Below are 106,356 nucleotides of genomic sequence, written 5' to 3'. Positions count from 1 at the left end.
CATATTTTTTTAATAAACTGGTAAATGTAAGGAAGTGCTTCCCTGAATTCTGTGAGCTGTTCTAACAAACTAAACAAACCGGAGGAGGAAGTTGTGGGAACTTCCAGTTTGGAGCCAAATTGGACAGAAGTTGTGGGTAACCTGGGGACCTACTACTTGTGACTGGCATTGAAAGTAGGGTGAGGGCAAATAAATAAGTAAACTTAAAAAAAAAACAACAACAACTATGTTCCTCCTTCTCACCATTCATAGCCCCAGTACTCTCAATCTTTCCTGGAATTAGAGGGCAAAAATGGAGCTTAACTGGGATAAACAGAGATTCTACTTTATCTATTTTCTCTCTTTTTTTTTAAGAAACTTTTTTTTAAGTTTATTTATTTTGACAGAGAGAGAGAGAGAGCACAAGTGGGGGAGGGTCAGAGAGAAGTAGAGACAGAATCCCAAGCAGACTGTGCAGTATCAGTGCAGAGCCCGATGTGGGGCTCGAACTCACAAATGGTGAGACCACGACCTCAGCTGAGATCAAGACTCGGATGCTTAACTGACTGTGCCAGCCAGGCGCCCCATTATTTTCTCTTTAATGTATGAAATCACCCACACTGAAGACATGCCTGGATCCAAAACACAGTCTGCCAAGTTAAAGTGTGTTATTAAGGAAAATACATTATTTGAGGAATATCCAATAGAACTGCATGAGACAGGTCAATAATTCTATACCATGAAGCTTTCTTTTTTTAATTTATTATTTTTTATTTTTTTTAACGTTTTATTTATTTGTTGAGACAGGGAGAGACAGAGCATGAACAAGGGAGGGTCAGAGAGAGGGAGACACAGAATCTGAAACAGGCTCCAGGCTCTGAGCTGTCAGCACACAGCCCGACGCGGGGCTCGAACTCACGGACTGCGAGATCGTGACCTGAGCCGAAGTCGGCCGCTCAACCGACTGAGCCACCCAGGCGCCCCTACCATGAAGCTTTCTTAGCAATGAAAATCCAGTATGGACTAGAGGCTATGGCCTTACCTAGATTGATAGTCATTTGTGCTATGTATCTTTTTTTTTTTTTTTTTTTTAAGTAGGCTCCATGCCCATTGTGGTGCTTGAACTCGCGACCCTGGGATAAGAGTCAGATGCTCCACCGACTGAACCAGCCAGGAGCCCCTGTCCTATGTATTTTTCCACACACTCGGTCATCATATTTTTACAAATTGACACTTTTAAGTGTCCATGGGAACATTCTCTTATGCCTCATGTAGTGGCCATGAGGACATGCCTTGTGAACCTTTGTTACAGGGAACAATTGGCTGAGGTCCTAACTGCCTCAACACATGCCTCCCAGGCGCTGCTCCCTGGCACTGAGTGTGTGTAGACCCTCTAGCAGACCATCCCTGGAAGGTATGGGACTCTTCTTCGGCTGACATTGGCTCGAGATTTCCCAAGGACTTTGCTGAATTTTCCTTAAACTGCAGGGCGGCATCATGCTTCCACTGACCATTCCCCTCTCCTTCCTGTGGGGTCGTCTTGCATCTTGGGCTCTCCCCAGCTTTAAAAACTCCCACCTTATTTCCTTTCTCACAGGCGTGTCTCCTGATAAAATCCTTGCATGTTTCATCGCATCTTGGCATCTGCTTCTTGGAGGACCTGGACTAACATCACAGAAAGAGCCATTTTCCAAAAGCCCACACTCGCAAAAGGAAAAGTCTAAGCTATTTCATGTACCGTTAGCCTGTTCTCTACTCTGTGGGGAGACTGAAAGCTGAATCATGTCTATTTCCACATAATAAGAGGAACTCTTGTTCCTGGATGAAGGAATTATTCCCCTAGTTTCACCCCCTTTCACCTCGGGCACCATCAAGCCAGTGCATAGCAGGGAAGACTATTTACTGACTCCTATCCTTCCAGGAGTAGTATATTGTTGAATCTGATGGACCAGAAGAGGGAACTGGCTTACTTGCTACCATCATGAGAATTCAGGTTAATTTTGCTATTACAATCCCATCATCACACTCTTGCAAACCAGGGGATAAGAGCAGCCAATGAGTATGCTGGAAAGAACAGATACTGTCTCCTAATATTGAGTAATCTCTTTGAAGCCTGATTGTTTACAGTTTGTCACTTGCCAGGGTTAGACGGCTCTGTCCTTTGCACATGCCCCATTTTTAGAGGGCCTACTTCCATTACCCCAAGAACTCAGGTCTTAAAGAATATGGGCAATGCTATAGACAGCAGTGTTAGGTACTATAAGTCTGCACCAACGCACTCATGAACTGTTTTGTAGATGCTCCGTTTGTGTGCCAAATTTGACCTCTCTGGTGTCCATGCTAATTAGTCTTGACCAGGCCACTTAGATCCAAAATCCTCTTTCCAAGATGTTTTATGTTGCAATTCTTCATCTCAGGGTCATGAGTTCAAGCTCCACATTGGGCGTAGAGATTACTTAAACAAATAAATAAACTTAAAAAAAAATGTTTTTATGAACATGTTCTGTTTGTACCTGAGAGGATGCATTTGATTAGGGATTCTGAAAAGCCTGGGATTATGATTTTGGATCTAAAGATGCCGATAATCTGGGACAAGTTAACTTCATTTTCCTGGACATTGCTTCTAATTCATATCTTCCCCCTTATATCACTCACTGGGAGTCTCTCATAGATGTGGGGAAACCTCATGCTGTTAAGAAACATCACAATGACCTTTGAGGTCGATACCCTGAGCAGTTCCTTGTTGTATTCTATGTTCTCCCAGGACTTGGAGGTGGGAATGATAATTAGGAATTTCTTATAGGCTCCCACTTTGTCCAGCTCAGTGATCAACAGAGAGCTCCCCTGGATTCCCAAATCGTCATCTTGAGTCACAATGCCCACTCAGATCCATTTAAAGTAGGGTCATTCCCTGGGCCCAGGATTGGTCACTAGTGTCCTCTGCAGAAAAGGAGTCTCATTACTGAGACAGACTCCAGTGGGTACATAACTGACCCAGAAAGTGAACACATCTTTTTCATAAATCAGAAGCGAATCCTGACAGAAGCGTATAGAAGGAATACTGAAACCTATCCTTACATTTAAAGTTTTGATATGTATGATGATGTTTCTATACCAAATCGTAACATACATGTAAATTGTTCTCTCCAGTTTATTTACTTTCTAAATAAAGGTGGGGCAATTCTCAGCCCTTGGAAATAATTTCTCCCTAAACTCCTGGGCAGAGGAGGCAATGTAATCTAGATTCAACTAGAGCAGACCTCTTAGAGTTTAATTTCCAACATTAAAGGCAAACGTATCCCTGATATTAAGGAACAGCTGGTTCTTTTGTTTGGCTACTTTCTGTATTTAATTTAAATACACATTTAAAGTAAATAAATCTAGGGGCGCCTGGGTAGCTCAGTCAGTTAAGTGTCCAACTCTTGATTTCAGCTCAGGTCATGGTCCCAGAGTCAAGGGATCGAACCCCACCTCAGGCCCTGTGCTGGGCATGGAGCCTGCTTGAGATTCTCTTTGTCTCTCTCTCTCTCTTTCTCTCTCCCATTATCTCTCTCTCCATCTCCTGCTGCCCCTCTCCCCTGCTAGCACTCTCTAAAATAAAGTAAAAACAAAATAGACAAATCTAAAAAGAAAATAATAAAGTAAATAAATCTTATTTTGTATTCTTGATAGTCCAGGGATGGACTAACCAATTTACAGAGAAATTACAGTTTAAGAAAGAACCAGAGCATTTATGAAATGACTAAAATAGCTTCAGAGCAGCTAACACAGCTTTGCATTAAAAGTCATCTCTTGATTCAAACTACATGATTGGAATCAATAGATTTCCCCATTGTTTCTATTGCACTATAGCAATGCCTTTCCCCCTTGACAATCAGACAGGTAGCTAATGTGGTTCCACATCCCTCAGATTGTATCCCTTCCTCCCATATCCTGCCTAAGAGGAAAGCGGTGGTCCTAATCAGGAGTGCAGAGGGAGGGCATTTCCAGGGCTGTTGTAGTTTCTCACAAGATAAAACAGTGAGGGTAGGTGCACATGATGTTGAAGCTGAAACAATTATTATGATTATGATTTTATAAATTTGGAACAGCTACATCCCCAGAAATTCTGGGCAACTGGTGTTCTACCGTATGATATTTCACCATTGTCATCCCCGTGCTTAGGAAAAAGAAAAAAACTCATTAGATAACCAAGGCCCCCAAATAAAGTCCCTATTTTTTTTAATGTTTATTTTTGAGAGAGACAGAGCATGAGCAGGGGAGGGGTAGAGAGAGAGGGAAACTCAGAATCTGAAGCAGGTTCCAGGCTCCCAGCTGTCAGCACAAAGCCCAATGCAGGACTCGAACTCATGAACTGTGAGATCATGACCTGAGCTGAAGTCGGACGCTGAACCGACTGAACCACCCCAGTGCCTCTAAAGTCCCTATTTCTTATCCTAATGTCCAGGATCCTCTCAGTATGAATCATGCCTTTTCTGTCAAAATCCAGTCAAACCAGTTATCTTATTATTTCCCAAATATTCTATTTACTGTGAAAATACACCTTAGGTGGAGGATAGGTTCTGAATTTAGATGGTGAGATGAATCAAATGACTTCACAATTATTCCTGTAAAATCCTTTACCTTATCCAAAATATGTGATTTTGTATGAACACTTGTACACAGCAAATATGTATATATGTAAAATATATGCAGTAATGTACAGTATATCATTCTCGAGAGGGACTATACTCAAATCATTTAAGTTATTTACTACTCAGCTCTTTTCAGCAAATACGTGAAGATTCTAGGCTCTTGCTAGCTTGAACATCTTCCTGTTCATCAATATCTTTTTCTTTTGTAGAACAGTTTAATTATTTCCTTGAACTTCGTTTTGGTGTTTTCCCATGGCTCTCAGTTAATTCCCATGAGTCTCAAAACTTTTTCATTTCTTCCTTGAAACTGTGAACAAAGTTATCACCAGCCACTTTTCTGGTTATCTGAATGATGCATTTTATTTCTTCAGCAATGGTTGAGAATCCCTTAAAATCATTCATGTATTTTTATTTTATTTTTTTTCTTGAGGGAGAGCACAAGTGGGGGAAGAGGAGCAGAGAGAGAGAGAGAATCTCAAGCAGGCTCCATACTCAGTGTGGAGCTCAACGCACGGCTCCATCCCACAACCCTGGGATCATGACCGAAGCCGAAATCAAGAGTTGGACACTTAACCGACTGAGCCACCTAGGTGCCCTGCCCCTCATGTATTTTTATTAAAAGTTTATATAATGACCAAAACTAATAGGTAATATCTTGCATTTATTGAGGATTTCCCTGTGTTCCAGGGACTATCTCATGCGCTTACATGAATTAATTTACAGCATCCACATAACAACTCTGTGAAGTAGGTGCTATTGTTTTCCTCATTGTACTGATGAGGAAACAGGGTCACGGGAAAATGTTTGCGGAATGAGGAGGAATGCCTGTGTGCTCCTTTACATTTTGAGGGGGACTGCACTGTGACTTTGGGTTGAAACTGCAAGGAGGTTGTTCAGATTGGTGGGTAAAGGGTGATAAAATGAAAATGAGCTTTTTAATCACTCACCTGAGTTAATCTGTATAGTTCCAGCAACCTTGCCATGGGTATGGACAGCGCTGACTGAGGTCCCCAGTTGGAGCAGGGATAGGAGCATGAGCTCAGCGACTGTAGTTGGATATTGGGTTTTTGGACCCTGTCAGGAGGCATGTGGTTCCCTGAAGGGCCCCTGAGATGAAGCTTCCAGACCTCCAGATGGAAAATCCTCGAGTGAGATTGGATAACCGATGGATGTCTCTGTTGATTTCCTCAGTCACAAAGAAGAAAACGCAAATTGCCCAGTAACACCAAGCTGTGATTCTTAGTAAACAACAACAACAACAACAAAAATACAAATCAAGTTTTAGAATTTCCTAAAACCTACCAATATCTTTACAGTCTTTTTTTAAAAAAAAATTTTTTTTCAACGTTTATTTATTTTTGGGACAGAGAGAGACAGAGCATGAACGGGGGAGGGGCAGAGAGAGAGGGAGACACAGAATTGGAAACAGGCTCCAGGCTCTGAGCTATCAGCCCAGAGCCTGACGCGGGGCTCGAACTCACGGAGCGCGAGATCGTGACCTGGCTGAAGTCGGACGCTTAACCGACTGCACCACCCAGGCGCCCCTACAGTCTTTTAATGAGGTTTTTTTTTTTTAATGTTTTTGTTTATTTTTGAGACAGAAAGCATGAGTTGGGGAGGGGCAGAGAGAGAGGGGGAGACAGGAATCAAAGAGGGCTCTGCGCTGACAGCAGAGAGCCCAACTCGCGGCTCGAACTCACCAGCTGTGAGATCATGACCTGAGACGAAGTCAGACACCCATTCTACTGAGCCACCCAAGTGCCCCATGAGTCTTTAAAGAAATATGTCCACAAAGAGTCTTTGCTTTCTCTGGGCGTGATGAAAATCACTGAATCCCCTCCATTCCAGCTCTTCAGCTCCAGATGATCCTGTCTAATGTGTTCAGGGCAGGGATCAGGGTGAGGCAAATGAAGCAATCACCTTGGATGCAAAATTTAAGAGGGCACCAAAAAACTCAGTAATCAAGAGGAATAATGTTTTAATTCAATATCTTCTAAATCAAAATTAATGCAAAAAAATCCATGAAAAACAAAATATCAGACTTTTAGATAAGACAAATTATTGTTTGCTTGTTTTATAATCCAGGATTATTGTGAATTTGGAACAGTTATTTCTAATCAGCTCATGGTTCCTGGACCATGAAGCCATCACATCCCACTCTGTACAGGTTGTCATTTTTTTTCATTTTTATCTATCTATCTATCTATCTATCTATCTATATTTTTATTTTTAAAGTAAACTTGATGCCCAGCAAGGGGCACAAACTCACAACCACAAGATCAAGAATCACATGCTCTACTGACTGAGCCAGCCAGGCGCCTCTATAGTCATTTTTTCTTAATTATGGAGCTTTTATTAACTTTTCCAATCTGATTCAAATCATGGGAAGATATTTTGATAAGTGTATATAGGGGCATATATGTTTCTTTTTGCTTCAGGATCCAATATGGCTTAGAATAGTACTAGATGGATACTAAAACTTTTTGAGTGACTCAAAAATCAAAACAAAATACAGTAGAGGGTGGCACACTCTACCCCTGCTCCGTTCACTTCACTCCCTCCAATGCCTACATATAATTTTCTTGTGTACTCTCCCAGTTTTCTGTTGTTTGTAAAAGTAGCCATACACAAAGTACCAACCTTTGCCTTTGTTGATTTTCTTTATTGTGTATCTGCTTTGTATTTTAAAAATTTCTTCTCTTTATCATATATTTTCTTTTACTTTGTGTTTAAATTTGCTTCCACTTTTAGTCTTTCAATGGAAACTGAGATGATGGACTTTCAACCTTTTTTTTTTTTTTTAAGTATATTATTTGAGAGAGGGAGAGCACAAGTGGGCAAGGGTTAGAGAGAAGGGGAGACAGAATCCCAAGCAGACTCTGCGCAATCAGTGCAGAATGCAATGCGGGGCTGGAACTCACAAACAGTGAGATTATGACCTGAGCTGAGATCAAGAGTCAGAGGCATAACTGACTGAGCCACCCAGATGCCCCTCAACCTTTTTTTTTTTTTTTTTGTAACATTTATTTATTTTTGAAAGACAGAGAGACAGAACACAGGTTGGGGAGGGGAAGAGAGAGAAGGAGACAGAATCCAAAGCAGGCTCCAGGCTCTCAGCTGTCAGCACAGAGCCCGATGCAGGGCTCTAACCCACAAACCGTGAGATCATGACCTGAGCCAAAGTTGGATGCTTAACCCACTGAGCCACGCAGGCACCCCTCCTATTTTTTTGTTGTTGTTGCTGATTTTTTTTTAATTTATTTTTGAGACAGAGAGAGACAGAGCATGAGCAGGGGAGGGGCAGAGAGGGAGACACAGAATCCGAAGCAGGCTCCAGGCTCCGAGCTGTCAGCACAGAACCCGACACGGGGCTCGAACTCACAGACCGTGAGATCATGACCTGAGGTGAAGTCGAATACTTATCTGACTGAGCCACCCAGGCGCCCCACCCCTCCTGTTATTTTTATTGATCTCTACTTTCATCAAATGTAGTAGAGAATATCCTAAGTCCTTTAAATTTACTGAGCCTTGCTCTAAGGCCCAGTGTACAATCTAACTTGAACATTTCATGTGCACTTGAAGGGAATGTGCACTCTGAAGTTGCTGCGTGTTCCTTGTGTGTTCTATAAAGTATATATGCCACTCAATTCAAGATGGTAGACAATATAGACATATTGTTCAGCTCTTCTAAATCTTTAATATTTGTTGTCTAGATATTCTATCAACTGCTGAGAATGGAGTGTTATAATTTCCAATTATAAAATTGTGGATTGTTCTTTTTTAAAATTTAGTTCTGTCAGTTTTTACCTTGTGATTTTGGAAGCCCTGATATTAGGCACATAATATATCAGTAAACTTAAAATGATCTTATTTATAATATTAACACGTCACATCTGTAATATAGTTACACATTATAAGATTTACCAACCTTGATGAATTGACCATTTTATCATTATAAAATGTCCTCTGTTTATGATGATACCTTCTTGAATTATATTATATCTGATATTAACATATCCAGCTTTCTTATGATTAGTGTTTTCATTGTGTATCTTTATCTCTTGAATGTTCACCTGTGTTTCTGTATTTAAAGTGTTCCTCTTTTAGATATAGTTGGGTCATTCTTTATTCAGTCTGACAACCTGTCAGTTTTATTTGGAGTGTTTCTTTTAGGTTTGATGCAATTGCTGATATGGTTGAACTTAGGTCTCCCAGTTTGCTGCCTGTTTACAATTTGTTCTGTGTCTCTCTTCCTCCTTTCCTGCCTTCTTCTGGGTTAAACATTTTAAGTTTTATTTATTTAGGTAATCTCTACACCCAATGTAGGACTCAAACTCACAACCCCAAGAGTCGCATGCTCCCTGACTAAGCCAGCAGGCACCCCTAGGGTTAAACATTTTTTAATATGTGATTTAATTCCTCTACTTGCATTATTATTTAATGGGTATTCTTTAGGGATTACAGTATCATCTGTAATTTCTCGTAATCTCTTTAGCATTACTACTGTTTGTCATACTAAATGTAGAAACACTTTTTATTTACCTTTCCTTCCACCTACATCCCTTGAAGTTCAGTATTAATTCGTGCACACAACTAAATTTTATTACAATTTCAGGAAATTCTAAGATACAAACTATACAGTTGGAGTCAAAAATTTAACCCTTTGAAGTTCCCTTCCAGTCACCCTGTCTCCACTCCTGATTTTGGTCTTTAGGTTCTCCTCTTATTTCTTATGGTTAATATTTGCCACCATCGGGCCATGGGTAGCAAGCACAATATATGATCCTTGTGGGCAGAAGAGGTTGAGAAAGCTGTAAGCAGGCTTAAAAGAGCACATTTAGCAAGGGTAAGGGGCCAGAGCAGAAGTTAGGGTCAGGCAGCTCAATTTACACAAAGTCAGAGAAAACAAAAAAGGACCAAACAAAAGGATCCAACGTCAGGTAAAAGAAAGGATGACATTATATAATTGGCAAGAGAAAAAAAAGGCAGAAACAAGGACACAGAGAGCTCCCGAGAATGAACGTGGGTTGTTATTATCCTTCCTTATTGACTTGATCCTTGTGCACTAAGAGCCTAAATCAGTGGTTCTTAATCTTGGTGGAACTACCTGAGGAGTTTTTAAATTCCTGATGCCCAGGCTACACCCCAGGCCAAATTTAATCAGAATCTCTAGGACTGGGACCCAGGTATTTTTCAGATGATTTCAGTGTACACCCAGGATTAATAAGCAATGGTTTAAATGTTTGCAAATGTTCAAGTGAACAAGTGGAGTGCAGGGACAGAGAAAAGGAAGATTTCCTAGGCTTAGATATTTTTCTTCCTCTTTATTTTCCTAGAGAAACATCCTGGTGATTTTCCTCTTTGGGATCCTGATCCTCCACACTTGGCTTCAGGTTGAAACTACTATTTAGAGAGCCATCAGCCTCAAGTACTGTTAAGTCTGCTGCTTGGATTAGTTTTTCTACTGACATTAGATGCTTAGCTCCTGACTCTCTTTTCTCTGACTTAACCAGACTTTCTCCTTCTGTGCTCCCCTAGGAATTCTCCACTCTTCAGCTTCTTGGGTTCTGTTACTATACCTCTTGTCCTCTTCCCATACCTAATACCATTTCAAGGAAGAGAGCTATTTTTTGCATGATGCAGCCTCATACATTTTTGTAGTACCCTGTAATATTTAGAACACAGGTCTACATGATCAGTAGAGCATACATAATTCTTTTTTCTTTTTTTAATGTTTACTTTAAGAGAGAAAGAGTGCCAGCGGGAAAGGGGCAGAGAGAGAGGGAGACACAGAATCTGAAGCAAGCTCTAGGCTCTGAGCTGATGTAGGGCTTAATCTCATGGAGTGCAAGATCATGACCTGAGCTGAAGTTGGATGCTTAACCGACTGAGCCACCCAGGTGCCCCTCTTTTTTCTTTTTTTAAGTAAACTCTGCCCAACATGGGACTCGAACTCATGACCCCAATATCAAGAATTGCATTGAGCCAGCCTTATTGAGCCAGCTGGGTGCCCCAAGAATACATAACTATTTCATGAATTTACTGCATTCTATTCATCATGAATTTCTTTATGTTGATAAAAGGCTGAACGCACACTGAAGGTTTTCTCACATTTCTTACATCTGTAGTGTTTTTCTCCTGTATGGGTTTTCTGATGTTGAATAAGAGATGAACTCTGACTGAAGGCTTTGTCACAACCACTGCATTTATATGGTTTCTCTCCAGTATGAGTTCTCAGATGCTTTGTAAGAGATGAGCTCTGGCTGAAGGCTTTCTCACATTCTTTACATTTGTAAGGTTTCTCCCCAGTATGAATTCTTTGGTGTCTTATGAGAGCTGAGCGATCACTGAAGGCTTTCCCACATTCGTTACATTTGTAAGGTTTCTCCCCAGTATGGGTTCCTTGATGTTGAATAAGAGCTGAACAGTAGCTGAAAGCTTTCCCACATTCACTGCATTCATATGGCTTTTCCCCTGTATGAGTTCTCTGATGTTGAGTGAGGCCCGACCTGTCACTAAAGGCTTTCCCACATTCTTTACATCCATAAGGTTTTTCTCCAGTATGAACTCTTTGATGTTTAATTAGGGATGAGGTATCATTGAAAGCTTTCCCACATTCCTTGCATTTATAGGGTTTCTCTCCAGTATGGATTCTGTGGTGCTGAATAAGGTATGTGCTTTGGTTGAAGGCTTTCCCACATTCATTGCACTCATAGGGCTTTTCTCCAGTGTGAATGATATGATGCTGAATGAGGGCTGACCGATGACTGAAGGCTTTCCCACATTTGTTACACTCGTAAGGTTTTTCTCCCGTGTGAATTCTCTGATGCTGAATAAGTGATGAGCTCCGACTGAAGGCCTTTCCACATTCAGTACATGCATAAGGCTTCTCTCCAGTATGAATTCTCTGATGTAGGATAAAGGCTGAGTAGTAACTGAAGAACTTCCCACATTCATTGCACTTCCAAGGCTTTTTCACTGAGTAAATATTTCGATGTTTGATTGGGTTTGAACTTTCCCCAATTTCATTACAATCCTCCACAGTGGTTTTGTTGTGTTTAATTATGGCTTCCCTTAAATCTTTCTTCTGGTTTCCTTGCTGCCTTTCTAATGTGCCTTCACATTGCCAGGCTTCTATCAATCTGGAGTCCCAGGCCTCAACCTTTTTAAGTCTTTCTATTATCAGCTCTCTTTCGGAGGACACTTCTTCATAAAGTTCTTGCTTTGAAAAAGATTCTTTAGTTTCAGGTATAGATTCGGAATCTGAAATAAATAAAAAGTACACGTATTTTTGTTTTCTCTGTGATGAGAGAAAGAAAACTGCTGAGTTAGCAAGAGGAAAATAAAACAAAAATGATGCTTTTTAAAAAGTGTTGATTTATTTTTAGAGAAAGAGAGATCCAGAGAGAGGGGCAGAGAGGGAGACAGCTCCTTGCTGTCAGCGCAGAGCCCAGCGTGAGGCTTGATCCCACAACCATGAGATCATGACCTGAGCTGAAACCAAGAATCAGATGCTCAACCAACTGAGCCACCTAGGCAACCCCAAAAATGATGCTTATTAAACATGTTTATTAGAATGTTTTCAGGAAGCACTTCCTGGCAGTGGCAGAGGAAGTGTCAGAAAATAACAGAGATGGGAGAATGAGTAATATAAGGCACAATAAAAGGACAATGAGGATGCTGTACTTAAGAGAGTGGAAAACTGAGCAGACTAACCAGAAAGGAGGATATAAGCAGGTGGGATGAGAATAAATGTTGATATAAAACATCTAGAGAAGGGTGGAAAGATGAAAACACAGGTTGAGATTAGACAGTTTTGAAAAAGTACAAGACAAAAAAAATCATTTATAATAATCACCCAGAAACAACACTTTTGACTTTTTAAATAGTTCCCTCCAGTTCCCCAGAAATAAGTCAGAGAAAGACAAATATATGATTTCACTCATATGTGGAATTTAAGAAACACAACAGATGAACATAGGGGAAAAGAAGCAAAAATAAGATAAAAACAGGGAAGCAAACCATAAGAGACGCTTAAATACAGAGAATAAACTGAGGGTTGCTGGAGGGGAGGTGAGTGAGGAGATGGGCTAAATGGGTGATAGGCATTAAGGAGGGCACTTTTTGGGATGAGCACTGGGTATTATATGTAAGTGATGAGTCACTAAATTCTATTCCTGAAATCATTATTACACTATATGTTAACTAACTCGGATTAAAAAAGAAAGAAAGAAATGCTCTTGTAGGCAGAAGGTGATTGATACAAGTCAAAAACTTGTATCAATGGGCCAAACTGACCCACCACAGACCAAATCTGGCCACTCTCACTTGTTTACATATTGTTTATGGCTGCCTTCATGCTACAATGGCAAAGTTAACTAATTGCCAAAGAGTATATGGCCCACAAAGCAGAAAATGTTTACCATCTGGTCCTTTATAGAGAAAGTTTGCCAACCCCTGATCAATATAAAAAATGAATAGTGCTGGCAATGGCATAAATGAAAATAGATATAAAATTAATTTTTTTCTTACTAAAAAAAAATTTTATGTTTATTTGAGAGAGACAGAGCATGAGCAGGGGAGGGGCAGAGAGAGAGAGAAACATAGAATCTGAAGCAGGCTCCAGGCTCTTACCTTTTAGTCCAGAGCCCGACACTGGGCTCAAACCCATGAACTTTGAGATCGTGACCTCAGCCAAAGTCAGAAGCTTAACCAACTGAGCCACCCAGGGTCCATCCCCCCTTTTTTTCTTATTTTTAATTACTCTAAGAGATAATTGACTGTCACTTGATCTTAGCCAAAAGGCCGAGAAGCGATGATAATTGACTGTCAAACAAAAATAGTAGCAATGTATTGTGATTTTATAGTGTATGTAAAGGTAAAATGCATGAGAACAATTATACAAAAGATGGGAGAGAGGAATTAGAAGTCTCCAGAAGTAAGGTTCTTATACCAGACATGATGTGGTATAATATTCTTTTTCTTTCTAATAAATGTTTACTTATTTTTGGCAGGGGAGGTGCAGAAAGAGAGGGAGACAGAGGGTCTGAAGCAGGCTCTGTGCTGACAGTAGAGAGTCCAATGTGGGGCTCAAACTCAGGAACTGTGAGATCATGACCTGAATTGAAGTGGGACACTTAACCGACTGAGCCCCCAGGTGCCCCTGGTATATTACTCTTTAAAAATATACTGTGATTGGGGTGCCTCGGTGGCTCAGTCAGTTGGGCTGCCGACTACAGCTGAGGTCATGATCTTGTGGTCTATGAGTTCGAGCCCCATATCGGGCTCTATGCTGACAGCTCAGAGCCTGGAGCCTGCTTCCGATTCTGTCTGCCCCTTCCCTGCTTGCTCTCTGTCTCTGTCTCTCTCTCAAAAATAATAAACATTTTAAAAATTAAAAAAATAAGAAAAATTAAAAAATAATAAAAATATACTGTGACTGGGCTACCTGCATGTCTCAGTTGGTTAAGCGTCCAACTCTTGGTTTTGGCTCAGGTCATGATCTCATGGTTTGTGAATTCGAGCCCTGCATTGGGCTCTGTGCTGACAGCACAGAGCCTGCCTGGGATTCTCTCTCTCTCTCTCTCTGCCCCTCCTCTGCTCTCTCTCTCTCTCAAAATAAATAAATTTTAAAAATAGATAACTGTGATTAATTAGAGAAGCATTTGGGAACTCTAGGACAACCATTAAAAGAACTTTAAATAAGGTTTAATGGTAAGCTAATTGTGGATATAAAATAGAGTAAAAAAAATATGCAACCAAAAAAGTGAAAAAGAAAGAAAAATGAATAAGGAATAGATGGAACAAATAGAAGACAAGTGGCTATATGTAAGATTTAAATCCAACTATATGGGGTGCCTGGGTGGTTCAGTTGGTTAAGCGTCTGACTTCGGCTCAGGTCATAATCTTGCAGTTCGTGGTGCAGCCACTCTGGAAAAGTTTGGAAGTTCCTCAAAAAATTAAAAATAGAACACCCTATAACCCAGCAATTACACTATTAGGTATTTATCCAAAGGATACAAAAATGCTGATTTGAAGGAGCACATGCACCCCAATGTTTATAGCGACACTATTGACAATAGCAAAATTACGGGAAGAGCCCAAATGTCCATCAAATGACGAATGGATAAAGAAGATGTGGTATATATACACAATGGAATATTACTTGGCAATCAAAAAGAATGAAATCTTGCCATTTGCAACAACACGGATGGAAATAGAGTATATTATGCTAGGTAGAATAAGTCAGAGAAAGACAAATATATGATTTCACTCATATGTGGAATTCAAGAAACAAAACAGATGAACACAGGGAAAAGGAAGTGAAAATTAAGATAAAAAACAGAAAGGGAGACAAAACATAAGAGACACTAAATTCTATTCCTTAAAAAAAAAAAAAAGATAAAATGAATGATTGCAAAAAAAAATTGACCACATATGTGCAGGTCTATTTCTGGACTATCTATTCTGTTCTATCGATTTACATCTATACCAGTACCACACTGTTTTGGTCACTATAATTTTATAAATCTTAAAACCAATGTAATAAAGCTATCCTTTTTCAATACCAGAAATAGTAAACTTTTACTTGCCAAAAGAGAAAAAAAGCCCAATTCTGAGCCCAGAGTGATCAGGGATCTCCTAGGAGATCAGGGCTTTCTGGATTTTAAGCAAAACTATGGCATTTTAGATGCCATGAGTTATAGAGGAAGTTTATGTCCCAGTAAGCAGTTTGCATTACAAAATAATTTCCTTACCCCAAAATACCAGGCTCCCACAATTCTCCACTTTCATATCAATGCCCATGTACCTTTGGGCAGAATTCAGCTCTTCTTCCTCCACATGACTGAAGTCCATTTCCTCATCCTTGACTGTCACCAATTCCTGGAAGAACAAGCATATTCTTTAATTTTTTTTATGTTTATTTATTTTTGATAGAGACAGAGCACAAGTGGGGGAGGGCAGAGAGAGAAGGAGACACAGAATCGGAAGCAGGCTCCAGGCTCTGAGCTGTCAGCACAGAGCCCGATGCAGGGCTTGAACCCATGGACCGTGAGATCATGACCTGAGCCGAAGTCAGACACTCAACTGACTGAGCCACCCAGGCGCCCCAAGAACAAGCATATTCTTATAGAACTTGGGGAGGAGAACAATCTATAAGAGACAGTATTTTTTAATATGACGGTTAAACCTTTATTTTAATGGAACAGTCTAAGATTTCTATGTATTAGTCTGTATTAGGGAAAATAGTAACAGCTAACACTTATATTTTCTATGTGCTGAGCCCTTTGAACTACCTCTTGTAATGATAACTTCATGAGATAAGTACTATTATTAACAGTATTTACAGATGTGAGGATCAGATATGACATCTGGACCCAGACAGTCTGGCTCCAAAGCTATACTCTTTTGGTTCTTTTTTTTTTTTTTTAATGGAACAACGTATTTTATTTCATTTTATTTTATTTCATTTTATTTTATTTCATTTTATTTTATTTTATTTTATTTTACTTTACTTTAGAGAGAAGAGCATGAGTAGGAGAGAGGGGCAGAGGGAAAGAATCTTAGGCAGGATCCATGCTCAGAGCAGAGCCTGATGTGGGGCTCAATCCCCCGACCCTGGGATCATGACCTGAGCTGAAATCAAGAGTCAGATGCTCAATCAACTGAGCCACCCAGGCACCCCATATACTCTTTCTTTAAATTCAAGTATAGTTGACATAAAGTATATTAGTTTCAGGTGTACAACATAGTGATTTGATAGCAAAGCTATCCTCTTTCCTATATTTTTCTGTCTCTCACATATTTTACTAAATAAATCTAATATAAATTAACCACTGGGGGGGCGTCTGGGTGGCTCAGTCAGTTGAGCGTCGGATTTTAGCTCAGATCATGATCTCGTGGTCCATGGGTTTGAGCCCCGCGTTGGGCTTTTTGCTGACAGCTCAGAGCCTGGAGCCTGCTTCGGATTCTGTGTCTCCCTCTCTCTCTGCCCCTCCCCTGCTCATGTTCTGTCTCTCTCTCTGTCAAAAAAAAAAAAAAACCAAAAAAAAACATAAAAAAAAATTTAACCACTGAATGACAACCAAATGTCAATGACTAATTGCACTTAGTTGTTGTAGATGGGGTAAGTCTCAGATATGTAATTTATACTGATTCCTGAAATATTCTGAGATTTTATAGAGCTTCTGCTTGATATCCTGAATGTATACAGATAGTCATGCTGTTCTTCCTTCTCTGTACTTAGGGTCATGACTTTTAGATTTATCTAGTTATCTTTTAGTAATTGCAGTTGTTCTGAATGAGTGGATTTACTGATTTTATGTTTTTTAAGTTTATTTACTGATTTTGAGACAAAGACCATATGCACATGAATGGGGAAGGGGCAGAGAGAGGGGGAGAGAGAGAATCCTAAGTAAGCTTCACGCTGTCAGCACAGAGCCCAGCAAAGGGCTCAGTCTCAGGAACTGTGAGGTCATGACCTGAGCCAAAATCAAGAGTCGGATACTTAACCAACTGGGCCACCCAGGCACCTGAAATTTACTTTTTATGTATGTATGTATGTATGTATGTATGTATGTATGTATGTATTTTGGATTTACTGATTTAAAAATAAATTTTTTATGTTTTTTATTTATTTTTGAGAGACAGACCATGAGTGGGGGAGGGGCAGAGAGACAGGGAGACACAAAATCCCAATCAGGCTCCAGGCTCTGAGCTGTCAGCACGGAGCCCAACATAGGGCTCGAATTCACAAACCATGAGATCATGATCTGAGCTGAAGTTGGACGCTTAACCTACCGAGCCACCCAGAGGCCCCTAAAAAACTTTTTTTTAACATTTATTTATTTTTGAGACAGAGTGTGAGCAGGGGAGGGGCAGAGAGAGGGAGACACAGAATCCAAAGGAAGCTCCAAGCTCTGAGCTGTCAGCACAGAACCTGACGTGGGGTTCGAACCCACAAAGCATGAGATCATGACCTGAGCCAAAATCGGCCACCCAACCAACTGAGCCACCCAGGCACCCCCACAAGATTTTATGTTTAAGTAATTTCTACACTCAACGTGGGTCTCAAACTTACATCCCTGAGATTAAGAATCGCATGCTCCACTGACTGAGCCAGCCAGGAGCCGCTGTGAGCCTCAGTTTTACTGTGAAATAAGCATTACTCCTAACTCACATGATTTCTTGTTTAAAACAAATGAAGCTATGTTTGAAAAGTGGCTCTAAATGTTAGAGTTCCCCAGAGCTCAGTTGTTAGACATCTTCTCTTCTCCATCCATTCTTACATGCCTATAAGCAACCTGTTATTTCTCCCATCTTAAAAAAATAAAAAATAAAAACCCTCTTTGGTCTTGCTACTGCTTCCCGCTATCACCCTATTTCTGTCCTCTGCTTTAGCGTAAAACTCTCCAAAATGGCTGTCGGTCATCCCTGCTTCCAACTTCTCTCCTATTCTCTCCTGAACCCTTTCCGATCAGGCTTTCATTCCTACAACTCCATGACATTGTTCTTGGCAGTGACCAGTGATCTTCATATTTTTAAATCCAATGGTCAATTTTCAGGCCTCATGTTACTTGACTTAGCAGCAGTATTTAACAGCTGATCACTCCCTGCTCCTTTTAAACACTTTCTCCAATTGTTTACCAGGATGCCAAACTTTTGACTTCCTACCTCACTGGCCACACTGGCCACATCTCAGTATCCTTTGCTGGTTCCTCTTCATCTCCCTGATCTCACAGTGTTGGAGAGCTCAGTCATAAAATCTCATCTCTTTTCTATTCCCTTAGTTTTGTGATTTAAAATACTGTTCACACAGACTACTACCAAAATCAGTGCTCAAGCCTGAGCTCTCCCCAGACCTTCCAGTCTTCAAGGAAAAATTACTTTGGTTCAGTTCTCTAGTTGGGATTGCTGTGGACCTCCAAAGCAAGATGAAAAAAGCAAATGACACACTGTGAACTCCAAGCTAAGATTTCATATGAGGAAATCAAAGACTTGCCTGGAACTCAACAGGAAGGAGCTCAACAGTAGGTTCCATTTCTTCCATGTTCTGTTTTTGGGGCAGAGAAGCATCCTCGGTAGTAATGGCTGGAAGGACTAGAGGGAGAAGAAAAAGCTATGAAGGAGGTAAGCTCTATTTCCCCACTTCCAAATTCATTAGGACAAAAGTTATCACAAGCCAGGTAAATTGTATACACAGGGCCCACTTGACTTCACTCCAAAAGGTGGGATGAGGGTACAATAAGACGATAAAGTGAAAGTCTGTTGCCCAAAAAGCTAAGCTTATAGACCCACAATACATCAACCTTTTATAATAGCCTAACAGGGGGTGGAAAATGGAATATTCTCTCTTCCATGGCTGCAGAGGGAATGTGAATGGGCACAGGAGTGCTGAAAGAGGAAAATGGGACTGGAGAATGTGTCACAAGGAGCCTGCTTAGTGATTTCCAAAATTGGTCGCTTACTGAGTTTCTCTACTTGGGGACATGTCTGCTTCCATTTCCTTTCATGCAGGGGCATCTAACCTTTTAATTCTCATCAAAGGTGTTTTTCCACTTGTCCCCACTTTCAGCTTCATGTTTATTTCTGTAATTCTTACCTTCTTCCTCAGCTTCAATGGTCAGATAATCCATGATTAGATTCTCTTTTTTTGTCCTGTTATTGCTATGATTTCTCCTTTATTTGCTGTTTCAGATGAGATAAACATGGACTTTCCAACAATACATAATCTGCTTCTTTGTGAAAATCATTCAACTCTACTCTGAAGTTCTGGAGAGAGATTTTGAAGTTAGGCTTGCCATCCTCTGGAGTTGGTTCCTGCTCCCTGGGGCATCTTCCTCTCTATCTCTATTCCTAGGAGGATTATTCCTATGTGTTTAAGTCTTAGGGCCTCAGAAGTAATTCTTCTTTGCTTGTAACCTTTATTATTTAGGCTAAATTAGTCTCCACAGCTAGAAGAGCATTCTCTAGAGTACTGATACCAGTCACTATATGCCAAACCAGGGCAAAACCAGGAGAGAATCAGTGAGTGCAGTGAACTGTGAGCCTCACACCTGGCTCCAGACTGTGCAGAAATACCCAGGAGACCCCAAAGCACACAACTGGCCATAAAACAGCCTGTGATTATAGCATCAGGTAACTATAAAAGCAGGACTCCCACAGTTCATTCATCCTTACTATTCATAGAGACAGGCAGTTGATAGATGGGGCCTGTATACAGCTGATTCCTAACCTTTTTTAAAGACCCTGAAAATGTACAGGCCAGGATTCCCTTGCATGGTCAGGGCGAGAACAAAAGACTTCAGTAATAACTGACAATAATAACTGACAGACAGTAACTGGCAGACAACATGGGTTCCCTCATGTCAAGGAAGAAAAAGTAAACTTTAAACCAGGCTGAATGACCAGGAAGAACAAAACGAGTCGGTACAGCCTAAGGGGACAAGCTGACGCAAAATTCAACAGAATTTGCAAAAAAGACACCTGCAGCACATCCTGTTGAATGGCTGCCACATCTTGATACTCCCACCAGAAATAATTTATTAACTGTATCCTGCTTGCACTTGAAATGCGTGGTTTGGGACTTGAGCCTGACCAATCTTTGTAAAGGGCACGGAGCTTGCGGTTTGTGCCTGTTTAACCGCAGGCTGAATCCTTCCCCTTGGAAGCGTACTCTTGGCTTGTAGCCAAAGGCTGCGTCCTTTGGGGAATGAGTAAGACACAGACCCCACTTTTTTTCTTTCTGTCCCAGGAGTTCAGGTTAAGGCTCTTAGTGCAGTGGCAAGATTTAAGGCCCAAAACGGCGGGAGCCGTCGCGCTCCCACAGTCCCCCGTTCGGCCACGCCCCCTCCACGCTCCCGGACTCCACTTCCCAGAGGGCTTAGGGGCAACCGCGCTTCCCGGACGCCTCCTGGCTCAGAACTGAAGCCTCAGACCCGGCTTGTCTCCCAGCCGGAGAGAAGCGGGAGGGTTACGCACAGCACCGGGGAGCAGGCATAGGACGAGGGCAGGGCCGGCCCTTTATGTGCCGGGCCGGAACCTGAGAGCCTGGCCCGGGCTGCTGCGGGAGGCACTGCAGCCGCGCTCACCGACCGGCGGGTCGCCGACGCCCGCGCCTCAGGGTCCAGCTTTCTCTTACCCCTGGACGCGCTGCCCACTCGGCTCCGGCCACAGGGCGGGTCCCCGCCGGGCTGCGCTCTGGGAAAGACGGAGGGGAGGACGGAGTCGCTTTCCGGACACACGGAGCTGTGGGGGAACAAAAGGCTCGAGCCTGAGGCTCCGTCTGGAGTCGCATCTGCGCACTTGGAGGCGACCGCGCCAGGTCGGGGGTCCCGGCGGAAGGACTCCACTTCCCAGAGGGCTCGGGGACATCGGTGCCTGCCCTGGGGGGGGGGGGGGGGGGGGGGGGGGGGGGGGGGGGGCTCTGGAGAGCGAGGGGAGAGAACTGCAGGCCTTCAGTGTCAACCTTAAAATGCAGTTATTTCCCCATCTGATAGGTCTCCTTTCTGAATACAGTGAGAATCTGTCGTTTAAAAGCTCCAAGTATTTTCAGTGTTGGATTATTAATTGGTGGTGGTGTGGGGATACACCTGTTACACAGTCTTTTTCCCTAGTATTTCTCGTTCTTACAATAAAGCCCCGAGTCTGCAAACTCACTGCTAGTGATTTCGTTGAAAGCATTCTGATAAGTAAAAACCACAGGCAGGGGTGAGAAGCCATTGTCCTGGTTGATATAAAATAAACATGAATAGGAAGGAATTCACAAGGAAAAGTTAGATGTTAGAAAAAGGCAAGTAGGGAGGTTGGGCTTTGAAGTGGGGATTGTGCCGACCTGGAGTTTATGAACATTGGTACTGGATGGAAGTCAAAGAGCAACCAGAGGAATGATACTTCTTTTTCTCTGTTTATAAAGGCTCGAGGCTGTAGTTCCAGTTCTTCACCAGGAGAAACCAGTTGTATCACAAGTGTCCTTGCGGTCCAAATTACCAGCCACCTGAATAGTTCCTCCACATCTAATTGTGCCTTTCTCAATCCATGCTATTCAAGACAGCCAAGATGAACGTTTAAAAATTAAATCTGGGGAGGGGCTCCTGGGTGGCTCAGTCGGTTAAGCGTCTGACTTCGGCTCAGGTCATGATCTGGCGGTTTGTGAGTTCAAGCCCGGTGTCAGGCTGTGTGCTGACAGCTCGGAGCCTGGAGCCTGCTTCGGATTCTGTGTCTCCCTCTCTCTTTCTGCCCCTCCCCTGCTCGTGCTCTGTCTCTCTCTGTCTCAAAAATAAATAAAACAAAAAAAAAAAATTAAATCTGGGGGGCGCCTGGGTGGCTCGGTTGGTTAAGGGTCTGACTCGGTTTCAGCTCTGGTCATGATCTTGCAGTTCATGGGTTCCAGTCCGCATCAGGCTCCGCGCTGATAGTGTAGGGCCTTTTTGGGATTCTCAGTCTCTCCTCTCTGCCTCTCCCCTGCTCTCTCTCTAAATTTAAGAAAAGAAGAGAAGAGAATTAAATCTGTTTATGTCGCTTTCCTCAGAACCCTTCAGTGACTTCCCTCTGCTCTGGAATAAGACAAACTCCTTAGCACAATTTATAAAACCCTACATAATCTGGCTGTGCCAATCCTGAATTACCTGCTACTATCTTCATTTCATTAGAGAAACTCCACTATTACATAGGCTTTTTAGTAACACACATCCCAAATTCTTTGCTGTCCTTTACACATTCCCTTTATTTAGAATCTCTCTCTACCATCCTTCAGATTTCAGTTCAAAAGTCACTTCAGGGAAGCTTTCCCTGAACTCCTTCCCCTTAATTCAAATTGATTTTCTCACAGAACCTTGTTCATTCTCTTTGTAGACTTGCCACAATTTGTAATTATACATTTTTTTTTCTGCTACATTTTTAATGTATACCTTCCTTACTTGACTGTAAGCTCCATGAAGACAGAGACTATGCATATTTTGTGCATCACTGTCCCAGTGTCAAGCACAGATCCTTGTCAACAAAGTTGAGTGCTGAGAAGATGTCATTCCACGATTATGAATCCCAGCTTCAGCTAGGTCCTAGCATAATTTAGCAGTCCTTTGTTTATCCATAGCTATCTCCTTTTATAAGTGGTTGTCTCCCCTTCTGACTCCATTCTGAGCAGCCATTCCAAATACTGCTTTACTAAACTCTACTTCATGACCAAGCCCTCTCTCTTAGTCAATGAGTTCACCACCATTTATTTCACAGAACAATGACAGATTTTCAGGTAGGAATAAATCCAACTTTGGGTTAATTTTATGCGTCTACTTTAAGACTAGGGGGTGACAAGATAGTTGGTAAAACTTTTCTTGGTGTGTCGGTGAGGATGTGTCTGGAAGAGATTATAGTGCATTTGAATTGGTAGGCAGAGTAAAGGAGATGTTCTCATAAATGCTAGTGGGCATCATCCAATCCATCAAGGGTCTGAATAGAATAAAAGGACAGAGGAAGGACATATTTGCTCTCTCTGCTGGAGCTGAGACATCCATCTTCTGCCCTTGGACATTAGCACCCCTGGTTGTTGGGTCTTCTGACTTGGACTGGAATTTACACCATTAACTCTCCTGGTTCTAGGCATGGACTAGAACCTATTACCAGCTTTCCTGGATCTCTAGCTTGCAGATGGGACTTCAGCCCCACAATTGGAGGAGCCAATCCCTAATCATAAATCACATTTTATCTATCTATATATTTCCTATGGGTCCTGTTTCACAGGAGAATTCTGACTAATAAAACTTCCCTGTACTCAATCCCAAAGTCATGGAGTATCTAAAATATTTGGGAATGGGGCGCCTGGGTGGCTCAGTCCATTGAGTGTACGACTTTGGCTCAGGTCATGATCTCTCGGTCAGTGAGTTGTAGCCCTACGTGGGGCTCTGTGCTGACAGCTCAGAGCCTGGATCCTGCTTTGGATTCTGTCTCCCTCTCTCTTTGTCCCTCCGCTGCTCACGCTCTGCTCTCTCTGTGTCTTAAAAATGAACAAACGTTTAAAATTTTAAAAAAATATACATTTGGGAAGTGGAAGGAGGCACCGATTACATCAAGGGTGTCTTTCCTTAGGTGTATCTTAACCACGCCTAGAGTTATTACATTATTGTTCAAAATCTTTGCTGCCCCTCCTTGCAAGAGGATCATACTTTCCTGCCCAGTTGAATTCAGGCTTGGATCTGTGACTTGCAATAACCTTCCCTTGAGAGAGAGAGCCATCCTTTTCTGTTTAAGAGTCAGATTCTAGTCTGCCATTTCTTTTCCCTCTGCCATGAGACTTAGAATATCTCATATAAGACTGTTCCATCAGTCTGGGTTCTGGAGTGCAGACATGGACACCTAGCATGAGTAGGAAAGACACCCTGCTTGTTGTTACTGAGAATTTTCAGGTTGTTTGATTCTATAGCATAACCTAGCTCATACCTTCAGAGATGCCTTCTGAGCACTTTTTGGGCAATACTTTTCAAATGAATGTATGCTTGTTTATCTTGTTTTGTTTTATTTTTTAAGTTTATTTATTTTGAGAGAGAGAGCAGGGTAGGGGCAGAGACAGAGGGAGAGAGAGAATCCCAAGAAGGCTCTATGCTGTCAGCATGGAGCCCAAACTGGGGTTCAATACCACAAACTGTAAGATCCTGACTTGAGACAAAGTCAAAAGACCAACCCATTCAACCGACTGAGCCACCCAGGCACACCTATCTTGTTTTGTTTTAAATAATGAAGGAAAATAATTTTCCCATCAACATGTTCCCCAACATAATCATAACAGGCAGCTTTAGGTCCTTTAAGCTTAAAATACAAAATACAAATAAAAGCTTAACTGCAAAATTTTAATAAAGATGATTAAATTAACAGGACATCTTTCTGCAGTGTGATGTGCAGATACTCATGATACTACCACTGTTCATAAAGCCTTACAAAGACAATGAATACACTCTGGCTGAAGGCACTTCTCAGCTTGAATCTAAAAACCACGACAAGGAACACACAATATACACAGAAATGATCCAGGAGTGGTTGTCACAGTTTTTTCATAAAAAGTAGATTTTACTGTTTCCCCTGATTCTAATACATGCAGGTTTCTTTCACATTTTCATATCTCTGCTATCCAGAAGTGCCTTACAATTGTTGGTCAGGTGTCACTGGTGAGTAGTCACCACATCATGGATATCAACAGCATGGAAGAAAATCCCAGAGACAACAGTGGAGCATACTTAAGAGTACTTAAGAGATGCCATATTACCAATACGCTTGGTAAGAGTAGCCAGAAAAATACCATGGGAAGACATGGGCACAGACAACATTGAGTGGGAAAATGATTCAGAAAAACAGAATTCTGAAGGTGAAGAGTCTAGCAATGCCTTCATCATTTTACTCTCCTTTTTTATGTGAGTATAAGAAAAGAATATATCATTAAAGGGGTGCCTGGGTGACTCAGTCGGTTAAGTGTCCCACTCTTGATTTTGGCTCACGATTGACGAGACGGAGCCCCTTGTTGGGCTCTGCACTGACAGCACAGAGCCTGCTTGTACCTACTGTACCCTGGGGACTGAGTTTGAGCTTAGTGTCTTCTCCCACATGACGTTTGAGTTGGTGATTTTTGTCAACAGTTCTCCCATTTACTCTTTTTGTTTGTTGTGTTCAAATTTTCCCCAGCTGACTGTTTTCTTACCCCAACTGGGTCCCAACCAAGGCCATGATTTCTGTGACATTATTTACCATATCTCTTCTGCCTTCTTAGTAGGGTGCTATTAGTCTTTCAGAGACAAGAGTGTGATAATAGTTAAGTACTCAGTTGCTGGGGCACCTGAGTGACTCAGTTAAGCATCCAACTCTTGATTTTGGCTCAGTTCATGATCTCACGGTTCATGGGTTCAAGCCCAAGTCAGGCTCTCTGCTTAGGGATTCTCCCTCTCTCTGCTCCCTCCCCCACTCATGCTCTCTCTCTCTCTCTCTCTCTCTCTCAAAATAAATTTAAAAAACAAGTAAACATATTTTACTCTTTAAAAGAAAAAGGTAGCAATTGCCTTCTTTTTAAAACAGAACAAACCAACCACATAGTCTTTGTCAAAGGTGCAGTTCAAGAACGCTCTGTGTTAACGGCTGGAAGAGAGTCCCCATCCCCACCACGTGGTCGTCTCGGTGTTTGCCTCCCTCTTGGGTCGTTTCTGTCACGTGTACAAATCTTATCAGACATACAAAGAGAATGGTACTTCCCTGAAAGTCCAGTCTGTTTTGTTCTCTGGCCTGTCCCCAGCTCCTACAACAGTGCTTGAATATCTTGGAACATTTTGTGTGTGAATTATGCTGTTATGATTATGCAAATGTTTGGGAAATGAATTAGGAAAACTGCTCTGAGTCACTGTAAAGAGGGGGAAACCTTCAGAAGCAAAGAAACTCACCCACAGCAGAGCCTAAGTTTCTCTTTACAGAAGGCAAGGGATGATGGGGGCAGGGTGAGGGGGAAGGTGTAGGTCAGGTCCAGGCATTTGAACTTAGGGAAAGGAGGGATGGTCAAGGTTGACTGTTTCTAGGCATATGACTTGGGGAGTCAGTTCTGCAGGTCCCTTCCAGGAATGTGAACGTAGGGAGGAACAGGGATGACAGGTCGGGTCCCCGAGCCACTTCTGTGTCCTCTGAGTAGGACTTGGCTCCGGCTAAGAACCCAGAATGCTCCCCATCTGAGATCCCAGGAAGATGATTGACCTTCATGTGAATTTCCTTCCATTTGCTCCCGCCCGCTTTCCCTGGGTGGGTAGAATTTCACCTAGCGCCTGCCGCTTCTGAGGATGCTCCTGTGTCAAAAGAACTCTCCCCAGTTCACCTCACATTCCTTCTGAATAAAATTTGTTCTAGGGGATGCTAGAACCTGAAGTTCTTCAGAAGAGGTGGGCCCAGCAGCACTGTGGGAGATGGATAGCGGTACCTTCAAACCTCCAGGGAGGGGAGGCTGTTTCTGAACGGTGAAGGCAAGAATTCTCTGAGGCACCCTCCCCTCCTGTTTACCTCTACTTTACGGACCTTTTCATCTTGCTTTGTATATCTCCATAATGAAAGGACCAGAAGCCCAGAGAAGCCCAGACCATCTGGTGCATGGATAGCAAATATTAACCCCTGCAACTGAGAACTGAGGAAATTACCAGATGTTAAATACACGAAGAGGATCTGGTGCCAGCACCACGGTAACGCATCTCATTGGCTCAGAAGGTTGCATGTTCACATCACTTTAGCTTCAAAGCAAGTGCTATGCTGTCGATTCCAAGATTTCATCAGGCATTCACAACTTTAGAAGCAGTACCTAGAGCGCTGCCTGGCTCATTCAGTAGAGTGAGACACTCTTGATCTCAGGGTCTTGAGTTCAAGACCCACGTTGGGTTTGGAGATTACCAAAGAAAGAGGGGAAAAAATCCCTAGAACATTTTTTTTTTTTAAGCTCAGCAAAGGACAGACTTTTAAACTGAAAGGGGAAGTGAGGCTGGTGTAATGAAAGCTTAATCATGATATGTCCACCTCGATCTCTCTTTCTGCTGGGTTTCTCCTTGCTCTCAGGTCATGGCAACTGGTTTGTATCTGAAACCTGATAGTTTCAAATCTCAACTGGAAGGACTATTTTTAATGAATCCTGAATTAAAAGGTGGTAAATGCCAGGGCAATTTCCACTCTCAGAAAGTTCAAGAACAGCATCCTCAACATAATACATTTTGAACCAACCTCACAGTACTTTCTCTTTAACCACAATGTTCAGAGACTTTCGACAGGAAGCTCAAACCATGAAAACTGTATGTGTGTGTGAGCTTGTGGGGGTTGGGGGAGGGTGGGAGAACTGGAAAACCGACATCTTCTTCAAAATGACACAAAAGCAACCAGAGAGATTGTGCCATGCCTGGCTAGCGACCCAGCAAAACTACTTTTACACCAGAGTGAATTCGTTAGGAAAGTCTGCCCTGTTTTAATGTCTTCTCTGAAGCATAGTCCCGATAAGGATAGGGACACAACGACCTATATGTCTGCTCCTGTGGGGGGTTTTCCCTTCCAGGTCATCCTCACCCTTCAGTTTAAGTGCCTGTCCATTGCTGAGTTGTTCCCAAAAAGTCCCTTTGGACTAAAGAAAAAGAGAAAGCCCAAGGTTGGGAGGTAGCAGACAGACGCTTTCGACATTGATTCGGGTGGCCAAACAGAAAAGCCACAGCTGTGACCCCGACGTGATTTGAACACGCAACCTTCTGATCTGGAGTCAGACGCGCTACCGTTGCGCCACGAGGTCGTGAAAGCTGCCCGGGTTTTTGTCCTTTAGGACAACATGCATTTCAGCAGTTGTCAGGTGCAGCGTCCGGTATTTTTTTTTTTTTTTTTTTACACTGCTTTTATTTTGACTTGGGACTGGCTATGAGCTCTCTGTCCCTTTTATAACGGGGCTATTCAAAGCAAAATGTAAATGTAAATGAAGCAAAGGAGGAGCTGAGGGCTGGGAGGATACTCGTAATTCGGGAAAGCCACCTCCCCAGGGCTTTTAGGGAGCGTTGCCTGTGGAAATGCCAAATGCAGCTCCCAGGGAAGGCAAGAGCGGAGCCAGGGGCGCGGGTCTCTTCTCTCCAAGTCCTTCAGCGGGCGGAGCAACAGGAGGATTTGCGCTCCGGTCACACCTAAGGAGCGAGGCTACTTCCGTTTCTCAAAGAGGGCACTTAGAAGTTTCTCTTTCTCTTTTGCTAAAAAAAAAAAAAAAAAAAAAAAAAGCCCACATATTCATTGTAGAAGTCTTATTAGATACGGGGGCGGGGGGAACACTACAATAAGTAGGTTGAGCACTGCTGACACAAAAGACCCAGGGGTCGAGGAGGGGAGAGTGATGCTTTGCAGTTGGGATGTGGGGCGTGACCACGGGTAATACGTTTCCGTAGCAGCGCAGCGTTCATTGATTGCGCTGAGTGAATGGAGAGGAGCCGGCATCAGGGAGATTGTGGACGCAGGAGGCAAGTGACAGCCGGGTGTCCCCGACTTGGGCATCATAAAGGCTCTCTGAGTGAAATACCAAGACTGATCTTGCCATATCCTTGCCGGTGTAACTGGAAACCTTCCACTTCTGCGTTTTAGAACGTCCAGATCAGAATGATGATTTTGAGCTGGGAACAAACAGTAGTTTAGGTACTTCCTCATTCGTGGGTCACAGACAGCCTATCAGACTAGCTCTGTTGGGGCCATTTTATTTTTTTAATTTATTTTTATTTTTTTACATCCCAGTTAGTTAGCATATAGTGCAACGATGATTTTAGGAGTAGATTCCTTAATGCCCCTTACCCATTTAGCCCATCCTCTCTCCCACAACCCCTCCAGTAACCCTCTGTTTGTTCTCCATATTTAAGAATCCTTTATGCTTTGTCCCCCTCCTGTTTTTATATTATTTTTTCTTCCTTTCCCTTAGGTACATCTGTTCTGTGTCTCAAAGTCCTCATATGAATGAAGTCATATGATTTTGTCTTTCTCTGGCTAATTTTGCTTAGCATAATACCCTCTAGTTCCATCCATGTAGTTGCAAATGGCAAGATTTCATTCTTTTTGATTGCCGAGTAATACTCCATTGTGTGTGTGTGTGTATATATCTATATATCTATATCTATATCTATATCTATATCTATATCTATATATCACATCTTCTTTATCCAGTCATCCATCAATGGACATTTGGGCTCTTTCCATACTTTGGCTATTGTTGATAGTGCTGCTATAAACACTGGGGTGCATGTGCCCCTTGGAAACAGCATACCTGTATCCCTTGGATAAATACCTAGTAGTGCAATTGCTGGGTCGTAGGGTAGTTCTAGATTTTTAATTTTTTGAGGAACCTCCATACTGTTCTCCAGAGTGACTGCACCAGTTTGCATTCCCACCAGCAGTGCAAAAGAGATCCTCTCTCCCCGCATACTCACCAACATCTGTTGTTGCCTGAGTTGTTCATGTTAGCCATTCTGACAGGTGTAAGGTGGTATCTCATTGTGGTCTTGATTTGTATTTTCCCTGACGATAAGTGACATGGAGCATTTTTTCATGTGTCGGTTGGCCATCTGGATGTCTTCTTTGGAGAAGTGTCTATTCATATCTTTTGCCCATTTCTTCACTGGATTATTTGGTTTTTTGGGTGTTAAGTTTGATAAGTTCTTTATAGATTTAGGATACTAACCCTTTATCTGATATGTCATTTGCAAATATCTTCTCCCATTCTGTCTGTTGCTTTTAGTTTTGCTGATGGTTTCCTTCACTGTGCAGAAGGTTTTTATTTTGATGAGGTCCCAGCAGTTCATCTTTGCTTTTGTTTCCCTTGCCTCTGGTGACTTATTGAGTAAGAATTTGCTGCGGCCAAGATCAAAGAAATTTTACCTGCTTTCTCCTCGAGGATTTTGATGGCTTCCTGTCTTACATTTAGGTCTTTCATCCATTTTGAGTTTATTTTTGTGTATGGTGTAAGAAAGTGGTCCAGGTTCATTCTTCTGCATGTCGCTGTCCAGTTTTCCCAGCACCACTTGCTGAAGAGACTGTCTTTATTCCACTGGATATTCTTTCCTGCTTTGTCAAAGATTAGTTCGCCATATGTTTGTGGGCCCATTTCTGGTTCTCTATTCTGTTCCATTGATCTGAGTGTCTGTTTTTGTGCCATGTTGGGGACATTTTAAACTGAAGACTTGAGGTCTCTGGTTCTAGGCTGCCTTTCTACATGGGCCTTACTTTTTACCACATACCCAGACCCCTGGAGTAAATTTAGAAGGTCCTATGCCATTTATAAGAGAGTACACACAGTAAAGCTTCCATTGTACGTGCTGCAGTGAATTTGCTGCAGCGACAGAAGAACCAGACTTCACTCTGCCAGCATTTCTCAGAGCTTAGACCGAGTCACTAAAATTTGCAACAAGAAGAAAAGTATCTTTTTGTTGTTTCAAAAATGGGTTTAATTTTTCAAATACAGCAAATGATTCTAGTTTTAAATTGAAGATAGGGACTTGTGAGATGTAAGGCATCTATAGATATATGTCCTTTCAATGAAAGTCCATTTTATTACCTTTTTAATGTTTATTTTTGAGAGAGAGAGTGTGAGTCGGGGAGGCACAGAAAGAGAGGGAGACACCGAATCTGAAGCAGGCTCCAGGCTCTGAGCTGCCAGCACAGAGCCCTACGTGGGGCTGGGGCAAACGAACCGTGAGATTGTGACCTGAGCAGAAGTCAAATGCTTAACTGAGCCACTCAGTTAAGGCGCCCCTAATGAGAGTCCACTTTAAAGTAAAAGAACAGTCGGGGTGCCTGGGTGGCTCTGTCAGTAGAGCATGTGACTCTACTGGGCTTGTAAGTTCAAGCCCCACCTGGGATGTAGAGATTACTTTAAAATAAAATCTTTAAAAATAATTTGAAGTAACAACAGTAAACTGAGTACGGCCAGGACAAGGACTTGATCATTTCTATGTCTGAAATGAGGAATCCTCCCACAGCTCCAAACTGGGTGTGTGGATTTCTATTCCCCCAAGGAGACCTCTAACACCAAATGCCCTCGCAGGATGTCAAATAGATCTCAGTGAAAAGATAAATGAAAGAATTAAGATAATTGTAACATATAACATTTAAGGGGAATGCTTGTTATAAGCCTCCCGCCCCTTCTAAGTATATTGTTAATCTTCTTACATACTCTCTGTGGTAGACATTGTTATTATGAGTCCCACTTCTCTGGAGAGGAAATGGAGAAACAGAAGATAAGCAAATTGCCCAAAGTGATTCATCTAAGGAAACGGCAAGAACAGTTCCAGCTTTTCCGTCATTGCCCAGTTAGAAGAGTCTAGGGTGAACAAGTTCCCCTCACAACTTGGATGGGTCATTTATCCTGGGTCACTCTTGGGAGTGAAAACTCCAAACCCCTCCATTACATCCATGGGGATTGTCTCTAAGAGGAGGCCTTGTTTTATTTTTATTATTTTTTTTTAAGTTTATTCATTTATTTTGAGAGAGTGTGTGTGAGTAGGAGAGGGGCAGAGAGGGAGAGAGAGAGAGAATCCCAAGAGGCTCCATGGGCTCTATCTCACCAATCTTGAGACCATGACCCCAGCTGAAAGCAAAAGTCAGAGGCTTTACCGACTGAGCTACCCAGGTGCCCCAAGGAGTCCTTGTTTTAGAATGGAGGTATTGGGGGTGCCTGGGTGGCTCAGTCAGTTGAGGAGCTGACTTCAGCTCTAGTCATGATCTCATGGGTTCGAGCCCGGAGTCCAGCCTGGTGTTGAGCCCTGGGTTGGGCTTTGTGCTGACAGCTCAGAGCCTATAGCCTGGTTCAGATTCTGTGTCTCCCTCTCTCTCTGCCCCTCCCCTACTCACACTCTGTCTCTCGCTCTCAAAAATAAACAAACATTAAAAAAATAGAGTGGAGGTATTTGTTCAAGTAGTATGGCAGAACAGGTGGTTCACTCTTTTTTTTTTTTTCCTGCATATGTATTGATTTTTTAAAGCTTTATTTTATTTTAAGTAGGCTCCACACCCAGCGTGGAGGCCAAGGCAGGGCTTGAACTCGGGAACCTGAGATCAAGATCTGAGCTGAGATCAAGAGTCGGAGGCTAGGGGCGCCTGGGTGGCTCAGTTGGTTAGGCATCTGACTTCAGCTCAGGTCCTGATCTCACAGTTCTCGTGGGTTTGAGCCCCATATTGGGCTCTGTGCTGACAGATCAGAGCTGGAGCCTGCTCCAGATTCTGTGTCTCCCTCTCTCTCTGCCCCTCCCCTGCTCGTGCTCTGTCTCTCTCTGTCTCTCAGAAATAAATGTGAAAAAATAAAAAAAAAGAGTCAGAGGCTAGACGCCCGCTGCACATGTACTATTTTTTTATTGACATATAACACTGTATTCGTTTCAGATAAACAATAGAATGATTTGATATATGTATATATTGTGAAATGGTCCACTCTTTTATAGATGTAAATTTTCATCAATTTCCCACATAGCGGCTCAGTGCCAATTCGGCCCAATGATCTGTAATGAGCTCTTAAGTGTAACTGTCAGGAACAATCCTGAGACTTCCCACAACGAAAAGCACAGAGCTTTGAGGTCAAGACGTGGTTCTCCCCTCATGGTTCGTCTTCCTTCATGGTCGCTCGGTTCTGAAAATGTATCAGTAGTGTCTGCACGGGAACGCACTTGCAGCTGATCCTGTCATGGGGAATACAAGTATCTCTGGAATAAACTGCACCCCACCCCCGCCCCGTTCATAACCTGAAAATCATTGCTTGTGCCCCTAGGCCCTCCACCCGAGGGGGTCATCACGGCGCTCCCCTCCGGCCTCTCTCTGTGGCCTTCCAGGCTCTGGATGTCTGCGGTGCCTGATCCCCCACGCGTGCCAGGTGGGGGGCATGGGGGGAGGGGAAAAGGAGGGGATGCAGGTGCCACCGATCGCTCCCTCCCTCGTGCGGGTGAGCCTCCCCCGACAGCGGTCTCCGCCGCTCGCCAGCCCCTGCTCTCCAATTCACGCGCGCCAGCCGCTCCAGAGCCTCTCCAGAAGCCAAGCGCTCTGCCCCGGGCTCTCCCCTCGCAGATGCGATCTCGGATCAGACCCTGGACCTTACGTGTCCCCCACTGAGCTCAAGGCAATCACCTCAGTGAAAGGGAAGGGGATTTCCTCCGGCGAATTTAGCGGCAGAGTATCAAGGACCACCCGCCCAGCATTGGGTCCCTGCGCCACTGGTGGGGGTTCAGCTCCCATCAAGGAAAGCCCACCCCGGGAAGGTGGGAGTTACAGAACCAGACGCAAGGTCAGGGTCATCCCCGACTCCGGTTGCTTGGGACCAGCAGTCCAACTTGGAGGTAAACACCGTTTAAGGCTCAGTTATACTCCCCAGACACCGTCCATGGTCTGCAAGCACCCTAAAGAAAACCTGAAATGAACCTTGGAGAGAAGGTTCAAGGACGCACGAAACCGTTTAGATGCAAAAAGAAGAAGAAGAAGAAGAAGAAGAAGAAGAAGAAGAAGAAGAAGAAGAAGGGGTCCACACGATCCGCCTGCAGGACTCTACCCAGCCTTCCTCCCCACGCCCCCACGCTTTCCGGCTGGAGGCGCCAAGAGTGGAGCGAGGCTGGGACGAGCAGGGGGTTGGGCCGGACGCCGCTGGGGGTGAGGCCAGAGCCTGGCCCCGGGCGCGCTTCCACCTGCGGAGCGCAGGCTTCTGCTCTGGGGAGGCGGGGAGGCCTGGGCGCAGGGAAGGGGAGGGTAAAAGAGAAGTTAGCTGCCCACCTCTGCCTGGGCGAGAGTGATACGGCCCTGAACACGGGTGTTCGCCACATCGAAGTGACTGTCTGGGAGCCCCCTTCCCACTTTGCGCATCGACTTCCCTTCTCAACCCAGACGCTGGCGCCCAGAAGTCTAGGAGGTAGAGGCCGCTCCCAAGGCGTAGCGGCCTACCGATCTCCCTTTCCCCAGAGGCGGGGCGGAGAAGGGAGCAGACGGTCTTCTGTGGGCCCCAATCGCCCATTGTTGAGGATGGAGGCCCCCACGTCGCCTCCGCACCTGGCTCGTCTTGAAAAAAATAATTTTTTTAAGCTTATTTGTTTGTAATATCTACACCCACTGTAGGGTTCTAACTCACGACCCGGGAGATCAAGAGTAGCACACTCCTCCGACTGAGCCAGCCAGGCTTCCTCGGGCTTGAAATCTTGAAGGGTCCACTAGAGACAGTGCACGAAAACCGCCAGGACCAAGGAAGGTGAAGGCCAGTGCACTGGCTGGCGGAGGCAGGATGGAGAGGCCCCTCCAGTCTCCCCAGCGCGCAAAGGTGCCCGCATTGCCTTCCGGGCGGAGAAGGTGGGGAGGAGGAGCGCCGGTATTAGGCCTGGAAAGATGGAGAATTCCGGTGGAGCGCGGGAGAGTCCGAAAGGGCAAATCGGCCCTCTAGTCTTGTTATTCTTCGGGCAGAGGATGACTTCTCTGCGGGAGTCAGGTGGGGATGGTGACTAGCACCAAGTCCCATTGTGACGTGCCCGGAGCCTCAGCTGAAGATTGGCGGGGTGTGTGGGGGCGGGGGGAGGGGGGGTGGTGGTGGAGGGGTGGGGATAAAAGCCCCGGTCGCCAGGACCTGTACTGGACACAGTCTTGGCGCCCAGTGGAGGCCCTCCAGCTTTTGTCCTTCTGCTGGTCCCTTCCTTCCTGGAGCCCTTTAAAGCTGACTCTACAGAGGTGACCGTTCTGACCCGCTGCTCCTCTCCTGAGTCTCAGGCATAGACTCAGGTTCCCACTTCTCACGGTATCTACTTCTTCTACCCTTGAGGAAGCAAAGAAAAAGTAGGGAGGGGCACCTTGGTGGCTCAGTCGGTTGAACTTACGTTGTCCGACTTTGGCTCAGGTCATGATCTCAGTGTTGGTGGGTTCCAAACCAGCCTCCGGCTCTGTGCTGACAGCTCAGAGCCTGGAGCCTGCTTTGGATTCTGTGTCTCCCTCTCTCTCTGTATCCCTCCCCATGCCCCCCCCCCCCCCCCCCCCGCCAACTCTGTCTCTCAAAAAGTAAAATAAAAAAAAAAAAAACCATTAAAAAGAAAGAAAATAAAAAGTAAGGAAACACCAGGCTGAGCCCCATTGGCTTCAGAAGGAAATACCCAACTTCCAATCCTGTTGGAGAGCACATCACCGGAACAAAGGACATTGTGAGACAATGACCCCAGTGTTATGGGAAATCTCAGACAGCTTGGAAAACTCTGGCCGACAAAGGAAATTGAAGTGACTGTACGGAAGTGTTGTCAGCAGTAAGATCTGTTTGCAGAACACACGAGTGAAAATGAGCATCAGAAGGAACAGATGCCAGGTATTCCTCACAGCAAGGCTTTTGCAGCTTTTGAAAAAAGATGCAGACCTCTTCCCAATCCAGAGAACAGAGGGGTCAGGTGGGCAGGGGCTGGGCAGACCTTGAGGAGACTGAATCCTGACAAGTCCTTACCGCATGTGGCACAAACCAGAGATGAAAATGTAGGTAGAACCTTTGAACAACAATAAAAATCAGAGCCCTAATGAGCACTGTGGTCAGAGGTTCTGGGTCTGCAAAAGGAGGAGAAAGAAAAAGAAAGGGAATGCTAAACACTTGAGCTCGTGCCCATCCTGGGAAGTGTCAGGGCCCTTGTGGGTGACGTGACAATCACATTTCAGGATAAAATGAGATTAGTTCACCAGGTCCCTGTAATCTTAAATACAGTCATCCCCCACCCACCGCCACCACACACACCCCTGCCCCAGACAGTCTGTCAATTCCAATCACCAGCATGCTGTGGTCAGCAAATTTAGCTTAGCTAAGTCCACTCTGCCCACATGCTGAAAGTGGCAGGGACAGATTCTTCAGGAAAATTACCATTTAATTCTGTTTACATCACTTCTTTAGATTCCTGTTATGGACTACATGTTTGTGTCTTCTAAAAATTCATTTGTTGAAACCCTAATCCCCAATGCGATGGTATTTAGGAGGAGGGGTCTTTGGGAGGTAATTAAGTCATGAGGGTGTAGCCCTCTGGACAGGATTAGCACCACAAGAAGGAGGCTCTCTGCTACATGAGGATATAATGAGAAGGCAGCCATCTGCAAACCAGGAAGAGAGCCCTTACCAAGAGGTGAATCTGCAGGCACCTGATCTTGAACTTCCAGTCTCCAGAACTATGAGAAACGAATTTCTGTTGTTTAAATTTCCCAGTCTGTGGTTATCTGTTAGAACCACTCAAACTAAGACAGTCCCTTCTGTTTTTTATTATATTGCAATCTTCCTAAGACTGTGTATTTCTCCATTTTAACACACATTTGCACCTTCCTCCCCATTTTCCTTTCATTGATCCCTTCATCATTTAATTTGGCATTTTGTACCATTTTTTTCTTGCTTTTCAGTTTTTTGTGTTTTCTACAGCAGTGAATTATGAATTCTCTTCATAATGTGCTATATTTTTGTTGATGCCCGTTTTTAATTTTTTCAACTGCCTTTTATTTTATTTTTAATTTTTTTAACATTTATTTTTGAGAGACAGAGACAGAGCATGAGCATGGGAGGGGCAGAGAGAGGAGGAAACACAGAATCGAAGCAGGCTCCAGGCTCTGAGCCGTCAGCACAGAGCCCGACATGGGGCTTGAACTCACAAACCGCGATATCATGACCTGAGCCGAAGTCGGACATTTAACCACTGAGCCACCCAGGTGCCCCTCAACCGCCTTTTATAGTTTCATTTATTTTTATTTTCCCTCATCTCTCATTTTGTCTTCATGATTTATGGTATAAACTTTATTTCTAATCTTTATGCCATTATTATTATTATTATTATTATTATTATTTAGAGAAAGGGTGCCAGTGAGCAAGGGGCAGAAAAAAATCCCACAAGGAGCAGAGAAGGAGAGAGAGGAGCGGGGCTTACCTGAAGCTGGGCTCGTGTTTTTCACCTGAAGCAGGGCTCGAACTCACCAAAAGGTGGGGCTCAAACTCACCCAAGGTGGGGCTCAAACTCACCAAGAGATCATGAGATCATGACCTGAGCCAAAGTTAGATGCTTAATGACAGCCACCCAGGCTCCCTAAGCTTTGTGCCTTTTGAAATTAACTTCTCATTTATTGTTTTCTGTGTTCTATTGTTTCTTTTAACCTGCTCTCTCCCCTGTTGCAATCCTCCTGTTCTATTTCTCTTTACTTGCATATATATCAGATCCTCCAGGATTTCTTTGTTCACTCTTCAACTCCTCTCACTTCACTACTGGTGGCTAACTTTGCACCAGGTGTATCCCCTCTGCGCTACCCCCTCGTGCCTCCTTGCCATTAGAACTTTGCTTGTCTCCCACTCTGTGATTTAAAAAAATTTTTTTTAATGTTTATTTATTTTTGACAGAGAGAGAGACAGAGCATGAGCGGGGGGGGGGGGGGGGGGGCAGAAAGAGAGAGACACAGAATCTGAAGCAGGCTCCAGGCTCTGAGCTGTCAGCACAGAGCCCAACGCGGGGCTCGAACTTACAGACCGCGAGATCATGACCTGAGCTGAGGTCCGACACTCACCGACTGAGCCACCCAGGAGCCCCTCCCACTCTGTGATTTTTAAAGCCCCTTTTCTTATACTAGAAATGCGCTTGGGGCCTTATTCACCTTTGGTGCACTGAGATGCCATGCCGACATGCTCCTTGTACTTCTAATGTATTGAGCATAGTGACTTCTTCAATTGCTGTCTCTGTGGTTTTTTCATTTATTGTTTTGCTCATGTTCCTCTCTGATCTCACAATAATTTAACACCTATTGAACATCTTGAATGAGACAGCCACGCTTTGAGTTCAGAAATAGAGCTTTAATTTAAGGAGCTCAATTTTTACAGTGGAAGAAGCAGGAAAATAAGCTGACAACTGATTGATGCTACCATGATGTACTTGCCAATAAGAAAAGAATCAGAAGGAATCTTGTTTGATAAGTGAAGGTAATGAACCCTATCCCCCAGCACCATGTTGAATGAGACAATTATCACAATAGCCTTTGTTAACTTGTAAGGAGCTCCCTGTTACAGGGTGGTTCTCCCTGGTATATCGGTGGTGAAAGGAAACGTCTCTCAAGGTCACCAAAACTGCAATGGCCACAACTTTTTGTCTAACAGTTGCCCTATCCCCTCTGGAAACCAAATCCCAATGTCACCCCCAGAAATGCAAATCCTTTTAGAACAAATCTTAATGGGTATGATGACTCCTACTCCCACACCCCCACACACTGCTGGTGACAACTTATTGAACTTGTCAGGACTTAAGGAGAAATTTTCTGGCAACACAAGAACATGCCATTCAAAGGCTCCTCAGAGAGCACTGGGTTTTTTGTTTGTTTTTTGTTTTTGTTCTCAGAGGAGGAAGGAAAGAAAAGGTATTCCAAATGAATTAAACCATAAGGAGACAAATGTCAAGAAAATGGATCTCTGCCCCAGGGAGGAGTCCATTTTCTTTTCCCCTTTTTTTTTTTTTTTTTTTTTTTTTTTTTTTTTTTTTTTGAGAGAGCACACGGGACAGCACAGAGCCCAATGCAGAACTCAAACTCACCAACCATGAGATCGTGACCTGAGCCGAAATCGAGAGTCAAATGCTTAACTAACTGAGCCCAGGTACCCTGAGGAGTCCATTTTCTTGATGGACCTAGGAAAATAGTAAATTACAGCCCTCTTGCCCAAGGTGCAGATCCTGGCATTGAGCCTCTAGTCCAGGAGGTTTACATGATGCTCCAGGGACAGCAGGATCCTGGGGTTCACCCCTTCCTTGTCCCCATTTTCTTCTGAAGATCAATGGCTAAGGGTTAGAAATCATGGGTCTTGGGGAAATCTGTGCGTGGTGACCCCAGGTTTTATTTCTCATTGTTTTCACATAACCACAAATCCTATGTATGTATGTATGTATGTATGTATGTATGTATGTATGTATTTCCACAAATCCTTCTGTTTTTCATACTTGGGCTCTTTCTTGAATAGGGAGGAAAATTGTGCAATCCCATGTGTACAAAGGCAGGAAGCTCCCCTGCCAGTGCTGCTCCAAGTACACCCCTACTTTAGAGAAGGAAGAGAGATTAAGGGAATTGAAGCATCTTGCCCAAGTCAGAATTTCTTAACCAGTAATGGTTATCGTGGCCTTTCCAGAACAAAACAAAACAAAACAAAAACAACCAAGATGGTGGTGAGACATCATTGTGCATGGAAAAGAAGTGACAGAAAGAAGGGCTGGAGTTGTGTAACCCTAGGTCTTGCTTTTTTCTGTCTTCAGAGCCCAGCCCAGAGCTGGGACACATAAAGCTATGCTTGCATCAAACCTACATGGAGTCCAAGCCTGGACACCAGCTTTTCTGGTAACTAGGAATTCTGTGAGAGTCCCAGCTTATCTCCCACCCAACACAGTTGGGAGGAAAGGTCTTCATATGCCCCTGTAAATTCCCACAACAATTTTAAGGCGACAAAGTAAGAAAGCCAGGACGCTCTTTTCTCCTTACTTCCCATTTCTGGCTCCCTTCCAGCCTCCTCCCTCCTATGATGGGAAGCCCAGGCTGAGCCCTACCACCACCACCACCCCGCCCCCCACACACCTACCTCCCTACCCCATTCCCCACTTTCTACGACGGAATACCCGGACTTTGCCCTCCAGGGACTTTGCCCTTCCCCCTATGGCACACTTGCAGCTCCAGCCCCGCACCAGCCGCGACCTGCTTCCCATGAACCTTTGCTCCACGCTCCCGCGAGGGCGCGTGCTTCCTACCCAGCAGTCCTCGCGCGGCCCGGTACAGCGGACACCCAGGACTCCAAGATGGCGTCGCCCGGTGAGTACCTGTACCCGGTTAAGGTTACAAGATTGAGGGCAGGATCCGGGGTCCGGGGCTCAGAGCCGCACTGGGAGGGGAGGGGGCTGCGGAGCCGCCTGCCCTTCATTCGGGGCCTTCTCTGCGGCCTCACCGGAGGCGCACCGGACCCTTTGCTCAGGGTCCTGCACCATTCGACCCTTCTCCCCTCGCTCAGCCGCGCCGCCCGCCTGCCCAAGGGCCCATGTCTCTCGGCTGCAGCGGGGAGGGTGAGGGCAGCCGGGCGACGCGTTTGCAAATTTGGGAATGCACCACCTCCGGCTCCCACCCCACCCCCTCGCAGAAGTATCGCTATAGTTGTCCCCGCCGTCACCCAGGCGCTTTGCATTTGAATCCTACGCGCAGCTTCTGCCCTTCTTCCCAAAGCTGAAGCTCAAATTAAGCTCCCGGAGGAGCTAACACCCAGGATGGTGCGTGACGCCACGTAAGGTTGGACGCAGGCATATATGTTGAATGTGCGTTGAGTAGGTTTAGAGAGGTGAAGTGGCTTGTTCAAGGTCACAACTAGTGAGAGGGCTGAGCTAGGATGCAAACCCAGGTGTCTGGGGCCTCGTGGTAAACTGAGCTTTAATTGCAAGTGTGGTCTTATGATCTGCAAGCTTTTCAGTGACGTGTGTATAAATCTACACTCATCGTACTGACTCACTTTTTTTTTTTTTTTTGGTATGGAAACCATTTTTTAACCGTAGATCCTCACAGTAGCCTTGTCAGTAAGTCTCTGGAAGGTTGATCCCATTGTATTAAAGATATGTTTATTTAGAGAGCGCACGTGAACGGGGGAGGAGAAGAAAGAGAGGGAGAGAGAGAATCCCAAGCAGGATCTGTGCTGACAGCACAGAGCCAGTCTTGGGGCTCCATCCACAAACAGCGATCATGACCTGAGCTGAAATCAAGAATTCCCCGCTCGCTTTTACGTCTGGATTTGGGAGGCGTTGTGTCGTTTTCGGAACAATGGCTGTCAGTGGCATAACGGAGCTGTTACCTGGAGATGTTCAGATACAAAGGAAAACTAGAAAATACGTGAGGGCATATTTGCTGGGAAATTACTTGGTTGGAACCTGACCATTTTACCCAGCATCCTGGGAGTTGACGAATACTAACAGACCTACAAATGTCACTGGCTAGCAACGTAATTTTTAAATGGGGGGTCGCTGTCTTTCCATTGAAAGAGGCCAGTTTGCTGTGACCTTCCTACGATGTAACCCATTTCTGGTTAATACCACCAGATTTACTTGTGAAAAATTGATAAGGAAAAGCTCTTCATTTAACTGACATGGGAAGAAAACCTACAAATCAAGACAATATTTTTTTATTTCTGTAAACAGGTTATGAAACCGCATCAAATTCAGATTAATGTATTTGTAAGATTTAAGCCATTACTTTTTATGTCATACTGCCCTAGAGAATCCTAACCTGTTAAGCAGATTACTTTGTAGATCTATTTCTATTTTAAATACAGGAATGCAAAGGAAGGTACATATTTTTAATGGAGAAGTCTTTGATTTCAGTTAACCAGACTTGTAATCAGCTTATTGTGAATGTTTCACCTTTGGCCACCTGTTTGAATTTAAAATCTACGATTGTAATTAAAGCTGAGTGAAAATTTACACTGAAAAAAAAAAAAAAGAAAAAGAATTCCCTGCTCAGCTGACCAAGCCACCCAGGTGCCCCAATTTTAAAGGTGAAAATAATGGTCAGAGATGTGGTGTGGCCTGCCTGAAACAGAGTTGATGAACCCATGTGTGTCTTACCCAGTTTCTATATTCTTAATATCAGCATGGAGAAATGAAGAGGGGATCAGATGAGAATGATGCTGTTTTTCCCATCTGTAGAAACAGGCATGAGAATATCAACAGTGGTTGTGTTGTTTAAAACAGGATGACATGTGAAAAGGAAGCATTGAGACTTGGCATCTTGTTTAAGTAGAGTGGAGTGATGAGCACTGTGGACTAAGGACTAAACAATTAGTACATGTAAGGTCCTTGAAACACTGCCTGGCCCAGTGCTAGTCATCTCAGCTTTCACTCTGTGACCACTGAACGGGGTCATGTCACTTCTGGTCCATCCAACAACACGACAGGTGAAGGAATTGAAGCCCAAGTCTCCTAAGTACTGATGATCATTTAGATGGTGTCTGTCAGGGGCGCCTGGGTGGCTCAGTCGGTTGGGCGGCCGACTTCGGCTCAGGTCATGATCTCGCGGTCCGTGACTTCGAGCCCCGCGTCGGGCTCTGTGCTGACAGTTCAGAGCCTGGAGCCTGTTTCAGATTCTGTGTCTCCCTCTCGCTAACCCTCCCCTGTTCATGCTCTGTCTCTCTCTGTCTCAAAAATAAAACGGGGCGCCTGGGTGGCTCAGTCGGTTAAGCATCTGACTTTGGCTCAGGTCATGATCTTGTGGTCCGTGAGTTCAAGCCCCGCATCGGTCTCTGTGCTGACAGCTCAGAGCCTGCAGCCTGTTTCAAATTCTGTGTCTCCCTCTCTCTCTGACCCTCTCCCATTCATGCTGTCTTTCCCTGTCTCAAAAATAAATAAATGTTAAAAAAAAAAATTAAAAAAAAATAAATAAAACGTTAAAAAAAAAAATTTAGATGGTGTGTGTCACCAGAGCATAAAGCCACTAGTTTATTAACAAAGTGATGAAAATATGAATTAACAGCATAGATGAAATTGGGTCAGCAAACTGTGGCCAATGGGCTAGATTTCCTGTGGTCTGTTTTTGTATGGCCTGTGGACTAAGAATGATGGTGTGTGTGTGTGTGTGTGTGTGTGTGTGTGTGTGTGTGTTTAGTTTATTTATTTGTTTTTTGAGAGTGAGGGAGAGAGAGAATCCCAAGCAGGCTCTGCACTGTCAGCACAGAGCCCAATGTGGGTTTCGAACTCAAGAACTGTGAGATCATGACCAGAGCCAAAATCAAGAGTTGGACACTTAACCAACTGAGTCACCCAGGCGCCCCAAGAATGGTTTATAAAAACAAAACAAAACAAAACAAAACAAAACAAAACAAAACAAAACAAAACATCCAGCAACTGTGTTACAGAGGCTCTATCTGGCTTTAAATTTTTACTCTCTGGCCAACCCCTGGAGCTGGATTTAGCATTCAGAAGATACTTAGCATTTTCATGCCTCTTCATGTAGGTGGACAGTATGCTTCTTTGAAGTCATAAAGTCAGGCCAGGTAGCCACCTACCCTCCAAAAACATGTACCCCTTTGTCAACCTTCACTGTAAGTCTGCCAGGACCATGAACTGTGTGTGGTGTTGTTTCCACCTTCACATAGCCCATAGGCAGAAAGATAATTTCCATTTACTTAGTACCTAGGGGCACCTGGGTGGCTCAGTCTGTTAAAGCATCCGGCCCTTGATTATGGCTCATGTCATGATCTCACAGTTGGAGCCTTGCGTTGGGCTCTGCACTGACAGGACAGAGCCTGCTTAGAATTCTTTCTCTCTACCCCTCTCATTCTCTCAAAAATAAATGAACATTAAAAAAAAATCTATTTACATAGTACCTAGAGCCAAGTACCAAGGTGAATGCTATTCTTTTTTTTTTCAATATATGAAGTTTATTGTCAAATTGGTTTCCATACAACACCCAGTGCTCATCCCAAAAGGTGCCCTCCTCAATACCCATCACCCACCCACCCCTCCCTCCCACCCCCCATCAACCCTCAGTTCTCAGTTTTTAAGAGTTTCTTATGGTAAATGCTATTCTTAACCTTATCTTACAAAGGACGAAACTGAGGCACAGAGGGCAGTAACTGGTCCAAGGGCACACAGAAGTGAAGAGCCACTAAACCCAGAATACTTGCCCCTGAGTCTACTCTGTTCGTCACTGCACCACTGGTAGAGTGCAGAGGGATGTGCGGCAGAAGTGTTGGGGGAGGGTTCCAGTATGACTGCCTAAAGACTGAGGTCTTTGTCTTCCATTAAGAGAAATTCTTGGAAAAAGTATAGATGCATCTCTGATGAATCTGTTCATCTCCTGGAGTTTTGTGATGGTGCTGTGTTTGGCTTTCCTTAAGCCTAATGTGATTCCCATCCCCCCCCGGCCCCCCTGCTTATAAATGTTTAGTTTTTGTTAAGGAAACACTCTATATGTCTAAATATATACAAAAATAAATTTTTAATTGTTGGCCTTTTCTCCTGTGATGTGTCAAGGCACCATGCCAGCCCCTGAATGTGGTCACGATGTAAGTATGTTTTCATAGTTAAAATACGGTGTTTCTTGGGGCGCCTGGGTGGCTCAGTCTGTTAAATATTGACCCTTGGTTTTGGCTTAGGTCATGATCTCATGGTTCCTGAGATTGAGCCCTTTATCGGGCTCTGTACTGACACTTGGAATTCTCTCTCCCTCTGTCTCTGCCCCTCTCCAGCATTTGCTCACTCTCTCTCAAAAAAACAAAAACAAAACCAAACAAAAAAACAAGCTTTTTTTTTGTTTTTTCAATTTTTTAGTGTTTATTTATTTTTAAGAGAGAGAACGTGAGTGGGGAAGGGGCAGAGAGAGAGGGAGACACAGAATCTGAAGCAGGCTCCAGGCTCTGAGCTGTCAGCAAGGAGCCTGATACGGGGCTCGAACTCAACTGAGAAATCATGACCTGAGCCAAAGTTGGCCATTTAACTGACTGAGGCACCCAGGTGCCCCAACAAAAAACTTTAATGGAAAAAGTGTTTCTTTTGCACATCTCCCCCAACGTGGTCCTGTTATTAAAATCATGTATATTTTTAATGTATTTTTTATAATTTTATTTTTAAATAAATTTTTTTTTTTTTTCTTGAGGGAGACCATGGGGAGGGGCAGAGGGGGAGGAAGGGAGAGAATCCCAAGCAGGCTCCATGTTCAGTGCAGCACTCCACACGGGGCTCAGTCCCATGACGGTGAGAACATGATCTAAGCCGAAACCAAGAGTTGGACACTTAACCAACCAGCTGAGCCATCCAGGCACCCCTTAAAAGCACTTTTAAACTTTATTATGGAAGATTTCAAATACAAAGGAAACAATAATGTAATGAATGCTTTATACTCATTACCTAGTGTCAACAGTTAGCAACATTCTGCCATTCTAGTTCCATCTATACCTTTCTCATGCACTCCCCACCATGTATTCATATTTAAAGCCAGTTGGTTTTAGAATGACATGTTTGTATTCCTCACTGCATGCAAGAAGGCTTTGAGACTGTTGCAAAGGTATGGAGTATGTTAAGAAGAAATGTGGTATAGTTATCCTTGAACTAAATAAAGCCTCCTGATCCAAGTGAAGACAGAAATGGCATGTAAGGTGTGTACTATTAAAGTTACCTAGGAATAGCTTGGACAGGGTGACAGAGAAAGGTAATCATTCTCGAATGACATTATTGTTTGCTGTTGGGTTAACATCATAGACACTAAACTCTCCAGCAGAGATTTGGTTCATTTGAGATGTTCTCATATTTCAAAAATACTGCCAAACTAATCAGTTCTCTGCACAGAACTAAAGGGTGTGATTAATCCCTGAAGTTCTTTATGCTTAAAATGTACTAAAGTTTGGGGTGCCTGAGTTGATCATTCGGTTCAGTCTGACTTCAGCTCAGGTCATGATCTCACGGTTTGTGGTTTGAGCCCCACATCAGGCTCTTTGCTGTCAGCGCGGGGCCTGCTTTGGATCCTCTGTCCCCCATCTCTCCTGCCCCTCCTCCCTATTTCTCAAAAATAAGCATTAAAAAAAAAACAAACCCAAAAATGTATTAAAGTTTGGTTTGCATGCCATTTCTTTCTCTACCTTTGTCTTTTGTTTGTTTCACCTTAGTGTAGGTCTTTTTTTTTTTAATTTTTTGGAATGTTTATTTTTGAAGGAAAGAGAGACAGAGTCCGCAGGGGAGGGGCAGAGAGGGAGACACAGAATCTGAAACGCTCCAGGTTCTGAGCTGTCAGTTCAGAGCCTGACATGGGGCTCAAACTCACTAACTGCGAGATCATGACCTGAGCCCAAGTTGGTCACTTAACCAACTGAGCCACCCAGGCGCCCCTAGTGTAGATCTTAATGACATTTCAACAATAATATTAACAGTTGACAGTTCTGAGTACTGTTCGAAATGCTTTTTTTTTTTTTTTTTTTTTTTTTTTTTTAAAGAGAGAGAGAGAGGGTGCAAGTAAGGGGCAGAGAGAGAGAAAGTAAGACTCACCTGAAGTGGGGCATGAGCTCACCCAATGTGGGACTCGAACTCATGAACTGTGAGATCATGACCTGAGCTGAAGTCAGATGCTTAATTGACTGAGCAACCCAGGCACCCCAAATGCTTTTACATAGATTCTCATTCAGTGCTTGGAATAGCCATTTAATAGACAAGGAAACTGGAGCTCGGAGGTTATATGGGACGGTAGTGCTAGTGCTTGAGATAAGGAGGGGGGAAGGAGGCCTTTTAGGACATAGCATTTAAGTTGAGATAGCCATGTGGTGGCTTGGGAGCACTGCACATACCAAAGCCCTCAGGTGAATAAGCAGAAAGGGATCTGACTGAAGTATGGTGAATGGATGAAATGGTTGTCTGGCGATAGAATGTTGGCTTCTGAGAGCAAGGCTCTTGTCTGCAGTCAGTGCTGTACCCACAGTGCATAGCATGCTGCCTGACATACAGTAGGTGCTCCATATTTGTTGGATGAGTCTAGATGGAAGGTTGGGGCCAGTTTGTTTGGGACAGGCAGTCTAAACCATGACCCTAAAGCTATGTATGCAAGTCATAGGCTTGTGCCTCCACTTGTCACCTGTGGCTTATTGACAAACACTCAATCTGGTCCATCTGGGCCAAAAGTCTGCTTTTCCAGACTATTTTTCATGACTATTTTTCATGACCTATAGCAAGTTAGAAGCTGCCATTAAGCCTTGTATTTCTGTTTATGACCCAACAATCCTTGCCCTTGTTAAATGTTGGGAGATATTGAGATCTGTGGGATTCCCCTTAGTGGACTCCTGAAGGAACTTTAGTCTTTCCTTGGATTCCCAAAATGGAGAAGAAACCTTTGAGTGATTTAATCTGGCTCCTTCTCTGGTCGGTCATCTTTAAGAAAGGACAGTAGTCTTTGACTCCTTACCCTGAAGAGGATACCTGCTCAGCAGCTTCTTAAAGTTGATCTCTATGGGGAGGATGGAAAGGGAGACCATTCCCTTACTTAAAAAAAAATTTTTTTTAATGTTTATTTATTCTTTCAGAGAGAGAGCATGAGTAGGGGAGGGACAGAGAGAGGGAGACACATAATCAGAGGCAGGCTCCAGGCTCTGAGCTGTCAGCACAGAGCCTGACGCGGAGCTCAAACTCATGAATCGAGATCATGACCTGAGCCGAAGTCCGACTCTTAACCGACTGAGCCACCCAGGCGCCCCGGACCATTGCCTTCTTATGAGCATCTGAACATTCCCGGTTCTCCCCCACTGTGGTCTTCCCCCGTCCCCCTCCTATTTTACTCTTAAGCTGAGATGAGTACAGTATGGCCTCAACCAGGAGCCCTTGTCATCTCTGTCCCCAGACTCTCACTGGAATATTTTCTGGGGCCCAGTGGATGATTTGGAGTGGTTTGTATTAAGTCATTTGACATCTGTGGTCCCAGGTTGGTTGCTTGAAATAGAAATCGGATTGTCTTGATGACCTGAGGTTGAGCACTGCCTCCGCTCCCTGCATGCCGTGTGACCTTGGCCAATTGACCCAATTTCTCTGAGCCAGTCTCCCCTACCCCTTATAAAATAAAGGCATCAGCCACCTGCTGTGAAGATTCAGTGAGCTGATACATGTAAATATTAGTTTTGCAACAGTTTTTTGGTCCTCCACTTTACTTTCTTCCTCATGGCCCATAGGTTGTTTTTACATAGTTACTGTTCTTCAGAATCTTGTTCATTAATACAGCTGTCGCTTTATACAGACTCTGACTTAAAATGAATATGGTATAATATATTTACTCATAATATTACCTGTGTGCAGCTTCTCTGTAGTGATCTTATTGAATGGTTGAAATAAGTGACATAGAAGGATGCTGTTTGTCTCACTGGAGATTTTTCAGTGTGTCTTTCTACTCTTCCTTTTTAGTACCAGTGAAAGAGAAGAAGCTCATGGATGTGAAGCTAGGAGAGCTTCCAGGCTGGATACTGATGCGAGATTTCACCCCTAGAGGCATTGCTGGCGCATTTCAAAGAGGTCAGAGCCTATGGACATGTGTAAACAAAAGCAAATGCCCAGGTCTCTTTTTGCCCTGAGCTCAGCCTGATAAGTTATGGAGAGGAGGACAGAGATGAGTGGTTAGCCCCTGGATCTCCGTGACTGGTCCTATCAGAGTCTGGCTCTAAGAGATTTCAGCCAAGAAAATGTTTTCTGCTGCTTGGAATCAGTACCACTGCCTTTGTCTTAAATATGTCTGTGAGCATTTTTACATCATAAGATTTTCCTTAAAGAGGAAATTGAGTTTGAAGATTTTCCTTAAAGAGGAAATGGTAGCCATCGGTCTGTAATGTAATGCTCGTATCTCTGCCAGGCAACAAACTTCCAGGACGAATGTTTGAAATCATCTATGCTTCCGGGCTGTGCATGATCAGAATCAGTCCTGTGGAACCAGTGTCCTCATTCCAAGAATTAGACACCCACATCACCCCACGGGGACCTGTGTGGTCTCCAGCTTCCTGGGTGTGTGTGTGGTGGGGGTGGGGTGGGGTGGGGAAACCTTCCTTCCATTTTTCTTTCCAGTTCTGGCCACCCTGTAAGCTGGCTCTTGTGTGCCATGTTTCCTTCTGCCCTGAGGCCTTTCCTGAACCCAGATTAGAATACTCTGCCTTTTCCCCATACTTAGTTTACGACAGTCCCTGACTCCTCAGCCTGAGTGAATGTGGCCTGTTCATGCCCACAGCTCCCTGTACTGCTCCTTCACAGCTTCCCTCACAGTTGTAAACTAGGGCCTTCTAGGATGACTTCATTCTTTTTTGTCAACTAACCCATGAGCCCAGAGGGCAGAAACTTTCCTCATTGGTGGGGGTACCCAGGAAAGAGATGATCGCACAAAGCCTTCCTCTTCCCTGATAGGCTGACCCACCTGGCCACAGCTAAGTGGCCCTTACTGGGGTTGGATTTTGGGTCAGAATTAGGGTAAGAAGGTCGCATAGGGCTGGAGGTGAAGGTGAGGTAGGATCAAAGGCTAACAGGCTGAGCCAGAGAGCACAGGGGCAGAATCAAGGTGGGCTTGCCTAGTGGGGTCTTGTCCTGGGCTCCTGGGGCAAAACCCATGGGGCACTTGTGCTCTTCCCTTTATCAGCCGGTGAACTTAGGGGGTGAGTGGCTTCAAGAGCCACAGCAGGACTGGATCCCTGAATTTAAGCCAGCTTCCACTTTGTAGTGTGTGCCTCATTCACAGCAAAGCAAAAAGTGCCCTCCTCTCCTGTTTGCAGGTTACTACCGGTATTACAACAAGTATGTCAATGTGAAGAAAGGGAGCGTTGCTGGAATTTCTATGGTGCTGGCAGCTTATGTGGTTTTCAACTATTGTCGGTGTTACAAGGAACTCAGTGAGTGTCTCTCAGATTGCCTTCCCTTCAGTGGGGTTTCTGTCATCAGGGTGGTATTGGTTTGCGGTCAGGTTTACAAGTACATCATTCTACTGACAATTGAAAGATTGGGAGGGACTTGTTAGAATACAGAATGTAGGATGTTATTTTAAGTGAGAAAGTTGTGGCAAAGAGAAAATACAGGAAAAAGTGACATGAAGCTGGGATAAAAGTAACACTTGGGAAGCGTTCTCTAAGGTATCGCAGGGCTCCGCGGAGCTTCATCTTCCCAGCAGCCAGCGCAAAGAGAGAAACAGGTTGAGTGGTACAATCCAGGGTCTGTTCAGTGCTCTGGAAGAGGGTGGCTTTTCCTGGTTCTAAGACCAGAGAGGATCTCCTGTGGTGGGAGATGCCCAAACAGCTCCAATGGCAGCCACGGACTGGGTTTCATGGGCGGTTTCTTACAGTGTCTGGCCCCTTGCCAGTCTGTGAAATCCAGGTGATGCTAGCTCTGAAGGCCAGAATCTTGGGGACTTTTGAGTGCATGTTCCTTTTGGGAAGGAAGAGGCTGGCCAGGCAGCAGATTAGCTCGAGATGCCTTTGTACCTCCAGGTCTGTGGATTCTGCCCAGATGCTGGCAGGCAGGTTCTGGGTTGTCTCCCGAAAGGAGTTCTCAGGACGCTTTTATGTGAATTTAGCCGCAAGCCCTCCTGTCGTCTTGTGCTTTCACTATACCTTACCTGAAACTTACCACCTTGCCTTTCTAACTTCAGAACACGAGCGGCTACGCAAGTACCACTGAAGAGGGCCCAGTATGGAGGCACATTCGGCATTCCTGACCGTGACCTTTGAATCCTTTCATATCCTAATTCAGAATTAATGTCCAATAAAAGATGACTGATACTCAGACTGCTTCCCTGGTCGAGCCATTTCCCTGCCCTCTAAGAGCTCTAAGAGCTGGGGTTCTTGTGGAATGCCCAGCGCTTTGAATCCACGGGGGGCTTCCTACCACTGCTTTGGGGTCTCATCCCAGCTTACTGTAGGTGGGGGTGTCATCTAGTTAAGCCTGTCAAGTGCCCAGAGGGGTTTCCCTGCTCTTTGCCTTGAATGTTGCATACTTCTGGCCTCTTGTCGGCTGATGGTTTTACATCTACGGAACTGGGGAGCTGGTGCCCGGAGTTCTTAAGAATGCCTTCCCCTCCCCAACCTTTCTGCATTTCTCAGGCCACAGAACCTGTAGGAAGTCCAGTGGGACTCAGGGGAGCGAGGGAAAACACAGGCCCTGACAGAAGCTCACAGCTGCCCATTTCCAGCACCTTCATCCTTACCCTTCATCAAAGGTCTTCAGTAGGGGTGCCTGGGTGGGTCAGTTGGTTAAGCATCTGACTTCAGCTCAGGTTATAACCTCACAGTTTGAGTTCAAGGCCTGCATCAGGCGCTCTGCTGTCAGCACAGAGCTTGTTTCAGATCCTCTGTCTCCCCCCTCTACTCCCCTCAAAAATAATAAACATTTAAAAAAAAAAAAAAAGGTCTTCGGTAAAGTGATATGAGGGCCAGAATTGGCCTCTTGAGAGGTGTGTGGTAAGCACATATACGGCATGGAGTCTAAGGGGTGAGATGCTGCAGCTAATTATCTCCTAGAAGATCCAAATTTGAATAAGCAAGTATCATCCAGCATCTGAAATGAAGGAGACCTACTATGTGGCTGTTCCAGAGGCTGAGCTTCCAGACTTCACCAGCTGCCAGTACAGAGGCCCTTCCTTCCTTCCAGCGGGTTCACGTTTGTTGAAAGGGGACAAACAAACTCTGGTATGGAAGCTTTGTGCCAGGCATTGAGCGCAGCCAGGAGCAAGAGTCCTCTCCTTGGTGTGGGTCCCTGAAGTAACCAGACGCAGCGTAAAAAACAAGCTTTAATCGATCTCATAAAAATTGTTCTTGTAACTGAACTTGAACAGGCCCACTTGCCCAGCAGGCTGCAGGTGACAGTCTCACATTTCCAGGTTCAGGGGCAGGAGGTAGGTGCACAGATAGACTGTGTCATTGATTTACTGGGTGGTCTGCAGCTCCAGCTTAAGGCATACCTTCAGCCATGCCACTGATAAGGAGGCACTCCAAGGAAATGAGCCCAGAACAAAAGGTTCCTCACACTTGAGAGCCCTGTGCCCTTCCTCTCAACCACTGCCACTTCGGAGCAGGGCCCAGTCGTAGAGACAAGGAGTGCACTTAAGTTTGCCCGAAGGGGCCGCCTCATTCAAGTCACACGGACAGGCACAGGTTCTGAATTCAGCAGGATGTGGAGGAAGCAGGCATGACCAGCTTTAAATGATCCAACAGCCCCTGGGGTCACCAAGAACTGGTGTTTAATGAGGCCTCGAGGGGAAGGGCTGCCTTCCCTACAGACTGCTTGGCAGGAGCCCTTCCCCACCGCTTCCTCCCCTCCCCAGAGGGCGGTGTGCAGGGAATTGCGGACAGGTGTCCATGCCTAGACAGACATGATGCCGACTTGACCAAACTGGAGCACTTGTCCCCTTTTAAAAAAGTTTACAGCAAATAATAGGGAAACTGTCAGACGTAGCCCCTCAGAATGATGAACCCTGGCGTGCTTGCCTGCCTGCTCCAGCCAGAGTTGCACCAACACTGGCGTTAAACAGTTAAGTGCACGCTCCCAAGGATGGCCCAGGGTGGTCCCCGAGAGTGGGGACCCTTGGGCTGCTCTGAGCTGGTTCCAGCTGCTGTCACTGTCCACTGAGAAAGGCCAAGTGGCCTTTGGTGCATCTGTTGGCGTAGTGTCCTTTCTCGCCACACTGGGAACAGCAGGGAGGGAGGGAGGAGACAAAAAAACAACACCGTTTTCAAACGCAATTTTCAGGTTAAGGTAGCACCTGCCAAATACCAGGTTCGGTATGGGGACTCCAAAATTCTCAGTCATCCAGACTTTCATTCAGACACAACGAAGAAACTCCAAAGGTATCACAGAAACTGCAGAAACTCCAGGAACTCGGCAGATGGAAGGGGGCTGCACAGCCAGAGGGTGACCTGAGAGCACACAGCAGGGGTTTCTGCAGGCTGGGCCCACGTCAAACATGGGACCTATCCATGGAAGGTCTGTCGTGGGTGGCAGGATGAGGAGAATCCCATGGGAATCGAGCTCCCCCACCTGCCTGGGGACCAAGCCCCTCTGGAAGGCTGGCCAGTCACTTACCTTTCTGAGGCACTGTCTGAAGACGGGAGGCAACAAGGTGAGAGAAGCCACAAGGCTCCTTCCCCAACTCGGGGAGTCATTGGCATGGACACGGAGGGTGGGCTGCACCCACAGTTTTCCTGCCTGCCTCTTGCACCTTTGCCTAAGCTACTACCCCCCCCCGGGGCAAGTTTTGGTTACAGGATCAGAGAGCTGGGACAATGGTTAGAATTGGATGAACAGACCCAGAAAATCACTTGAAAAATCTAGCAGACTCTGACCTGTCCCAGCTCTGATTTTCCAGGCCCTGCCTTAGCTTCTCTTCATTCATTCTTTTCACTCCCCAAAAAGAAAGGAACTAAAAGGTAGTGAATGGCAGCCTCAAGCACGGGACAAGGGTCAGGAGACAGGTAGGAGCACTCACCCTGCACTAATGCACCCAGTGCCTTCCCAACCCCAGCTTCCTCACCCTGGAATGCCCAGATCTCTCGTCTGCTCTATCCCCCTGACCCCACAGTGCCTGCGTTTTCCAAGGCTGTCTGATATGTATGTGTGACTTTGGATGAGTGGTCTGTGGAGCTGCTGGCTGACCCTCTGGTGAGATCACCAGAGGGAAGGGCTCACTGGGACCCTGCTCACAGCACCTGGCATGTCTGTCAGCTTCCACAGCTGGCCCTGGAGAACCCAGGATTCTTACAAGGTGTCTTGAATATCAACTATGAAGGGCCTGACGTGAGAAGAGGTTGTTGGGTTCTGGCTACACCTTTGTAAGTTCCAGGACTTGGGAGAGCTGGCTTCAAAGGCCTCGCTGCAGAGTCCTGGGGCAGGGTGGGGGTGAGGGGTGTCCAGAGAACAGCTACAATGCCTCTGTTTCCTCGTACTTGACGAATGACTGGTCAGAAGCTGTCTGTTCTCTCCTCACCTGGGAGGGCTCAGGCTCAGAAATCTCTGAGGCATTCTGTGAACCCAAGTGCACATTTAACTTTAGTTAAAGCACCTGGGGGTGCTTGGGGGCACCTGCCTTCCCCTCCTTGCAGAACACAAACCCCTCCTGGGAAACAGCAATAACAGTCTTGGTTCTCTCAGTAGAGCTGGCCCAGGGCAGGTGCTCAGTGAGTGAGTGATGGCTGTGGGAAGTGGCTCAGCCTTTCTTGAGAGAAAGTTCTAGGAACAATTTAAGCTAAGCGTATGCCCCTTCACTCGGACATTCTACTTGTAGGTATGGATGCTGCTATCAGACTAGAGCTCACAGAGGTCTAAGTGTCAGATTCAGCATGGTTTTTAGTAACAAAAACTATAAACTGCTATCCACAGAGAACTGGGAAAGTAAATTGCGGTTATATTACACAGCCAGTGAAACAGATTACATTCACATATATTGACATAGTTCAATCCACAACATAGTATTAAGAAAAAGAGACTATAGAAAGTTATACATACTAGGGCCCTAGGTACATTAAAATGTACTTTCATTGTGCTTATGTGAGTAAGTTTGGCACAGCCGTTCTCTAAGTGGGGTCTCCCATGGGGCCTGAAGGAACACCAAAACCAAAAATCGTGACAACACAGCACACTAAGTCAAGTGGCTGTTTTAGGAAAGGTGGGAATAGAGGTAACACTGTGTGCCTGAAACATATCTGTCCTCTAAATGTTTTTACAGAAAGCGTGTACTAATTCTGTATTTTGTAAAATACTGAAATCTGAAGTTTTTGTAAGCCTAGTTCTACTATCAGTTGTTTCTGCTGACTTCCCTCAGTGGGGTTTGCTTCCTTCTAGGTTTTGTGATTTTTGATTATGAACTCATTCTTCGGAACTTTAGCTGTGGGAATTCTGTGTGGTTGGGCTGAGAATAAATTCCTCATAGAGCCAGATTCCAGGGGCCCACATTTGGGGCTGTTTCCGATTAGAAAATTCAAGTCTGTATAGCCTTCACCAAGGGTGTGCATACAGCCCCAAAACTCACGAAGGGACCATTGGTGACTATGAAGTCTCAAGGCACTTTTCTCCCCCCTTTCCATCCAGAGCCAAGAACACCACAAGTTTTCTAGCAGGACTTTTAAAAGTTCACCCTTCCGCTGAGCGTCCCACTCTGTTCAGGGGGATTCTAGTCTGTTTTTTTCCTGGGTGGTAAAGCTGTCCCTCTCATTCGGGTGTGCGCCCTTGTGGATGTGAGAACATCCAGAAGCTTCAGGGCTTACTCCCTTCCCTTAACTCATGCTTCCACTTTGTTACTGGTCTCTGGAAGATTCCCGTCCCTTTCCTTCAAACTCTGTCCTTGCATTCAACAGCATGTGTGATCGTTCTGTTGGCCCTGGTGTGTCGTGGAAGGAAGCAGCATGGTCTCTAGCCCACCAGAGCAGCCCGTTGTCACTTTTATGGTCAGCAAAAACATAGATGTTTTCATTTTTCAAAATTAACTGTCTGGGGAATGAGGGAACAGCCCCTGACTGTGAAGACCCTGCCCCATCCCCCAGCCCCAGGACTCACCTTGTAACAGGTGACCTGCTCCAGCGGCCGGGGTCCCCGGTTGCCTGCGCTGCTGTTTTGACTCTGCATGACCCCGATGACCTGCGGGGCTCTCTGCTGATTGGGAGAAGAGTTCTGACTCGTTAACTGGATCAAGGAGGACGACCTTTGTAATGGCGGATTGTTACTTTGCTGGAAAGAGTTACACAACACGGTTTTACTGCGGAAAACACGTGCACGCAGACTACCAATGGGGACAGGAAAAAAAGAGGGCGGGACTGCTCCCGCATGACCAGCAGGAAGAAGGGCTTCCGCGGTGGCCCTGCTCAGGAGAGCAGCCAGAAAAGAAACATCTGGTGATGATGGCAGGAGCTGCTGCCCGAAAAACACCATGCAGACACACAAAAACGAAAAATAAAAGTAGAAAACAAAACACCAAAGAGACGAGGAGGTCTCTGGGGCAGCAGGGCGAGGGCATGAGCAGGCCTTACTTTTGTTTCTGAGGTTCTAGCTTCAGGTCAGGATGAACGCTTGGTTCAGCCAGATGTTTAGCAGCCTACACGGCGAGCAACAGTCACAGAAAAACAGTTGGAGGCTGACGTGCTGACCTGCGGTCTAGGGGCTGAGAGGGCCCTCCACTAGGGAGTCATGTGAGCAAGGGGGACGGGGGGCTCGGGGCTCGGGCCGGATAGCTAGGCCACCTCCTAACCAAGAGGGGTCCCGGCCCAGGCTCCGCAAATACAGGAGCACTGAGCTAGAAAGCCCCAGGTTGTCATGGCTGTACCCACACCCAGTTCCTGGCTTTGCGAGGAGTTCTGAGTCGTCCCACAGCCTCCTGAGGGTGGGGGTCAGTGCACTGGGGCCAGGGGTGGGGGGGCATGCCCCCTACCAGCTGCTCAGCCTGTAGCAATGAAGGATGAGCAGGGCTTTGGCAATGGGGTCAGAGTCCAGCCAGGTAACAGGTAAGGATTCAAGATCAGTAGGCGGGTTTACTCAGCCTGTTGAGACCCTACTTAGTGCACCTGGCCAGCCCTTCTTCTGGGCCCCCAACCCTTGACTCCTGGGTGCCCTTGGTTTCGGGGGTTGCTGCTGCAGATTCCCACTTGTCTATGGCATCTCTCCCTCTCCTCATGCTTGAGGGGATCAGCCCATTGCTGGGTTGTGGGACCCCCTTGTCTAGAAAAGTGAAGCCAGCTGGTCCTTCAGCTCTATTCCCAGCCTGTCCTGCTAGGAACCTCCACTCAGAGCGCTAAGGGTACTGGCAGGAGAACCAGTCAGCCTCAGTTCTGCTCCCCAGCTGCTCCTGCCCAGCTGCGGGACCTCAGACGAGGCCCTCCCTCTAGTTTGTTTCCCTGTTTGAAACAGGAAGGGCTGGAACCAGAAGCAAGTGCAGTAGACCCACGGCGCTCGCGCTGCCCTCTGCTCTGGTCCCTGGGAGTGGGGGTGGGGGGTGAGGCGCCACTGAGGCACTCGCCAGGCAAGAAGGGGTGAGAAGCCAAGTGGGCATTCGGCTCTAGCAGACACAGCAGAGAGCCCTCCACCTCTACAGGGAGATGCAAACCATTCTGCTCCCTGAATTTTCTGCTGGAACTCAGGGTGACTCCCCTCCTGTCCCACCTCCTCACTGCCTTCTCACACATCACCAGCCGGGGCTGTGGCAGACCGTGCACCAGGGCAGGCAGTGCGGGGGCCGGCAGCACTACGGGGCCAGGGAGGGGCAGGGGCACAGTACCTTTGTCGGAGGCTGCGTCTGCTGTGGCAGTGGGGGCTGCTCGGTGGTTCCCATCGGCAGTTCAAATCGAGGGCTGGTCACCCCGCAGCCAGAGGGGATGAGAAGGAGAAGAGGAGAAGAGGGGATGAGAGAGGGGCCATGCCAGGAGGTATTCCCGGGAGATCACAGGCAGCCTCTGCCCAAGCACAGAGCAACTCACCCAGACGTGGGGAGGGTGCCGGCTCTCAGCTCCCCCCCTGAAGCCTCTGGGGGACAGGGGTGAAAAGAACTGACTTGCCTGGGCAGCTCTGCCCACATCTAGCTTCGGGACCTTCACAAAGTGCTGCCTCCGGAGGGCTTTTTGTTCATGGGACCTCCCCCCGCCCCCCACATCCACTTCTAACTCAGGTGCCAGACCACCTCCGACAAGACACAATCCCGAGGGACACCCCGGCCGCCCCACAAGCAGGAATCCCTGGGCCCCCTGCAGGCTCCTGGCTCTCATCCAGAAAGCAGCGCCAAGTCTGCAGCACCTGCCACCTGCCCACTGGGTGGCAGTGACCAGGATACCATGCTTCTGTGCAGATGTCTGTGGTGTGGACAGAAGCAGCCCAGGGTGGGGGGTGGAGGGGAACGACACTACTCTGCGGTCCCAGCCCCACCCCAGGGAGAAGTCCGACTCCACAACCACCCAAAGTGACAGATGTGCACTAAGGCCCAGGAGAGGAGCTCTGAGCCCTGCTGGGCAAGGTGAACCCCACTTTAGAGGCTACGGACCTGCCTCAGACCAGGTGCCAACCCTACCACCATGTGACCGAGGCCAGTGGCTAAGCTCTGAGCCTCAGTGTTCCCACGTGCGAAATGGGGTCATCCTCTCACACACACTTGAGAGTTATACAAACTAGTATATGTGGAATCCCAAGCTCTGACTCCACAGAGGCCCCCAAACTGCAGTCTCCTTCCTTTAGGGCTCAGGTTCTTAACCAGAGGTCCCTTACAAGGCATGAGCTTTTCTCATGCACGCAGCCCAGCTTTCATCAGATCTATGACCCAGGAAAGGTTAAGTGTTGGGCTAGGCAGAGCCACCTCTGAGCTCAGGGAGCAGCAGTGACCCCTGCCGCAGGTCCTGTGGGGATACCACCTAATGATCAAAGCCCAGTTGGACCCAGGAAAGATCTAGAGGGCAGCAGGGCCTGGGGCAGGAGTGGGGTAGGGGAACAGGGTCTGGCTACTCACTGCATGAATTTACACGAGGGCCCCTCTGGGCAGAATCCCACGAGGTAATTCACACAGATGACTCTCCGTGTGTGCCGGTGCCTGCACAGGGGACCTGTGGAGCCAAGCGTCTGGGTCACTCAGACTCCCCTCTTCGGGGGATGGCCTCGTGCCCCTGTGCCAGTCAGAACCCTGCCTACACCACTGCCTGGGGTGCAGAGAGCAAGAGCAGGGCTTTAGATGCTGGCTCTGTCTCATATCCATTCACAAGGGACAGCAGGCAGGGCACACAACCTCTAAACCGATAGTTTCCTTACCGAAAATCTAGGTGAGAGTGTAGTCCACACAGGAGCTTTGGGAGGCTCGGGCGAGCTGAGGGTGTAAAAAAGCCTCACTAGCCCCAGATGCCTAACACCAGATTTTGCTGGGACAGGTAGAGGGTCATGTGGGGACAGGAAGCGAGGACCAGCGTCTTGCTGGGGGCCCAGCCACCCTGACACCTACCATGCTTGCAGAAGCCACGGTCGTACCAAGGGCAGTCCTTGATCTTGGACTCAGGGTCGATGTGCAGGAAGGGGCACTCCTTGTTGCTGCACTCCCCTGCAGGGAAAGCCAGACGTGCGTCCACCTGGGGCAGCTCCGGGAGAGCCAGACCCAGACCCACCTCATGGCTCTCTTACCCAAAGGGGGTATCCTGGACACCGGGCAGGGGCCCAAGTATGCAAAGGCACCAACTGAGAGCAGGAAATAATTGGCCTACCCTGATGAGCCCTTCACATCTACTAGCCGGGACAGGCGAAAGGTCTGAGGATTCCACCTTTCAGAACAAACAGGGAAGATTTGGGAACTCAAGGCTGAAGTCCTGTGGCAGAATGTGATAAAGCCTTTATGATGACAGCTCCTCTTAGGAGCAACTGGACCAGCTGGCCAGTGGCATCGTTCACCCAACTACGGGATCCACCCCCTCCGCGCTTGCCCTCCCCGATCCATGTGACACACGGAAGGACAATCTGATCACTGGTGGCCAGAGAACACGCAAATCCCTTTCCAGACCCGCAAGCCTCTATGTGGTCTAGCCCACTCCTCCCCAGGCTCCTCCACCCCCAGCCACATTGCCCCCCGCCCCACGTGACCGGCCCCTTCTTAGCCTTCAGATCCCAGCTCAGGTCTCCCCTCCTGAGAAAGACCTTCCTTGACCACTTAGCCTAAAGGAAAATATGGTCCTCATGTGGTCCCATTGCTGTTTATTTCCTTTAGAGTGCTTATTGCATGTCATTTTCTTTTCTTTTTTTTTTTTTTAACGTTTATTCATTCTTAAGAGTGAAAGAGACAGAGTGTGAGTGGGGGAGGGGCAGAGAGGGAGACACAGAATCAGAAGTAGGCTCCAGGCTCAGAGCTATCAACACACAGCCTGACGCAGGGCTTGAACTCATGGACCGTGAGATCACGACCTGAGCTGAATTCGGACACTCAACTGACTGAGCCACCAGGCGCCCCTTGCATATCATTTTATTAAAAAAAATTTTTTTTTAACATTTATTTATTGCTGAGAGACAGAGAGAAACAGAGTGCAAGCAGGGGAGGGGCAGAGAGACAGGGAGACACAGAATGTGAAGCAGGTTCCAGGCTCTGAACTGGCAGCACAGAGCCCGATGTGGAGCTCAAACTCACTAACGATGAGATCATGACCTGAGCTGAAGCCTGATGCTTAACCGACTGAGCCACCCAGGTGCCCCATGCATATCATCTTCAACTTTGTCTCACTGCTGTCAGCTGCCTCTTTCCCTGGGCCACCAGAACAAAAGCAACACGGGACGAGAAATGGGTCTCTCCTGTTTACTACCGACACTCCAGTGCTGAAAGAGGACCCTCACTTGTGTCACAGGTAACAGAAGCTGCATGGTACATGTGCACCGGGGCGAGCTCTGTGGGGAAAGGGCAGGCAGGGAAGCATCAGAGGCAGTGGGGAGGTTGCCAGGCCCAGCAGGAATGAAGGAACCCAGGCCAGCCTTCAGGGGTGCTCTTAAGAGTCTTCCAGGAGGGCTGTCTCCTGCCTTTGGGTCCAGATGGGAGATGGCTTCCATGAAAAGGGGACACCCCCCTTCCAGTGCTGGTTCCAGTGCTGGTTTGGTGGTGGCAGTGGGGGGGGGGAGGGGTGCGGCTGGGAAGCCTGGGTCCTACTTCTGACTATCTGTGCATTGACTTCACAGCTTATGCTACCTCTACAAAAAAGCCACAACTATCATAATAAACCAGCAGGGCATGCCTGTTGAGCTGCTGGAATAATTAATGTCTCCTAAATGAAGGTGCTTTGAAAGCGTGCTGCATGTCCAGTGCTCCCCAGCACCCCCAGCCCACCGCAAAGTATAGCAGGCTTCCAGCCCCCCGCTGAGCCCCTGCACAAGGCCAGTGGTCCCAGGACCAGAGCCCATCCTCATCCTGACCAACAGGGCTCCTTCCTGGGCAACCTCCGCCCACAACAGAGAGCGGTGGATTCTAGTTCCATCAGGGAGCATAAGAGCTCTGCTGAGCAGCCCCCTCTGCCCCCGCTTCTCCATGCAGTCCTCAGGACAGCCAAGGGCACATGTTCTCTACACAGCGAGCAAGGCAACCTCAAGGTGAGGAGTGGGGGTCTTGGCCACCACAAGACAGCCCCCTGTTTAGGACAGTCAAAGTAATACCTGGGATCGCACTCCCAGACAGAAGGAACCAGCTCAGACCTGGGGGGCAAGGAGTCGCCAGTCTGGAAGCAACAGCCGATAAGAGGGAAAAGGTCAACGTGAGCAGAAACAAGGCCTCCCGCCAGCTGCACCCACCATGGGACCCTCAGTTGCCTCAGCTTCCAAAGAACTTGAAACTAGAGGGCCAGCTGAGGTTGGCAGGCACTGTGTGAGGTTCTCATGTGAAGCTGTAAAGATGGGAGTTAGCAGACACCATGGGCACCGGAGCAGTTGTTTATCCCCTCTGGGTCTCCGTTCTGGGTGCCTCTCCAGAGCTCCTGAGCCTGGATGTCCGAGTACAGAGAGGGGCCGGGCCATCTGCTTACCGAACTTGGAGTAGAAGTAGCACTCAGGCATCTTGGTCATGTCGTACTCGTGCAGGAACTCGCACTGGTCCCCCTTCTTGCACAGCCCCCGCAGCCAGTGTTTACACACAACCGTCTTCTCACCACTGATATGGCGGAATGGGCACATGCCCCCTGCCAAGACAGACAGCGCACTGTGAGGAGGGCGGCGCCTTCACCCCACATTTCCCTGCAGTATCTGGGAGCAACATGTCCTGGGCGGCGGTGATTGCCCCTGGCAGAAGGCAGTACATGGGCACACGTCTAAGTTTTAGTACTTCTATATTTTCTATGTGTTTTGGAAAAACCTAACTAAAGCATCAAACCATGCTTTCACAGATATTACTGTAAGATGGAAACTTTTTTTTTTTTTAAGATAGAAAGCAGGATTTATTGGTGGGCATAAATAGGGAGGGGTAGTGCTGAGATTCTCATGAGTGCAGAGCCCACCATTTGTCCAAGGGGCCACGATTAGGGATGTATTTGACCCCATAGCCATCTGGGATGAGCTGCTTTTCTGCCACCATGTCTTCAAATTCGTCTGCATTAAACTTAGTAAAGCCCCACTTCTTGGAAATGTGTATCTTCTGGTGGCCAGGGAACTTGAACTTGGCCTTGCGTAGGGCCTCAATCACATGCTCTTTGTTCTGCAACTTGGTACGGATGGACATGATGACTTGGCCAATGTGGACCCTGGCCACTGTGCCCTGGGGCTTTCCAAAGGCACCCCGCATGCCTGTCTGGAGCCTAGACTGGAGAAAGCGTAAGGCCAAACTTCAATGTCCACCAGAAAAAGCTGTCTCCGAGGTCCCTTAGGGCAACCCATACAATCAACAGGCTGTATAGACCACCAAGGAGGCTGCTGTTTGCAGGCACACCACACCGGGCCCCATGGGAAAAGAGCACAGTCGGCTTAATTGGCTGCAGTAAGATGGAAACTTAATAAGCCTTAGGGTGGTGGGGAAATAAGCTTATTTGTTAATTAAAGAATAGCTTTAGTGATACACAGACATAGCAAAAATTGTAGGGGTAGTTAAAAAAAAAAAAAAAGATTGGGGTTTGGGAAACACGGCTCTAAGAAACAGAAGGTAAAGAGGATACCAGCAGAAGCCTGGACCCCAAGTGGGCTCCACCTCTAGTTATAAATGCCCACTTAGCCTCCAAGAATTAGGAAAGAAAATCAACTTCAGAATTGAAGAAATACTCTGTATACAAACTGGCCTTCTGTGGCAGGAACTGAGCGACCAGCCACCCAGATGGGACAGAGCTGCACCCTTGGAAACTCGTATTTATTTTTATTTCATTTCATTTTATTATTATCATTATTATTTTTGGAAACTCATATCATTTCATTTATTTTTATTACTATTATTTTTTGGAAACTCTTCTTTTTTTTTTTCTTTAAAAAAATTTTTTTTAATGTTTATTTACTTTTGAGACAGAGAGAGACAGAGCATGAATGGGGGAGGATCAGAGAGAGAGGGAGACACAGAATCCGAAGCAGGCTCCAGGCTCTGAGCTGTCAGCACAGAGCCCAACGTGGGGCTTGAACCCATGGACTGCGAGATCACGCCCAGAGCCAAAGTTGGACACTCTATCTCTCTCTGTCTCAAAAATAAATAAACGTTAAAAAAAAAAAAAATTTAGTTTCCAAATAAATTTGCCTACAGGAAGAAAAATGCCCAGACCTATACATGGCATGTAAGGTCTCACCTGCAATCTGTCTCCTTATGAATCAATGGATGGTCTGGTTCCAGCAGCCTCTGTTGGAGCCCGGTTAGTATGAACAAAGCTCCACAGGACAGACTATTGTAGGGGTTTTTCATGAGAGGATACAGAGGACAGTGAGCTTGTGCAGACTGTAGAATCAGAAAGGCTTGGGTTCAGACACTGGCTTAGCCACTCGCTAACTCTGTAATCTTGAAAAAGTGCCTGAACACCTCAATACTCACACCTTCTGCCCATGTCACAGGTCAGCTCGTGGCCACAGGGAAAGTGAGGTGAGAAGGCAGACTCAGAGTGAGGGTCCATCCTGTGTTTTAAATTTCAGGCAAAATACCCCATAGTGTTCCTAGCCTATCCAAAGCACAGTGATTTCATCTAGGGACACTGTTAGTCTGCAGCAAACCAGACCTGACAGCCTGTAAGTCTGCTTGAAGGCTGGGTGGTGGAAAGCACCTCGGGAGGAATGTCGGGGAGCCAGTGATTTCTTACCTTTGCCACAGGCAGCTTTCAAAAAGAATTCGCAGACAGCAGCCCCTGACTCTGCAGAAAGGAAAACAGAGACATCAAACAAAGTGAGGTGTGACTAGGGACAGCTGAAAACACAGGGAGGGGACCCTTCTTGCCTTTAACCACAAAGGGTACAGGAAACGTTCTGGCAAAAAAATGCAAAGCCAGACCAAGCCAGAAAAAAGCTGCTCATTTTAGCCATTCCCTGCAACATGAGACACATATGCTGGGACCAGTTATTCTGAGAACCCCCTATAAGCAAGATGCTTTCAAGTGGCTGTGGAAAGGTTAGGGCATAAGATCACAGAAGTTAATTACCCCCAGTTCGGACATGGGATGGTCCAGAGGGCTAAGACTGTGCATGAGAAGTGTGGCCACTTGAGGGGAATGAGGCTACAGGGGGCTCTTCCAGGCCATGGACTGGTAGGAGAACATGGATCTCTGGCAGTCATAAAACACAACATAGGGAACCGCAGACCGAACCAGTCAAGAACACTGGAGAGCTCACCTGGTTTTACTAGGTACTGAATGGCCATAGACCAAGTGGTCTTCCACAAGTCCCTTCCCCCTCCCAGCCCTCAGTTGCCCCATCTGTGGATTGAACGTAATGACCTCTAGGCTTTAATGTTACAACATCAAATTCCAAGTGTGTCCAGAAAGGAAACAAGAAAACTGCTGGGTTCTTTAAAAAAAGTGCTAGACATGGGAGCACCACTTGGGTGGCTCGGTCAGTTAAGTGTCCAAGTCTTGATCTCAGCTCAGATCTTGACCTCAAGATTGTGAGTTCAAGCCCGGCATCAGGCTCCGTGCTGGGCGTGGAGCCTACTTTAGAAAATAAATAAATAAAAATAAAGTGCGAGACATCCACCTAAGTTGGGGGGTGGGGGAGCCAGGAGCTACCATCTGAAGGTGGAGAAGGAAGGGAGCTCAGGCAGCTGCCCAGCTGTGATGAATGACACAGACTTGGGGTCCAGAGAAAAAGTGAGGGATAGGCTCCCAGGGGGGCAAGTCTCAGAAGAATGGAGCTTGAGTGTCTAATTGGGAATCTCCTACAAAGAGGGACAGGTGGTCCTTCCTCCAGCAAGACTCTTCCAACCGCCCAGTACTGATGAAAGCAAGAAGAGGGTGCTCAAAGTGGGAAGCAAGCAGAAAAGGTGGATATCTAATTATTTTCCTTTAGTTGGGGGAGCGAAGTAATTTCCAATCCAGGACACTCGCTTTCATTCAAGAATTATTTGAACAGCCAGACATGGTTCTGCCCTCCTGAAGGTTGTATTGGGACAGCCCCAGGGGATCAAAGATCCAAGAAAGGGGGGCTCCTGAGCCTGAAGGGGGTCCCAGAATGGGGAGGAAAGGAGTCCCAGGCCCGATGGGGAGCAGGCCCCGGAACCGAGGGAGAGGGGTCCCGGGGCAGAGTCGGTCGCGCCCCTCGCCCGCAGCCCCGGCCCCGCGCTCACTGTCCATGCCGGGGAAGGGCAGCGGCTGTGCCCCGAGCTGCTGCTCCACTGCGATCTCCAAGTCAAACTTGATGTGGTCCACGCTGGCGATGATTTCCTGCATGGCGGCGGCGGCGGCCACACCGGCCCGACTACCCCTGAGGTCCCTCGCCGCCCTCACACCTCTACCCGCCACCGGCCCCACAGCTCACGGTGCTCCGCCTCGTCTCGTCTCGCCTCGCCGCCGCCGCCGCCCGAGGGATGCCGGGAGCTCCCTGAGCCCGCGCCGGCCTTTCGCCTGTCCAGACCCGGCCAATAGAGCGCGGAGTACGGGCCGCTCCGCCAGGCCCGACTAGCTGCCCGCCGATCTCCTGCCTCGCCTCGCTGCACGGGATAACCTGCAAACGCGCGCACCGGGTGGGGAGTTCGCGTAGCGGACTGAGCCTGCGCGAAGTCGGCGGAGACGCGTGCCTACGGGAAGGTGGCCGGGAAGGAGGGCCTGGTGCGCGGCGCTGTGAGGCGGGCACGCGAGTGGGGGCGACGCGGCGGGGTGACGCGGGGCCGCACTGGGGGTGACGCGGGGCTGGAAGTCCAGGCTGCGTTCTCTAGGCCAGACTTTTCGAGTGGGAGCCCATTTGACCTTTCCTGGAGACCAGTACTTGGGCCGGGACAGGACAGGGGCCGCTAGTGTCACCGCCGGGGTCGGAGTGGGGGACGTCTAGTGAGACGACCGAGGCTCTAAAGGCCGGTGTGGAGTGGTCGGGCTGGCCAAAGGGCCCCTGGGAGCGTCTGCCGAGGGGCGGATCCCCCAGAGTGGCCAGCGGCAGCGCGTCACTAAACCAGGGGTTATTAGCTTGGGCAGGTTAATGAACTTGGGGAGGAAGAAAATAACACCTTTAATTTTCTCTGTGTGAAATGAGCATTTCCTTCCGTGACGGAGTAACGTTAGCAGTGCCCTAAACTAAGTCGTGATTTCCAGTGGGGAGGAGGGTAAATGATGGTTGGACATAGAGTATCTGCAACTACTTACAAGCTATCATTTACGCCCATCTCTGCTTCGACAGGATGACAGAATCTTGGTATTCAGTGTGTTGCAAAAGCAGCGTATAAACTAATGTAGCATGAGTTTGTTTTCAAAACGTTCTGATACCTATTTTGATATCATTGGGTTTTTTTTTTCTTACAGTGCTATGTGTTTCATTTAATGCATATAAGCACTTTAATATGGCTACTTGAAAATTTTAAATTATATATGTGCTCACGTTATATTTCTGTTAGAGTTGCAGGCCTCATCCAACGTGGAAAAGGCCCTTTGTGCTAATGTCACGAGGGTGGTGGTCAAAAGAGGCTGTCCAGTATCTTACTCGGACCTGGGTTGGAAGTCAGCCCAAGCCCAGTTCCACAGCTGGCCGGTCTTACCCTGATATTCCACTGTACTGCGGCAGGACCCCCCAGCCAGTTGCTCCCCTTCCTGAGCCTCAGTTACTAATCTGTTCAATCTGCAGTCACTTCTGCAGTCTTACCAACTGTGACTTTCTAATATAACTAGATCCTAAAATATTTTCAGGCTGGCTATTCTGGTGTTTTTTCTTTATTAAAGAGTTTCAAGTATGCAGACCAGGATGTCTAGCTGTCCAATAGAAATACAGTGCGAGCACATATGTGATTTAAAATTTTCAAGTACTCGTGTTATTATAAAGTTTAAAAATTGGGAAACTCATGTTAATTTTCTTTAGCCCAGGATGTCCAAAATTATTTCAAAATGTCATGTCGAAAGATTATCGTGTATATATTTTACCTTCTTTTTTTTTTTTTTGGACACAGTCTTTGAAATCTGGTGTGTGATTTGTACTTAAAGCACATCTTCATTCAGACTAGGCATGTTTTAAGTGTTCAGTAGCCACGTGTGGCCAGTGGCCACTATATTGGACAACACACCTCTAGTCCATTTACCCACAGATTTTGCAGGAAAGACACGTTTGAATTAACTTCCCTGTGCAGAGGCCCAGAATGCTGACAAATTTTTCCTAATAATACATTATAATAGCTACGATTTCTAAAATTTCTATTAAATGAAATGTGCTAAAAATACCTCATTTAATCTTTACCCTCGTGGTGAGATCGGTAGGATTATCCTCACTTTTTAAATTTTTTTTAATTTTTTTAATGTTTATTTATTTATGAGAGAGAGAGCGTGAGTGGGGGAGGGCAGAGAGAGGGAGACAGAGAATCCTAAGCAGCCTCCAGGCTACAAGCTGTCAGCACAGAGCAGATGCCGGGTTTGAACTCACGAACCTCGAGATCATGACCTGAGCTAAAGGTGGTCGCTTAACTGACTGAGCCACCTAGGCACCTCGGATTATCTGCATCTTGCAGCTATTGATATCTAGGCACAGGAAGGTCAAGTAATGGGCCTAGTCCCGCAGGACTCAAACTCAGCTCTAACTTCAGTCCCCGATCTTTTAAATCATGGCTTGATAATATCAATAGCTTATGTCTATCGGGTGTTTACTATGCCAGCACCATGCTGCAGGCCATGTATTCGAAGCCTCATTTGATCATTGCTACAGTGCTGTAGTTGACCCCAGTTTACAGGGGAGGAGACTGAGACCAGAGCAGCCAGTGCTGGGAGACTCGTGGATGATGGTTTGGCAAAACTGAAATCTGAACCTGGGCTTTCTAATCTCAGAGCTTGTGCTTGTACTCACTTCTGTGTCCTCTTTCTGCCTTTTGTGACTACAAGACCAGTTAGACTTCATTCTTTTTCTGACCTTGCCAGGCCCTAGAGGGGAAAAGCCAGAGATGGACCTTGTGAGATTCGCCCGGCTCTTCTCCGGCCCTCGCCCAGTGGGACTGTATGCCCTTCAGCACCTTGACCCTCTCAGAGCCAAATGGGCAGGAGGCAGGGAGGGGCCTAAATGGCTGAGGGCTGCGGGGCTGACACAAGCCTGCAGCAGCTCCCCCTCTCAACTGCCCCTTGGCCAGGGGAACCAGAAGAACAGGAGCAGCGTCAGCTCTGACCTGAGCCAGCCCGGCCCCATGGCCACTCAGGAGGAAGAGGAAGAGAGCTTTGGGACCCTCTCCAACAAATATTCCTCAAGGAGAATGTTCCAAAAATCGACAGCCCAGTTGTATAACCTACGGCTCAGGGAACAGAGTGCTGATGAAGATGAGGAGAGGGACCTGGAGCCAAAGCCATGGCGGGGCCGGAAAAACACCCCTTACTGGTACTTCTTCCGGTGCAAACACCTGATCAAAGAAGGAAAGGTGAGGGAACCTTTGGATTCTGCTGCTCCTGGGTCTACTTCTTGGTAGTTCAGTATTCTTAAAGGGCCACCTTACCTTCCCTATCTCTAAATATTTGGATGCTCAGGGCTCTTCTCTGTCCTCACTCACCCTGGGTGTTGCACTAGGTGACCCACCAACCCCCTGGCTGTCAGGGTCCCCCTCCTTGTTACAGTTCTCATGTTGGTATCCTCAGCCCATCCTTCCCAATCTGCATATCCAGCTACCTCACCATCTCCCTTACACTTACCCACATTCATCTGAAGGTTTTGTTCACAGCCTTGTTTTCCCTGCACTGTCTTCATCTCACTAAATGGCGATGCCTCTCAGGCCAGATGCCTTCAGGCCATCCCCAACTCTTCTCTTTCTCTCACCAGCTCCAGGTTCAAGATGTTTCCAGTCCTAACACTTCCCTCAGGGCTACCTCTAGCCTTAACCTCAGCCCCTCAGCTATCAAAACCCTCGTCACTGGGCTCCCTGCTGCTCACACCACCTCTTTCTCCCACATCTGCTTGCAGCACAGAGCCATCCTATTAAAGCAGAAAGAAGATTGTTATTTTTCTTTCCAGGACTCTCAATGTGTTCAATGACATTGATGTTCATTTTATTAAGTATAGATAAAGACATTGCGTTTATGTTTAAAAATCTCTTAGAGGTGTGTGTTGAAGATTTGGGGAGTGAAATGATGCAATGTCTGGAATTTGCTTTAAAAAATTCAGTTTGGAAGGGGCGGGAACAGGGTATGGTGAAACAAGATTGGCTGAACATTCATCATCATTGTCGTTCTATTTTCTTTTGTGTGTGTTTGAACTTTTCTTTCTTTTCTTTTTTTTTTAACGTTTATTTATCTTGAGAGAGAGAGAGAGTGTGAGCAAAGAAGGGCAGAGAGAGAAAGGGAGAGGGAGAATCCCAAGCAGGCTCCGCGCTGTCAGTACAGAGCCTGACGCGGGGTTCGATCTCACTTACTGCAAGATCACGACCTGAGCCGAAATCAAAAGTCAGACGCTTAACAAACTGAACCACCCAGGCACCCCTGTTTGAACTTCTCCGTAACGAAAAGTTGAGAAACAGAGAAGCCAAAGCCTCACAATAGCTTATGAAGGCTGCAAGATCTGCCTTCCACCCTCCTTGGCTTTCCACTCATCTCCCCCTCCCTCACTGTGCCACAGCCATTGTGGCCTCCTCTCTGCTTCTCCAACTCCCAGGGAGACTCCTGCCTCAAGCCTTTTGCAATGGCTGTTTTCTCAGATAGCTGCATGGTTCCTTCCCTCGCCTCCTTCAGATCGCTGTTCTGTCATCTTCTGGTTGAGGCCCTGCTTGGCTGTCACATCTAAAACTGAATCTCCCATACCCTTCTTTTGGCACTGCTTGCTTTATTTTTGTTTTAAAACCTATCACCATTCGACACAGTGTATATTTTTCTTAGTTATCTCATTTGGTGTCTCTTTCCACACTAGAAGATGTGTTCCATGAGGGATCTCCCTCTTGTTCACAGCTGTATCCCAGCGAATAGACTTTGCCTGGTACATAGTAGGATTCAGTAATTACTGGCTGAACCGATGGACAAAGAAAATAATTAAGTTGTAAAGGAGTGAATTGAGGATTTAAAGGGGGTGGTATAGGAGTAGGGATGGGGTAGAGACGACTATGGGCCAAGGGGATTTGCAGCCAGAGGAAGCTAGTCATTCAGGGCTGCTGTCTTGTGCCATCTCAGGAGGCTGCTGCTGTGAATGGCCCCCTGTGATTGTGCAGCACAGTGGCCCTGAGTGTACCTACCAAACTGGCCAGAACCCAGTCTCCCATCCAGCTTAGACCCAGGGGGCTGGCACTACAGATGGGGTCACCAAGGAAGGAGGGGGAGGGCAGATTCCAGGATCTGCAGAATTAATATTTTCTGAGGACTTACTGAGGATGAGGCCCTGGCTCCACTCTAGGCCCACAGACAGGCAAAGACATGCCCTGCCTTTGAGGAGTTTAACATCTGGCTGGAGGGAAGGCAGGCATGGCACGGGGGCTGAGAGCTTTTGTAGGTGGTGGGAGTTTAGGGGGCTTTTCTTCCTGGCCACCACGAAGCTCCCTTGTTGCAGAGCACAGGAACCAAGAAGCTGGTGGCAGAGGCCCAAGGTGGATGTGTGGCTCCCGGGCACGCCTGGGAGGGTCCCTCAGTCTCAGTCTCCTTCCCTTTTGCTGAGGGTCTCTGAGGCTGACCTGAGCCCCCTCCCATGTCCCCCCCCCCCCCCCCCCCCAGCTGGCCGAGGCCCTGGAGCTGTTTGAGAGGCAGATGCTGAAAGAGGAGCGACTCCAGCCTCTCGAATGCAACTACACGGTGCTGATCGGGGGCTGCGGGCGAGCCGGATACCTGAAGAAAGCCTTCAGGCTCTACAATGATGTGAGTGGGGGCTGGGGCACGGGGCCAGAGGGGTAACGCTCCAGAGAGCATGGGCTTTAGAGTCAAAAGGAGCTGGGTGCATATCATGAGATGTCACCTGCTGGTGCATTACCCTGGTCAGACTGTTTAACCTTCCCAGCCTCTGTTTCATTATCTGTAAATTGGAGGTGGTCTTGGAAGATTACATGAATTTGTAAGTCCTCCGACCAGGGCAGGCCCCACCCGACCTCTTCCTTTTCCACTGCTACCCATCCCCAGTTTGTTTTTCCTCCTTACCCCCCATGCTCTATGCACACGCACACCCTTCTTTCAGAAAAAAAAGGGCTTTTACTTCTCTTGGAAGATGATTTTACTTTATATTCATCCACTTCTTGTGTTGTATTTATCACTCGCAGAGCCAGGAAGCTGTTTCTTTTGTGACTCAGGAGAGAGCTTTGCCAAAGAGGATAGTAGACTCCAGTATAAGAGACCCCATCCTCTCTTGGAGCCAGAAGCTGGGAGCATCCTTTCTCCCAGCAGGACTTGTTGGGAGCCCTCGGCTGGTCATTTGGGATGCTCTTACTGTAGGCCTGATCAACCCTGGCTGGAAGCAAGGGGGAAGAGTTGTGGTTACAAATGATAAAGTAACATGTCCTCTAAAAAACCTAATTAAATACCATGGTGTAGAAAGACATGATCAGCTAGCCAGCAAAGAGCATTCAGGTGGTAAGTGAGGGGCAGGTGGGGCCAGAGGGTGTTTATTGTGGTTCTTGGTAAATAGTCCAGAAGCAGGCACTTCCTTACGCTTGGGGGATCCTTAAGGGAATTGGCACATGTCACCTTGGAGAAGCTCAGTTCATTCTTTTTATTCTCTATCAATTTGCTGCTTGTTTCCCCCAATACACTTTTTATTTTGGAATAAGTTTAGATTTATAAAAAAGCTACAAAGATATGTGTTCCCAAATACCTCTCACCTAGCTAATCCCTGTATTAACATCTTACATAGTGAAGGTACATTTGTCAAAACTAAGAAACCAGCACTGGCACATTACTGTTAACCAAACTCCGGACTTTACTTGGATCTCACCACTTTTTCCACTGATATCCTCTTTCTATTCCTGTATCCAGTCTGGGTTCTCATACTGGCTTCTCCATTTTGTGATTATTATTTTTTTTGAGTTTCCTTTTTTTTTTTTCCCTGTGACATTGACAGATTTAGGGAGTGCTGGTCAAGGATTTTATAGAATGTCTCTCAATTTGTACTTTTTTTTTTAATTTAAATTTTATTTTTTATTTTTTAAAATTTGCATCCAAATTAGTTAGCATATAGTGCAACAATGATTTCAGGAGTAGATTCCTTAATGCCCCTTACCCATTTAGCCCATCCCCCCTCCCACAACCCCTCTAGTAACCCTCAGTTTGTTCTCCATATTTATGAGTCTCTTATGTTTTGTCCCCCTCCCTGTTTTTATATTATTTTTGTTTCCCTTCCCTTATGTTCATCTGTTTTGTCTCTTAACGTCCTCACACGAGTGAAGTCATATGGTATTTGTCTTTCTCTGACTAATTTCACTTAGCATAATACCCTCCAGTTCCATCCATGTAGTTGCAAATGGCAAGATTTCATTCTCTTTGATTGCCGAATAATACTCCATTGGATATATATGCCACATCTTATTCATTCATCCATCAATGGACATTTGGGCTCTTTCCATCCTTTGGCTATTGTTGATAGTGCTGCTATAAATCTGGGGATGCATGTGTCCCTTCGAAATAGCACACCTGTATCCCTTGGATAAGTACCTAGTAGTGCAATTGCTGGGTCGTAGGGTAGTTCAATTTTTAGTTTTTTGATCAATTTGTACTTTCTTGTGATCAGGTTGGGGTTATGGACTTGGGGAAAGAATATCACAGAGGTGAAGTGCCCTCTTCACTTCGTGTCACGGGACCTATCACAAATGACATTACCTTCTTGGTCACTTGGTGAAAGTAGTGTTTGCCAGGTCTCCCCACCTGTACTGGTTTTCCTTTTCCATTTTTCTGTGGGTGTCCTTCACAGCTACTACTACTGTTGTTGGTTACTTATTTGTCTGGTATGATTCTTCCTGTCTAGAGCATGAGCTCAATGAATACAAGCTGTGTCTGTCCTGGTAACCACTGGTGGCCAGTGCCTGGCTTGTAGGAAGTCCTCATACACGTCTGTTGTATATGTGAGTCCACACAGAGCACGCATCATCCGTTCTCAAAGTCAGGATCACCATCCTCATTTTTCAGAGGAGGAAACGGAGGCCCTGGGAGATAAAGTGCTATGTCCAGAGTTACCCTGCTTGAGAGCACTGGAGCTGGGATTTGAGCCCCAAACGGCCTGACTCTAAAAAGAAGTTTCTTTACACTCCTCTGCAAGCAGCTTGTCACCTGCCCTCAGTCAGGTGGCCTTCGTCTGGGAAATAGCACTTGGCTTTACCAGGAGCTTCTCAAACTCGAGCTTGCTCAGTCACCTGGAGGGCTTCATAAGCACAGCGTCAGCCTCACTCCTGGGTGTGTGACTCTGCAGGGTGGGGGATCCTGAGATGTGCTGCTAGTGTGGGGGCCACTCTCCTACCTGGCTCTTGCAACAGCCTTTCAAGATGATGGTATCACCCCCATTTTTCCAGTGAGGAGCTAGCTTGCCCGTGACCACTCAGGAAATGTGGGAGCAGGGGTTTGATTGTCCCCTCCTACCTTTCCCCAGACCACGTCCACCCCATGGATCTTCACAGTCAAGGTGACCTCGTCGGCCAGTGGGTGGGAGCATCTGGAGGATCCTGCTAAAAGCATCTCAGGCCCAGAGTGGGCTGATGGCCATGGGGAGGGTGACTTTGGTGCATCTGGAGTGCAGGGTTAGCTTTCAGAGTCCCTCTGGCTGAGTCAGGGTTTTGGAGAAGTAGGCCCTGGCATATTGCTCAGCTCCACCTTAGCACAGGCCCTGCTGGGGGCCTGTTTAATGGAGGAACAGAGTCCTCTCTAGCTTCCTCTCAGGGCAGCTTGTCACCTGTGTGTCCAGCTGACCCCAGAGCCACTTCCAAGTTTCTTTCCATCAATGCAGATGAAAAAGCGGGACCTGGAGCCCTCAGATGCCACATATACGGCCCTGTTCAATGTCTGCGCTGAGTCCCCCTGGAAGGACTCTGCTCTGCAGAGTGCCCTGAAGCTCCGGCAGCAGCTCCAGGCCAGAAACTTCCAGCTCAACTTGAAAACATACCATGCACTGCTGAAGATGGCCGCCATGTGCGCAGACCTCAGGATGTGCCTCGATGTGTTCAAGGTGAGGGTGCCTCTTCCTTCCTCATCCCCCGCTTGGGGCCAGTCTCACGTGGCAGGTGTGAGGTTGTGGTTGTGTCCCTCGTGCAGGGGTCAGGCGTGGCTTCACAACTCAGAGGCCTCGTGGGACACATAAAGAGGCCCCTCCCCTGTGCAGCAGGTTGTGTGTGCCGCTGTGTGCTGTGTCTCCCTGTGCGGGACTCGGTGGTACTGCAGAGGAGGGCGGGGCTTCATAGCACTGAGGGCAAGTCAGTGCCCAGCAGGGCAGTCCTCCTGCCTAGAGAGAGCAGTGGGAAGAAAAATCCTGGTTTCTGGGAGGGCGGAGTCTGGCAGGTCAGTGTGCCAGGTTTGAGGGGAGCAGGTGAGTGGGCTCATGGGAGTGCTGAGCAGGGGCCCGAATGCCTCAGGGCTTTGGCCTGCAGCCTCTTTTATTCCCCAGCTGCAGGGTTTTTATCTCCAGTTCCAGAGGAGACAGTGAGGGAGGTTTAAGCAGGGAGGACCGAGAGCAGGGTGGTGGTTCTGCACTCTCAGGTTGTGAAGGGAGATCAACATGAGTTAACACCCAGACAAAGGCTCATGGGAAGCAGGGAAGGCTCTAGGTGCCTACGACCAAACCTCAGGAGAACTGGACACACCCTTGGCAGCATTGTCTTCCCTCAGGGCCGGCCTGCTCTCTACTTTTAAGTTCTGTCTCACTCTTCCCATGGCTGACCGATGCTTTTCCTCACTACTCCAGTGAGGTCCCACCTGCGCACTGCAGGAGCCAGGACCCGATGGAGTGTCTAAGTACCATGTGGTGTGGGACAGCCTTTGACCAGTCCCTGGGTTGGCTGCCTTGAGCCGGCCTGGCCTGTGGGAGAGGCAGGATCATGGGGTCTCAAGTCTGGAGACCTCCCTGAGTGACAAATCCCTCTAAAGGGTGCTGTGTGAGAGGCTGGTGGCTGAAGCTTCCAGAAGAGGGCAGTGTGGCTGATAGGCCTCTGACCTGTCCAGAGATGGCATTGGTATTTTATGCAGGTCACTCTGGCTGATGGGGGAGAGGGCCCAGTTCAGAAAGAGCAGTGATTGTCCAGGAAGAGGGAGCACAAACTAGAAGCTCACTGAGATGGAAGAGTTGGTGACTGAGGGGGAGACGGGAGAGCGGCAGCAGACCGGAAGGGTGGGAACACCCATGCTCACAAGAGGGACAGAGGAAGACAGGCTTAAGGAGACTCTGAGGTGCTGAGCGGTGGAAGAAATTTCAAGAAGTCTGGCCAACCCCGACAGGCCTGGGAGAGGCCAGCGCCATGAGCGCGTACCATGTGCAGGCCCCACACCTTTTGGTAGGGTTGTTCCAAAAGTCCTCTAAGGCACGTCCTACCTGTGACCCCACTCTACAGATGAGGAAGCTGAGGCCAGGGAGCTTAATGCCTTTCCCACGCTCACAGCTGGCCTATGGCGAAGCTGGGACCTAAAGCCAGTTCTGTGCAGTTCCAGTGCCTCAAGCACAGGGGCTAGAAGTGGCTGCGGGGATGGTCTTTGCCAAGGGGCTGCACAAAAGTGATCACTTCGGCCAGGAAGAGCATTCTGGAAGGAGAGGAGGACGGAGTTCAGGCAGCAGCTGGATGGCTGTGCTCAGGAGCTTGTTCTGAGCCACTCTAGAGCCAGATTCAGGTCCCACCTCTTCAGGATGCACAGCCTGGGGTGCGCTAGGAGTGTCTACCCTGAGTCAGCCCCGTTCGGGCCCAGGACTGGGCTCTGCCACAGGTTCTCAGTGTGACCTCTGTTCCCTCCCCCAGGAAATTGTCCAGAAAGGGCATGCAGTCACCGAGAGGACCTTCAGCTTGCTGCTCATGGGCTGCATCCAGGACAAGAAGACGGGTTTTCGATATGCCCTGCAGGTCTGTCCCTCCCAGCTCTGCCTTCCTACCTCTCCCGCTGTGCACCTGTGTCAGGTGCAGATGGAGATGTGTGCATTTGAGCGGCTGTGACGGCCCTGTGCTGGGTGTCTTTATATTTGTGGTATTTTGGCCTCTGCAAAGCACATGGCTTCCCACCGTTTTACAGATGGCAGGGAGAGGAGGCCCTCAGACGCGGCATGGCTGACCCCCAAGTGAGGGCATAGCCAGTCCTCTCCCACTCTACCGAGTGGCCTTCTGTGCAGCTAGCTCAGATCGGCTATGCTCACGGTCTCTGAATGCCCATAGCACACTTACCCAGAGTGCTTGTTCAGCCCACCTCCCTCAGGCCCCCACTCAGCATCTCTGCAGGTGGGACCCAGGGGTCTACATTTAATCCTGAGAGATTCTCATGGACATCGAAGTTGAGACACACTGCTCTGATTCCACCTTAGGTCCCCCGAGAGAACCCCCCCTAATGAAGTGGGGTGGTGGTATTAGGAATGGTACCACAGCTGCTTTCGTAGCTTCTCACAGGTGGGGAGGACCCAGAGCTCACCTAGAGCCCTCCCACTTAAGGCGGGGCCCACAGACTGGCAGCTTAGTTTCACCTGGGAGTTTGCCAGAGAAGTAGGGTCTCAGCCCCACCTGGGCCTACTGCGCCTAGATCAGCATTTCAACAAGATCCCCAGGTGGCTGATCCACATGGAGTGTGAGCCCATGTGTCCCCTGGGACAGCCCTGACCAAAAGCTCGCCTCCCCTCTGCAGACTCCCTGGAAGCAGTAGCTTTATAGTGAAAATCAGCCAAGATCTTGTTCCTCCCTTTCCTTGTTCTAGATCTGTTCTAGTTAGAGGTAGTTTGTAACGCTAATAGCTGGTTTGTGTTTTGCACCTATTAAACTGCTCAAGCTAGGCACCAATAGCCCCGTTTTACAGACAAAGAAGCTGAGGCTCACAGAGGTTAAGAAACTTGCTGAAGGTCCCAGAGCTATGAAGCAGAGCTGGGAATTGAACCCACATCCGTCTGACTCTTAGAGCCCAAGCCCCCACTAACCCTCAGTTCTGTCAGCGTTTCCCATGGGGGTACCTGCTGAGATCCTTGCCCTTCTTAAATCCCTGTCTGATGGGCAGCAGATGTCTTGCAAGCTGCACCCACCTGGGCCTGACCAGCCCTTACCTTGTCTGCACACTTACCCTGACAAGGATAGGAAGTCGGATGTGAGCTGTCATCCCACTGAAGGTGGCCTTCTTTTGAGCCCACAAAGGCAGTGAGACCAGTGAGCCCTGTGTGGCATCTCATGGCATCTTAGAAATGGCATGGTTTTGGTGTCAGACTGACCCAGACATGATCAGGGCAGTCCTCTGTGGAAAACACACTTGAGTGTGCAAGGCACTGTGCTGTGGGATAAAAATGATCTCAAGAGGAAACAGGGCTGCCAGCTTGTGAGGCACTCTTCCTGGTTGAGTCCCCTTCCATTGTGCCTGCTCTCCAGGAAGTGTGAGAAGGCTGCACGGGGCAGGGCACACAGTGAGCACCCAGGAAGTACAACTAAATCCAGTTCTTAAGTCATTCTAGACTCTTCCGGAACCTAGCCTCTCTGATCGTCCCTCCCCAGAGGAGTACAGAGAAGGCAGGCAGAGACCCAGGGCAAAGTCTGTTCCCAGTACAGGGACCTTGGGAGAGGACAGAGAGATGAAATTGCGAGAACAGGTTTGGGGTAAACTAGAGGGAGGACAGGGGTCCTCCAGAGAGTCCTCAGATTCTCAGGATTCTCAGTTGTCTAGAACCTGGCGTTGGATTAGATACTGTCCAGCTCCTTCCTGTGCCCTTTGCATTTACCGAATGGTTGTTGACTCCCTGTGCCGGCTCTGCCGAGGGCTTTTCTGAGAAGGAGCACAGGGCTAAGCTTGTCTCTCCCCAGTAGGTGTGGAGGCAGATGCTGAGTCTGGGGCTGCAGCCAAGCCAGCATGGCTACAACCTGCTCCTGGGGGCAGCTCGAGACTGTGGCCTGGGGGACCCGGAGGTGGCCTCGGCACTGCTCCTGAGGCCCAGGGAGGAGACAGTCTTGCTCCAGCCCCTGGCAGGTGGGTTTCAGGCAAGGAGGAGAGCCCAGGCCCGGGGGGGCGACGGTATGTCAGTCAGGCTGGACGTGGAGGCCCTGGAGAGGCAGCTGTTTCTGGAACCTTCTCAGGTGCTTGAGGGCCCTCTGGAGCCTCAGGAAGCCAGAGGCCCCAGCAAGGCCCAGCCCGAGGTGGAAACCAAGACAGAGCCTGACCACATGGTGGCCCTCACTTCTTTGGCCCCAGAGCCTTCTCCCCGGGGGCCGGAGACCAACCTCCTGACCTTGGGAGCAGTCTCCCCAGCTGTGGTCTCCTTTGGGACTGTGACCACCCCGGCTGACCGGCTAGCCTTGATGGGGGGCCTGGAGGGCTTCCTGGGCAAGATGGCAGAGCACGGGCTCCGACCCAACATCAAAACCCTCACACTGCTTGCTGAGGTGGTGGAGCCCGGGAGTCCCGCGGAGTCCTCACTGCTGACCGTCCTGGACATGCACCAGGTGGAGGCTGATGTGACGTTCTTCAACACGCTGATGAGGAAGAAGAGCAAGCTTGGAGATCTGGAGGGGGCGAAGGTGAGGGGCTCAGAGGCAGGCACCAGGTTCAAGGCTGCAGTCCCTCCTTTCCCTTCCCTCCTCTGACCTTCTGACTGCAGGACCTGGCTCCCCTGCAGGGTGTGTCATCCGTTCCTGCAGTAGGTGGCCAGACTGTCTGGAGCCTCTGTTTTGGGCCTGGGCCTGAGCCTGAGCTTGGGCAAAGCTGACAGTCAAACGGTGAACCAGCCAGCCACTCTCCCCATCCCCGTTGAGGAGCTCCCAGGTGGGTGGAGGCAGACATCAAACATCCTCACACTGCTGAGGGGTACATGGGACACGTGGCCTAAGAGGCTGGTGGCTCCCAAGTGTGCCCACCCTTCAGCCACAACCCCTGACACACACACACTGATTTAGCCCTCTGTGTTAAATGCTGCTCTGCAAGCTTCCCATCCTTTCCTCTCTTCACTGGCTGCACCACAAGGCTGTGCTGGTACAAGGCTTCCCCATTTCACAGATGGGGACACGGGAGTCCTTGTGGGATTTTGTCCATGTGTCTTTGTCACGTCTCTTTTGTCAGAGCACTGACCTGGGCTCTTGTGGGCTCTTGTGTCTTGTGAAGAGACACAGCCTCTGCCTTCAGGCCCTCAGTGCAGAGCACACCTTCTAGACAAGGTAAACATGACAGTACCCCTCCCTGAGCCAGGCAGGCTGCGAGGCCATCTTCTTCCGCAGCCCCTGGCCCGGGCAGCCTCGGCCGTTACTTCCCACGCTGTTGTTGGCGCTGTCTCCCGCCTTAGACACTGAAGGCCGAAGGCCAGGGTGGATGACCGACAGTGGAACAGAGACAGGAATGTGAAGGGATTCATGTTCCCATTCACGTTCGGGGAGAAGGAAGGGTAGTCCTTGCAGAGCAGCTGAACTCTGGGGAGCTGGGCTGAGAGCAGCATCTAGTGTGGCTGCAGAGGGGGCTGCGAGGCCCCCGAGCATTGCTGTGCCCCCGAGGTCTACAGCACCCAATCGGGGCTTCAACCAGGGAAGGCTCTGGCTGGGCCCGGTGGGTTACAGCTTACAGAAGTGCCATGTCTGTCCCCACAGGCTCTGCTGCCACTCCTGGCAAAGAGGGGGATCCTTCCCAACCTGCAGACGTTCTGCAACCTGGCCATTGGGTGCCACAGGCCGGGGGACGGCCTGCGACTACTCGCAGACATGAAGGTGAGTGGGTCCTGGCCAGGCCAGGTGCTGAGAATTCGGTGGGGGGGGGGGGGGGGGGCGGGGTACTTGGGAAGAGAGGGCCTGGGCCCTCCTGAACCCCCAGGCCTCTGCACCCAGACAGCATAAACAGTGTGCATGGGGGTGGGGAGTAGGGATGCTCTAGCTTCAAGGGTATAATGGTCATTGGCCCAATGTGAGAGAAAGTGGACCCTGGTCCGTTGCTGCAGGAGCCGGCATTGAAAGCAGAGGGTGTGACAGTCTTCAAGGTGGCTGTGGTGGGAGAGATTGAGGGAGGTCGTGGGGAGAGACTAGGCCCGGTTCTGGAGGGACGGAAGGTATGACCGGAGCAGGGATCTATCAGAACTTTGGGGGCAGGGGTTGCGGTAAACCTACAGCCAAGAGCCGAAGAGGTGGTCTGCACGTGGTTTACTGCCCGAGTCCACTGATTTCTGAGCAAGTTCTTCAGGGCTGAGAGGGTAGGATCCTCAGCTGGGTGGGCTGGGCCTGCCATGTGGGGGCACACACTTGCCTCCTGGAGCAGGAAGGACAGCCCATCGTTGCCACAGGGTTCTGCCCTTCTTGCCCTGGTTGCTGGTCTGCAGAGCAGGCCTGAACAGCAAGGTAAGCCCCCTAGCCTGACACGCACGGTAGGCTGCTTTGTCCCAACAGTGGCCATCTCCTTGCTGATTGTATGTCTGTGATGTTCCAGAAATGCCAGATGACTCCCAACACCCACATCTACAGCACCCTCATCAACGCCGCCCTCAAGAGGCTGGACTACACCTATCTCATTGACATCCTGAAGGACATGAGGCAGAACAGAGTCCCGGTGAATGAGGTGGTCATCCGCCAACTGGAGTTTGCAGCCCAGTACCCACCCAGCTTTGATCGGGTGTGTGCACCAAGTTCCAACTCACCTGTCTTCTCTTTAACCACCCCTGCCTTTCCCCTCACCCCTAGGGCCGGCCTTTCAGTGGTGGAATTCCGTTGCTTTAAACTGTCAGTGGCTTCCCTTAGGAGAAATTCCAAATTCTTCAAAACACAGCCCGTGAGTCTCCGTCCCTGTGGCTCATTTCATCTTAGGCTACTCTTCCCTGTATTCATGGTCAGTCCTACTGGCCTCTTTCCTGCCTTGGGGTTTTTGTATTCCTTCTGCCTTGATAGGCTCCCCGTTTTTCCCACAACTGGCTCCTCATCCTGTGGGCCTCAGTTTGAATGACTCTTTCTCAGAGCTGCCCCACTACTGCTGCCCCTTCCCATCATGTACAGCCCCTTCCCATCACGTACAGCACTGTTCCTTTTTGCCATGCTTCACAACCTGTCATTACACGTGCACGTGACTTTCACCTTTGCAAAACCATAAGCTCCTGGAGCTGGAGACTTCCTGGCTCTGCTGGCTCCCCGGGGCCTGCCCATTGCCCAGTGCCTAATACAGTCTGTTTGTCAAGTGAATGGGACAGCAGCAGCAGTGAAAGAATCTGCTTTGTACTGGCCACTTCTTTCCCTGTTGTTCTGAAGAGAGGAGGCTCGGGGGCAGTGTGGGGATAGGGGGCTCAGATTTTAGGTCTACGGAGCCAGACTCTGTGTTGAGTGGCTTCAGAGCAGCTGTGGCCTGGAGGAAGGAGCACAATCCCAGGGGGTAGGGAGTTGGCAGGGACACAGCAAGGCATGGGGTCAGGGACAGCCGTGCCGGTGCAATGCTGGAATGCCATTTTGAAGGCCCAGTAAGAATTCATGAGATGGCAGTAGAGAGCGTGCCTGGCAGAGGGCACAGCAGGGAGTATTTGGACAGTTGGTTAAGTCTTCTCATTGGTTCTTCCGAGTTATGTATTTTGGATGCTAATCTTTTGTTGGCTCCATGTTGCAATATCTTCTAGTTCGTAGATCTCTTTTTTTTTTTTTTTTTCTAAAATTTTTTTTTTTTTTCAACGTTTATTTATTTTTGGGACAGAGAGAGACAGAGCATGAACGGGGGAGGGGCAGAGAGAGAGGGAGACACAGAATCGGAAACAGGCTCCAGGCTCCGAGCCATCAGCCCAGAGCCCGACGCGGGGCTCGAACTCACGGACCGCGAGATCGTGACCTGGCTGAAGTCGGACGCTTAACCGACTGCGCCACCCAGGTGCCCCTAGTTCGTAGATCTCTTTACTCTGTGGTGTAGGGCCCTCGGGGGGTCTTCTCAGGTTCAGTCAAGTCACCGGACTACCACAGGCCCAAAGCTTATTGGATTCAAATCACATTTGTATTCCCTTACGACGGTGATGTATTTCCATTTGAGATGGTCAGGTTTTTGTTTTATGTACTTTTAGGCTGTATGAGATACAGACAAATTTAGAATGGTTGAATCTTTTAAATCAGACTGTTTGTCATCATGTGGTAACAGTCTTCAACTTGGACATTTTTCGGGGTTTTTTGTACATATTCCTCTGCCAGCTTTCCTTTGGGATCTGCCAGGTTCATGCTGTTTGCTCCTTTCTTGCCTGCCTCTCCAGAGACCACTACAGCAGTGCTGAGAATGGAGAGAGGCACTCAGGCTGTGGAGGCAGAGTTAGGGGATTCTAGCTTGGGAGGCTGGGGTGACGTCCCTGGTGTGGCACGGCAGCTCGTATTTCGAAGGAGTGTTAGCAGAGGAAGTCTGGTCTACCCCACAGCAGCTTTGTCTCTCTACATTAGCTGCTCAGGGACCGAACAACTCTTCTGCCCTCTCCCTTTAACCAACTAGGAGCAAGAACAGCTTCCCTGAGGCCTGAGCCAGCTGCCATGGCTTGGGATTAGCTACAGGTAGCCTGCAATGACTAATGGCTCCTCTGAACCCCATGCGTTTCCATTTGTAGTACAAAGAGAAAAACACCTACTTGGAGAAGATTGATGGCTTCCGAGCTTATTACAAGCAGTGGCTGAAAGTGATGCCAGCAGAGGAAACCCCCCACCCGTGGCAGAAGTTCCGGACCAAGCCCAAGGGGAACCAAGACGCCATCACTGAGGCTGACGTGGACAGAGGCCTTGGAGGCAGGTGAAGGGAGGCCCCGGGGACTTCCGGCAGAGCTGGAACAGAGTGCGTGGTGTTTACAGGGCTCCATGGGAGCCCCGGGATGCTTTCCATAGCTGACCCACAAATGTGTTCCAGTGGCCTCCAGCGCAAGGGAATGGTCGGGCCCAGAGGAAGCGCTACAGCATTCTGCAGGCATAGGTACGAGGACACACTGGGCCCAGGGCCTGACGAGTCCATGGCAGGTCCAAGAGCAGACCGGCTGACCTTGGCACACCCTCTCAGGTCATCCTTGCCCCCATCACCGATGGGGAAAGTGAACTGGGCTCGGAGTCACATAGCACCTACAAGGTGGAGTCAGGATTGAGTCCCAAGAGTGACGGGTCCCTGGGGTCTGGTGCTCACCCACTGGGTTCTACAGATGGCTGGCTCTCTGAAAGAACAAATGCAGGGCCCAAAAGGTTTAAAAGTTTTATTTCTACAAATCACAGCTGATAAACACCAAAGCCTTAACATGTAGAGACCATGCTTCCACTCGGGCCGGGAGCACCGCTCTGCGAGAAGAGCTGCTCCCAGGAGAGGGCGTGATGCGACAGGCAGAAACCTGCGAAGTCCAAGGTTCAGGGTGAAGAGAGGTCAGGGCCCGAGGGCCTCAGCCAGAGCAGCCCCGACAGCCGCAGTGCGTACACTCGATGATCCGGCCCTGCAACAGGGGACAGCTGAGACACCGCACTTCCACCACGTGTCACCCCTCCCCCCACACAGCAATCCTCCCACCAAGAAGGTGGTGGGACATTCACGGTCTACCGTGATGCTCTTCAGAAAGCCCTTCATGATGGATGGAAACAGCTACTGTGGACCCTGAAGCTACACTTCTGTGCACTTAATATATGCAAATTCTATGTACATGCTTATCCCCCCACCACAAAAGGAAAAAAAAAACCTGTGAGCAATTCTTGTTATTCTATGAAGTGAGCATGACACACCCTTCAATACGCTGGAAGTTGGGTCTGTGTACTACTTGGGGCTCAGTGCCAGGGGCCTCTGGGCTGGGGAACTTTCTAGTGGGGGCACTGGGAAAGAGGATGTACACCTGAATCTGTATGGCAGCCGAAGAGTCCTATCCCCTGGACTAGGTGGGCCCCAATGTCTGGCTGGGGGCGTACCCAACAGAAGGCCCTAGAGCAGTGGTTTGTGTTGATTTTCCTTTTTCCTGTTTTGGAGGAGCAAGACCCTTACCTAAGCAAACAAGATCAGAAGGTGAAACCCAACTAAAGCTAAAGCAGGCTCTATCCTGGCCCCCGGGCTGGGGCAGCACCCCGGACCCAATGCCACCACAGAATCCTGGGGCTCTCAGAGGGGAGGCTTCTGCCACTTCACCACCTCTCCCTGCCCCTACCAGAAAATTGACACCCAGATTCTTCCCTTGGGGAGGCAGCCCTCTCCCATGCCCCCTGCCCTTTGGCCTTCCAGGTGATTCAGGGAGACAGAGCTACCTGCTGAGCTAAAGCCCCGTGCCTGGAGTCAAAGCTCTGTAAACTTAACTAGTGTGCAGCATAGAGGGACCCTGTGATGAGGCACCTGTGTGACAGGCGGCCAACTGGGAGGCGGGCAGTCCAGTCTGACCACCCGGCTCGGCCCACAACGAGCAGCCAAGGGTGCTGCACTCAAAGGCCACTAAGGGTAACATCACAGTAACTGTCTGCCTCCTTCTCTAGCTCCAGTTCAGAGAGGCTGACGCTGTGAGCTCAGCTACTGCACACCCAGCATCATTCCGGAGCTCCCCAGAGAACAAGGTTCTGACAGAAGAAACACAGTGTAATTCTGAGGAAAAGGAGGCCTGGAAAATAGAGTACCTGAAGAGTGAGCCCCAGAGGGGAAGGACAGGAATGTCTGCTTACTGGCCTGTGCTTCCCTGACTCAGCCTTCCCGCCCCCAGGTCATACATGAGGAAGGACTTCAGTAACTTGCCCAAGGGTGGAGTTGAGACTGACCCCCCCCAGACCTAACACGCCATTGCTGCCAAACTGCCGGGTGTGGGTTCCCCGAGAGAGCGATTCCCTCTCTCGGGAACGGCCAGCAGGCCATCCAGCAATAAGGACTACATTCCAGCCCCACAAAACAGTGTAAAATCCCCTGGCGTCACCCAGGACACACTTCTGAACTGAAAAAGGAACCTCCAACTTGATCATCAGATGTTACAGGGGCGGAGACCTCACTTACCACTTCCAGCTTGCTTTTGGGGACCCGGCAAATGCAATTCGTCCCAAAATTGGTGTCCCGTGTCTGAATGCACCGCAGGCAGCATAAATTCTCATACCCCTGCTTTTTCCATTTTGCGATCAGGTTTTTGTCTGCGTAGCCTTCTTTAATACAATATTCATATAGTTCTGTCCAAAAAATGGGGAAAGGGCATCAGACCACGGTATAACAGCTGCCCCAACCCATCACCACTCTTCCTTAAAAAGACTATTTCGCCAACAGTGGCCCCTCCCCGCCTTTTTTAGTGATAAGACAAATGACATTTGCTAAGGCTGTAAGAATAAGAACCATTAAATAAATGTGAAAGCCACTCAAGTTGTCCAGGCCAAGAGAATTTAATTACCTCTGCTTATGGCTTTCCGCTTATAAAAGAGGTCAAAAATATAGCGGGTTTTCTGGTGGTGGATCCTGAAGATGGGCCACAGAGATTCCACTTTCCTCTTTCCCTCATGAGGTTCTGTTTCAGCTGGGGAGAAAAAGGGATGTGTTTGTTTTGTTGTGGCAGGCAGCATTCAATCATGGGTCACAATGTTTTGTTTTTTAAATAACTAGGGATAAAGAATAAATCCTACTTCATACCCTCTAGGTTTGCTGTCATCAAAGTGACCGTAACAGGTGTTGATGTGGAAAAATTGGATCATATGCTGCTGGTAGAAATGTTAACATGGTGCAGCCTAGCCTCTCTGGAAAAGTCTGGCACTTCCTCCAGGAGCTAAACAGTTACCAAGTGCCCTAGCAGTTCTCTTGCTAGGTATATTCCCAAAAGAACTGAAAACACATGCACACGAAACTCCTCTATGAATGTTTAGGCGGCATTATTCACAATAGCCAAAAGTAGAAACAACCCAGCCTCAACCAACTGATGAATGGATACACCAAACATAACCCACCCACAAGACAGAATATCATTCAGCCGTAAAAAGAAATCAAGTATGGACTTACTACAACACGGATGAACCCCGAAAACATGAAGCCAAGTGAAAAAAACATCATCCCCAAAGCCCACCTACTGGATGACTATCTGCAGAGACACAAAGTAGGTTAGTGGTTGCCTCAGACCGGGGGGCGGGGGAGGCACTACTAAAGGGTGCAGGGTTTCTTTTGGAGGGGTAATGGTTGCTTGACTCTGAATATACTGAACACCCTTAACACTTCAAAAGGGCAAGTTTTACAGAATATGACTTCTGTCTCAATAGAGCTGTTATTTTAAAAAAGATAAAAAATGAGCCACATGATTTAAACATGATTGAAGTGGCAATTCTGTCTCTTAGCAGCTCCAAGTTGATCTTTATCACCTTGACTCAGTTTTTAGAGAATGGAGAAAGGGGAGGAGTGGTCAAGAAAAATGTGCCTCCATTTCTCCAACTTTGGGGACATTCTATGACTTAGGATGTAGAACTCAGCTCCACGAACAAGATTCTGTGATCCAAGCAAAAGGCAGGTGTTGAGGCCTGAGCAGCGCGCACTGTGTGCCTGCTGCAGCTGAGGCCCTGATCGAGTGTTGAAGACAAGGCAGTGGGGCAGACAGAGCAGGTCTGGAGCCCCGTTCCGAGGAGGGAAGCAGATCAGCACCTGGTGGTAAGTGGTAGAGGCCAGAGAGAACACAGAGGGGATGGCAAGTGGGGAGAGGGGGGACTGCCACTTTATACATGTGATCAAAGAAGGCACAAGAGGGACATCTGATCACAGACCTTAAGAAACAAGGGGTGGGCTGGGGACTGGGCAAAATTGGTGAAGGGGATCACAGGTACAAGCTTCCAGTTAGAAGACAGGTCCTGGAGATGTAAGGCATAGCATGGGAACTATAATTTATAATACTGTATGGTGTGTTTGTAAGGCCTGGATGTCACATTGTGTTAATCATTTCATATACACATATCAAATCATGTGTATGTGCATCATTTAAAATCATGTGCATGATATAAAACATGCATGTTTTATATCAATTAGATCCCAATTTAAAAGGGAGAAGGGAGTGGGGCATTGGGTGGCTCAGTCGGTTAAGCAGCCAACTCTTGATTTCAGCTCAGGTTTTGATCTCATGGTTCATGGGTTCAAGCCCCATGTCAGGCTCTGTGCTCATAGTGTGGAGCCTGCTTTGGATCCTCTGTCTCCCTCTCTGCTCCTCCCCCACTCATGCTCACTCACTCTCTCTCACAAACATCAAAAAATAGTTTTAAATAAAAAAGGGGAGGGGCAAACATGCTTATAAGGCAAACAGCAATGCAAAGGCCCTGAGGCAGGACTACTTAGGGATCCAGGAACGGCACTTGTGGGCAGGGGATAAGGGAGAGAGGGGATGGAACTAAGGAGGGGGCTGCAGTGAGACAGTGTTTGACCTGGAAGGCCACACAAGGACTTTGTTTAACTGAGACAGAGTGCAAGTGGGGGAGGAGCAGAGAGAGAGAGAGAGTGAGGGAAGGGACACAGAATCCAAAGCAGGCTCCAGGCTCTGAGCTGTCAGCACAGAGCCCGATGTGGGTCTGGAACCCACGAACTGCAAGATCATGACCTGAGCTAAAGTCGGATGTTTAACCGACTGAACCACCCAGGTGCCTCAGGACTTTGGTTTTGCTCTGATGGGGAAGTGAACCACTGGAGGGTCCTGAGCAGACTGTGATCTGACTTAATTTGAAGCCCTCACCCTGGCTGCTCTGTAGAAACGACTGTAGGGAGAGAAGTAGGAAGCTACCGAAGTAATCCAGGTGAGAGTAGCTTGGACCATGTGGTGGAATTTAAAAGGAATCAAAATTTAGACTTGTGGATTTTCTAACATCGCACTATGGTAATTTAAAATGTACACAGAACAGCATATTGGACCCCCAAGACCTATCACACAGCTTCAAACATTTATAGTATTCAGCTATTTTTATTTTATCTGGTTCTCCCCACTTCTGGGGGTGGGAGACTGAAGTATTTTAAAGTGATCTCAAACCATCAAGTGTCACATTCATAAATATCTATGTATCTCTAACATGTTAAAGACTTTTAAAAAAGGATCCACAATGCTAATATCCCACACAACAAAACCAACCATTCCTCCTTATTAGCAACCATACTCAGTTCAGTTTTCACTCATTGCCTCAAAAACACCTGCTGACAACGCATGTGTTTGAATTAAGGTCCAAACAACATCCAGACGTTGTACTTTGTTGATCTGTCTCACAACATTCCCTCCATCCTGTCACCCTTCTTAGGAATCTGGATGTCTTAGATGCTTGGATAGGAAGAAAGAATGAGAAGAGTCCAGGATGGGTCCGTGGTTGTGGCCTCAGAACGGAAGCAGCTCTGGGGTGGATGAATGATTCAGTTCTGGACATGGTTAAGTTTGAGATATCCAAATGGGGCCACTCCACAGGCAGCTGGTATATAGAGTCTAGTTTTGAGTCACGGCTGGAGAAGATGTGGTCACCTGGGCAGAGTGTGGAAAGCCATGCATCCGGATAAGCCACTGAGGGAAGGGCACACTGCTGCCTAGGCTGCAGCTGGAAGCAGAGCCTCCCTCCCTGAGCTTTGGTCATTTTTCAGTCTTTTAATCACAGCAGCACTCCCATTTTTAAAGTCCCGTTTGGACCCATTTTCCCAAAACCACGTGCACATTCTTGGATGTTGTTTTGTACAGGTCCACACACAAAGTGGAACGCCGTTTCTGGTGGCTGATGCACAGTCCTGCCCCTAGGAGGATAGGGCAGGAAGAAAGGCCGGGGGTAGGGGCATCGTGGCGCAAACTAGATGTAGCTTTTTGCCACTTTGCTAATGCCAAAAACTTCAAAAGCAACTGCCCGTTAACTTCAAAACCTTGGCAACAATTCTTTTAAAATGTTATTGTTTAAAAATCTAGCTAAGGGTTCATTATGCAAGTGTTTATGCTTATTTTCAACTAGTTTAAAGTCCTTATAAAAGCAGTTATTTACAAGTCCTGGTTATAGTTCACAGAAATAGTGCCTTTATTTCTGAGTTACCCACCAAACTCCCCTGCCACACAGTTTCCCCCATCTCTGCCCCTCAGTTGCTATAATCAGGCTCTTTGGGGACCTCCAGGGCCACAGCAGCTGTACAAAAACTTGAGTATGACCTAACAGACACATAAAGAGCCAGGCAGGGTCAAGAGTCAAGCTAGCAAACACTGGGGACAAACTATAGGAGAAAACGGGAACTCTCCATCTGCTTCAGTAAGTGTGAGTTGTCCTGTAAGTGGCCCTCAGATCAGGACAGGACTGGTAATGCCACTGGCTTTGGGCTCCTCTGTGCCAAAAGCCACACAAGGGTCCCCCATGTCTAGGAGTGTGGCCACAGATACCACAGGCAAAAGTTGTGCTACAGGCTACAAACGAGGAACCAGCAGCCCCAGCCAGCCTGAAGGCAGGCTTTGTTTGGCTCCTTTCACAAATACCTGCGGTTTTTTGTTGCTGTTGTTGCTAAAGTGTGAGCAGGGGAGAGAGAATCTTAAGCAGGCTCCATATAGCATGGAACCCAACGTGGGGCTCAATCCCATGACCCTGGGAGCATGACCTGAGCCAAAATCAAGAGTCGGAATCTTGTTTTTTTAAGTTTGAATTTTAAATTAGAAGAGTTCACATGGGGGCACCTGGGTGGCTCAGCTGGTCAAGCATCTGACTCTTGGTCTCGGCTCAGGTCATGATCTCACGATTTAGGAGATTGAGCCCTGCATCAGGCTCTGTGCTCTCACACAGAGCCTGCTTGGGATTCTCTCTCTGCCCCTCCCCCGCTCATTCTCGCTCTCTCAAAATAAACCTGGAGAAAAAAAAACCAGTTCACGTAAAACAGCTGGATTTCTGGCTTCTCTTGGGGACCCCCCCCCCCCGAAAATTTGGCAAAACTTAGCCTGGATCCCAAGGTAAAATGGGCTTCGGGTGAATAGCAGCTCCTGCCCCTGTCCAGTCTGCCACATCCTCAGAGTTTCCTATTGTTCCCAACACTAAAGCCAAGTCTGGTGCCACCTGCCATCCACTGTTTTCTTCATAATGGAAGCAAGGACAACATGAAACAGGTCTTACACCTGTGAGTTTATCAAAAAATGGGAAAGCAAAGAAATGCTGATGGCCTATATGATTAAACAAAAATGGAAGAGAATATTTCTTTTGGAGACAATTTTCAAGGACTCATAAAATCTTTTCTATTGTAGCGCTCTCCAGGTTCCTTTATTTTGAATAGAGATCGGTTTGGGGAAGAAATCTCTCAGCCAAAAATGACCTTGATTACTGGAAGTTCTAGGTATTTAACAGAAGTTATCTGATACAATCAGTTTGGGGGAAAAAAGGCAACGTGACTTAACAATGATTTAATAATTATTGCTGGAGGTATGACCTCATAACAAGGGTTAGTTACCAAAAAGCTTTAAAGAAAGGACCACTTTAAAAAGCAATTCAGTTAAGTAGTTACACTGTGATCATATAAGATATAAGGCTCATGGTTTCGGATAAATTTTCTAAAATCATACTACATGATTCACAAAGTTCAGGATCATCGACATTTTTTGGGAATGTACATTGTAAAAAACTAGTGTATAATGCAGAAACAAAGTGATGATGAAACCAGTGTCAAAGACCCAATATTTATTAAAAAAAATAATAAAACTGTTTCAGAAAATGTGAAAATGAAAAAGGACAGGATTTTCCAAGTAAACATATTTTGTAAAATTCTAAATATGTACCTAACCAAAATAGTAACTAATTATAGGTCTGCTATTCGATCTTTATTCTCTAAAGCTTTCATATCTAGTTGGCCCCAAAATGGCTTTGAGGACCTTTTCATTGGTGCCATCCTATTTTCCAGGACATAGAACATTCCTGAGTTAATAAGCAAACAAAACACGTCCGTGTCAGGAGGCCATAGTGGCGCTGCCTGTCTCTTCCCACCGATACTTGCATTTATGCCTGGCCCCTGGGGGGTCATCTAAGCCTGTGACCCTTAGACACACCTCACCCAGTCGCGAACTCCCCCACTCACCTTCTCTCATCTTTTGATCTAATTCATCCAGTGTCGGCTCGATCAACTCCCAACCATCTGGGGGAGCTTTCCGGCTTCTTTTGACTTTAGGCATGTTTCCCACAAGATAATTTGCAAAGATCTGGGAGAGGAAAATTAAATGGATTGGTTTCTGAACCTGAGATCCCCAAAGGCCTTCACTAGCCACCATTTTGGTGCACATTCACTTCCCTTACTCTGTCTCTTCATCTGTAAAATGGGGATAATATAATCTACCTATAGGACCATTGTGAAGATTTAACTGTAGTTATATGCAACATGCCTACATTAAATGTGTTTAATAGACTTTTTGGTGTTATCATTAACATCACCTATGAGCCTGGCCCTGTACTGGATATTGGGAACACAGAACAAAGAGTAAGACACAATTTCTATAGTTGAGAAGGTGACATTCTAGCAAGGAGATAGAAAGTGACAAGGCAATTACAACATAGTGTGGGAAGGACTATGGTTGGGAGAGACAAGGGAATGAGCGTTTAAAAGGGAAAAAGATGCTGTCAAGTCAAAGTACCTCAGGGTCTGCTTCCCAAGAGTGTAACAGAAAGATCTCTGATCTCTTCAGTTACAAACTCAAGTTCTTGTCCAGCTCTACCAATTACTGTAACTTTGGGGGAGGTCACATTCCCTTTCTGGTCTTCAGTCTTATCTGTAAAATGAGAGCAGTGAATTAGCTTGATTGCCAAGGAGTTTTTGTTCACTTGTTTGTTTTTTAAGAGAGAGAGCACACAAACAGGGCAGAGAGGGAGAAAGAATCTTACGTAGGAGCTCAGCACGGAGCCCAACACAGGCTCCATCCCATGACCCTGGGATCATGACCTGAGCCATATACTCTACCAGCTGAGCCATCCAGGCACCCCCAAAGAGTCTTCAAACCCAACAAAGTATTACATAAAGGCAAGTTATATAAAGTCCACACAATTAGCCAGTCCAAATCTAAACAACCACATTTTTCAAGTCACAAGGCATTTCTAGGTGGCAAAGCAAATTCAGGTTAATTACCTCCTACTGTGCAGCATAGCAGGACTCCTATCCCCCAAACTCATCGGTCCCTCCCTTCTGTGGGGTGCCTGACAGTTTACAATGTCCACTCCCCCCCCCCCCCCCAGCCTCCTTTCCTTAATCCTCCACTAACAACCTTACCGATGAGAAATGAAACTTCTGCAGGTAAAGTCAGAGTCACACAGATGAAAACTGGCAAAGTATAATTCGGATGGCGGGGGGGGGGGGGGGGGGGGTCCTGACTCCCAAATCAGTGGTCTTTGGACGTATCTTCCCTGCTCTGAAGCTAGAGATGGTCAGAATCTGGACCCTGCCCAAGCGCGCCCGGCTGGAAGAACAAAGATACGGGACACCAATTTGCTATGACCCAGGGAAATTCGAGAGCCCTGGCTCATCTGGAGGTCAGAGGACAACCCACAATAGAAAACTGGTAGGAAACAACTAGATCAAGGGGTGTCGGGTGGTATAAGAGGTGGTAGCGCTCGTAAGAGCGTGGAAAGGCATTCGGAGCTAGGGAGGGAAAACACTACAGTCGCGACTGTACAAAAGGCTCATTAAGAGGACATCTGGGCCGAGCTTACAAGAACAAACAGCATTTAGACAGAAAACATTTTCGGGAGAGAAAACAGTGGGAGGAGTGGGAACCTAGAAGCAAGAGAACCCCTACACCCATTCCCTGGGCAGAACGAACCAGGCGCCGACTCTTCTCGGGAACTCACTCTCACCTCCCGCTCCAGAAGCCCGCACCCGTCCCAAAGCCAACCGCTCCCACCACCTCTGGGCCAGTGCAGATCTCCGATTCCTGGCCTTAGCGGTCACCAAGGTACTAGAGAACACAGGAAAAGCACTCACCTGAACCACCGTCGCCGTCAGCCGCCTCTTTATCGACGGCTTCCGCTTCCCAGGCAATCTCTCCAGGATGAGGTCCTCGCGGATCCCCTCCCTTTCTCGCGCTGAGATTGCGTCATTTTAGGTGTCTGCAGCTCCGCCTGTATAAATTCCAGCCCGCTGTTGCCTTTTGCCGTCACTTCCCGGGGGGAGACCGGCAGGCTCACGCGTCTCCCCGGGGGCTGAGGGACTGGGGCGCTGTTGCCTGGGCAGCGCGCGGGCAAGACTGGACTCAGGCGGCTCGCGGGACAGTCTTCGTGCTCCGGCCTCCTTGAAGTCCCCGGTCCTCGAGGAGGCGGCGGCGGCGGCGGCGGCGCGCTGAGGGTACTGGGCCGGGCGGAAGAAGTTGATCCCGAGATATTTCCGGTTCCGGTGTCAGTTCGAGGCGCCGCCGCCGCTGCCGCAGCCGCCGGATCCGCGATGCCTAAAGGAGGTGAGGGCCAAACGCGCGTGGCCTGCGGGCCTCGAGGGGCTGCCCGAGTCCGGCTCCCGCTGTTCATTCTGCCCGCGGGTGTCTCGGAGAGCGGCGCCAAGGGAGGACGTCCGCGCCGGCTGAGGGCCAGGCCTGGGCCTCGGCGCCCAATTGTCCCGATGGAGAAACTGAGGACCGGAGTGGCTACGAGCCACTCCTTCGGGGGTCTGAGGAGACCCAAGGCTCCGGCTCCTCGCCGACGCCGAAGGCCTGATCTGGGGCGCGCTCTCTTGGCCTGAGGGACCTGGAGTTTACTCCCTCTTCCAGGCTCGCGGGGACTGAGTCACCGCGTCCCGCGCCTGTGCCGAGCCCGTCTGCCTTGCGCGTAGAACGTGGGGCCTCTCGAGCTCCGGGCGAGCGAGGCCTGCCTAATGAGACCTAACTTGATGCTCTCGAGGTTGGCTGACTGGCTTTGAATGTCCCTGTTCGGCAGCGGCTCTATGTGTGTCTCTGAGCCAGTCGCTTAACCTCCCTGTGTCTCAGTTTTCTCATTTGCAAGGGGCTTTTGATTGTACCTACCTCATAGTAGTGATGTGAGGCTTACACCACCAGGTGATCCACGTGGAGTGCGCAGCACAGCTCCAGGCAGTCAAGCGCTCGCTAAGCATTATTTATACGGTTTCGTCAATTTCTTGGCCAAGAGGATAGAAGATGCGTGGCTTCCCAGTGCATCGTAGACAGTCCTTTCTCTTTCCCCTAAGAGTCCGTAGTTCTTGATTTCAAGTCTAGCTGTGTCACTGCCCAACTCTGTGGCCTGAAACAAATTATTTAATTCCTGCCCATTTTTGTCATCTGGAACACCTGGCTGATAACCCTTAGCTTGGAGAGCTGGAGATAGAGGTCATAAAATAATGGAGCACTCAAAGTGCCTGGTTAACTTCTGGCCCAGAACAGATGTTCCGTTAATAGTGGTAGCTCAAGTGTCATGTTGGTTAAGATGCTTTAGCCCACAGGAAATCTACTTGGAGCTTTTTCAAACCTAAATGACTTCCTGACTCTCTACTTGCAGAGATATTGGGGCTTACAGAATCGAATCCATTTAAACCTACCTCTCTGTTGATTTAGCCTGGTAGGAAGAGCCAGGTGTCTTCCATTTTCCACAGCCTCCTGTTGTGCAAAATGAGGGTGCCATCTGAACCCTTCTGGTTCCAGAATTCTGGTTCTAAGTGTCCTACTTCATAGATAGTTTGAGTCAAAGTTGGAGGTTACAGAATCCTAAATATGAATTCTTGGTTAAATGACTTGGCCTTCGGCTTGTGAAAAGCTTTATGAGCAGATAAGATTTACCTATTTTGCTTGGGTTTATTTGCTTGAAAAGCAAAAGAAAACAAGATTTTTTTTTTTAAGTATAAAATTATCCAAGAGAAAAGGATGAACTCTTGTTTCCATTAGTAACTGTAAAGCATTTTCAAAGGCATGCTGGTAAAAGTTATTGTAGTCTGAACTAAGGGCCATATCCCCTAGCCAAGTGTGCGGAATGACAGCGTGTAGTAGCCAGTTTTGAGTTGTTATTACTGCCTGGAATATTGAGAGGCCTGGAAAGCTTGTTGGGTTTTTTTTTTTTTTAACTGGCAAGCTTGATCTTTCACAATAGGACTTGGATGAGCGTAGACTGAGACACCCCCCGGGAACCCAGGTAGTCATTAAAAATGGGTGGTGTGATCTGTAGCAGCCCAATTATGGCTTTGCAGCTGCTGTCTAGGAAATAAGAGGAGGTTGGTATCTCTGCTACTGTCTCTCGAGTCCAGAGAAGCTGTGGCTGTCTAATTACAGATTCTCTGCACTCAGACTCACTAGAAATCAGCTGGGCCGAAGCTTCCAGAAGAGGTGGGGATGGATTGAGGCCACAACCACCCCAGCGTCTTCCAGGACCAGCAGGGCAGGGGTCAGTCTATTGTCCTAGCTCAAGAGGCTCAGACTGATACTCTTAGATGAACTTTAATTGCTAATCACACTTTTAACTGTTAGAAGGGAGTCAGCTTTATTTTCAACTTTAACTTTGCCAGCTATGTTTCTTACTCCGCATGCAAGAAAGTTTCCAATAGGTTTAGGGTTTTTTCTTTATAGTGTAATGCTCAGGTGAACAAAAAGTGTTTCATTACATCCCCTGACCTTTTTTTTTTTTTAATGTTTATTTATTTTGAAATAGCACAATAGGGGAAAGGACAGAGGGAAAGAGAGAATCCCAGGCAGGCTCTGCCATGTCAGCACAGAGCCCAATGTGGGGCTTGAACCCACAATCCATGAGATCACGACCTGAGCCGAAACCGAGTCGGACGCTTAACGGACTGAGCCACCCAGGTGTCCCATATTCCCTGACTTTTATAGGGAATCACTAATGTGGTCAGTGGCTTTGTTTTTTTATCTCCTGCCAAAATACCTTATTAGAAAATTAGCAAACATAGCATACGTTTTTGTAGTGCTTAATCCGATCCCAGGCACTGTTCCAACAGTTTTACATGTGTTAACAAATTCATTCCCATGACAACTCCAGGAGGTAGGGACACAGCTGAAGACACTGAGACTGAGAGGTCAGGTACCTTCCCAAAGCTTGTAAGTGGTAGAGCTGAGATTTGAGCCTGAGGGTCAGACTCCAGCATTCGTGCTCTTCATCATTCGGTTTCAGTCTTTAGTGTCTTGTCTTTAGAATGGGATCAGCCATGATTCTCCACATATGGGCTCAAAGGTGGGGCTAGATTCAGGCCACAACTACCTCAGCATCCTCCAGAACCAGCAGAGCAGGGGTCAGTCCATTGTCCTGGCTCAAGAGGGTCTATGGTTGTGCCAGAACTTTTGCAAGTAAAAAGGACTGTAGTGTTAAATGTTCTTACTGCATTTTGACCTGAGTTTGGATTCTAAGGCACCATGGGATTTAGCCAGTTATTACATGCAGCGTGCCCTCTCCCACATCCTCCTCTCAGGTCTTATCTGTAGGAACCTATGTCTAGCACGTAGTTTGGTGCTGCATCAGGTGGTCGCATGTTGCCTCTTTTGTCTCTTTGGATATGTGAAGAGAGGAGAATAGGTTTGGGTGGTGCTTGGTGAGGGGTAGGGGAGGTCTATGCAGCCTCTGATGACAGCACCTCAAGCAGGACGCAGCCCTTTGGGGCTCAGGGCAATCAGGGAAGCTGATTACCTCCCACCTCCTAAGCTGCCGATCCTCGTGCAGGGAGAAAGGGAGGCCACAAAGGCCGGGCACGGCAGTACACAAGCCCTGAGGAGATCGACGCGCAGCTCCAGGCTGAGAAGCAGAAGGCCAGGGTGAGTACGTGCCTGTGCCAGCCACTCCAGTGGCCCAGGGCGGTGCCCTGCCTCTTTGTCATCCAGAGAGGCCAGGCAGGGACCACCAATTCCTAGGCAGAAGCCAGCACCTGGGGGGGGGGGGGGGCGGGGCGGGGCACGGGCAGCAGGCGGGTGTCCCTGAACAACCAGCGACAGTGAAGAGGAGAGGTATCTTCTGATTGAATCAATTAGAACTTTGTTCTTTTAGCGATGGTCGCCTTAGTGGGTGTCTCTTCTTGGTCCTGTGTCCTGCTTTCTGGAAGCTGTCGTTTTGCCAGGCCCTGCCCATCCATAGCTCAAACTTCCCGCACTCCCCGTCTGTCTGCTGTAGCCATGCCACACCCAGCACAACATAGTGCCCTGCCTCCCCTCACCCCCAGCAGGCAGAGCACCCTTCGTTCCTCCAGACCTTGCTCAGAGTCATCTCCTCTATGATTCTCACTGATGCTCTTCACCCTGCCCCCTCTGGTCCAAGCTTAGCAGTTCCCTCCACTCTGTTCCTGCGGTGTTTTTTCCAGCCTACTGTCAGGAAGTGGAATATTTCTATCCTTGTCAATGTCCACATCCCTGACCACACCATTAGATCCTCGCCTGAATAAGGGCCGAAAAGAGCACAGTCAGGCTGGATGGGTGACACCGCTGTGAAGGGCCTGGGAGCCCCTAGAAGGGAGGGGCTGCATTTGAATGGAGGAGGGGGCAGAGGGCTGGATGGAGGAGCTGCCAGCTAAGTGGGACCTTGGAGAGTATGTGGGCAAGTGGTAGGGGGAAGGATGTACTGACTTTGTTAGGAATGTTTTTGGTGGGGAAGCAAGAAAGGTGGAGGGAAGTGGCATGTTGAGTGTTGTCCCGGGAAGTCAGCGCAGCAGGCCATCTGCAGAGGCAGGCTCGAGTGACTGGCCCTCCATTTCCACCGTGGGAGTGGGACACGGGAGGACTTGCCCAGGAAAACAGTACAGTTTGACAGCTGCATGTGGCAGCTGGGGAAGCAGGAGGGGGGCTGAGCGGGACTGAGGTTCCCCGCCCCACAGCCGAGTCCTTCTGACCCTGGGAGATGAACTTCTCACCAGGCTGGAGTGTGGGAATGGCTTCCAGGCTGTGGAGCCAAATATATAGGCTGCCTCTGACCCAGGTCCCCTACCAGGGGCCGGGGTTACAGAGTAGGACCCTTGTCATACTGGGTCCCAGCCTTGTGGGGGTTTAATTCCTTGGGGTCCACAGTCTGGAGGTGGTGGGAGCAGGGTTCACAGTCTAGGGGGTTTGTGCATTTTTGATTTTGCAGGTTGTCCATTTCTGAAACAGGAAGAAGAGGAACAAGGAGAAGAAGGTGGAGATGGGGCTGCGGGGGACCCCAAAAAGGAGAAGAAATCCCTAGACTCAGATGAGAGTGAAGATGAAGAAGATGATTACCAGGTGCTGAGTTTGGTGGAGGCCTGGGACTTGGACTCATTCATTCAACAAACATCTATTAAGTGCTTGTTGGTCACCATTCCCAATGGTGGATGCAGACAGAGTCTTCAATCTTAAGGGGTTATGTTTTAATAGCAAGGTACAGACAATGAGGATGTGAACAAATGTTATGATTTCAAGTAGCAGCAAGTATTATGAGTAAGATGGACTGATCATGGGTACTTGAAGCAGTGTGTGGTGAGGAGGGTGACTTTTTTTTTTTTTTTTTTTTTTAAATTTTTTTCAACGTTTATTTATTTTTGGGACAGAGAGAGACAGAGCATGAACAGGGGAGGGGCAGAGAGAGAGGGAGACACAGAATCGGAAACAGGCTCCAGGCTCTGAGCCATCAGCCCAGAGCCTGATGCGGGGCTCGAACTCCCGGACCGCGAGATCGTGACCTGGCTGAAGTCGGACGCTTAACCGACTGCGCCACCCAGGCGCCCCAAGGAGGGTGACTTTTAAACTGAGATCTGAAAAACAGGCTGGAGCCTGGTGTGTGAAAAACCAACGTGCAGAGCCGTCAGGGTGGCCGGATTGGCAAGTGCAGGGGCTCCGGGGTCGGACAGGACAGCAGGAGGCATGTGCCTGGGTGGGTAAGGGGTAGAGTGGCTAGGGATGCGGGAGAAGAGGTTGGCCAGGGCAGCTCCCGAGTGGCAGTTGAAGGGTTTGAGTTTCACTGTTGCGGGTAGTGGGCAGCTGGTGGAGGCCTTGAAGTGGCGGAGAGTGATGACCAGATTTGCTTTTAAAAGGTGGTTGTGGCTTCTCTGCAAAGAGTAAATTGTAGAGGATGTAAGCAGGGAAATGGCAGCAGGTCACCAGACAAGAGATTGTGGCTGGGCCAATGGGGGAGAGGGGGCAGGTTCACGCTGTGTCTTTGGGTTTGCTGAAGGGTGGGTCCAGGGACTGAGGGAAGGAGGCATGAGGCTATGGCATAAGGATGGTCGGAAGGAGCAGGGTAGGCGAGGGGTGAGTCTCGAGTTCCATTTAGGCACATTCGCTTGTGACATGAACATAAAAGTGGACGTGTTCACAGGTAGCTCAAATGGCTGTTGTTGTCTGGAGCTCTGCGTCAGATTGGCTGGTATTTGGAACCTGTTTCCCTGGTCACTTAAAGAGAAAGCTGTGGTCAACAGCACCTGAGACTTGGGCCCAGCCTGCTATACTGGGGACTTGTGCTCCTGTTGAACATCTCCCAGGGGAGGTGGGAGGTGCAGGCTCCCTAAACCCGTAGACTGCGATCCCATGGCTTCTTCTCATGTCACATTTCCCTCCCATGAGCTGAGATGGGTAGGAATTGGAATTGGTCCTGAGAACATCCTTAGTGTGGCCTGCCCTGGGGACCCAGCAGTGGTTGTTGCAGTCAGACGTGAGCTTCCAGAGGCTGAGCCTGAAGTAGGGGGCGTAGTGCTCTGTGTTGAGAGCTTGTGAGTTGGGCTTGGGTTCTCAGCTCTTCGGTCTGCTTCCTGGTTGGCCTCAGGCAAGTTGTTTAGTCCTGTGCCTCTGTTCTGTCACCTGTGAATCTGAGACAATAACCTCCAGTTGCTGGGACTTGGCATAGGTTGGGCTCCAGTCACGTGCACTTGCTGTCCTTGTACCTCCTGGGCTGGTGAAGACACCCCGAGGTGCTGTTCCCACTGTGAGGCTTGGGCCGAGCATCATGTTGTCCGGGGGTGGAGCAGAAGTTTGTCCCTGCCCAGGGGGGCTGTTGGGAGATGGTGGGCATGGCCCTCAGGGGCTCTGCTGGACGGACTTTTCCAACAGCCGGCTTCTTGTCTTACCTTAGCAAAAGCGCAAAGGCGTGGAAGGGCTCATCGACATTGAGAACCCTAACAGGGTGGCACAGACAACCAAAAAGGTCACACAACTGGACCTGGATGGGCCCAAGGAGCTTTCAAGGAGAGAACGGTAACCTCTGCTACTGGGCCTTGTGACCTGGGCACGTGGGCAGGGGGCTGACCTTCGTGGCGGGGTGGGAGGAGCGGCTGAGGCACCCAGTTCCCCTACCCTTGCCTCCTGGGCCCTGGGGTTCCCAGGGACTGGGTGAGGGCTCTAGCTACAGTATCTGTTTTTTTTGTTTATCTCATTCCTCAAAGGCTCTATAGAAGCTTTTCCAGAAACACCAAACAGAAATAATTTTTCACCAGTAGGAACACAACAGGGAAAATAGAACAACAGTTTTAGACCTGAGCGTCACACTTGAAGTAATGCCCAAGGAAATGGAGGGTTATGGTACAGTCTCTTCCTCCACCGCACCCCACTCTGGGGACAGTTCCTTACCCAGCCCAGTCTGACCATTCTTGGCCTGCATTCTTTGATGTCATTGCCGTGGGGGTTGGGAGAACCCAGAGGTTCACGGTGCCGAGAGCACAGTACAGAGAGGTCTGCTGGCTGCCCCAGTGCTCCCTAAGTCCCAGGTGGAAACGGAGCTGCAGACAGCCTTCTCTTTGCAATTATATGAGGGTCTCAATTGAGTGCTGAAGTGCCCTGCACATGGCCATTCCTTGACAGGTAGTGCCTGGACTTTCAGTGGCCACCAGCTGACAGCAGGGACCTTATAAGAGGTTGAAGGCCACTAGGGAAAGCTGTCCTGTTTTGTTTTGTTTTGTTTTTCCCTTCCTGGGCTGCTGAGATTTAAATCTGCCTTCCTGTGCTAACCCCATGACAGCTGAGGGTTTTATGAAAAGGCTCACAAGTTCGGGGTGTGATGAGAGGCTGCTAAGGATTCTACTCCTCCAGTAGCTTCCTTCTCACCAGTAAGAAGAGGATCCTGTTGTTACCCCCACCCTTTGAGGCTGCAGAGTGAAAGCCATGAAGGCCGGCATCCTGCCTGGTCCCGAGCCTTCACCCAGAGGACCTTGCAGAGCCCCCTCCCCCCTCCCCACCCCCCAACCCTGGTTTGGATCTCTGCTGCTAGCTCAGAGGCTCCTGACCCTGCACCTGCCTCCCAGGGTAGGATCTGCTGGGCTGACAGGTGTTCCAGTCTCCTCTCTATTGCACGTGTCTTACTGAGAGTCACCTGGGCGAAACGTCTGCTCAGCTGACTTTTGGTGGCTGGCTCTCCTCCCCTCTGGCCAGGCCCCATGCCTTGTTTCTTATCACCCAGCGTGGTGTGCTGTCAGGGCCTCTGGGAGGCCAAGTCCCTTTCCCATGCTCCTGTTAGGGCTTCCCTGTCCCCTCCTCCAATACTTGGCTCGTCCAGGATTGTGGTATAAGAGGAACAATCTAATATCTCAGTGGAAAGTGCACGCTTCACTCCAGAATCTCAGGCCTGGGAGGAGGATCTCAGAGGGAAGACTTAATGAGAGGGAGGAGCTAATGACCATCACCTCTCTACCTAGTGGGTTGGTAACTGACACCTTTGTCCTGTGGGAGTAGAGCTCTTAGGCCTACACCCTCCTTGGTGGGGGCTCACCACTTTGAAGGCAGCCTCTTACACATCTGAGCTGCTCTAATTGAGAATGTGCCATGTCCTGTGGACCTGAGATTGGGTGGGTGTGGTTCCCATCTGTGGCCACTCCCTTCTCTACCCCTCGTAGAATGTGGTTCCCAGTGTCTTCCTCCTCTTGCTCATCTCTTGATACACAGTCCACTGGTTTTGCTCCCCCTTTCTTACCGGGGACACCAGACCGTAGTCAGCATCCCCCCGCTGGCCAATGCAGACATTGTTCACCGTGTGCTGAGTTCACCCCCATCCTATGTTACGTGTCTGGGGAAGCTGGTACACTGCTTGAACTTCCTCCAGCCTGCTGAGAAGTCCAGGCCTGTCCCTTTGCTTGTTTGTTTGGTGAGTGTCCATCAGGGAGGGGGCACACAGAGCAAGGGCACCCTCCTCCACTTGGGCTCCGGGCCCAAGTACTTGGCTTTTATTCTGGCTCCCACATCTAGCTCGGCTGATAATAGTGGGGAAGATGTCCCTTATGACACCATTTTATCCAAACAGAGAAGAAATCGAGAAGCAGAAAGCAAAAGAGCGTTACATGAAAATGCATTTAGCTGGGAAGACAGAGCAAGCCAAAGCTGACCTTGCCCGGCTGGCAATCATTCGGAAACAGCGGGAAGAGGCTGCCAGGAAGAAAGAAGAGGAGAGGAAAGGTAAGTCCTGAGCTGCCGGTGTGACTGCCTGACGGTTTCTGGGAAAGCCGCTAAACCCTGCGCTTCAGTGTCCTTGTTGTGAAATGGGATGGGGTTGGGTTGTTGGGTGGAGGGCCAGCCTGTGTGTAAATGCACTTACTTTCTCATCAGTGGAGGTGGGCGTTTCTGCCCCAACCTTCTGGGGTGTTGGGAGGGCTCAGCAGCAGCTAGAAGTCAGATGAGGGTTTGGATCTAAGCAGAGCACTGTCTACAGCATCTGAGGGAAGCCGCAGGGATGTACCTAGGGCAGACCTTCAAGGCTGGCAGGTTCCACTGAATTATCCGGTGCCTTGTGTGGCTGGGAAAGCTACCTCGGAGAACCACCGTCCATCTGAGGGGCTTGAGAGGGTGCGGCAGGGCTGGGCTGGACCAGACTTCACGGTCCAGACCCAGGTGAAATCTGGCCCAACTGTCCCACTTCCCTCATCCCCTCCCTCCCAATGGGGTCAGAGGTGGAGCCTTTTCCTAGGTCAGGATAGCTGTGGGGAGTTGGTCTGGTTTACAGGAGCATTTGACTCAGGACCTGGTCTCATGTGGGGCCACAAGAGCCCTTAGGGACCAGCATGCTGTCCTGCCTCCTCACCAGATCATGGGGAAACTGAGGCCTAGATCGGGAGATAAGTTGCCCCAGGGTTGTCACCACACTGGAGGTAGCCTGCTGTCCCGGCTCCCTGCTCTTGCTTCACAAAGCCCAGGCAGGGGAGGAACTTCAGGTGTTGCTGACTGGAGGTTTTGGCCCCCACAAAAGAGGCTGTAATTACGGGGTTCTGCCTCTGGGTGGGGTAAGAAGTTTCTCTTTGCCGGTAGCTTCAGTGTTGGGAGCCCTGTGTCAGGGGCAGCCACCCAAACTTGGCAAGAATGTCTGGACAGTGGCTCCTGCGGGAATCCTTCCTGGTCTGTTCCCCCTCTGCCAGCTGAGTCTGTTGCCCAGAATGTGTTCTGAGGTCCCTCGGCCCTCCAGGGCAGTGCTTCTGGGGTGCATGGGGGTGTGTGCAGGGAGGGGGTCTTGTGTTAACACCAACCCTTCCCTTCCTGCCCTCAGCAAAAGACGACGCGACCTTGTCGGGAAAGCGAGTGCAGTCGCTGTCCCTGAATAAGTAGCACGGCCTGTGGGAGGAGGCACCGGGGACCTGGGCCGCTCTGCCAGGACCTCTGCCGCGTCTCACCCACCCTGCCCTGGCGCCGCTGCAGCAGCCCCTCACGGCAAGGAGCCCCCACCCTGGCCTGGGGCCTCCTTTTCATCTTGGCACAGAAATCGTTTGGGGGGGGGGATGGTGGGAGGGTGCTGGGGGAAGGGGCAGCTGCCATCTTTGAGACAGAAAGATGCGGGACAGCATTTCATATGTAACCATTGGAATGTCTTTGCTGTTTTTAGAATTCAGAACTCTTGTTGGGGGAGCCTGGGAGGTGGGGTAAGAAGAGCTTCCGTTTATCCCGTAGATTGCACAGTAGGGGCTGGTTGTGCAGAGGGGCAGCTGCTGCTGAGTTTGCAACAACCAGCCCCAGTCTGTGTTGCCTGGGTGCTCGCTCAGAGGGGCTGTCGTCCAGGAGCCCGTGTCCCTGGATCCCTGAGGGTCATGGCTTGTCCCCAGCCAGTCCCCTTCGCCCTTCCCCGCCCCATTCCCACCCTTCTGGCCAGAGCCAGGGCCCATTCTTAACCTTGCCCATTGATCATTTCAAGAAACCTCTGTTTACTGTGCAGCACCCAGGCAGAACATGCTCCACAAGTCCAACTTGTATATTTGGCAGATTAAACTTGACATTATCGTAACGTTTGTTCTGTGATCCATTTTTGGGCCCCCGTGCTTGGGCTCTTTTCACCCAACAGGGCATGGTGTTGCTGTCAGGCCAGTCTGCCCTGCAAGGTTCAGGCAGCATCCAGCAGTGTGTGGGGACTTGTCCCTGGGCCTCCGAGCTAGGAGAGACCTCAGGACAGAGCCAGCTCCTCCCCTCCCTTTACCTGACCATGGTGGACCTTAAGTTGGAGTGGCCAGGGTGCCGTCTGCTGCCCTCAGCAGGCCGACAGCAGCTCTGCGCCTCCCCGCCCTGCCCTCCAGGTGCCCCTGCTGGTAACAGTCTCAGGATTTGAGTGCTGGAAGGAAGTGTCCCAGCACCCACGTGACTGCCAGGCATCACCTCATCCCGTCTTTACCACCCCGGGTGGTGGAGATGGCAGCAGGGAAACAGACTTCATGGTCACGTGAGCTGCCTGCAGAATTGGCCACTGTGCCTGTCCCTTCTCCTGCACCCCTTCATGAGGGGCGCTCTGCCTTGTGAACAGCAGTGTCCTTTGTGTACGATCCTGAGAGGTCAGTAACTTGTGCCAAGCAGGGGTTTGGCCTGAGGTCAGAAAGAGGGATTTAATGGGCAGAGATGGAATCAGGCCCCTGACTTCCAGGGGCTCCTACCATGCCCCCCTGGGCTTGACCGTGCTAGAGGTCAACAGACCCAGGAGCCCCCGGCAGGGACACCACGGCCGCCAGTGTCTACAGCTCACCCTGGCCTGCAGAAAATCCCTCTGCCCCTGGGACCTGTGAGAACACCTCCCCCTCTCCTGGAGGTCCTGCCGTAGCTCAGGTTCGGTCTGTCCCACGCAAATGAGGTTTTCTGACAAGATGGAGGAAGGTACAAGAAGGTGGTGGCTGTTTGGCAAGGTGCACAGATAGTGCACGGTCGTTGCCTCCAGGGGCCACCAGCCAGCAGAACTGGAGCCACGTGGGGTGGTAAGGAAGTATCTTCTAACGTGCTGGAAGCTGATTTGCAGGAGTGGCCGGCATGAAGAGGCTGTGCTTGGCCAGCAAGGCTCCTGGTGTGCCCAGGACTGTTGTCTTGTTGGACCTGGTGTGAGACCGGAGGCGAGGACTTCCCTGGTGGCTGCAGGCCCATGAAAGGTTGTATAGATCTCAGCTGCACGCCTGGGTGACATGCTGGCAAGAGTTCTGGCTTGAGGCATTTCCTTCCTGGTTCAGCTAGAGATCCGGACACACATCGAGTACATTTCAGCAGACGCCCCTCAAGGCTTGGAAGTCAAGCCTGAGCTTGGATCCTGGCTCTGCTGCCTCCTGCCCGTGAGACTTTGAAGAGGTAACTTCTTTCTCTGGCATTCTATGCTCTTAAAATGGGAATAACAAAGCCTTCCTCCCAAGGTGGGGACACAGTGACTCTTGGGTGTTAGGATTCTCCCAGTTGTGTCCTCCACCACTCACCCAGGTCACCCCAGCTGCTCCCTGTCCCTCCTCCCCTGCATCCTCTTGGTCCCCAGGGCCTGTGCTGTTCCCACATCATCTCACACCTACACAACAGCAGCAACCTCAGATCTCTGCCCAGTTCTAGTGGCCTGATTCCCCAGGATGCGAGGGGCCTCCAGAAGCTGGTCTCTGGGGACCTTCCCAGCCTTACCCACCCATCTCTTCCCTGTCCTGCGCCCTATCAGTCCTCTGACTCCTAGAAGGGTCAAACCCTTGCCCCCAGCCCTTGCATGTTACTTGCCTGGAAACTTCCCTCAGCCCCAACCCCTCCTTTTCTTTCTCTGTCACCTTCTCCCCCTACCAAAAACACTGGGTTGTCATCATCTACCTCCCCCACCAGACTATGAGCTTCTTGTCTCCTTCACTGTCCTCAGCATCCAGTAGGACATGGCACAGAGCACAGAAGGCCCAGCAAGCCCGGCCAGTGGTCCTGGTGTCCACTGGTGATGTGCACATCACAGAACAGGGTCCAGATCCCCTCCTTCCCTGGTGGGACTTCCCACCTGCCACAGGAGCCTTGACCACCCTTTGAGGAGCCATCCTACCCTACAGTGTCATAATGCCTTTTCTTTCTTGGTAGAAGCAAATGACTGAGCTTATCAGGGTTTTGGGGGGTTTTTTTTTTAGTGTTTGTTTTGTAAGAGCACTTGAGCAAGGGGTGGGGCAGAGAGAGGGGGAAAGAAAGAATCGCTAGCACGCTGTGTGTTGTCAGAAATGAAGAGTCTGACGCTTAACTGACCGAGCCACCCAGGCACCCGAGCCTGTCAGCTTTAAGCCAAGACTTGTCTGTAATGAGGGCAGACGGTTGACACTGTGAAGCCTCTGCTTGAGGCCTCGGTGGCCGAACAAGAGCCTGTTTGCCGTTCATCTTTCTCTAAGAGTAAGGGGGAACCTGTTCCTCGGGGTCTCGGAACAACACTGATACCCTGGGGCCATGTTTCCAGCCCCAAGCTGAGCTGTAGAAAAAGGTATGTGAATATCTCCCTGGCCTTCCGGGGCCTGACAACAGTTGAGTCAGGACCAGAAGCTCACTTTGCAGAGGGCTGGTACTGGCTGGGTGGACCTTGGCACTGCATTTCATAGAGAATAAGAGGAGTTGTGTGGCCCGTCTCATTGTGATTTAAAAAAGGATCTGTGGGCCTCTTGCGACTGAGGAGGCTCTCCTGAGGGACGGGCCTAGAACAGTTTGAGAGAAGGCATCTTGAGGTACCATTTTTATGCAAATGTAAGGGGGAGTTCACAGTT

General features: G+C 48.3%; 6 protein-coding genes, 1 long non-coding RNA gene and 2 other non-coding genes across 13 annotated transcripts; 3 read left to right on the top strand and 6 right to left on the bottom strand.

Moving 5' to 3' along the window:
• Positions 1 to 10,660: 10,660 nt before the first annotated feature.
• LOC122471963 (zinc finger protein 501-like) lies at positions 10,661 to 20,984 on the bottom strand. Its single transcript, XM_043561216.1, has 5 exons — positions 20,755 to 20,984; positions 19,216 to 19,385; positions 18,616 to 18,713; positions 15,371 to 15,497; positions 10,661 to 11,876 (listed from the first exon to the last, which is right to left on the bottom strand). Exons 2-5 carry the CDS (start codon positions 19,247 to 19,249, stop codon positions 10,663 to 10,665), a joined length of 1,473 nt encoding a protein of 490 aa, XP_043417151.1. The 5' UTR covers positions 19,250 to 19,385; positions 20,755 to 20,984; the 3' UTR covers positions 10,661 to 10,662.
• A 6,832-nt stretch (positions 20,985 to 27,816) lies between these two features.
• On the bottom strand, positions 27,817 to 27,888 carry TRNAW-CCA. Its single transcript has one exon. It is a non-coding gene; the product is annotated as a tRNA-Trp (tRNA).
• Positions 27,889 to 32,441: 4,553 nt separating this feature from the next.
• Positions 32,442 to 34,628, bottom strand: LOC122471962. The gene is made up of 2 exons (XR_006294318.1): positions 34,201 to 34,628; positions 32,442 to 32,788 (listed from the first exon to the last, which is right to left on the bottom strand). It is a non-coding gene; the product is annotated as an uncharacterized LOC122471962 (long non-coding RNA).
• A 5,157-nt stretch (positions 34,629 to 39,785) lies between these two features.
• Positions 39,786 to 50,347, top strand: ATP5MF (ATP synthase membrane subunit f). 2 transcript variants are annotated; one of them, XM_043561213.1, is made up of 4 exons: positions 39,786 to 39,905; positions 47,999 to 48,106; positions 49,345 to 49,461; positions 50,214 to 50,347. In XM_043561213.1, the coding sequence occupies exons 1-4, from the start codon at positions 39,893 to 39,895 to the stop codon at positions 50,240 to 50,242; spliced, it is 267 nt and encodes an 88-aa protein (XP_043417148.1). In that variant the 5' UTR covers positions 39,786 to 39,892; the 3' UTR covers positions 50,243 to 50,347. The 2 variants fall into 2 exon arrangements, with proteins under 2 accessions (XP_043417148.1, XP_043417149.1); XM_043561214.1 differs by lacking the exon at positions 39,786 to 39,905 and adding an exon at positions 44,106 to 44,133.
• Positions 50,348 to 51,337: 990 nt separating this feature from the next.
• On the bottom strand, positions 51,338 to 65,044 carry CPSF4 (cleavage and polyadenylation specific factor 4). Of its 3 annotated transcripts, none has more exons than XM_043561210.1 (8): positions 64,767 to 65,044; positions 63,292 to 63,342; positions 61,060 to 61,212; positions 58,518 to 58,613; positions 58,035 to 58,128; positions 56,820 to 56,892; positions 55,109 to 55,201; positions 51,338 to 52,244 (listed from the first exon to the last, which is right to left on the bottom strand). In XM_043561210.1, exons 1-8 carry the CDS (start codon positions 64,867 to 64,869, stop codon positions 52,176 to 52,178), a joined length of 732 nt encoding a protein of 243 aa, XP_043417145.1. In that variant the 5' UTR covers positions 64,870 to 65,044; the 3' UTR covers positions 51,338 to 52,175. The 3 variants fall into 3 exon arrangements, with proteins under 3 accessions (XP_043417145.1, XP_043417143.1, XP_043417144.1); XM_043561208.1 differs by having other exon boundaries at positions 55,109 to 55,279; positions 64,767 to 65,036; XM_043561209.1 differs by having other exon boundaries at positions 55,109 to 55,204; positions 64,767 to 65,036.
• LOC122472111 lies at positions 61,872 to 62,004 on the bottom strand. The gene has a single exon (XR_006294359.1). It is a non-coding gene; the product is annotated as a small nucleolar RNA SNORA70 (small nucleolar RNA).
• A 64-nt stretch (positions 65,045 to 65,108) lies between the features above and the next one.
• On the top strand, positions 65,109 to 83,324 carry PTCD1 (pentatricopeptide repeat domain 1). 2 transcript variants are annotated; one of them, XM_043561203.1, is made up of 9 exons: positions 65,109 to 65,247; positions 67,525 to 68,012; positions 70,279 to 70,419; positions 73,484 to 73,702; positions 75,477 to 75,578; positions 77,502 to 78,209; positions 79,266 to 79,382; positions 80,092 to 80,274; positions 82,217 to 83,324. In XM_043561203.1, the coding sequence occupies exons 2-9, from the start codon at positions 67,548 to 67,550 to the stop codon at positions 82,397 to 82,399; spliced, it is 2,118 nt and encodes a 705-aa protein (XP_043417138.1). In that variant the 5' UTR covers positions 65,109 to 65,247; positions 67,525 to 67,547; the 3' UTR covers positions 82,400 to 83,324. The 2 variants fall into 2 exon arrangements, with proteins under 2 accessions (XP_043417138.1, XP_043417139.1); XM_043561204.1 differs by having other exon boundaries at positions 65,138 to 65,259.
• BUD31 (BUD31 homolog) lies at positions 82,829 to 92,693 on the bottom strand. Its single transcript, XM_043561212.1, has 6 exons — positions 92,494 to 92,693; positions 91,154 to 91,288; positions 90,604 to 90,724; positions 84,977 to 85,099; positions 84,595 to 84,761; positions 82,829 to 83,074 (listed from the first exon to the last, which is right to left on the bottom strand). Exons 3-6 carry the CDS (start codon positions 90,695 to 90,697, stop codon positions 83,024 to 83,026), a joined length of 435 nt encoding a protein of 144 aa, XP_043417147.1. The 5' UTR covers positions 90,698 to 90,724; positions 91,154 to 91,288; positions 92,494 to 92,693; the 3' UTR covers positions 82,829 to 83,023.
• Positions 92,694 to 92,804: 111 nt separating this feature from the next.
• PDAP1 (PDGFA associated protein 1) lies at positions 92,805 to 103,634 on the top strand. Its single transcript, XM_043561211.1, has 6 exons — positions 92,805 to 92,962; positions 96,171 to 96,262; positions 97,583 to 97,693; positions 99,516 to 99,637; positions 101,673 to 101,824; positions 102,906 to 103,634. Exons 1-6 carry the CDS (start codon positions 92,950 to 92,952, stop codon positions 102,962 to 102,964), a joined length of 549 nt encoding a protein of 182 aa, XP_043417146.1. The 5' UTR covers positions 92,805 to 92,949; the 3' UTR covers positions 102,965 to 103,634.
• The last annotated feature ends 2,722 nt before the right edge of the window (positions 103,635 to 106,356 follow it).

Source organism: Prionailurus bengalensis, chromosome E3 (genome assembly GCF_016509475.1).
Source record: "Prionailurus bengalensis isolate Pbe53 chromosome E3, Fcat_Pben_1.1_paternal_pri, whole genome shotgun sequence".
Classification (NCBI taxonomy): domain Eukaryota; kingdom Metazoa; phylum Chordata; class Mammalia; order Carnivora; family Felidae; genus Prionailurus; species Prionailurus bengalensis.
The sequence above is the reverse complement of the archived record's forward strand: the minus strand, read 5'-3'. Positions and strand labels throughout refer to the sequence as shown.

Bases quoted from the DNA above. Each gene is read 5' to 3' on its own strand.
- LOC122471963 (XM_043561216.1), bottom strand. From the start codon at position 19,249: ATGGATTATCTGACCATTGAAGCTGAGGAAGAAG. The intron at 18,714-19,215 runs GTAAGAATTACA...TTCTCCCTCTAG, and splicing joins CATTGAAGCTGAGGAAGAAG to TCCTTCCAGCCATTACTACC. The intron at 15,498-18,615 runs GCAAGTCTTTGA...TTGTTCTTCCAG, and splicing joins TCCTTCCTGTTGAGTTCCAG to GAATTGGTGACAGTCAAGGA.
- ATP5MF (XM_043561213.1), top strand. The intron at 48,107-49,344 runs GTCAGAGCCTAT...TCCTGTTTGCAG, and splicing joins TGCTGGCGCATTTCAAAGAG to GTTACTACCGGTATTACAAC. The intron at 49,462-50,213 runs GTGAGTGTCTCT...TTCTAACTTCAG, and splicing joins TCGGTGTTACAAGGAACTCA to AACACGAGCGGCTACGCAAG.
- CPSF4 (XM_043561208.1), bottom strand. From the start codon at position 64,869: ATGCAGGAAATCATCGCCAGCGTGGACCACATCAAGTTTGACTTGGAG. The intron at 63,343-64,766 runs GTGAGCGCGGGG...TCCTTTCTGCAG, and splicing joins GCCCTTCCCCGGCATGGACA to AGTCAGGGGCTGCTGTCTGC. The intron at 58,614-61,059 runs GTAAGCAGATGG...CTTTCCCTGCAG, and splicing joins CTACTTCTACTCCAAGTTCG to GGGAGTGCAGCAACAAGGAG.
- PTCD1 (XM_043561203.1), top strand. From the start codon at position 67,548: ATGGACCTTGTGAGATTCGCCCGGCTCTTCTCCGGCCCTCGCCCAGTG. The intron at 68,013-70,278 runs GTGAGGGAACCT...CCCCCCCCCCAG, and splicing joins ACCTGATCAAAGAAGGAAAG to CTGGCCGAGGCCCTGGAGCT. The intron at 80,275-82,216 runs GTGTGTGCACCA...TTCCATTTGTAG, and splicing joins ACCCACCCAGCTTTGATCGG to TACAAAGAGAAAAACACCTA.
- BUD31 (XM_043561212.1), bottom strand. From the start codon at position 90,697: ATGCCTAAAGTCAAAAGAAGCCGGAAAGCTCCCCCAGATGGTTGGGAG. The intron at 85,100-90,603 runs GTGAGTGGGGGA...TTTTCTCCCCAG, and splicing joins AGATCAAAAGATGAGAGAAG to CTGAAACAGAACCTCATGAG. The intron at 84,762-84,976 runs GTAATTAAATTC...TTTTTTGGACAG, and splicing joins GCGGAAAGCCATAAGCAGAG to AACTATATGAATATTGTATT.
- PDAP1 (XM_043561211.1), top strand. The intron at 99,638-101,672 runs GTAACCTCTGCT...TTATCCAAACAG, and splicing joins GAGCTTTCAAGGAGAGAACG to AGAAGAAATCGAGAAGCAGA. The intron at 101,825-102,905 runs GTAAGTCCTGAG...TCCTGCCCTCAG, and splicing joins GAAAGAAGAGGAGAGGAAAG to CAAAAGACGACGCGACCTTG.